We start from the raw sequence: 117829 nt of genomic DNA on the forward strand, positions 1-117829 counted from the left end.
CACATCCCTCAGACAGCCACCCAACTTCCCTCATAACCCAACTCCCCTGCTCAGCCTTGGAGCTGCTTGTGAAATAGCCCCCCTCCCCCACCTTATAGGTCCTGTTTTTAAGTTTTGCTTTGCCAGAGCACTGACCCTTGTTCTGTAATGAACACATTCTGCTTTCTTTATGCCACTATCGGCACCTTCTTTACTCTTTAACACTACCATTAACACTTGATTGATAGATGGTTTATTTTGAAATAATGTTGCATGCAACCATTGTGACACAAAAATGTATAAACCTAATGCTTTGAGCTGTAAACAGCAGAGTGTCTCTCCAAGTTTGACTTGGAAGGCCTCTCCCACATGCATGTGGTAAAAGCTTGAATAAATTTGCCTTGTTACACTTCAGTCAGGTTTGAAGGCTCAATCTTTATTAAATCCTCCAACAATAACTGATAGTCAATTGTGGAATCATGAAAATATTCAACCAAAACTTAAGCAATTGTTTGTTTTTCATAAAACAAGCACATTTCATATATGTCCCTTTCATTGTAGTTCCTGAACTGCAAGATCTCGCTATAAGTATCCAATCGAAATCCCTTTGTAATACATTAAGAGCAGTGCCTCTGAAGAACATTTTAATTGATTTTATCAGAACAGTTGAGATGGGGTATTGTCTGCAGATATATTACATCAACATGATAATAAGCTAGTCCAACTTTCTTTTCTTAAACTGAAATAAAATGGCAACCGCACAAGACTTGCATAATATTGAATTCCAAACATCGGAGTGCTATCACACAGGGGTTCCACTGTATATGGTGTTTTGCTTCTGTCGACTGTAGCTGCTTCTACCATCCGCTTTAAGAGTAGTGGTATCTGCTCCCAAAATACTTGTATGATTCTGGAAATCATTACGATGCTCCTAAATAGATAATAGCAACAAAGATAAGTCCTAAGTAAATGTTTCATTTTAAATTCAGTTTGCAGGCAAAACATTTCATTATGAATTATATGAGCTATTACACACTTTGTGACACACTCGCAGAAACTGACAACTGAAATTTAGAACTAATGTTGATACTATTGAAAGAACAGTCATTGGGAGTAATCTTCACCTCTGTTAGAGGGTGGGTAAAATGCGTGCTAGTGGATTGGCTGACCTATACATGCTCCATCGAATTGCCCTTTCTACTGAAGTTAATGGAAATAAAATTGGACAGAGCATTTTATGGACAGCCGATCTGCTTATCCCTATTTTTTGCCTGAGCTAAATCCAAATTTCCGCCTGTTGTGATAAATTTAGCTTTACAATAGTGTTGGATGGGGATTCTGGGTCAGTTAGTTGAGCCACTGGCAGAGTCTTAGGTTTAGTAATAGATGGGAAGGAAAGAATTAAAACACATTTACACCTAAACAGGTCATGATGGTAGCTTACTCATATGTGAATGCTTAACATTTTAAAAAGAATATGAAGGATGAGTTTAATATATTGATATAATTGTAATAATAATGAATGAATATGAAAGTTTAGAGTTTTACAGCCAATGTGAATATTGCTGAATCCAAGAAGTTCAAAAGTTCATAAGCAAAAAGATATTCAGTTAGTAGAAAATAAATAGGGAAATAACACTCAGTGCAGATATTGAAACAATTAATGAAATATTTAATTACAAATTGAAAGGTTTTATTGTCCATCAGTCACAGGGCTGATATGGCCAGTTGTCTTGGCAAAGTGCCAGTGGAAAAGATATTTGAACAGTAGTGTCCTTAGAGAGGCATAGCAACAAGAAAGTTAATCATGCCAGGGGGCAAATGTCCACTTTTTGGGTTAACAAATGAAAGATCATTAAGTCAAGCAATGACTTATAATTGGCTGAGGTGTTTGTCATGTATTGGGCTGACATATTAATGTGAAATGAGAACAAGTCTAAGCTAGTCAGAGAGAGTGACTTAAATATCAGAAAGATATAATTGTAATGAATTTTGACTCAGTGCCTCAGTTCTTCCGAGAGGTCTTCCAGCATCAGGAAGTGCTGTTTGACCCTTCGGCGGTTTCCGATGGCTGATGTTAATGTCTTGTTTATTCTGTGTGTCTTTCATGCTTACTCTAAAATAAATTCTGAATATGCTTTCTAAATCAAAATAATGCAATTGTGAAGTTAATTATAGCTGTTTTTAAGTTATTTTTAAGAGAATTTGATCACCATTAATTTCCTACTCCACATAGCCCACCCATTTCAACAATGAAAATGATAGAACTATTTTGAGGCATGGGCCCCAGATGAGCATCCTAATGCAGCTTGTGTCTAATTGAAGTGAGTTAAGGCAACACAATGTTCGGCAGTTCAGAGACTGACCAGCTGGCAACAAGGTCAACTCTGGTGGGGAGAAGGGATGTTGAGAAGGTTGTGATCAAGGGCAGCAACAGCACAACTTCTTTCCGTGGGGAATGAAAAAGCATTTTCCATGATTCACTAGGTCTAATAATAATAAACTTAACTTTGAGGGTTTCCTTGCTTTTCTCTAAAAACATTTGAAAGATACTAAAAATTAAAATCTCAAAGCATTCATTTGAGGAAAGCAATGAATTTGTATGAAAATTTTGCTTTCCTGTTATGAACTACCAACAGGAAAGCAAGACAGCACTTGGCAACCGTAAAAATCTGTAATCATATCAAAAGCAGCAGCAGAAAGAGAACCAGCTGTTAGTGTAACATCTTGGTTGCTGGTCAGAGAAGAAAATAGATACTTTACAGAAAATTGATTAAAAGTAATTTATTCTCAGAAACAGGCCATTCAGACTCACAGTCCCATGGCACTGTTTTTACTCCAAACAAACCTCCTTCCACACCTCTTTAGCCCCCATCAACATATTCTGATATTCCTTTCTCCCTCATGTGATTGAGTTTGCCATAAAATGTGTCTATGTTATTTGTCTCAACTACTTCCTGTGTTATTAAGCTCCAGATTCTAACCACTCTTTAAATAACAGCATTTTACTTGAATTTCCTCTTAAATTTATTAGGTTCCTTTGTATCTTTTATGAGCCCTAGTTCTGGTTTCATTTACAAATGGAAACATCTCTACATCCATCTGTAAAACTGATTAACCTTAATGAATTCCACCAGGTCACTACGTTTTTATACGAGCTTAGAATAGCATCTGTGCTTTTTAATTCTGTCCCTCTAGAAATGAAGCTGTTATGATCGCTATGGAGATTGACAATGTTGAAAAAGTGGTTTGAACTTTAAGTTACCAACTGAATGGATGAAGTACAAGATTTCATGTTTTAAAACTTTGACTGTAACTGATGAATGATATAATTGCTGACTGAACACTATTTTCTTTTTGCAGGAAATATTAAACTACAGAAAGGAATATTCCCCTTTTGTTCTTATCACACATCATACCATGGAATCACAACCTTTATAGCAAACAGTCCACAGTCACTCCCACCTTCCAATGAGTTCCTGTACCCCACTGAATGCACCTCTCACTGCTGGAAAACTGACCGCGGGGGTGCACTGTCAACAGGACCAGAAGATCCCACCAGCATGAAAGCCAGAAAATTCTAGCCTTTGTGTCACACCAACTAGAAATTATCAGTCTAGATCCCAATTAATAAAGAGTAGGAGCAAGTGGTTCACCAGCGACTTTGAAGTGAGTACCACAGGCAAAGCCTACCTGTCATGGTGCTGCACTGCTCCTGATGTGCTGTTCACCACTTTGAAAGGAGATCTGTTCCTGCCTCCATCTCAATGCCAAGCTGATCTTCATGGTCAGCATGGTGCTGCTGGACTCAGGAACCCTCCAGTGTCACCATCTCAGATCAGTGCTGTGCCTGGGGTTAGGGAATACCAGGGTCTCCTTTCTCTGCCTGGGATCTTCAAGTGGCCAGAAAGTATACAGGGATGGTTGCTGGGGGATAAACAGTGGCTGATGACACTGGTGTGTCTCTCTCAGACTCCAGTCGAGGAAAGATACAACAATGCTCATACCACCACACGCTCCCTCATAGAATAGACCATAGAACTGCTGAAGGGGTGATTCAGAAGCCTGGACCGCTCAGGTGGCTCTCTGCAATATGCACCAGAGGGATTGTTGCATCATTGCAGCTTGCTGTGCTCTTCACAATCTGTCTATACAGAGGGGGGACTGGAGGAGGAGGAGAGCTCTGCAGAAGATGAAGATGAGGAGGTGCAGGAAGCCCTAGGGATGCTGAGGGACAACATGTTGATGTTGTTGCCATAGAGGAGGGGAGGCTCGGGAGGCATTCCCTCTTCGCTGAATGGTTCCAGGAGGTATAAAATGTAAGGCTGATCATCAGAAGACATCTCCTCTCATTCTCCAAGACATTTCGTAACTGCTGCAGGAATAGCTGAACCACTGCTGAGAGAACAGTTCCTGCATTCACACTTGGGCTTTAAGAGCTCCTGACTCACTTATGTCAGATCTTAGCTCTCTGTCAACTTAAAGTCCAGCAAGGAAGAACAGTGATGTAAGTTGAAACTGAACATTTCCCATATCATATAAGGATGTAAATACTGCTGCAAAGGAATTGTGGACCAGCGTAAACTCTAATGCTAAAGTGCATGTCTTGGTTTGGGACACTATCAGTTTGGGAACACAGATAAGCAGAGAGTCACATTGCTGATGAGCCCTCCTCAGCCATTGCTATCTCTTAAGGATTAACTGTTTAGAACTCACCCATCACATACTGAATAAAGAATTGCACACATCTCCCTGACAACACACCAAGGTACAGTACCAAGTCACATCGAGGTTGACATCATGTGAGTGTTAATCTTAAAAGGGGACACTCAGGGTGAGCAATGCTGAACAACATCGGAATAACAGGATGGCAAAGTTTCAAACCAAAATGCTTTCTTCTAACCATTATTCACATACCCATGGAATGGTTTCCAAAAATTGAAATGTATTCACTACCTGTGACTCTGAGGCAAAATGACTGACTGAATGAAAGTAGCTGACTGCTACTTTCTGATGCCTGTGATGACTTCTGGATGTCCTCGAGAGGTGCCGGGCCCTAACATTCTCCGTCATGCTCAGGGTCAGAAGCTTCCTCGAGTGTGGGCACAAGCAGAGGGTCTCTGAACGGCTGCACACCCTTGGGGTGTGCTGATACTCATTGTTTCTGTGGATACCATAGTACTCTGACATGGCTACAGGGGGAAGGCACCTGGAGGGAGGTCAAGGTGCCTGGTCCTCATGTGCGCACCAAAGTGTGTAGCCATGGAGTGCATGACTGAGCGCAAAGCCCACAGGACCTGCTGCACCAAGCTCCCTGTGCTGGTTGCAAATCTTCCCATGGTGGCATTGAGGCATTCACATGCCAGAGCCATCAGACAGAACACAGACGCACTCCTCCATCATGCACTTTACTCCGATGAGTGACTGTTGAATTTTGCCCAATGTTCGTCTGCCTCCATTTGCATCTCCATCAGTGAGATGACATCTGCTTCCAGACGCTCATCATCCACCTGGAACTGAGTGGGTGGCTGGTCTCCAGCAGTCCTCCGAATGTCAGAGACCTGAGCTGTCTCCAACTCCTGCGGGGATGTCCCTGTGAGGTGTTCTCCAGAATGTGATTCCAAGTCTAACCTTGGTCTACACCTCATTGAGGTACCTCTGCACTTGTGGAGGATGTGGGTGAACGCTGTGATGATTCTGCCTGAGCTCCCTTATTCTCAGACTAATTACTGTACAATGGAGCATTTTGTAAGTTAATCATTTGCTGAAATAAAGCAACTATTGATTTGAATTGTACAAATTGACATACCTCACTATATTTTCTTCTGTACATAATCAGGTAGGCTGTTTTGGAGCTGTAAAATATTAAACAATCTACTTGAAAAAAGATAAAACAAAAATGGTGACAGTGGCATAATGGAAATGTACTGAATTAGTAATTGCAAGGTCCAGATGGATTCCCAAGGGTTAGGGTTCAATTCCCACAATGGTAGCAGGTAATTTAATGTCCATTATCTGGAGTTGAAAACTAGATCAAAGAACTGTCATTGATTGTTGTAGAAAATATCCTATAGGGAAGAAAACCTGCTCTATTTAACTGGTCTGTCCTCCACATGGCTCCAGGCCCAGAGCAATGTGGCTGTCTCTTAACTGCATCCTGAAATGGCCTAGCAAACCACTCAGTCCAAGAGCAATTAGAGTGGGCAACAAATGCTGGCAACATCCACTTCCCGTGAAAGAATAAAGGAAAATATGAAATGGTTTCATGGTTTACATTGTTCATATCAAATTCTAAAATTTTCAATTTTTTTGCCCTATTTCATTTTACAAAATTAATTCAAATATTTTAAAATTTCTTCTATGCTGAACACCTGTCCACATTAGGAGTAACGTAGGATATCCACTATGTAAGATTGTGACTGCAAAGTTTGGTGTTGTAGTGTCTGTACTAGAGGAGCCAGTTTAATAGAAAAATAGTGGGGGTGATTCTCCCATTGGGAAATTGCATATCAGCTGATTCGTGGGGTTTGCGCATGCATTCCCACTGCGCGCATAACTCCCAACGCTGGATATCTGGTGCCGTCTGATTGGCGCTGGAAATCGGTGGGAACACCAGGTAAGTTATTCTAGCCTAATTTTAAAGTAATTTAAATGTGATTAGCGAGCCCAGGACTGAATTATCTGGGCCATCTAGCATCTCCCACCCCACCAGGAGTATTTGACTCCAGTAGGGTTCAGACTAGCTCCTCACTTTGACGGCACTAACAAGACAGCCCTGCTAGAGTGGAAAGGGGCAATCGGGTCAGGTGGCGGAGGGTGGGCATGGGTACGCTGGCAGACACAGCCTATGCCCCCTGGAACTGCCGAGGAGGTAATGTGCCCATGCTCAGCAGGTACCTTGGCACTGCCCATCAGCCATGGGGAGTGCCAAGGGGGCAGGACCTATTAGTGTGGGGCGTGGGGGGGGCAGGGCCTTCTGAGGGTAGAGCTTAGGGGCAATTGGTGGAGGTGGGATGTCCTACTGCCACTCTGTCAGTGCAATCGATGGGGGCTGAAGGGAGGCCAGTGACCAGGATGGGCTGGAGGGGTGAGTTAGTGGTGAGCCGGGGAAGGTCTGCCGAGGGGGCACTTTGTCAGGGGGGTGGGGGATCGTCACTGCAGGGGCGGGATAGGCTGGAGGTTGGACGGTCCGGGACTCGAGGGGGATTCGGGGCTGGCTGGCGAATGGATGGGGGGCTGCGATCGGGTCATGGGGGAGCTGGGTGGGACAGCACTGCAGGGGTTGCAGGACTGGCCAGTGATTGAGCTGGCCAGCAAACTGCAGGCTGATCGTTTGGGGCACATGCACAGAGCTCCACTGATTTCAGCCTTTCCAACGTGAATAGGCCCGGCCTCCTGAAATTTAAGACCTCTGCATTGCACAGAGTGTGGGAGATTCTTGTCTGAAGTCACACTGAAAAAAAGTGTGATTTCTTCCAGTTTTCCCACAAATTCAACACTTAGAACTTATTTGGAAGAATCGCCCCCATCGTGATTGCGCTATTTTCATACACAATCTTGGTGAAAGTATTAGCAATAGATGTGACATGCATGGACTAGAATTGTATATTGGAGGTCAGTAGATTGTGAGTCAGTGGCTAATATTGATCTGACATTTGACCTGCCATTTTTGGCCAGTTGCTCTAATTAACATTGAGAGCTGAACTTCCAGTCGGCAGCAAGAGGGATTCCTACCAGTTCTATTTAAATGAATCACCAATAACTTCCAGATTAGTTGCTTACTTTTTACTGGTTCTTGCTGAGTTTATGGAAGCAGCTGGTATTTGGAGGAATTGAGAACAATTGGTAAAGTTTTTAGGATGTAGTGCTGCATGTGTGAGGTGAGTGTTAGCACTGTCGTGAATGAAGCAGTGTACGAGGATTGTGGTGCAGTAGGTCTGAGTTAACATGTAAGGATGCAATTCCTGCTCCTGTGAGATCATTAAATCCCTTTCAGCATAGCATCCAGAAAGATGAGGATGAGGATGATGAGGACGATGAAGATGAGGATGAGGATGAGAATGAGGAGGATGAGGATGTTGAGGATGAGGATGAGGAGGATGAGGAGGATGAGGATGTTGAGGATGAGGATGGTGAGGATGGTGAGGATGAGAATGAGGATGATGAGGGTGAGGATGATTGAGGAGGAGGATTGTAGGATGAGGATAATGAGGAGGATGAAGAGATGAGGAGGAAGAGAATGAGGATGATGAGGATGAGGAGGATAAGGATGAGGAGAATGAGGATGAGGAGGATAAGATGAGGATGAGGAGGATGATGATGAGGATGAGGACGATATGGATGAGGATAGGGATGATGCGGATGAGGATGGGGATGATATGGATGAGGATGATGAGGATGGTGAGGATGAAGATGAGGACAATGAGTATCAGGATGATGAGGATGAGGACGATGAAGATGAGGATGAGTAGGGTGAAGACGATGAGGATGAGGATAAGGAGGATGATGAGGATGATGAGGAGGAAGAAGAGGAGGGGGACGATGAGGATGAGGAGGAGGAGGAGGACAAGGACAAGGACATGGCTGGGAAGGAGCCTACTCAACTTGCCTTGCCATGAGTAGTATTTGAGTTCAAGCTGTGAGTCTTGTGTCTTGTTGTATCAATTAACCAGTATTTTAGCGAGTGTTGAGTAAAAAGGCGGTTCAAATATTCAGAGTTCTAAGGGTAATTGGCATTCCAAAAATTTAAGGAAAGAGTAGTTTGTGTGCATTGACATTCTTTAACCTTAATAAAGATTGATTTATACAAAATATTCTGTGCAAGTATGTCTTTGCCCACCATGATTTGGATAAGAATATAGGGGGCATGGTTAGTAAGTTTGCAGATGACATCAAGATTGGTGGCATGGTGGACAGTGAGGAAGGGTATCTCTTAATCAATTGGGCCAGTGGGCTGACAAATGGCAGATGGAGTTTAATTTAGACAAATGCAAGGTAATGCATTTTGGTAGACTGAACCAGGGCAGGATTTACTCAGTTAATGGTAGGGCGTTGGAGCGATTAATGAACGAAGAGATCTGGGGGACATGTTCATAGCTCCTTGTTAAGTGGATTTACATTTGGACAGAATGGTGAAGAAGGCATGCTTGGTTTCATCGGTCAGAACACTGAATACAGGAGTTGGGACGTCTTGTTGAAGTTATACAAGAGACTGGTAAGGCCACACTTGGAATACTGTGTGCAATTCTGGTCACCCTATTATAGAAAGGATATTATTAAACTAGAAAGAGTGCAGAAAAGATTTACTCAGATGTTAGCAGGACTTGATGGATTGAGTTATAAGAAGAGGCTGGAGAGATTGGGACTTTTTTCTCTGGAGCATAGGAGGCTGAGGGGTGACCTTATAGAGGTCTATAAAATAATGAGGGCCATAGATAAGGGAAAATATCTTTGGGAAAATATCTTTTCCCAAAGGTAGAGGAGCCTAAAACTAGAGGGCATAGGTTTAAAGTGAGAGGGGAGAGATACAAAAGTGTCTAGAGGGGCAATTTTTTCACACAGAGGGAGGTGTCTGGAATAAGCCGCCAGAGGTAGTAATAGAGTTGGGTACAATTTTGTCTTTAAAAAATATTTAGACAGTTACATGGGTACGATGGGTATAGCGGGATAGGGGCCAGGTGCGGGCAATTGGGATGAGCTTAGAGGTTTTAAAAGAAGGGCGGAATGGACAAGTTGGGCCAAAGGGCCTGTTTCCATGCTGTAAACCTCTTTGACTCTCCGACATTTGATCCCTATTCTGAGGGTCAATATTACTATGACTACCTCCTCTCACTGCCTTATCATTACACCTCTGGAGAACCTCCTTATCACCATCCACCCCATCCCACAGGAAGAGGACTTCTCTTCTCTTACCATAACCTGTCTTCCCTTCTCTGCTCCTCTTGTCTTGTACCAGGATCTCAACATTACAGCATCTGAGAATCTTGTGGAGCACTTTCTGGCCTGTTGCTCCATTCTGTACCTTTCATGATATTTCACTCTTCCTTAAAGTTTTGCCCCCTGCCGCAGCCAGAATGTACCTCCCCTTTTAGTGGTGCAGGCTGATTGTAAATTGTATAGGTTAGTTTTTCAGTGGTGCTAGCCTTGTGCAAAATTACACAACACCCCCCTCCCCCACCCTGCCCCACTACTGAGGCATGCAGCCATTCAACAGTGCAGTTAGCAATGGACAGCCTGTGACAACCACTAGAATTAACATTGCAGAGAGTAGTTAAGATTGCCGTGGATCTGAAAGTAGCAGTAGGCTAGACCAAGTAAGGAAGGCAGATTTCCTCCCCTAAAGGACATTAATGAACTAGACAAATTATTACAACAATTTAGTTGTCTTGTTCTTTATGTTCTAACTTTATATTTCCAGATTTATTAATTGACTTTAAATTCCACCAGCTGCTGTAATTTCAATCCATAACTGGGCCTCTGAATTACCAGTCCAGGTGCATCATCATGACACCACTGTAGCTATTGAAAGTCACTTTACTTTTATCAATTTAAACTTATGCTTGCAGTTTGAATTGCATAAGAAATGAATTTCATCTTTACCTCAAAGCATCTTGCTCCCTATGCATGGGGTCCAAAGGTGAGCCGCGCTGAGGGTGATAACAACAAGATTACGTTACAGGATTTCAGAACAAGATATGGCCACATAATTACTGCAGGACTTAATATTGAAAAATAATCAACAGTAGATTGAGGGGGGTTAGAGAATTACCACAAATAGGATAGATACTGAGCTCTCACCTCAGAGTTCAAATCCAGCCTATATTAATGAACAATCTCCAAACAGAGGAGATTGTTGGCTGATAAGTTTAGTAGTATTAACTCAATGTAGAGTGCAGGAGGGCATGCCAGAAACAGCACCAGGCATACCTAAAAATGAGGTGACAACCTGCTGAAGCTGCAGTACAAGATTATATGTATGCCAAATCGAGTAATCAGATCTGTCACATCAAACCATGGATGGTAGTGGACAATTAAGCAATGACTGGAAGGAGGAGGTTCCACAAATATCCTGTCCTCGAAAATTGGAGAGTCTAGTACAAGAGACAAAGCTGAAAAATTTGCAATGATCTTCAATTAAAAATGGACGATCCAGCTCAGCCTTTTCCTGAGGTCCCCAACAGCACAGATCCTCACATAATATCAAGAAATAACTGAAGGTGCTGGATACTGAAAAGTCTTTGGACCCTGATAATATTCCGAGAACGGTACTGAAGACTTCTGCTCCAGGACTTGTTTTGCCTTAGCCAGATTGTTCCAGTATAGCAACAGCACTAGCATCTACCCAACTATATGGAAAATTATCCATGTTTGTCTTGTCCTTAAGAAGTACAGCAAATTACTGTCCCATCAGTCTACTCTGATAGTAGAGTAGGGGGCAGGGTTGGGGGGAGTGGGGGGAATTGCTCTTTGGGAGCTGTGGCCTTTCCTGATCACGGGGCTGCCCCCCTTAGACTGAATCCTCTCCTTTCTTCCTACTTACTTCAAGTCTTCACTGCCACTTTCCATCACCTCCACTACCCTTCCTGGTCCAAGAACTTGGACTTAGCTGTTTTGGCGGTCCTAGGCCTTGGGCTCCACTCCTCACCTGCAGTCCCAGCAACAGCCACTAATGCCTTCCTGGCACTGCCAAGACTGATAGAGCTGCTACTCAATCAGGGGACTTGTTCCCCACCTCTCAGCCCTTATAAATGAGCCCTGCAGCTCTTTATTTGTGTGGGGTGGGGAGAGAGGTTGGCATGAAGCATGCTGGCTCCATACCAACATGGCTTTTGGAGGAGGAGGCATGCCATCCACCCCTCATAATATTCTGCCTATTCATTCCCTCTGCTCTGTGGGGTGGCACGGTGGTACAATGGCTACCACTGCTGCTTCACAGTGCCAGGGACCCAGGCTCAATTCTCAGCTTGGATGACTGTCTGTGTGAAGTTTGCACAGTCTCCCCATGTCTGCGTGGGTTTCCTCCCAAAGTCCAAAGGTGTGCGAATTAGGTTGATTTGTCATGCTGAATTGCCCCTTAGTGTCAGATTAGCAGGGTAAATATGTGGGGTTACAGGAATAGGGTCTGGGTGGGATTGTGGTTGGAGCAGACTTGATGGGCCGAATGGCCTCCTTCTGCACTGTAGGGATTCTATGATTTTGTCGCCATTGCAAAGTGGCAGCAGTGTGTAGTATATATAAGATGCACTGCATCACCTCGTCAAGACTTCTTCAATAGCACACTCCAAATCTACAGCCTAGACCACCAAGGAAAACTAAGCTGATAGATCCATAGGAACCCCCCTACTTGCAAGTTCTCTTCCAAGTCGCACACTATCCTGACTTGCAACCATATCACCAGTCCTTCACCATCTCTGGGTTTATGTCTTTAAATTCCATCCTGAACAGCATTGTGGATGCACCTACATAACAAAGCCTGCAGTAGTTCAAGGCGGTGATTCACCACAACCTTCACATTTACACAGAAATCCTTCAGGACCACTTTGGATTCTTAAGGATGTCATCCCCATTTCTAAATATCTGCTTTTCCCACTCTTGATAATGATTCCATTCCCACCTTGAAAGATGGTTCTAGTTTCAACCAAGAATTTCAACTCTCTTTAGCAGCAATAATTTTATCTCCCTCTGCCTAATGAAAACAGAGCAGAAACATCCCAAAAATGGTATCAGGTCACTTACCACTCTAGTCACACAGCCATGTTTAACTCCTCCATTGTGGGTAGGCTCCTAAAATGGATGCCAGGGTCCTTGCCTAGTTCTATATGGGAACCTACGTGTGGTATGAGGTACAATGAATGTACTAATGGATGGAGGGTGCATTACACACACACTCCTCATGCTTACACCTGAAAATGAGAGGCCAACAGTCCTTCAAAAGAACTGCTAGACATCAATCATGAAACAGCTTAGGAAAGTTGAAAAAAAAATTCTGATAGGATCAAAACTCCACGCTACTGCTTACCATCTGAGGGCAAGAGATTCCCTCCTCCCCTACAGACTTTGATTGTCGAATGGCTCGATGTAGCAGCTGGCCAATTTCTCAGCCTCCCAGAGCCTACTTGCTGCTGTAACATTGTAAGAGATCCAGAACTCAAAATGAATTGGGCCTCATACTAGCAGGCACAGGTCAATGATAATTAAAGTTCGCTTCACTAAAATTAACTACCCTATACTATTAGAATGTAACTGATGATGACATTGGATCTGTTATAGTGTGACCAATGATAACAAGCTGTAAGGGTCAGCTGACACAGTAAGCTACATAACCAATGACAAAATTATGTGATGATCAGCGGGCTTAGTATAAATAAGAACCTGTTGGGAATTGTAAAATTGCTTAGAATTGCCCAGGGTGAGGCCTCAAGTGTTGGAGTAATGAAGTTGCATATTAAACCTTTTTCTTTGAGTTATAATTTGGAGGAAGTTTTGTTATATTTTATTGCCTACATTTGAAGGGTTCCTTCTGGAGGATCAACATATACCACTGAACCATCTATATTTATTCAGCTAATACACCAATTTTAATACAGAGATTAATTTAATTTTAATCAATTCTCCCAGTAAATATACCACAATAGCATCAGATGATGTGCCATCTAATTCCCACAGTCCCTTGCTGGGATTGAAAAACTTCCTATCTAATGCAATGGTGATATTTTGGGGTGATTTTCTCAGGCTCTTTTAGGCAGTAAAGAGCATTGGGTTCAGCCCATGTTTGGACAAGATGCCGTCTTGATAAAGGAATTGAAGAGTGTGCTAGGGAATGTCCTCCGAAGGATTCTTGAGGAATTGATTGCCACTTAAACTGCCTGCTAGTGTACGACAGCTATTATTTGACCTAACACGTTCCCCCCAACAGAAGTGAACAAACTATTGAGGATTTCAAGGTAGACTCAGGTTTTACTGTCCATTTCGGGCAAGGAGATGCCCTTCCCCCTTGGGCTGGAACTTTACTGGATAGCCTGCCCTGGAATTGGAGCGGGCGAGGCTTGCAGAATGACATTCTCTGTTGGCTCTGGGTGGGATCTTACGAGCCTTGGGTGGGCGTGCTGGAAAAATTCCACCTTTGGTGTCAGTTAGTGTACTCCACATCTTTATGAAAATAGCTGTGTAGATCCCACATAAATTACTCCACAAAGAATGACCTCGAACCAGTGCTTGAGTGTTAAACCTGCAGGTGTCAATTTTAGCACCTCAGGCAGCTTTAAATGAAGGTAATCAACTATTGGGCCCAAATTCTTATGGTAAAACTTTCAAACAGGCTAGTCTTATCAGCACTGAGTCCATTAAGTACCTCTTTTCACACTTACACCAAAACAAACTTTTAATTTACTGATTGCAGTTACCTTCTGAACACAACTGTCGTTAAACTGATACCAATCATCACCAGATCTGATTTCAGCATAGTAGTGGCCACCGTCATGGTTTCCACTATGGTGCCATATTGCAAGTAGCTCATATTTCTCCTCCTAAAATTAAGAGAAAAATGAAGCAGCAAAATTATTTCTTTCCTCTTGTGGCACGATTGTTCTGAAATGCAAACTTAACTTTTCTTTGCACTGACTATTTGGATGCGATCTTACCGCCCATTCATGCCACACTCCTGCTGCAGCGAGGTTGGAGAATTCGGCAGACAGCCAATCTCCATTCACTACAGCGGGATATGAAAATCCCGCTGACATGAACAGTCGGAAGATTCCGGCCTTTGGGTTAGCTGCATTTAGACAAAACTGAGGTATGTTTAAGATGGCTGAGAGGACAGGACATTGGCAGCATATTCCAGCCATGCAAGTGGCACCATCCTCACAGCATTGGAGGAATGCCAACATTGTACATTATGCTGTACATAGTACGGTTTGTCCCAGAGCTGTGAAAGGTGGAATAGTCACTTTCAAAAGATACTCCAAAATTCTGATGAAAACCACAAAATCAAGACTTACTTTTCTTTAAAGCTGCTGACTCACCTGTTGTGTGTTTCCAGCATTTACTGCTTCAATTTCAGTATTCTGACTTTCTCTTTCAACATTTGCCTCAAGGCTATTTTTCCAAAATTAAACGAATAAACACTTTATAGTTTCACAATTAGTGACATTCCAAGGGCGTCCCAAGCAATTTTGAGGTGTAATCACTTATTTGGTTTGATGACAATCCTGTGAAGTGTCTTGAGGCATTTTATTCTGTTAGAGGCACTATAGAAATGCAAGATATTGTTGTATTGTTGTAGAAAATTGTGACAGCCGATTTGCACTCAGCAAGTGGAATAAGCAACTGGATCATCTGTTGTCAATGTTAGTTGAGGAATATGTGTTGGCCAAGAGACTGAAGGATCTCCTTTGTTCTTTTTTGAATAGTGCCTTGTATCAGGAAATTGAGACTTTGAAATAAGTTGTATTTGTGCGCATTAGGAATAAATTTTAGCTTTAAGTTTAATTTATATTCTTTATTTGTGGGTTTCAAAAGGTGAAAGGCCTTGTTTCATTTCACAGTGGAGACAGCAGGTCCAGAGCCATTTGTGTAGCTGCATTTATAATGAGGTTTTACGACTCTTGGGCCTGGAGTTTACCTCCTGGTGCACTCGAAGTCACCCGGCCAGAATTGGATTTTACATCAAATGTTGTATTACACCAGGTGGCCAGTGAAATGTAGCTGCCAATTGGTTTTCGGTGCATGAGGCAGTGGATGAAAGCGGGACACATCAGGTGTGTTGGGCCCAAAGGGGTCTCACCAGGGTGTTCAAAAACAGAAAGGCAACCAGGAATTATGGGGGAGGGTGAGAAGTTGGTTTGAGGCTAGCCAAAATTGTCCTCATGTGCAGTCATGGCCTCAGCAGCTGGTGGTCATGGAAGCCTGGAGGGCAAGTCAGGTGGGCATTCTGACCCCACTCTCCATTTCTCAGATGAATGTCTGGGACTGCTGGTCATGAGGTCAGTGCCAGGTGGCACATCTGTATGTCCAGTGATCAAAAAAGGCCACCCCATCTGAAAAAGGATGTATGGACAGAAGTCAAAACCCAGGTTAATGGGCATATCATGGTGCACTGCACATGGCTTCAGTGCCACAAAAGGTTCAACGATCTTCTGCTGTCAGCAAGTATAACTGCAGAGATAGCATGGACCTGTGCGTAGAACTTTAGTCAGGTGCCCATTTCTTGACACGCAGAAGTCTAATAGTATGTATGTCAATTGGCACTGAGGCATGTCTTGCCAAGCCTGCATTGCAGGGTGTGATGTTCCACAGTAACACAACCTGCTTCATGCCCAAGTGGGGTGGGTGGGGGAGGCAGGAAAGGACCTTCAGGGAGATGGAGCAATAACATGATTTTCTATTTATCCCAATACTTTTCACGATATACTAATACGTATGACAGTAATAAATCGAATCAAGCCCTTCTAGGACAGGGATGAAGAGGTTTTTGTTTCAGATGGTTGTACGGCTTTGAAAGCAGGGTCAGAAAGCAGGGTCATTGCATACTTTTAGGTCAGAAGTAGATAGATTCTTGTTGGGTAAAGGAATCAGAGGTTATAGAATGTGGAATTCTAAACACAAACAGATCAGCTGAAATTGTATTGAATGGCAGAGCAGGATGGAGGGACTGACCAGCCTACTTCTGCTCCATTTCATATATTCTTAACATGCTATTTTCATCAGAAGAAACAGCACATGAATGTTAAATGCTGGAAGTTAAAAACCAAGCCTGTCACATTCGTGCAGTCAAGGGGTGTTATCCCAAGTGTTACGTCCTGACTGCTACAGTTTGTGACAAGTATGGAGTTCTGCCCCCCTCATCACCTATATAAGTTCCCATCATAATAATTATGTGACTAGTATTAACAGAGAAAACAAATGTGTGCAAAAATAGATAGCAGACCATTTAGATTACTGTTTACTTTGGCAGGACCATAATGTCCAGCTGAGTGGGAGAGACTATAATATCCTGGCCAATTAAATATTTAGCACCAGACATTCCTCTGAAGCTCCATGGGGTCATTTCAACTTTTGGCGGTAGTCTAAAATGGGTGATATGGGATAGGATTAGTTGGATATTGTGCACCTTGCCTTATTTTCCCATGGATTTCTTCGCTTGGACCCTGTTGGTTTGAATTGCCATTCATTGTCGTTACTCTGTATAAAAAATTGCATTAAAAGCTATGAAATCAGCTATATGGCATTTTGAAATTAATTTTATGCAATTCAGAATTAGAAAGAAACATAGTGTTGCCAATTACAAAGAAGCTGTGAACAACAGAATTTATAAATTAGACTAAATACCTACATTAACTTTATAAATATGCTACCAAATGCTTTGAAACACACACTAATAGTTCAAGTAGTTGGTGTGACTTTTCAACATACTTACTACCAGCATCAACCTCATGAAAGAACAAAACAGACAGCAGGACACAGACAATGATTTCTTGAGGTATGTAGGCCATTGGTGACACAAGTATGCCCCTTATCTGATTTCACTCTATTCTGATATGTCGTATGATTTTGGGTAGTTGAAGATGGTACATATTGCAATACACAAAGCACCACATTGTATGGGACATACAGGGTGGATTAGTGGGTCTTTATATGTCTGTCATTGTTTTCTCTCTGACAACAGCCTGAAGCTAAAACAGACCGTTCACAACCTTGTTGTCATATTTGATCCTGAGATGAAGTCTTAACCAGACAGATATGCCTTCACCAAGACAATGAGGGAGATTTCCATCCCCACATCATTGCCCAACTTTGGCCAGCCTCAGTTTACCTGTCGTTATCCATGGATTCATTACTTATAGACTATTATAATGCACTTCTTGCCAACATCTCTCATTGCAAAATTGACACTACCAAAAACTCATGCCACTTTTTTATAATTCTTTCACTGGTTGTGGGTGTTACTGGCTAGACCAGCATTCATTGCCCATCCCTAACTGACCTTGAGAAGATGGTGGTGAGCTACCTTCTTGGTCTGCAGCAGTCTATGTGGAATAGTTACATCCACAGTGCTGTTAGGAAGGAAGTTCCATGTTCTTGATCTAGCGACAGTGAGTGAACAAGGTAAATCACTTGCTGCAGACATTCTAGCATCTGACCTATGGTAGCCAGAGTATTTATAAGGTTGGTCCATTTCAGTTTCTGGTGTATGGTAACACACAGAATGTTGACAGTGAGGGATTCAGTGATGGTAATGCCATTGAATGTCAAGGGGAGATGGTTGGCTTCCCTCTTGCTGGAAATGGTCACTTACTGGAATTTCTGTGGTGCGAATACTACTTGCCATTTAACAGCTCAAACCTGAATGCTGTCCAGAAGGTAGATTTCCCAATCCCATCCAACATGGGAAACACTGCAGATGGGATGGATATTTTATTGAACCATTGAAAGGTACATTGACCTAAGGTAGGAATTTCCAGTCCCAGAGCGGGAAGGAGCAGAAATTCCGACCCTAAGTCTTGCTGCACTTGGGCATTTGTATGTTTCAGTGAGATCACCCTATGTTATTCTAGACTCCAGAGAGCATAGGCCCAATTTACACAGCTTCTCATATAGGACCACCCCCTCACCGGAAATCAATCTAGTCAACCTTTGCTGTACCACAGAAATTCCAGTAAGTGACCACTTCCAGCAAGAGGGAACCCAACCATCTCCCCTTGACATTCAATGGCATTACCATCACTGAATCCCTCACTATCAATATTCTGTGTGTTACCATACACCAGAAACTGAACTGGACCAACCATATAAATATTGTGGCTACCATAGCAGGTCAGATGCTAGGTCGTCTGCAGCAAGACAAAAATATCCATCTTTAAATACAGAAACCAAAACTGTGTACAATACTCCAGGTATGATCTCACCAATGCCCTGAACAATTGTCCTTAGTCTTGGACTCCACTTCCCTTGTAAATGTCAATATGCCATTCACCTTTCTAACTGCTAGCTACACCTGCATGTCAACTTTTGTAGTTCTTCCTTGTACAAATATAAATCTTGCAAAAATTAACAAGACATGAGACTAAAATCTACTGCTGGCTAAAAACTAATTGTTTAATTCAATGGTTCCCAAACTGGGATCCATGGAACCTTAGGGTTCCTTGAGAGGCCTTCAGGGGTCAACTAAAGATTCAAAGATTCGAGGAAGAGCGAAGGTCACAAATCAAAAAACTAACAATCAAGTTGGCCATTCAGAGCCCATGCTCTCTGATGGACCAATTTGGCATTTCATGTGAGGGGGTCTTTGGGAGGGGATTCATGTGAGGGGATCGTTGGGAGGGATTCATGTGAGGGGGTCTTTGGGAGGGATTCATGTGAGGGGGTCTTTGGGAAGGGATTTATGGGAGGGGGTCTTTGGGAAGGGATTTATATGAGGGGTCTTTGGGAAGGGATTTATGTGAGGGGGTCTTTGCCAGGAGATTCATTTGATTTTTATTCATTTGTGGGGCATGGGCGTCGCTAGCTGGCCAGCATTTATTGCTCATCCCTAGTTGCCCTTCAGAAGGTGGTGGTGAGCTGCCTTCTTGAATCGCTGCAGTCCATGTTCCATGGGTTGACTCACAATGCCATTAGGGAGGGAATTCCAGGATTTTGACCCAGTGACTATGAAGGAACGGCAATATACTTCCAAGTCAGGATGGTGAGTGACTTGGAGGGTAACTTTCAGGTGGTGGTGTTCCCATTTATCGGCTGCCCTTATCCTTCTAGATGGAATTGGTCATCGGTTTGGAAGGTGCTGTCTAAGAATCTTTGGTGAATTGCTGCAGTGCATCTTGTAGATAGTACACACTGTTGCTACCGAGCATCAGTGGTAGAAGGATTGATAGCTTGTAGATGTGATGGCAATCAAGCAGGCTGCTTTGTCCTGGATGGTGTCAAGCTTTTTGAGTGTTGTTGGAGCTGCACCCATCCAGGCAAGTGGGGGGTATTCCATCACACTCCTGACTTGTAGATGGTGAATAGGCTTTGGGGCGTCAGGAAATAAGTTATTCACCGCAGTATTCCTAGCCTCTGACCTGCTCTTGTAGTCAATGTGTTTATGTGGCGAAGATAGTCATGATGTGGAGATGCCGGCGTTGGACTGGGGTAAAACAGAAAGAAATCCCACAACACCAGCTTAAAGTCCAACAAGTTTATTTGTAGCAAATGCCCCAAGCTTTCGGAACAGGCTGTCCCTTCATCAGGTGGCTGTGTTGTGGGATTTCTTTCTGTTTTATGTGGCGAATCCAGTTGAGTTTCTGGTCAATGATAACCCCAAGGATATTGACAGTGGGGGATTCAATGATGGTTATACCATTGAATGTCAAAGGGCAGTGGTTAAAGAGTCTCTTATTGATGATGGTCATTGCCTGGCATTTGTGTGGCGCGAATGATACTTGCCATTTGTCAGCCCAAGCCTGGATATTGTCCAGATTTTGTTGCATTTGAACATGGTCTGCTTCAGTATCTGAGTCTCCATGAATGGTGCTGAACATTGTGCAGTCATCAGGAACATCCTCACTTCTGACAGAGGGTAGGTCATTGATGAAGCAGTTGAAGATTATTGGGCCTAGGACACTACTCAAAGGGACTCTGGCAGAGATGTCCTGGAGCTGAGATGTCTGACCCTGCACAACCACAACCATCTTGCTATGTGCCAGGTATGACTTCAACCAGTGGAGAATTTGCCCCCTGATACACACTGATTCCAGTTTCGCTAGGACTCCTTGATGCCACACTTGGTCAAATGCAGCCTTGATGTCAAGGGCTGTCACTCTCGTCTCATCGTGACGGGTGCATTGGCAGGGGGTTCACGGGAGTAGCTGGGAGAGTGGTTTATATAGGGGATTTAGGTAGGTGATTCATTTGAGGGGGGCCATGGGGGGGTGTTTGGGAGGGGATTCATATGAGGGGGCCAAAATGTATCATTTACATAATGAGAATGATTGGGGCTTCCCGATACTCTTGGGGGGGTCATGAGGGGTTCAGCTGCTGGAAGGTTTGGGGAAATGAAGAGCTGTAGAAAAAGAAGAGCTTACATGAAGAGCTGTAGAAAAGTTAAATGGATGCACTGTAATGGAGACAAGCAAGCTGTTGATGACCATTCTTTAGAGTCATCACATGATAGTGCTTTCAAGCTTCTTCTGCTCCTGACTTAATCCCAGTATAATAAAAATACATAATGAAAACAATTTTTGGAATATATTGCAAAGTTATCTCCAGAAAAACATATACTCAGTACTATTCTCCATTAAAATATCATTAATAATATTGGCAAATATCTTACCTGGGATTTGTAAAATTCCAAAGTCAATGGAATAGAAATAGATTCATGAATCTTCTGGTAATGCAACCAACCATGGCTAACAATTTCAAATCGTTTTAGCTGGATTGTGAGAATTTGAGGCAACTTTTTAAAATAGTACCTCTGCAAAATATAAGGTGAGATTAAGTTAAGTGAGTGAAACAAATCTTAGATGGAGTCATGAAAGATACAGATGAATCCTATTTTTGTATTTCACTCATAAATAATTCGTAATTAAAGAAGTAATAAATATGGAACCATGGAATCCCTACAGAGCAGAAAGGGACTGTCTGACCCACTGAGTCTGCACCAATTCTCTGTAAGAGCACCCCACCCAGGCTTTCTGTTCTGCCCTATCTCTGTAACCTACACATTCATCATGGCTAATCCAACTATGCTGCATATCTTTGGACTATGGAGGAAACCCACAGACACGTGGAGAACGTGCAAACTTTACACAGTCACCAAGGCCAGAATTGAACCCGGGTCCTTGGCACAGTGAGGCAGCAATGCTAACTACTGTGCCACCAGCCACCTCTTAATATAATTTAAGGCATTGCAAATATATGCACTTCTATTATAAATTTCTGTGTTTACAGTTACACTGAGAATAGCCAATGTGAATTTTTCATACTGTAATTGCTGGTTTTGCTTGCAATCAGTATTATTAAAGGTCTCATGAAGGTGATTTCACATTGAAAACTGTTAACTCTATATCCATCCAGCTGCCAATGTTGTTTCTCCCCTTCCTGTAACAGCTGATGGCTTGTAAAATGATATAAATTGTCCCAACAAAACACTGGAAAACTTACTGTTTCTGTTTCAGTCTTTTTGTCACACTTGTCACAGTAACATGCATCGTCATCTTTTAGTGTAATTCTCTCCAAAAAGTTTTGGAGAGCTAATTCCTTCAGAAAGAAAATAACATGTTTACAATATATAACAAGGTTAAAATCAGAAAAGGTTCCACAAGACATCTAAAGCACTGCATTATAGGTTACTATTTACAATGGTTTTAATATACCTCAGAATTGTTAAAACACAGCAATGCAATGTCTTATACGATCCTGTGCAAGGTGTTCCATTGTCAATCTATTATGGCGTAAATCTTCATAAAGTTACATTGTGGAATTTGCAGAGTTCATTTTTAGGAATACCCAGTTCTATGTTGAAGGATACAGGTGCCTTTATGCTGCTGCCGACAGACACAGTGGCACATTGGTTAGCACTGCTGCCTCACAACTCCAGGGACCTGGGTTCTATCCCTGGCTTAAATCACTATCTGAGTGGAGTTTGCATGTTCTCCGCATGCAAACAGTTCAAAGATGCGTGAGTTTGGAGCATTAGCAATGCTAAATTGCCCCTTAGTGTCCCAGTATGCATGGGTTAGAGGGATTAGCGGGGTAAATATGTGGGGTTATGGGGATTGCAATCCCAGCAGTGGACGCTGCCAGTACTGGAGGGCTGTCTGCCTCTGATTGACCACACCATTAATGCCACTGGCTCACTAGCCAGTGGCCTGGCCTATCACTGCAACTCTTAAGTTCCACCCTCTGTTTAATTTTCACATTAAAGCCATCAAAGGCAGGATACAAAATATCAAAAGGTAAAAACAACAGTCTGATCAGACAGGAGCAGTAACTTTGTTCCACAGAGAGGAGCATGGGAGATACAAAATATAAAACAGAGGTCCACTTCACAAAAGTCATTGACTTCAACACCTGGGCAAAGGAGTGCAAGATGGCGTACTTGGCATCTCAGATGACATAAAACATCCCACAGTACTATTTTGTAGCAATGCAGGAGTATTCTCAAAGTTAAAGTTTATTTATTAGTGTTATAAGTAGGCTTACATTCGCAGTGCAATGAAGATACTGTGAAAATCCCCCAGTCACTATACTCCGGCGTCTGCTCGGGTACACTGAGTTACATGGCCAATGCACCTAACCAGTATGTCTTTTGGACTTAAGGTGTCTTAAGCTGATATATCACACCCAATTATCTGGTCATTGTAAGATTGCTATTTGTGGGATTCGGCTGTGAACAAAAATGACCTAGAGCTGAGAATGGAAGCAAAGTGAACATTGTTGACAGGGAATTGGTGCGTAAATGACTGACAGCCCTGTTGACAATACCTTCCTTCATGTTAAAGAGTTATAATGGACTGATAGGATAGCAATTGGTTGGATAGGATTTGCCTTGTTCTTTTGTGAACATGATAAATCTGGACAGTTTTCACCTTAGTTGGATGTGTAACGGTGTTACAACTGGATTAAAACAAGTTGCCTAGGGACATGGCTAGTTCTGGAGAACAGGGCTTCAGTACTACAGCCAGGATGTCATCGAGGCCCATAGTCTTCACTCTATCCAATGTGCTCAGTCTTTTCTGGATATTCTATGGAATGAATTGAATTAGTTGGAGACTGGCATTTGTGATGATGGGGATTTCAGAAGGTGGTCCATATTGAGGATCCATTCAGCACCTCTGGCTCAAGAGAAACTGCTTCAACCTCTTATGCAGCATGATGATCTCTGCCATCAATGAGAAAGGGATATTTATGAAGTCGTCTCCTCCCATTTAGCCATTTAATTTTCCACCACCATGTTGTTTGAGATCAGAGGAAATGAGGAATCCAAGAATATCAATCAATGAAGGATCGACGACATTCTATGTGGTTTAAATCCTTTACTCTGCAAGATGGAATTTAAGTGTGGATTACTTTGAATTAATATAGTGAAGCTATGGATAGCCAAAGTGTTAGTTATACTAAATTCAACAAATAGAATGAATGGAGAAAGTGGTGCGTATCATATTATAGTAAAATTGTTTTTATTTATCTGAACACAAAATATGACTTTAAATTAATTGTTTCGTGATTTTTTCTTAACTTACCAGGCTGTTATCCTTCAGTGAATGAATTGGTAATGGTAGATCCAGAAAGAAACAGTCAACCTCAACAAGTGTCGTGCACTTTGAACACTCCAGGGATTGAACCATTGTGATCTGATAAAGCTAGGAGACACAGGCCAATGAACACAGAGCCCATGATACATCATTCAGGATTTAATATGATATTGAAAGAAAAACTGATACTTTGAATCCCATCTCACAAAATTCAAATTCAATAGGATAGAGGTGGAGAGACTCTTCCCGCTCAAAAAAGACAGTAGGGCTAGGGGGCACAGCCTCAAGATAAAGGGGAGGCGGTTTAGAACGGAGTTGAGGAGGAACTTCTTCACTCAAAGGGTGGTGAATCTCTGGAATTCTCTGCCCGTTGAAGTGGTGGAGGCTGCCTCGCTAAATATTTTTAAGAAGCGGGTTGATGGGTTCTTGATAAGAGAGGGGATTAAGGGTTATGGGGAGAGGGCGGGAAAGTGGAACTGAGCCACGACAGATCAGCCATGATCTTATTGAATGGCGGGGCAGGCTCGAAGGGCTAGATGGCCTACTCCTGCTCCTATTTCTTATGTTCTTATGTTCTTAAATGCTTCCTTAATGCCATTGACAAATTTTTAAGTCTACTTTTAATTTTAAGGGGCTGGGGGCAATGGAAGAGGGCAAAATACCTGGGATACAAAACTCTTCATAACACTCCTCTCATAACCTAATGAGTCGTGTGGCAGAATGGTTCAAAATTCTCAACTGTTACAGGCACTTTCTGCACCTCCTATAAGGATGGAACATATGCTCTTCCCTTAAAATGGCAAAAACAAGGAGGATCAGCTTCACAGAGACAATTCCTTACATCAAAGAGTCTGGGTATCAGCTCCACAAATGATCAGTAGATCTTTGGAGACCGTAATGTCCAGTGAGGTGTGGCATTGCAGTCTCTTGCCTGATGGACATGTGGTCTACTTAGATTTTGAGCCTTATATCATAACCTAGAGTCATGAAGTTGTTAAAAAAAATTTATGAGAGGAGTTTGATACTGGAATAAAGAAGGTTGATGGAATAAATGGGGGTTTCCTTTGGAAGTGGGGGGAATCAACTCACTCCCAACCCACCTGAGAACTGGTGCTCAGACATAGGACTTTCCAGCCTATGGGGCAAAGAGATAACCAAGATGTGCCGCTGGTGGCAATGGACACTAGTAATGGTCTATCAAAGGAGGAGTCCACCCACTGAACCATATGATCTGTCAGAGTTAAGCCTGGAGTTCATGAACACACATTAGCTGAATTGCTGAGATTATGCCCTGTCATGTCTCAGAGCACTGGAACTGAAAAGCATTTCTTTTAGATTGACAAATAGGGCCATTCACAGAGCATGACATAGCTTCCTGCTTGTAAATGTCATACCTATTAGCTGATAGAAAATATTTAGGAGTACTGTAGGTAGCATGTGGAGTATGAGAATAGCTAAATATTTTTGTAAAATGGCTATAAAGTATTTATAGAGAAGCAAAAACAAAGGATCACCTAGGGTGATATTGATGGGAAAATGAATGACACATTATAAAAGGGTTTGTGAACATCAATTCTTTTGACAGATCTCAGTTAATACATTATTTACTGTGACTTTAGTGTTTTAAATTATTGTGCAACAGGAAAGCTGTTTCCAGCACAGAGTTGAAAATATAAAAATGATCAAAGGGGGCACTTTTGCTGTAGTGAGCTTGTCAGCATTCCTGCCTTTTTCCTGTTTGCATTCATCAGTGCAAACCGCATGATAGTAGCAGAACACACAGTGGTGTATGGGTGGAATATGCATCTGAGAAAGATGGGTGACCTTCAACTGTGTCATGACCACAACTCTGAAAACTGAGTTGAGTAAAGGAGAGGAGCATAGAAGGTCAGGCCATTGTATGAACTGTGACACTATTTGGCAAGTAAAACATCAGTCAATTATCACACAATTACAGCAAAATAACATACTGCAAATATAGCTATTCAAAGTAAATTGTGCTAACTACATACAGCTTTTTCATCAATCGGACTACCCTCCCCCTGCTCTCCTGCGACCCCTTCCTTCCTTCTCAATTTCTCTTGCTCACTCCCAATCTTGAGTTTCTTTCATTTATATATATTACAACATGTCCTGGATGGTTTTATCAACCCTGGCTGTTTACCCACTTTCATTCCAACGCACTTTGGCCCCAGGCTTTAATTTAGGAAAAAGATAATCAATAAAGCAGTCACGCTGACATTGTTCATGGGTAAAATACTATAGAAATAGCAAACATTTGAAAGAGCATAAAAATGAGGAAGATAAGGAAAAACGGAGGGAAAAGGTTGAGATACACATAAATCAGCATGGGAAAAACAGAACTAGAAAAATTGAGAAGGTGACACAGTTTCAAAAAGAAGCATGTAAGCACTACCAAAGATGAACTTTACCTCGAGAATGTCATGTCCTTGATCCACTTCATCAGTCAGTTTGTTAATCAGAAAGCGAAAATATTCTTCTATATCACGCTGCTCAAAAACTTAAAAGGAAGAATAGTTAGAAATTATGTTTAAGTGAACAGTGTTTAAAAGAAACAAAAATAAAGGATCACCTAGGGTGATATTGATGGGAAAATAGGAAAAAACACATTAAAAAGGGTTTGTAAACATTGATTCTTTTGACAGATCTCGGTTAGTACACTATTTACTGTGACTTTAGTGTTTGACTTTTAGTGTTTTAAATTACTGTGCAAGAGGAAAGGTGTTTCCAAGACTGAGTTGAAAATATAAAAATGATCAAAGGAGCACTTTTGCTGTAGTGAACTTGTCAGCATTTCCTGTTTTTTTCCTGTTTGCATTCCCCAACATAAGCTGCATTAAAGTAGCAGAACACACAGTGGTGTGTGGGTAGAATATTCTCTGAGAAAGATGGCTGACCTTCAATCATCTATGCAATCTTGGCATGACCACAACTCTGAAAACTGAGTTGAGTAAAGGATAGGAGATCTTGATTTGGAATTTCTAATATGTGTTGGCCTCAGTGGAAAGTTGTAGAAATTAACTTCTGCCAATACTTATGGATTTATCTTATTTAACCAAGAATTTGGATTCAGAGGTGACAATGTTACCATTAAGCTAGCTAAATGCTTATTCATTTATGAGACTTCTGTCATAGTCCGTAATAAGGGTGGCACTGTGGCACAGTAGTTAGCACTGCTGCCTCGCTGTGCCAGGGACCCGGATTCGATTTCCGGCTTGGGTCACTGTCTGAGCAGAGTCTGTATGTTTTCCCCATGTCTGCATGGGTTTCCTCCAGGTGCTCTGGTTTCCTCCCACAGTCCAAAAGATGTACTGGTTAGGTGCACTGGCCATGCTAAATTCTCTACCCTTCGGCTGGCAGAATATCTACAAGCGAGATCACCAACACAGCATGGTGGCAGTGCTGGTAAGCACACTTCCTTGTGCAAGAGGGTGGGCTTCCAGTATAGGAAGAAAATGAATGACCTCCTTTGTGCGACCTGGGTAAGTCACTTTTCTCATTTATTAACACTGACCCATTCGCACACCGTTCATGAAAGTCAGGTGAGGAACATTTCAACCCGATTTCTGAGGTCAGTAAAGTGATTTTTACCTTTCAGGCTGCCAGGATTCCACTGGCACCATAAAATTCAGTTCAAAGTCTTATCTTATCACTTTATCTTTACTGGCATACAACATTGATACCCAGCTTAGCCTTTGTATTTATTTTGTACAATGAGAAATATCAACTAAGTGTTGGCTTTGTCTACTCAACATTGACTTCATTTAAAGGGGGCAACTCAATTCTTGAAAAGTGACAAGAGGACCAGGAGCAGAATACTGAGAACTGAAGAAACAATTTCTCTGATGGAGAGTGGATAAGTAGATATACAGATACTTATAAGATAAATGGATTGATTGCCCATTGCTTACCATTCAGTTTCAAGCTTGTAGTCAATTCATTTGTCCTCAAAGACATTTGATTTCTGCTTTTTAATTTTTCAAAGAGGCTTTTTAATTCAGATATGAACTCTGTGTCTTTATTGCAGCTGAAAAAATATGGGAGCGTTTACATTTTAGAAAAACCAAACCCATTTCAGTTAAGAAACAGAATAATCTTGGATTTCCCAAAGGATAAATTGTTAAACTTTCTAATTTCTAAATGGTTAACAATCATCTTTTAAATAAAAGTAAGTACTTGACACATAAAGAATGGTGGCAAAATTTCTCTAATGATGATTTTAGTGGAGAAATCATGCAAATAAAATATAGGGAATCCATTTTAGTATTTAAACACATTTGAAGCATATTTATTCCAAAAAGCACACAAACACTATATTTATTAGATACTCCAGTTAATATAGTAAGCTTCAATCCTTGTTAACTTTTGAGTTAACTTACATGCTACGATATAGACAGAAACTTCACACTTTTAGAAGAAACAAAACACTGATTAATGCTTTGTCTACTACTCAGTTTTAAATAGTGGATTAATCTTTGCATTTTATGGATATTTCTTTCTCTTTTATGACAATTGAAAACATCATTCTATGTGGCAACTCTAATATGATAAATAATTTGCTTTTACATTATTTGCGCTATTGAAAATGAACAATGTAAGTGCTGCACAAACAATGTTCAACATTTAATAACAGGAGGTAGTCATCGTGGGAAAACAGAGCATAATTAGATGCACAATGTCACTTCTCTACTGAATCCAAGAACTTTTTTTTACATCCTCAAAAACTGTACACTCATCAAACATTATTATTTTTCTATGTTATACAGGTCATTCTGAACTTGATTAGTATTCAGTACTAAATGCAAGACTTGTTGTCATCCTATTTCTCCTCTGCCATTGTTTACCACCTCCACCACCCCCTCCCCCTGACTCCCCACCCCACCCACTTCTCCCCAACACCCACGCCTGCTCCACTGCCTGGGTACTGATAGGTGCATTGTAACCAAAATGCACTGGAATGCTCCAAATTCTAATACTCACAGATCCCCTCAAGTATTGATTCTACTCTCCTGTGATCTGATGGCAAAATACAATTATTTCTAAATTTCCAAATAGGAGTTGACAAAACTTTCCAGTTTGAGATTTTTCTACAGAATGAACACTATGAACAGGATGAAGGAAACCTAATACCTACCTGACAATGATGCTGTTAACTTCTGGGGTCATGTACCATGTCTGAAGCAACGTGTTCAGATAACAAGTGGCTCCCTGATTAGACAGGCCCACAAAACCTGCACAGAAAAGGAAAGGCTAGTTAGAACTGTAGACATTCTGCTTGGTTTTTCTTTATAACGAGCATTTGATGGTGTTCGTCATATGTAAGAAGACATATCAAAGTACTTTACAATAAGAGAAAGAATACAGGCAAAAAGTATTGTTAGAAACTAGAAATTGTTAGAAATTAGCAACAGCATTTAAAACACATCTAGAAATATTAGCCAGGGTTCTCCCAAAAAAAACGAAGTGCCAAATTTGCATAAAAACCTGAATACATTCTGCTTTTTTTTAAAGCAGGATTTTCAAAATGAATCTGCCACATTCTGTGCATCACAGAGTACCTCAGTGCGAATCACAATAAAAATCAGTGGATGGGGCCTATTCCCGCTGGACAGGTCAGCAGCATAGCGCTGAGTGAGCCACTGTGCATGCACCGACCTGTCAGCGCTGAGAGCAGCGCATACGCAGTAGCTCTACACTGTAGACTGGGAACAGCTACTAATGGGGAAATCTGTAGAGAGCAGTGGGGCGCGTTCAAAAGGGAACTCGAGAGGGTACAAGCCCAGCATGATCCCTCTAGGGTGATAGGAAAGAGTAACAAACCAAGAGAACCACGGATGACCAGAGATACTCAGGATACTATGAGAAGGAAAAGAAAGACTTTTCTTTCCACGCTGGAAGTTTCCCATCCAGCAGTAATATCAACTGGGATCGCAACACCGAAAGCCAAAGGATCAACCCTAGTTCAATGACAAGTGTAAGAGGGCAGCACAAGACATACCTAAAGCGAGATGCCTAATTGTGGAAGCTGCTACACAGGACTGCTTGCATGCCAAACAGCATAAGCAACAAGTGATAAACAAAGCTAAGCAATCCCACAACTAAAGACCAGATCCAAGCTCTGCAATCCTGCCATATCCAGTCATGAATGGTAGTAGACAATTAAACAACTCACTGGAGAGAAAGCTCAGCAATTTTCTCTGTCCTCAATGATGGGGGAGCCCAGCACATCAGTGCAAAAGGACAGGCTGAAGAAATTGCCTTCTCTGAAGGTTCCCGGTATCACAGATTAACTCCACATTATATCAAGAAATATTTGAGGACATTGAATACTGCAAAAGCACTGGGCCCTGACAATATTCCAGCAATAAGACTGAAGCCTATTCTGCTGTAGAACTTGCTTCACCTCTAGCCAAACTGTTCCAGTACAGCTACAAAATTGGCACCTATCCAGCAATGCAAAAAATTGCCCAGGTATATCCTCTGCACAAACAGGAGGACAAATCCAATCCAACCAATTACCAGCCCACCAGACAACACTTAATCATCAGTAATGAAATGGAAGGGGTCATCAGCAGTGATATCAAGCAGCACTTGCTTTGCAATAACCTGCTCACTGGCACTCTCATTGGTTCTGCCAAGGTTACTCAACTTGCTATCGCATTACAAACATGGTACAAACATGGACAAAAGAGCTGAACTCCAGAGGTGAGGTGACAGTGACTGCTCTTGACATCAAGGCAACATTTGACTGAGTGGGGCAACAGGGAATCCTGGTAAAAGTGGAGTCAATGGGAACCAAGGGGAAAACTCCCCACTAGAGAGTAGACAATTATGGAATGCAGTAAAAGGCTCATAGAACACAGAGAAGGATGCTCCTTGGAGGGGATGACACAGCTGACTACAGACGCAGGTTATATTGTGGCTGGCCGGAAAGACTTGGATTTATTCCTCAGATTTTGTTCCTGTAAGAATGATGTAAATGGAGGCTGCAAAATTCTGCCCCATAGTGTCTGATTTTTGGAGTTACAAGTACTTTTTGTCATCCAAAATTATGTCTGCGATGTCAATGCACATACTCGCCATTACAATGATCAACATATAATACTGAGTTGAAATCAGTACTGTCATTTTGGAATTAGTTGGTAGGCTAATGCCCTCCCTTAAACATATGCAACTGAACACTCACCCAATAGCAGGAAGAAGCATCTACCAACATGCTTAAAAGGATCATCAGCTACTTTCAGGTGAATTGCTGAGAAATTTTTACTGGCTCTTCACAGAATCCCTACAGTGCATAAGAAGGGCATTCGGCCTGTGAAGTTGTATGAATGAATTAACGGCATGATAGGAAAATCGGTCAACTATTTGGTACAAAATAAGAGCTGACCCTGCATAGTCTAGGGCTGTATGAGTAAGACAAGATAAGGTCAGGGATGAAGGAATCACCAACCTTCTTCTGTTCTATCAAAGGGCAAGATAAAGGTATGAACAATGAGACAGAGTTCTAGGAGGTCAGCAGGCTGTACCATGATTTATGACATTGCTTATGACGCTACTACTGATCGAATTCCTGAATAAGCTCTGGTAACGCAAACTGATAATGATTATGTATAAATACTGAACTGATTCTTTATGTAAACACGGACTTGAGAAGGAATTAGCAAGTCATAACGATTGCTCTCCAAACTCAAGTTACTGCCAATGCTGCATGCAGTCTTTCGTAAATAAAGACTAGTTATTTTGTCGGAATTACTTTTGTTGAGTCTTACTATCACAGTCAAGAAGCAGGAAAATTTCCACTTCAACAATTGGTGCTGTGAAGCAGAAACCAATACCCTGGGTGAATTCCATGGGGGACTGAAGAAATGATTGAGCCACGACCTGAAGGGAAGAGATGGACACCGGCACAAGGTAAGATTCACCTTGGTCTCTCTCTTTCTCTCAGATTGGTGCTCCGACCCCTCATCCCTGATGGAGGATGCTAACAGGTGACAGTATTTGAATCTAAATTGGACTGTGAGTAGAGTGTTTAGGGTCAGGGACCCAATTGTGGCTAGCCTAAGGTCAGGGACTCCTTGATCTCGTTTTAGATACAGATCAGGGTTACACAGGCTTAGTTTGGGTCAGGAACCCTGTGATTTGATTTTGGTATTAGTTTGGGTCAGGGACCCTGTGATTTGATTTTGGTATTAGTTTGGGTCAGGGGCCCTGTGATTTGATTTTGGTATTAGTTTGGGTCAGGGGCCCTGTGATTTGATTTTGGTATTAGTTTGGGTCAGGAACCCTGTGATTTGATTTTGGTATTAGTTTGGGTCAGGGGCCCTGTGATTTGATTTTGGTATTAGTTTGGGTCAGGGGCCCTGTGATTTGATTTTGGTATTAGTTTGGGTCAGGGGCCCTGTGATTTGATTTTGGTATTAGTTTGGGTCAGGGGCCCTGTGATTTGATTTTGGCATTAGTTTGGGTCAGGGACCCTGTGATTTGATTTTGGTACCAGGAATTCTTTTTATTAATGTTCTTGCCAGGGGCACAGCATACTGACTTTATGGGACAGATTTTAGGCAAAACAGGGGGCAATTCTCCTTTGCTTTTGATGTGTTTTGAGTATCCTGATCAGGAACGTAATTTATGTCGATTATCTGCTGCACTAAATAGTAAACTGGGTAAAGATATTTGGCCAATCGGTGGCATGTGGAACTTGGAAGATTGAACTGCAGCAGAAAAAACTATTTGGATGAAAAATGCAAATTCCAAGTGGAAAACTTTAATTTCAAAATGAAAAAAAGGGTTGACTAGGTGCCGCAAACAATCGCTATTAATGAGTTGAAGGGATAACGCACATAAAAGAGGGGTTGATGAATGTGTGGATGGGAAATCAAAGGATTGGGAAATTTTAAAATTGGAATGTGAACTTTGGGGTTGGAAGCATCATGAGATGAAACAACGGGGTAAGGGTAAGAACACATTGGGTGATAAGCAGTTTGGGCTAGCCCATCAGATTAAACAACAGGAGGATCCTCCCAGTTGCCCTGGCATGCCGCTGTTTCCCTGTTCAGGCGATACCGAGGAAGAGGAAGAGTTGACCCCTAGACCCTCCCTTTCTTTGGGTTAAAAATCTCCTCAATGCTGATCAGCTTCCTCGTCAATTGGCTGTTACTAAATGTACTGCATATACGAAGGGGGGCACTTCTCTGCAATTAGAGAATGCCCATGCTGATTCAGCTGCAAAGACGGCAGCTGTATTGGCCTCTGTGATTGTTTCCACTGGGGGTAATCAGGCTCTAAATCAGGTACCTGCATTAGGGACAAAGGGCATGCCAGAGATAACTGAGGTTCAATGTTTACAGAGGGACGCCTCTGATTCTGAGCACACACAATGGAAGTCAATGGGGTATTCGTACTCCTTGGCAAGGGACCTCTGGCTTGGTCCAGTTGGTCAAGTTTGTATTCCAGATTCTTTATTGTCGGTACTTATTGACTATTTGCATTCTTGTACCCATCTTGGCAAGGAGGGAATGGTACAGCTCCTTCTAAAGGCTTGATGACACCCAGATTTGAATACAGCAGTGCAAATGCAGCTGGATCGATGCCTCATTTGCATGAGAAATAATAAGCGTAAAGGCATTAAATGCCCTCCCGGAACTCTCTTGCCTGTATACAGCTTCATTTTAGTAAATTACCAAAATTAAATTGCTCTAAATATTGTTTAGTAAGCGAGTCTGCACAAACTCTCCAACAGAGCATCCTACACAGGCCCTATCGTCATATGTCCCCAAGTATTCCACTAATCCCCCTAACACACATATCCTGGGACACTAACATGGCCAATCAACCTGCCCTGCACAGCGTTGGGCTGTGGGAGCAAATCCATGAGACATGGGGAGAACATACAAACACTACACAGACAGTCATCCAAGGCTGAATTGAACCTGGGTCCCTGGTGCTGTGAGGCAGCAGTGTTCTGACTACTGTGCCACTCCCTGCTGTGATTGTGGAAGTTTTCAGTGAGTTCCAGACTTGTTTAAAGTTATTGAAGTCGACATGGAGTGGTGTAGCACATGCTGAAGAATGTCATGCAGATTTAAAGGATTCTGCACAAGCCACTTGCTCGTAGACCTGGGTGCAGTGATTTGCATCCCCATTGGACTACAGCATAAGGAAAATGAGCTAAGATGATGTGACACAGACCTGGATGTGCAGCTCAAAGTGGGTGGAGGAAGGGGAGATGGACTCAGAATAGGAGATGTTTACAGCTGAGGGTGTTCAGGAAGCAAATTCCTTACCTTAACCTCAGAAAAGAAAAGGGGGCCACAAATCTCCTATTCATTAAGGTGTTGTTTACGGAAATCTGGGCAGGATTTTCTGGCTGCACTCACCCCAAAAGTGGAAAATCCTGCCTGAGGTCAATGGACCTTCGCATGGTCCACCTCCAACAACTATGGTTCCTGTGGTGGGTGGGGTGGGAAAATTTCCCCTGCCCCTTGCATCTGCTGCAGCCTCAGACAAGGCCAAAGATTGCACTGCCACTGGTTGTGAAGTTGATTGTCCCATGATCTTCTACATGTCAGGATCTTTCCAGCCTGGAGCAGGCAATATGTGCAATATTTCTCAGTTTACCATTCACTATTGCATCAGAAAGGACACAGAACCTATGTTTTCCAAAAGGGACAATTTAATTTAATTTTTCTTCTGTGAGGTGGTTGCTGGTGGAATGAGCTTCAGGGAATTGCAACGGCATGGTGCAGAATGCCATTGGTGGAATTTTACTGAAACCTATAAAATTCTTAAGGGGCTTGATAAGACAGATGCTGAGAAGATTTTTCTTCTGTTAGCTGGGGAACCTAAAACATGGGGGCCACAGTAGGATAATGGGACAATCATTTAGGACTGAGCCAAGTAGAAATTACTTCACTCAAAGGGTTGCAAATCTTTGGAATTGTCTACCCCAGAAGATTGTGGATGCTCCAATATTGACTATATTTAAGGATAGGATAAACAGAATTAAGGGATATGGTGAACAGGAAGAAAGATGGAAAAGGGTGGAACTTTCCCATCCTGCATGCCATAGCAGGTGGGGGTTGGACCATGCAAAGGTCCGTGGGAAAGTGGAACTGATACACTTCAGATCAGCCAAGATCTTATTGAATGGTGGGGCAGGCTCAAAGGGCTAGATGGCCTACTCCTGCTCCTATTTCTTATGTTCTTATGTTCATTGACATTGGGCAGGATTTTCCAGCCTTGGGATGGAGTGAGGCTAGAAAATCCCACCCATTGTCTAAGATGGACCATGATGGTACTGAATGATGTAACGGTTTCCACAGGCCACGTGTTCCTGTTTCTCTTTCTTGTTTAACAGATAACTTTTCCATTCTCTCCAAATATGCTACTTTTGAGGATTATTTCCAGCTTTATTTTTGTATTTCACTTTATTGTTTATGATAGCCTTACCCGGTCCTTTTGAACTTTGTTCATTGTCCATAGTTCCCACGGCAGCTACAAACAAGTAGAGAAAGAATCGTAACATCCTTACATACATTGGAACACCAGGGGGCGAATCTCCTCCTGGACTGTTTACAAAGTGACATGCAATCGCTGAAATAATTCATTTGATTGGCGTCTCGTCATTAAAAGATTATCTTAATAACTAAATTCCACTTTACCAGTACTTTTGCTGGACCACATTTTCCAAAATAGAGACACGAACCAGGTCCGCGAAGGCAACCAGTGAAAAATGACCCCGGACAGTAATATGACTGCTTGTATAATTCGAACAATCAAATTCATCATCAAACACTTCACCCCTAAAACTTGCGGAACATTCGCTGCCTTGGATCACAGCAAATAACTAGTCTTTATTATTTGAAATGTCCGTGGTATCTCGGTTGCAACAGAGCACCACCCTTTACTTTCATTTTCGGTTCCGACGAGATTAGTTTTGCAGCACTGCCCTGTTTCAAGTTTTAAGTTACTATTAACTCATGATCCGGTGCCAAGTAACGGGATTGCGCGAAAACCCCTTGGCTTTACGGGAAATCATAATACTATTTTTGGGCGGGTCTCAATTGTTTTGTTTTTATTTCACAAGTTATTTTAGTGCGCATTCCAGGAGTTGGAAAGCAGTTGTTAATGTTTAAATCTCGTGATAGACTTGGGCAACTCAATTCTAGGGAGAGACTATTTTAACCCGACATTAAATTGTCAATCAAAATACCCAATCGCTCTCCACCTGCATTCCTCACCAAGAGGGCTCTTCCCTTCTTCCTCAAACAGAAACGTGAATAATCCCCATCCCCCACCACTCTCTGTCTGACTGAACTGGTTCTCTCACTCAACACTTTCTCCTTTAATCTCACTCAACAATTTCTTCCTTAACTCCTCTGTCTTCCACCAAATAAAAAGTGTGGCTAGTTTGGGTCCTAGTCATACCTGTCTTTTTGTGGGGTACGTGAAACTTTCCCTGTTTGCTCCACTACCCCACTCAGGTCAACTACCACATTCCTACCCTCTGCAACTTTGTTTTGTCATTTACACATTCTGTCAATGGGCTATCAGCGTAATTCCTAGCTTTTATCCTCACTGTTTACATTCCCTCTGTCTTTTTGCCTATGCCACCCCTATCAATTATAACTGCCCCCCCCCCCCCCCCGGCCATCCTCCACCTCACCCTACTGTATAAATCATGTCCTATTTTCCTTATCTTTAGCTCTGATGAAGATCACCCTGACTTGCAACGTTGGCTCAATTCTCTCTCCACAGATGCTGTCAGACCTGCTGAAATTTTCCATCATTTTCTATTTTTATTTCAGAGTCCAGCATCCACAGTATGTTCCTCTTGAACTGTGAATGCAGTCACTGTCATAAGTTATTTTAATTCCTTGGCCCTGTTTAACTGCTACCAGCCTTGCCTCACGCTCCTGACAATCAGCCTAACTAGTCCCTGCGTCTGAATAGCTGAACCCACAGGTTTAACAAAGTGAACAGACAGGAGCTAATCTGGACAAGGAGCCCTGTCACTCAAGGCTCTGAAAGCCACAGAATGAGATGTTCAGTATTCCCATGTGGATCATCCACAGCAGCTTGACTATCACTCACTTTCGGGGGGTAATGAGCCTGTAAAATGCCCAGAGATAGTTCATCAAGAGTTGGACACATCGAGTTCTGAAACTTATGCCGGATCCCCAACAGCGGGGACGCGGGACCCTACAATCAAATAGTCTTCCTCACAGAGATGAATTTCAAATCCTCCCCAAGTCACTTAACCTTCCATATCCCAGGACCAGACATTGCCCTTGCTGATGCACTGTCCTGTGTTTAAACCTCAATAAAGGGAAATGCAGCAGGGAACTGCCACTATCGCTGCTAGCTATGTTTCTTCTCCCAGTATGAATGAGATAATGTATGTATACTTCTTCACTTTCTATTCTTCTTAAGACCTCATTAAAATAAAATAGATTGTTCATTCTTTCCCCAAAGTGATGATGGATGTCCCAGAGCTAAGACCTCACTCTATGGGCAGAATTTACCTGTAGAGGTGGCCCACCATTGGTCGGCAGATAGATCATTTGGTCCCGCTGTTATTAATGAGGTTTCTCATTGAATGCACCCCTCACCAACAGGAAACCCATGTTGGGGGTGTGCCATCAGTGAGGCCTGAATATATAACTGGACAAAGGGTTTAAAATGGCTGTGATGTGGAGATGCCAGTGATGGACTAGAATGTGAAGAATGTAGAGACTAGCATTCCAACCATTCTTCACATTCCAATCCGTAATTATCTTGCAATTGTGTCTTAGTTTATGTATGCTGTGTTTATGCAACTACCTTTCCACTCACCTGATGAAAGAGCAACTCTCCAAAAGCTTGTAATTCCAAATAAACCTGTTGGACTTTAACCTGATGTTGTGAGACTTCTTAAAATGACTGAACGTATGACTGACAATGGCTCAAACAAAAGGGGTTTCCTGACATTCAGAACTGCTGCCACCTCATTATTTCTAAAGGACCACTAATTCGCCCTGTGACTGCAGACATTAAATCCCAAGGAATTATACAAAGGTTATTTATATTCCCAATGCCAGGTCCTGGACAATGGAGATGATCAGTCTATGAGGACAAAAGAGCCTGAAAGCACTGTTGAACGTATTAATGTTTGAAGCCATAATCATCACAATAATCCAGTCAAAATAATGTATATTCTGAGTCCAAATCAAGGTTGATGTCACATGACACTCTCAACTCCCACCCCAAATACCCCAAGCTTCTAGAACCTGAAATATTGCTTGTAGCTGCAATTAGTTGTGAAGATCCAACTGTCACCTTCCATCAACCAAGCAGCTGCAGAACCAAAGCTCTGTCCAGGTTTAAATTGCATGCCCTCATCTATACTGTTTCTACTGTAACCTCTGAACACCTGTACTAGTGCCTACAAAACTAACTCCCATCCCATCATGAAAGTTACCTCCATTGGAAAAGAAAATTCTCCAGCATCAGTCTTCAACCTGTTGACTCTGTGAAATGATACACCACTGGAATTTGATTCTGGACTCTGGACGCCAGAGAAACTATAATTGTTATTTTGTCTGTGGCCTTTGCCCTGAATCTCTTTCTTTTCTTTATCCCTCTTTTCCTGCATCAGTTGTGAATCCTGTTCTCATATTTTGAGTGTGTGTAAAATCAACTAACTCTTTGATTTTACACTATCTTATATTGGCGTGGAGTTGTTTGTAGAAATTGAATCACATCAAAACTGAAGGATTGGTGAAATATGCCATTGTTACAAAGGGGAAAATCAAAATCAAAAACACCTTTCTATTTGCAAATACGTGGTGAGAGGAGAAATGGGGTCTGTTCACTATGGAGAAGATATTGAATAAACTACTGGGATTAAAGGCAAATGGATCTCCAGCACCTGATGGCCTGATGGCTCTGGCATATTAAGGTAGGTGGCAGCAGAAATAGTGGATGCATTGGTTATGATAGTTCAAATTTCTTTGGATTCTGGTAAGGTCCCAATGGTTTGGAAGCATGTTAATGTGCTGCCCCTAATCAAAAAGGGAGGGAGGCAGAAAGTAGGAAACAATAAGACAGTTAGCTTGATCTTTGTAGTGGGGAAGTTGCTGGAATCAGTCACTAAGGAGGAGATGACTGAACATTGGGAAAGACAAAGCTCAATTCCCTATTGTCAGCGATGTCAGCATTGGCAAACTTGCTTGAGTTCTTTGAGGACAAAACCATCAATGTGGACAATGGGGAACCTGTGGATGTAGTACATCTAGGCTTCCAGAAGGCATTTAACAAGGAGCTGCAAAAAAAAGTGATCCAGAAGGTGAGATCGCAGGGGATTAAGGGTAGTGTACTAGATTGGATTGAGGATTGGCTGACTGACATAAGCAGAGTGTGAGATAGATGGATCCTTCTCTAGCTGGCGAGATGTAATGAGCAGTTACTAGCAATAACTTGTAGGGGTCAGTCCTCAAACTTCAACTGTTTACAATCTATATAAATAATCTGCAAGCAGGGACAGAGTGTAACATAGCAAAATTTGCAGATGATACTAATATTGGTGGGAAAGCAGGCAGTGAAGTGAAGAGAGCGGGTAACGATTTTACAGATGCATATAGATTGACTAGGAGAAATTTGGCAGATGGATTTGATGTGGATAAGTGTGAGGTTATCCATATTTTGGCTGAAAAAATAGAAAATCAAATTATTATCTAAATGGAAAGCAAATTCAAAATGTGTCCAAGCAGAGGGATCTGGGTGTCTTTGTTCATGAATCGCAGAAAGTTAATATGCGGGTACAGCACGTAATGAAAAAATAGGGATGTTGGCATTTATTGAAAAAGGACTGGAGTATAAGAGTAAAGGAGTATTCTTGCAATTATATTGAGTGTTGGTAAGACCACGTCTAACTATTGTGTCCAGTTTTGGTCTCTTTATTTGAGGAAGATGTGGTGGCATTGGAAGCAGTTCAGAGGAGGTTCAACAGATTGATTCTGCAGATGAAAAGATTTGTATAAGGAGAGCTTAAACAATTTGGGCTTATACTCACTGGAGTTTAGAAGGATGAGAGGGGAAATACTAAAAGGGATTGATGCAGTAAACGTAGACCAAATGTTTCCCCTTGTGGGGCAATCTCAAACAAGAGATCTCAGGTTTTGGTTGAGAGGCAGTAGATTTAAAACTGAGATGAGGTGGAACTACTTCTCACTGAATTTGTGAAACTTGCTGCCACACAATCTGGTGGAGTGTGGATCATTAAATGGTTTCAAGGAAATAGATACATTTCTGATAAAAATTGGGTTAAAGGGATATGGGAAACAGGTGGAGAGATGGATTTGAGACTAGGGAAAGAACTGCCATGATCTGATTGAATGACAGAGCAGGCTCAAGGGGCTGAATTGCCCATTTCTGCTCTTAATTCATTTGTCTCTATGTATGTTCCTATGTTTAAATTAACCCTCCCCCCGCTAATACTATCATGTATGTGACACATTTTAAACTGCCACTTGAAAGTTTTAGTTTCAGATCATTTTTCACTTTCAAAATAATCACCTTTGTTGACTGTTCATTATTATAATTTAGTTGAAACTCATTGTAAAGGTTTTTTTTATACTGGTTGCACATGCTTAAAAAGTTTATTATTTAATTACATTGTGATAATTATGAAAGATGTATGCCCACTTTTTGCTGACATTGGCGCAAATGGCTAAATATTCTCTTCTGGGTTATATCATACCATAATATAAATAACATTTTCATTACTTACACAAATGTTTAATAATATTTTTAAATTAATTTTGCAGCAAGGGAATGAAATCATATTTTTAATTGAAAATGTTAATATTTTGAAAATGATAGCTGCCTAATTTTATTTTAGAACATCGAGCCCTACAGTGCAGAAAGAGGCCCTTCGGCCCATCAAGTCTGCACTGAACACAATCCCACCCAGGCCCTACCCCCATATCCCTACATACTATACCACTAATCCCTCTAACCTACGCATTGCTGCACACTAAGGGGCAATTTCTCAGCATGGCCAATCAACCTAACCCACACATCTCTGGACTGTGGGAGGAAACCGGAATACCTGGACGAAACCCACACAGACATGAGGAGAATGTGCAAACTCCACACAGACAGTGACCTGAGCCAGGAATTGAACCTAGGACCCCGGAGCTGTGAAGCAGAAGTAATAACTGCTGTGCTGCCATGCCGCCCAATTGGTAAGCAAATTATGTAAAAGAAATGTTTAAATGATTTCAGGTAATGCATAAATCTGTACATTTGAATAAATGAGTAATCTAAAAATGAATAATCTAACTGTCCAAGCATACGATGATTTCAGTAATTATTGTTTTAATTATACTAATTCAAAATAGAAGTATCCAGACAAGGCTTATACAGGGAGATGTAACCATTTTGTTACCTGAATAATTAATGAAACGGGCATTTTAGTTACTTGAACAACTAGTGAAACGGGCTTCTCTTCATTCTCGGTGAAGTTGTAGAGGCAAAGAAAGGATTTTCTGTGCGAGGCCTTGGGGGATTTTCTCACAGGACGAGACTGAGGAGCGTGCGACCAAGTGCAAGGTGACCATCCAGGTAGCTGAGTTTTGGATAATCTCCAATTCACGGAGAGTGGACGGTGGGAGGCCCGCCTAGGGGTGTGAGAGGAGGAAGATGCAATTTTTGAAATCATGGGCTGACTGGCCGAGGGCAGGAAAATGGGGAAGGCAGGTGCTTAACCACCAGTATGAGATCAGTTGTTTGCGGTCAAAGTAACAGTCAGGGGTTGGGTTACAAAAGAAACGATTATCACTGACCGTATAAGAAAAAACTGGTGCCCGAGATAGGGTAGGGGGAAGGGAGTGTAGATAAGGGCAGAACTAGCTAAATAAGTTTAAGATAAGAGGGCAGAACTAGCTAAATAAGTTTAAGAGAAGGAAAGGCGGGACGTATGATGAACTCGCGAATGCATATAAGGTATGATCATGTATTGTAAGGGTGTGTGTACCTACGGGACCACACCCGTTCTTGCAAGATCGAATAAAACTGACTTAGGAGAAAACTCATCCGTGTCTTTGATTTCGAACGGGGTTAAGGGGATCTGAAGTGGAATCGTGTCTCCAGAGGTGTCTCCTTAAAGGGGGGGTTGCCGCCGGTGGAAACCTAACGGTGATAACTAAGCCGGTCGAGCGTCCACCCCTCCAGGACTGGGTCAGTTGCTCGGGTGTAATCCATACAAACTGACCGGCCTCAGACTGGGAGCCGTTCTTACTTCCTACAGGGGCACTCTCGAAAACTTGAACCTGGATGTAACAAAAGTTTTGGCAAGGTCATAGCGGCAGGTAAAAAGAGTGGAGACAAGCACAGTTTACAGGAAGGTAGAAGGTAGTGGTCTGTGAAACAGGATGTGGCATCAGAAGAGTGGATAGAGAGATAAACCCAACAAGAATATTTAAAGTGGCTCAACATAGCAGCGTGCTGCATTCCAAATATTCACACTTCAAATCATTGCTCTTATTACAAAAATGCACCAACCTGCAAAAATCAATGAATGGCCATAAAATCTTTTACGCAAATTATCATTGGGAGGAAACTGAAACTAAGCACAGATTGTTCCCAAACTCGACCAGCCTTTTTTTCCCCATGTAATTCGCCGTCAATTCGACCTTTTGACTTTGGCGTGCTATGTGTATATATCTCAGTTCCTGTTGGAGTGCCTTTCTTACTAAACGCTGGATGAGTGTGTTGGCACAGTAAAAAGTTTGACAACACCAGGTTTTAGTCCAACCGATTTATTTGATAGTAAACGCACAAGCTTTCGGAACTAACCCGAAAGCTTGTGCGTTTACTATCAAATAAATCGGTTGGACTAAAACCTGGTGTTGTCAGACTTTTTACTGTGTTTACCCCAGTCCAACGCCGGCACATCCACATCATAAGTGTGTTGGTGCAGTACGTCTGGTTCTGAGGAGGGCGGCAGTCACTTTGATCCCAGAGACAGTGCTTTAATATTTGTTAATAGAAAGGATGAGATTACAGATAAGAGAACCTGTCTGGGTGGGAAGGGGGAAGGGACAAGTCATTCAGGAGTTAGCATTTTAACCAGAATGTGGTTCGAAGACGAGTACAAAAGATGTTGGAGAGAGGTGATGTAGTTTGAGAGATCGAACCAGAAATTGAGGTAATATTTAGGAAGTAAAGGAGTGGAAATAAACGATGCGAGAGAAAAAGTACTCACCTGATGAAAGGGCAACACTCCAAAGACTCGTGATTCCAAATAAACCTGTTGGACTTTAACCTGGTGTTGTGAGACTTCTTACTGAGAGAAAAAGTGTGTGGCGAGAACTATCCCAAGAACTATTCAGTGGCTGGCATGATTTACTGGGCTTGTATTAATACTGGTGCTGTGGTCGAATTCTATATTACTTTCTATTTCATGATATAAAAATTGGCACAGTGGTTAGCACTTCTGCCTCACAGCGCCAGGGACCTGGGTTCAATTTCAGCCTTGGATGACTGTGTGGAGTTTGCATATTCTCCCTGTGTCAGCATGTGTTTTTGCTCCAGGTTTCCTCCCACACTCCAATATGTGTGGATTAGGTTGATTGTAAGAAGCCTCACAACACGATGTTAAAATCCAAAAAGTTTATTTGGTAGCAAACCCCACTAGCTTTCGGGGCTCTGCCTTGTGGTGTTTGCTACCAAATAAACCTGTTGGACTTTAACCTGGTGTTGTGAGACTTCTTGCTGTGTTTACCCCAGTCCAATGCTGGCATCTCCACATCTAGGTTGATTGGCCATGAGAAATTGACCCTAGTGTTGGGGGATTAGCAGGATAAATGTATGGGGTTACAGGAATAGGGTCTGTGGTTAGCACAAACTTGATGGACCAAACATCCATCTGTACTGTAGAGATTCTATTCTAATATCCCCTTTAGTCCTCAGAATGATTTATTGTCCCTCCAGTTTTAGTATTGTCCGCAAGTTTGGGCACCACTCTTCCTAACCCAATATATAAATCGTTGATGCATAAATCTTATTGGAAGGGGTTTTGGTTTTCACCATAAGTCCTGCTTTAAGAGTTAACAACCCTGGCTGAATGTATTCCTGATTTTCACCACATGATCCGCTGTCTTTGATAATACTTTAGTAACTAACAACCAAAACAAATTCAAGAACATGTTTTGAAGAAGTGACCATGCCCTCACTCCTACGATGATTAATCACTTGGCTTACTCAAAGTGTTTTTGGAAAAATGTAAACTTCTAGAGACTCCAGTTCAATCCTGGAGGCTTGGTGACTTCATATAGCATCATACAATCCCTACTTACAGAAGGAGGCCATCCAGTCCATCAAGCCTGTACCAACAATAATCCCACCCGGTCCCTAGCCCCTTAACCCCATATATTTACCCTGCCAATCTTCCTGACAAGTTAGTATGGCCAATCAGCCTAACCCGCACATCTTTGGACTAAGGGAGGAAGCTGAAGCACCTGGAGGAAACCCTCACACGCAAGGGGAGAATGTGCAAACTCCACACAGACAATCACCTGAGGCCGGATTGAACCCGAATCCCCAGCACGGTGAGATAGCAGTGCTAACCGCTCTGCCATTGTGCCACCATTTTATCATTGCTTTTGGTAAGTGTGAAGAAGTTATTTCAGCCTCATAAGGTTACGTGGAGAATACATTGTATTTGCATTTCCAGTGTTAGGATCAATATTTGGATCATTGAACATACTATATGGGCCTGATTTTATCATTTTCATTCCAACTGCTGAATCTGGGCGCAATTCAGATCCGACTTGGAAATCTGCTTTCAGGCACCCCAATACGCACTTAGCCTGGAAAAAAATTGTGGGTTTGAATTGCGCTGTGGGCGGGGCTTATCACGCCTGAAATGACCAGAGCTCTAAACTGTGCGTGCACAGTGAGGAAAAAAATATTGAAAGTTGCGTCCCTGTCACATCGCTCCCAGGCCACAAAAAGCATATAAAGCGGCCCGGGAGTAAAAAGTGGGAGTGATGGCTCCCACAGACATCACCCCACCCCCCACAACATAACTGTCCGCCTTATCCACCTCCCCCCACTACCCCTAGACACCAAAACCTGGCTTTTTTCTATTTTTTTCATTTCTGTATGGCTATGTGTGAAATTTTATTCTGTTATTTTACACCAGTTCAAATGCAAGTGAGGCATATTTTTCAACTATGGTGTTGTTCTCATATGAATGTTTAATAGAGTTGTCCAAAATTCCTCTTAATATTAAACCATTTAAAATAAAGGTCTAATTTGAAAAATCTTAAGGCACATATTAAAATGAAGGGGCATGACTACAAATATTCATAAAAATGTCAGTGCACTGTCTTATAAAAGAGGTGTTGAGAATATGTATCAGCATCTACCTGTGTTAAGAAGTGTGCAGATTGTGTTTTTCAAAGAAGTTCATGCTTTAGAACACAGAACATAGAACGTAGAACATTACAGCGCAGTACAGACCCTTCGGCCCTTGATGTTGTGCCGACCTGTGAAACCAATTTAAAGCCCATCTAACCTACACTATTCCAATATCATCCATATGTTTATCCAGTGACTATTTAAACGTCCTTAATGTTGGCAAATCCACTACTGTCTACGTGGAAGAGCATTCCACGCTCTTACTACTCTCTGAGTAAAGAATCTACCTCTGACGTCTGTCCCATATCTATCACCCTCAATTTAAAGCTATGTTCCCTTGTACTAGCCATAGAGTAGCATGAGGGGACTTATTCAGTCTATTAATGTGTTTTGTCAGTTTATTGTTTCAATTTGAATTCTATTTCATGGTAATATTCATTTCTTGAAATAAAGGCTGCAAAAATCTGGTAACCACTGTAAACGAACATGAAAATTGTGATGCATCATTTATCCACACCCTTTATTTCCGGTGCAGTCATTATGCAAACTTTGTTGCTGCCAGTTCATTTAAACATCCATGTCATGCAGCCAGGGTTAAGCATGTTCTTGAGAAGCTGTAGGCCTCAGCAGGAGATACAGGCTTCATCAGGAAATGCTAAATTGTGAAAGGCTAGCATAAGGCCAGCCTTAAAGTGAGCCTGTAGCTTCTTAACCTCTGAAATGTTTTGGGTATTTTACTCAAAAAGATGCTGGAAGTCATTGTAAATGAGATTGACTTTAGCAAGACACATGGATGGTGCAACATGACAAATGCTGGAGAACTGAAGATCCTTATAGTATTTGTTGATTGGCAGATTGCAGGCTGAGCAGTTTAAGGAAACAAGTGAGTCTGCAGAAAAAGCTGAATGGCTTTTTACCTGGAGAGATTGGGTCATCTCAAGGTAAAGCTTGAGAGTGGCTGTGACTTTCAAAGCCACAGGCAATGGATATCCTTTAAGTCTATGCAATGGCAACTCCTGGAGAAGGTGACCCATTGGTTCTCATTCATCTCAAGGAAGGACAGATGCCATCTATACACACTGAGCTGTAAAAGTGCCTCTGGACCGTCACTCTCTGGGGCCACTCTAGTAGCAGCAGAGTAGGCTTTGCCACCCCTTCCTCCTCAGGTTTCCGCTCTTGTCTTTGGACAGTTGAATGCCTCCTTGATGTTTTCTCTCCTTTTGATGTACTAGAAGAATGATAGTTTTACGAGCTCTATTTCTGTCTTGCACTACTTACTGCAAGTGGGGAAACAGCAGGAATGAGCATTGAGAAGTTGCGTCCATTGGTCGACCCTACATCCCTGGGAGCAGTGTCTCTATGGTCACTGATTACTGTGCTAGCCATCACATTGAGAAGCTTTCCCTTAGTCTCCCAGAATGGACACGACCCGACACTGTGCTTTCCCCACTCAGCCTGACCAAATTGCCAAGATGCATAAAAGGTGTATGTAGTCATCTTGACAATCACTAACAATATTATCCTCAGCTTGCTCTGAGGCTGCAGTTTAGCTGCAATTTGTCCCGGAGATTTGTGTACAAATCTTCTTTGTGAAGTGAAGGTTCCTAACACATTGGGTGGAATTTTCCCATCGCACCCACCATATGAATCATCGCTGGGGCAGACCATGCGATGGTCTATTGACCTCGGGCAGGAATTTCCGACCTTGGGGCGAGTGCGACTGGAAAATCCCTTCCATTGTTTCTCATTGAGATTTAGGTAGGAGAATTTCTCACAAAGCACCTGGGTAAATATAGCCTCGTGCTGTGAGCCCTTCTCAATCTCCCCTTTCTCCTCCTCCCTCTTCCAGCAGCTTGCCTTGTTTTGTGTTACATCTGGCCATTCTTCCTGTCATGTTGCAGCCCAAGGGAGATGTAATCTACCACTCCCATGTTTAACAGTAAGTGGTTTGTGCAGAATCGTTGAAGTATGGACAAAGTCTGAAAGCATGTGTCATGTCACTGTTTCTAGACTTCAATAACTTTAAACAATTCTCAAAAGCACCAAACACTCGTACAAACTCAGACAAAGGCAGCCAAAGAAAATTAGTAACTAATCAGAAAGTAGTTGATGCTCCTTTAAGTAGGGCTGGTGCAGATCATTCTGGGAGAGAGCATTAGGTGACTTATTAACTGGAGTATTGAGCTGCAGTATTGATTTTTTTTATTTGTTTGTGGAATGTGAGCATTACTGGTTGGGTCAATATTTGTTGCCCATTCCCAAGGGCATTTCAGAATCGACCACATTGCTGTAGGTCTGGAGTCACATTTTGAACTTTGCAAAATGTTGCAAATTTGCTATTGAGAAGTTAACAAGAAAATCGAGAGATGTTTTAGATTTCACAGAAATGTTGGGGTGCCTGAGAAGTGTGTGTGCAGAAAAACATCTGTGACTGTTTTTAGTGAAAACAATGCAATAAATCTTCCAGATGTAGAAATCCAAAGGATTTAAGGAGAATGCAGATTTGAAGGAAATTAGCATAAGAAGAAAGGTTGTATTGGAGAGCTTAATAGAATGGAGAGTTGATAAGACCTCAGGACCTGATATTATGCATCCCAGAATGTTGAAATAAGTTGCTACAGAGATAGTGGATGCATTGGTGACCGTTTTCCAAAATTCTATTGATTCTGGAACGGTTCCTGAACATACCGGAGTTGAGGGGGTTGAGCTATGAGGAGAGGCTGAATAAACTAGGCTTGTACTCGTTAGAGTTTAGAAGAATGAGGGGAGATCTCATTGAGACGTATAAGATGATGAATGGGATGGATAGGATAGAGGTGGAAAGACTCTTCCCGCTCAAAAAAGACAGTAGGACTAGGGGGCACAGCCTCAAGATAAAGGGGGGGCGGTTCAGAACGGAGTTGAGGAGGAACTTCTTCACTCAAAGGGTGGTGAATCTCTGGAATTCTCTGCCCGTTGAAGTGGTGGAGGCTGCCTCGCTAAATATTTTTAAGAAGCGGGTTGATGGGTTTTTGATAAGAGAGGGGATTAAGGGTTATGGGGAGAGGGCGGGAAAGTGGAACTGAGCCACGACAGATCAGCCATGATCTTATTGAATGGCGGGGCAGGCTCGAAGGGCCAGATGGCCTACTCCTGCTCCTATTTCTTATGTTCTTATGTTCTTATAAAGAACATAAGAACATAAGAAATAGGAGCAGGAGTAGGCCAACTAGCCCTTCGAGCCTGCCCCGCCATTCAATAAGATCATGGCTGATCTGTCGTGGCTCAGTTCCACATTCCCGCCCTCTCCCCATAACCCTTAATCCCCTCTCTTATCAAAAACCCATCAACCCGCGTCTTAAAAATATTTAGCGAGGTAGCCTCTACTACTTCAACGTGCAGAGAATTCCAGAGATTCACCACCCTTTGAGTGAAGAAGTTCCTCCTCAACTCCGTTCTAAACCACCCCCCCTTTATCTTGAGGCTGTGCCCCCTCGTCCTACTATCCTTTCTGAGCGGGAAGAGTCTCTCCACCTCTATCCTATCCATCCCATTCATCATCTTATACGTCTCAATGAGATCTCCCCTCATTCTTCTAAACTCTAATGAGTACAAGCCTAATTTATTCAGCCTCTCCTCATAGCTCAACCCCCTCAACTCTGGCATCAGCCTAGTAAACCTCCTCTGCACTCCCTCCAAGGTCAAAATATCCTTGCGTAAGTACAGCGCCCAAAACTGCACACAGTACTCCAGCTGCGGCCTCACCAATGCCCTATACAGCCGCAGCAAGACCTCCCTACTTTTATATTCAATCCTCCTCGCGATGAAGGCCAGCATCCCATTCGCCTTCCTGACCACCTGCTGCACCTGCAAGCTGGGTTTTTGCGACTCATGCACAAGGACCCCGAGGTCCCTCTGTACCGTCGCCTGCTGCAGTTTTTCTCCACGTAAGTAATAATCCTTCCTACCATTATTCCTACCAAAGTGGACCACCTCGCACTTGCCAACATTAAATTCCATTTGCCATTTCCTGGCCCATTCACCCAGCCTATCTAGATCCTTCTATAGACTCTCCCCACCCTCCGCACAATTTGCCTTTCCACCAATGAAGATTAGAAGATAGTAAATGTCACCCCACCATTTAAGAACAGAGGGAGAGAGAAAACAGGGAACTATAGTCCTGTTAGCCTTACATCAGTGGTAGAGAAAACATTGGAATTTAGTTTAAAGGTTGTGATAAATAAACACTTAGACAATCATTTTTCTGATTGAGCATAGACTCACCCTCTCCACCAGACTACCACATTCCCCCCTCCACGGACGTCACTGACCACTCACCACCCACCCTCCCCCCACCCCACCGCCCCCTCTCCCCCTCCCGGGGATCACTGGCAACTCTAACAACTCTATCCCTCCTCCTCCCTGGACATCACCTAGATCTCAGTCCCCTTCAGACATTGCTGAGCTCCTGGGCTCCACCTCACCCCAGATATTGCTGGCCTCTCAACCCTTCCCCCAGACATGCCAGGCCCCTCAATTCCTCCAGGCACCCCCATGTCCCTATGTGTCTGAATCCTAGCAACCCAACACCATCCCCAGTGCCATGCATCACTTTGATTGTCACCTCAGCGGCACAAGCACTGCGTCATGATCACTAATGATGTCCCGCATGGCTGCATCATCCCTTCACATAATTGGTGCACGATGCCTTCTGTACCCCCAGTTGTGTGGCGCTGGTGTGTGGCACAGAGCTTCTCCTCCCACCCCAGATGGCCACTCCCCCCAAATATCCTGATGCCACAGGCCAAACTAATGCTCATAAAAGTGGCCATGGGAAGACCCTGAACCTTTGTGCACCTACCTGGATGTTTGACTCAAAGTCCAAAGATGTGTGGATTAGGTTGATTGGCCATGCTAAATTGCCCCTCAAGGTCAGAGGGATTAGCAGGGTAAATACAAAGGGTTATGAGGATAGGGCCTGGGTCGGATTGTTATCATTGCAGACTCGATGGGCCAAATTGCCTCCTTCTGCACTGTAGGGATTCTATTATTCAATGATTCCATGTGGCTTCCAGGTCAAACAGAAGTAGGGAGGCACCCTCCTGACTTCGATGCAATGACTGCCCGTTATAGGGAGAACTGCAGAGTTCACAGCTGGATTTTTAAAAAATCATTCGCTTTTGACCATGCACCAACTGTAACAAAATACGAGCATCATGGTCAGAACAGACCATCACTTCCTTTCCTTTCTGTAGGCAGGCACTTGTGCATTTCTGAGAAATCTAGTGGTTTCATTTTCCATCAGAGTTGATATTTGCATCATTTTTATAAGAGGTTGGCTCCCTATGTTTAATTTACTCCTGACCCAGTCATAACGCAATGGAACATTGATAACTCCATTATTCACAATTCCATCATTTGGAGTAGCACTCTGGAAGCAGAGCAGCTTCTCCATTGCTTTCTGTAAAATCCTTGTAGTTTAAAGCATCTTAACAAAGTCATGTAATTAACTCTTATTTCCTCATTCTTCAATCTGATTTTATTGTCAAGAAGTATGTGCAGTGGAAGTTACAAAGATGTGCAAATAATGAACTGATCAACTCATAAAGAGCAGCAAAGCTGTGATTACAGGCTTTACAACAAGTGGTACAGATCATATAGTTTCAACAGCAAATCACAGATAGACATGAGGCAGTGATGGCTATTCATGACTTTAAGACCTAGGTTTTAAATAACAACTGAAGAGTTAGTCTCTTGCCTTCCCATGCCCTTTGAATTTAGAAGTATGAAGCGAAAGCAAAGTTTATTTATGGCAAGTAGGCTTTCATTAACATCGCAATAAAGTTACTTGGAAAATCCCCTAGTTACTACACTCCAACAGCACTTGCTCAGGTACACTGAGGGAGAATTCAGCATGGCCAATGCACCTAACAAGCATATCTTTCAGATTGTGGGAGGAAACCAGAGCACCTAGAGAAAACCCACACAGACACAGGGAGAACATGCAAACTCCATACAGATAGTGACCCAAACCAAGAACTGAACCCAGGTCTCTGGAGCTGTGAGGCTGTAGTGTTAATCATTGTGCCACCATTGCCACACTCGCTCAAGAGACTATTATAATTTAAATAATCAGGCAACCAAAGTCAAACATTTCTCCACACAAGCACAGAATATTACATCAGCATTACTCAAAAATAACTGTGAAATTAATTTAATTATGAAATTAACATCTTTATCTTTAAAATCTTTACTTTGATGTCTGGAAACATTATAGGATTATGAAAAAGCTATTAAATGAAGCTCAAAGATCCAAGTGTGATCTGATGGCTGGGACAAGGGCAAAAAACTTCTCAATGTACCACACCACTGGGTTGAAATCAGTTGAGTTAATGGGGATTTGGTCACAGGCTGGAGAATCAGAGTCATGCATCATAACTTTAAGGGAGGGCCTGCCAAAAGCTCTTTTAAATAGCAATGGCAGCAGGGGAATGGTGGCAGTTGCCAATACAACACTGTCCCTAGGCCTAGGATCATCAGTGGATCATAGGCCACAGGTGAGTGATGCTGAGAGGTGGGGTGACAGGATGTCAGTAGAGGGGCAGGTGCAAGGTGGGTAGGCGGGGGGTCAGCAACAAGGGCAGGGTAGTGCATCTCAGAAGGTGCCCCCTCTTTCCTGTGCTAGGTCCCTCGATTAGGCACCAAGTGATTTTGGTGTATTTGAACAAAAGATTCCCATCTCCCAGGAGCCTTGCAGCAACACACATGAGTTTGCTTGTCCTTGCTTGGTGCATTGGTTAATAGCAGCAGTGATGGGATGAACCCCTGAAGTGAGCAGGGCAAAAAGGCCAACCATGGACCTCCCCATCATGAGTTTAATCAGGATTGAGGCAGAAAGGCAATGGGACCTCCACCGATAGCCACCCTGCTTGATTAAGTGCTACCCACCACCAAACTCACCACAGGAAAAGGTATTCAATTCAATCCACAAACTTTCGATTAACTTTATTGTGAGCATTGTATGTAATATATTTAAGGAAAATTATTTCGATTCCAGTTTGGGATTGAGGTTTGCCTTGGTGCAATCTCTTTAGCACAATGACCATACCATGACTGTGGTCTAGTAGCCTCGCATATTGCCGTCAGCTCAAGACAGGCAAAGCAAAATTCAACATGGCACCTAGAACACCTAATATTTTTACATCCTGTCTGGTTGTGCTCAAGGAGCCTGCCGCAAGTAGGGCATGCACGAATAGAAGGGCAGTTTTGCACTACAGTGTCTGGCAGGCTAATTAATGGGCAGCTGAGTAATGTATCCAATTCTATGTTGGTGCATCCCTCATTGTCACATCGGTCAGAACGTGGCACGGGTCCCTTCCATGGTTTCAGGCATTGCCAACAGAACTCGAAAACTTTCCCTGTCTCAGCAGTGCAGATGGTGCAGTGGACACTCAGGTTAGTCAAGTCTGTGCGTTCAACAAATGTTTCACATCCTGGACACTATTAGTAAGAAATAAAGTTAAACATTTAGTGAGCTTTAGCAACTACATATCAATAACCCAGGTTACAACAGTGAAATTCTGGCAAGCTAACTTTGTTGCACCAGTCTATCAAAATTGTTTAGTTCTGAAGTAGATTGACACTTCCTTCCATTTTTAATTATTGGTTGGTATATTAACATTAGTCTAAGATATAAACCCTCTCCCAATGCAACCAACTCAGCGTGGCAAATAGGTGAGTTCAAAGGTTAAAAGAGTATAAATCCTCTTAATGTACTGAACTAATTTGGACTAGCCTTCATTTTGCACTGTCATACAGCATTATTATAAGTTCTAACTGTATTTTTATACTGATTGAGTGCTGGTGTATTAACATTTTGCAAATTTCAGACATGGCTGGATTTGTGTCATTTGTTTTGAAAAATCTTCAAGCTCAGATTTTGCTGACAACAGAAAAGTAAAAGAGACTTTAAACAAAGTCAGACCCAAAGATCTAGCCATCTTTAATGTGTGTTGGAGGAAAATATAAGCCAGACCACGTAAGAATTTCAATCTCTAAAGGACATTAATGAACCAGATGGGTTTTTACAACAATTGATTGATGGTTATCATTAGACTTTTAATTCCATATTTTTTAATGAATTCAAATTTGACCATTAGCCATTTGAACCTGGGTCCCCAGAGCATAATGTTGAGTCAATGCCATTGCACTTTAACCTGGTATTGTGAGACTTCTTACTGTGCCACTAGTTCCCCACAGTTGTTACTCTTGATGATGATCAAAAAGTAATTTTCAACCCTTACTTATGGCTCATATTTAATGTGACACGATTATCCAGCATTGTTATTTCTATTGTGAGACCTACCGATTTGTATTCACAGTATTCAGCTGCAGCCAGCACAGCGACAGTTTCTTCAAAATATTGTTGCTCCTCAGAAGTCAGTGCTGCTAGTTTGCGAACTTCATCGTAGGGCCATTCCTTCCCACATTTCATTGTAGTTCCCTCCTTCAGCGCTGGGCAAAAGAACCTATACTGACCCTGTAGTGTCAAAGTTAAATTAAAATTAAGTCCTAAAACATCAACTGAGTGACCGTAATGTGAATGGCAGTAAGGGCTTTATCACTCCATTACAACTCCATCTACTAGGTTCTCTACTCACTCACTCAGTGTCCAATTCTTTCATTCAACAGCCAACTCATTCACTCAGTGACCATTTCCCTCACTTCATAATTGAACATTCAAATAAAAGCAAAATACTGTAGATGCTAGATATCTGAAATCAAAACAGAAAATGCAGAATAAACTCAGCAGATCTGACAGCTGCCAGATAGAGTTTATCCAGGATTTTCTGATTTTATTCCATAGCTGAACTCACTGTTCAACTCTGTAAATCAGTCCCAAAGTTAAAACATTTGGGATTGTGGGTAGTGTTTTGAGATGTATAGAAAGTTGATTAGCAGATAGGAAGCAAAGAGATGGAATAAGTGGTTCTTTTCCTGTGTACCCTAGTTCTAGATTCTCCAACCAGGGACCTCCCTGCATTGAGTCTGTCCAGGCTTTTATATGTTTCAGTCAGACCTCTCTCATCCTTCTAAAGTCTAGTTAAAATAGCCCAGTCAAACCAATCTCTCCTCATAGGACAATCTTGCTAGTCCTGGTATCAGCTTAGTATCCGCTGCACCCTGTCTGTGGCAAGTATATCATTTCTTTGGTAGGGAGACCAAAACTGCAAGCTGCTCTCCAGATATGTGTGAGGTGGTCCACTTTGGTAGGAAGAATGGTAGGAAGGACTATTACTTACGGGGCGAAAAACTGCAGCAGGCGACGGTGCAGAGGGACCTCGGGGTCCTTGTGCATGAGTCGCAAAAACCCAGCTTGCAGGTGCAGCAGGTGGTCAGGAAGGCGAATGGGATGCTGGCCTTCATAGCGAAGGGGATTGAATATAAAAGTAGGGAGGTCTTGCTGCAGCTGTATAGGGCATTGGTGAGGCCGCAACTGGAGTACTGTGTGCATTTTTGGGCGCCGCACCTGCGCAAAGATATTTTGGCCTTGGAGGGAGTGCAGAGGAGGTTTACTAGGCTGATACCGGAGTTGAGGGGGTTGAGCTATGAGGAGAGGCTGAATAAACTGGGCTTGTACTCGTTAGAGTTTAGAAGAATGAGAGGAGATCTCATTGAGACGTATAAGATGATGAATGGGATGGATAGGATAGAGGTGGAAAGACTCTTCCCGCTCAAAAAAGACAATAGGACTAGGGGGCACAGCCTCAAGATAAAAGGGGGTCGGTTTAGAACGGAGTTGAGGAGGAACTTCTTCACTCAAAGGGTGGTGAATCTCTGGAATTCTCTGCCCGTTTAAGTGGTGGAGGCTGCCTCGCTAAATATTTTTAAGACGCGGGTTGATGGGTTTTTGATAGGAGAGGGGATTAAGGGTTATGGGGAGAGGGCGGGAAAGTGGAACTGAGCAGCGACAGATCAGCCATGATCTTATTGAATGGCGGGGCAGGCTCGAAGGGCTGGATGGCCTACTCCTGCTCCTATTTCTTATGTTCTTATGTTCTTATATGGTTTCACCAAAGCCCTGTACAACTGCAGAAAGACATCCCTATTTCTGAACTCAAATATTCTTGCATTGAAGGCTAACATACTTCCTTCTCCTACATCATCTTATTTACTTTCTATTCCTATGCCCTCTTATTTTCAATATTCAATTAAAAAAAACAGACATTTCACTTTGCCTTAAGATCTCCATTGCATTCTTGGGATTAAATAGATTTACTTTTTCAACCAGAAGCAGGCTGGAAGTTGTGGTGAAGACCAAAATCAGTTGAGTGAAGAGCCTGTTATCTTTTCAACTCCTGCCAATTAAGTCAAGGGCAGGGAAATTTGATGTTGACCTTCCTGCTTAGAAGTCAACTGACTCCCTGAGGGAGCCTGTTGATGGCTACTCAAGGTCTCATTCTACCTCGATTTGCATTCTACCATGGTAAGGATGAGGGGCCCATTCCACTTTGGTTGTTGCCGTGTTTATTCTGGTAGCCTCCCAGCAGGTTGGGGGATTCCCCTGCAAATCAAGCATCCTTTGCCTCATGGAAGAGCATCCTGTGGGGCAAGGGCTGTTTCTGCTGAAAGGTATCACCTGCCCTCTACAACAGCCGCCTCCACAATACTTATACAGGGGTTGCCTAACTAGCCCAGTGAGTCCCCTTCTAGTCCCTTTCTGGGACCTCCAACAGTGATGCTGCTCCAGGCTGGGTGCAGTCCCAGAAATGGCCACCGGACCCAGTGGAACTGATAGAAGTGAGGAACTGCCAGCAATTAGCTAGCAGATCAAGGGATGATCTCTTCACCTTGGTGGGCAGAAGAACCTTACAGCAGACTGTTAACAACCTCACTTACATTCAATTCCAAGAGCTACAGAAGGACTGCCAAATGGGAACACTATCATGGCCATTAAATTCAGCCCTTACTTTAATCCTTGTTGCATTTAATATTTTGTCAATAAAAATTGATCTTCCAGTATAAGAACAAATTTCTTCGCTAGAAAAATGCAGAATTTTAAATCTAATTAATATTCCTTTTCATTTGAGTTCCGCCCTACATCCGTTGGCTATTCTTCAGGCAGAGTTGTCCTGATAGAAGTCTACAAGATTATGGGGGGCTTGGACAGAGTGGATAGTCAAAAGCTTTTTCCCAGAGTGGAAGTCAATTACTAGAGGGCATAGGTTTAAGGTGTGAGGGGCAAGGTTTAAAGGAGATGTAGGAGGCAAGTTTTTACACAGAGGGTGATGGGTGCCTGGAACTTGCTGCTGGGGGAGGTAGTGGAAGCAGATACGATAGTAGTTTTAAGGGGCATATGGACTAGTACGTGAGAATGGGAGTAGAGGGCAAGGGGTTTTAGTTCAGTTGAACAGCCTGGTTGGTGCAGCTTGGAGGCTGTTAGGGCCTGTTCCTGTGCTGTAATTTTCTTTTTTCTTTGTTCTTTATTACTCTGGCACTGAGCATTTTCTCAGTAAGGTTGAGGTTGATATAGTTTACTAAAAAATCATAAAGATATGAAAGTTTTTTAAATAACATTGCACTTGAGTTCTGTCATAATTAAGAGCAATGATTCAGATTATTCTTCAATGGTAGAACATAAGGTAACATTGGGACCAAAATAGACCGTCTATCTGGGAAAGTGGAAAAGATCCACATAAATATGTAAACAATAGGAAAGGAAAAGCACGCATATCCTGAAATAACCAACAATGAATGCAGGTTCTACTGCAGAGTTTTCATGAGGTGGATTCAATATGGTAAATATCCATAAAAATCTGCAGATTTTCATTTGAAATTACCAATGGTAGAAATAGATACTGTAGCACTAAAAAGTATCAAATTTGAAATAAATATTTATTTTAATAAGAAGCATAGAACCATAGAAAATAGGTGCAAGAGTTGGCCATTTGGCCCTGTGAGCCTGTTTGACCATTCACCATGATCATGGCTGATCCTCTATCTCAACACTATACACCCCCACACATTCCCCACATCACCTTTGAGTTTAAAAATCTATTTGTTTCCTTGATAAACATATTCAGTGATTCAGCCTCCACAACCATCCATGGTAGAGAATTCCACAGGTTCACCATCCTGTGAGTGATAAAGTTTCTCCTCACCTCAAACCTTAAATGGCCTACCCATTTAAGGGTGGCAGGGTGCACAGTGGTTGGAACTGCTGCCTCAGAGCGCCAGGGACCCAAGTTTGATTCTGGCCTCGGGCGACTATGTGGAGTTTGCACCCTGTGTCTGTGTGGATTTCTTCTCTAATTTCCTCTCACAGTCCAAAGATGTGTGGGTTAGGTTGATTGGCTGTGCTAAGTTGCCCCTTAGTGTCGGGGGATTAATTAACAGGATACATATGGGGATAGGGCCTGGGTTGGATTGTTTTTGGTGCAGGATCAAATGGCCTCCTACTGCACTGTGGGGATTCTATGATTCTATCCTGGGACTGTAGCCACTTGTTCTAGACCTCCAGCCAGAGAAAATAATATCCCTGTACTCAATCTGTCCAGCCCTGTCAGATTTTGATACATTTCAATTAGATCGCTTATCATTCTTCCAAGTTTGAGTGGATACAGGCCCAGTTGATCCAACCTCTTCTCATAGGGCAATCCTATCATCCCAGGAATCAGTCTGGTTAACTTTTGCTGCACTCCCTCTCTATGGCAAATATATCCTTTCTTAGATAAGGAGGCCAAAACTACACGTAATAATCCAGGTGTGATCACACCAAGGCCCTGTACAGCTGCAATGAGAAGCACAATGGCAGTAGGCTTGACATGGTCCAGTTAGTGATGAACAGCAAGTGGTCTGATACACCATTGCTATGGTCATTATAACATATCACATTTCACTCCGCCTGACAAAATCTTAATTTTAGAAAAACATACAAAGCAGTATTTCAAGAGGAATAAAGCTATGTCTTTACACATTTATTCCTATAAGTCCACCAAAACCCAATTTAAAAACCAGAATGATTTACCTGATCTAGAAGGCTTCGACACCAACCAGTCAGTGAGTTTGGGTCAACTGCATGCTTGCAGGACATTTCTGCTCGCAAAATATTAGGATCGTCATCTCCTGAAATAGCAAAAACACTGTCACTTTGAGAGTATAGGGAATTCCAATTGTCAGAAGGCAAAGGTCAGAAAACATAAGACTTCTAGACCTAAGGACACATTCGATGAATATCTTAACTTGAGATTGTGCATGGTAATTATCTACAAATTTCATTTCCGCTATTGCTCCAACCTAATAAAATGGCTCCCAATCTTTTAAAATGGCTGCCAATATTCTCAAAGAAAATACACAATTGAATTTTTGCAGTACTTTTGATCAGTATTTCTGTGACATACAAGCTACCTGGCTGGCAGTCCTTCATTTAGTTGTTGGAGGATGGGGGTCGGGTGGTGAGGGGGTGGGGGCGAGAGAGGGAGTTGTCAACCCTGAAGGATTGTCCTGGAGTCTCTAGGAATTAAAGAATCTAATGGACATTGCTGCATCAGAAACCCAGGAAGAAAATCAATGGGGACTGAAAAAAAAATGTTTTCTTCCGACTTCTTTTGTGATCAAACATCTAGATTTATACTAAATTTTAGAAAGCAGTATTTCAAGAGGAATAAAGCCATGTCTTTATACATTTATTCCTTTAAATCCACCAAAGTTTACAATTCTAGCCTGAAATTGAGGATAGATGTGTAAAACAGAATAAACTAGATCTTTCAAAGTCAGTACTATGTTGACTTTTATTTGCTGTGGTGTAAAACTTAATATGCAGTTTGTCCAATGTTTAATATATGGTGTATTATTTTCAATCTATTAACTTGTACCTTACTTGTATTCATGGGGCATGGGCATTGCTTGCTGGCCAGCACATATTGCCCATCCCTAGTTGCCCAAGGGCAGTTGAAAGTCAACCACATTGCTGTGGTTCTGGAGTCACATGTAGGCCAGACTAGTTAAGAAGGGCAAATCTGGGAAACTAAAGCAAGAATGGACAATTGCCATTGCTATTATTCATAGTACTTATATTTGTGCCTTTATTTTCCAGGTACAAGGGATCATTGTTTCCTGCAGTCGAAATTCTTACAGAATCAATTGTGGCTTCCAGAATTCAGAACCTTAATTGGAATTTTATTAGTATTATTTGAATTTCTAAGTATTGATTGATTTGTAGCTAAATCATTTCGAATCTCGAATTTCCTCCAACCGAGATGAGAAAGGAAAAAAGAAAGATAATAATTTGTTTCAGTGTTTAGTTTGTGATTTTGATTTAGTATTTTTATTAATCCCACCCACTAAAAAGCAACAATAGCAAAGTCTCTACAAAGTTTGATCCAACCCTGGACAGCTGCTTCATGCTATCCAATAGATATCTGGGATTGCAAACTTGAATGTACCATGGTTCTACTCACAGTGAAACTTGTGAATGAAGTAAAAAATGTTTAAATCTTGAGTGTATAAGTCAAAGCACTGAGATGGTTCATTGGTTAATTAATCTATCTGCGTCTTTCGGTAAAATAATTTCGTTTGCCCTAAAGGAAATCAGCTCAGATAAGGTTAGGTCATATTTAGAAAGTACAATGTATTCCCAAAGGAAAATCTTCGAAAAAAAAAGTACCGTGCTAATCCATGGCTAGTATTTCTGCAGGCGAAGACAGTAATTTCTGCTATTCCTTTAAAACATAACAGGCAGAACATATATATTTATTTACCTGTAATTTCATCCTTCCTATTTACAAACTTCAGGGTGCGATCGCCTGGATCATAACGTTTTTCTGTCTGCTGCTGTTGTTGTGACATTTTACAGACTACGCAAACTGTAAATGATCTTTGTGCTAAAACGCTGAATATAAATTTAACTGGAAACTCCCATCAACAACACATTTCCGGAAACAGTCTTGCACAGTGGAGCCGCAGACGTATTTAGCCGATGATAAATCAATCTCGAATTTCCTCCATATAGGTCACACCTTTTCATATATACCATTATTCCTTGTGTTAAACAGCTGTGCACTAGAAATAAGAAACTATTTCAGCATGATGGCTGTTGTGGCCCATGCTGAACACAAGCTCAGCGAGAACTTTTGATGTTTTAAAAATAACAGCGGTTTTCATGCAATACCAAGTAACAGCTGCAATCTTTCGTTTCGGTTTCATTTCTCGGTACGAGCTGGGGATTTAAAGGAATTGGAGTTTGTTTATGAAAACATTGCCCTTATTTCACAATTCCATCTTTCTGTTTCTGATTACCACCCCAACGTTGTTCAAAAGGGATAAGTTAAGTTACAGTGACATATATTTTCTCCTCATTTCTACCTTACACTCTCCTATTTTAAAAGCAGTGACCTAGATATTCAGGAGCAACACTTCTGGGATCATAGTGGGGTATGGCATGGCCCATATTATTGGGCCTTTTCCAGCATTGTCATGTGCCTCTGTTGTGCCAAAGTGTACTAAAGACTGGAGAGAATAGCGAAGAAACCAGGCAGTAGCTAGCCTGACAATTGTTATTGAGTAGGTGGGTCTGAATGGGGATGCTGGGATTAGGAGAGTGCAAGGGTGGAGTGAGTGCATTGTTTCCTGCAACTTTCATCTGAAAATATAAACAAAAAAGAGTACAACATATTCTGGATGTGCATAGGAATAATCACTAACTAAATTCCCCTCTAGGTCACACACCATCCCGATTTGGGCATATATCTCTGTTTCTTTGTCATTGCTGGGTTGAAATCCTGGAATACCCCACCTAGCAACCTTCCAGAAGTATTTAAACAGCATAGACAATTCAAGAAGAAAATTCACCATTGTCTTCTAAATTAGCGATTGGCGATAAATATTTGCCTTGCCAATGACATTCATATCCTGGAAGTGAACAAACAAAGACACTGGACCATGATCCAAGCTGCACAATGGAAGATGGTTGTGGTGTTTGGAGATCAATCATCTCAGATCCAGGGCATCACTGCAGGAGATTTTCAGGGTAGCATCCTAGGCTACCCGGAAGAACTCCCTATCAGAAGTGAGGATGTTCGCTGATGATTGCAAAATTATCAGCACATTTTGTGACTCCTCAGATACTGAAGCAGTCCATATCCAAATACAGCAAGACCTGGACAATATCCAGGCTTGGGGCTGACAAGCAGAAGTAACATTCACACCACACAAGTGGCAGCTAATAACCGTCTTCAACAAGATAATCTAACCATCACCCCCTGACATAGAATGGCATTCTTATAGCTAACTCCCCCACTATCAACATCCTGGAAGTTGCTATTTACCAGAAACTGAACTGGACTCTTTTTTCATTCATTGATGGGACATAGGCATCACTGCTGGCCAGCATTAATTACTCATCACTTGTTTCCCTTGGAGGGCAGTTGAGAGTCAAGCACATTGCTGTGACTCTGGGATCACATGTGGACCAGACCTTGTAAGCTCAGCAGATTTCTTTCCCTAAAAGCCATTAGTGAACCAGATGGGTTTTTCTGACAATTGACAATGATTTCATCATCATCAGTAGATCCTTAATTCCAGATATTTTTCATTTTTTATTCCATTATTTGCCTGGTGGGATTCAAACCCAGGTCCCCAGAACATTAGCCAAATCAATACTGTGGCTACAAGAGCAGGTCAAAGGCTAGGAATCTTGCAGTAAGTAACTCACTTCCTGATTCTCTAAAGCTTTCTACCATCTAGAAGGCACATTTTAGGAGTGTAATGGAATACTCTCCACTTTCTTGGATGAGTGTAGTTCTAACAATACTCAAGAAACTTAAAACCATCCTGGACAAAGCAAACCGCTTGATTGCTACCCCTTCCACAAACATTTATTCTTATCAGCACCAACGAACAGTAGCAGAACTGCATACCATCTACAAGATGCATTTCAGGAGCTCACCAAGGTTCCTTAGGCAGAACATTCCAAACCCAAGACTACTACCATCTAAAAGGATAGGACCAGCAGATACCTGGGAAACACAGCAGCTGGAAGTTCTGCTCCAAGTCACTCAGTTTGAAGTTTTCAAGGTTTGTTTATTAGTGTCACAAGTAGGCAATGAAGTTACTGTGATAATCCCCTAGTCGCCACACTTGGTGCCTGTTCAGGTATACTGAGGGAGAATTTAACATGGTCAATGTACCAAACCAAGACATTTTTCAGACTGTGGGAGGAAGCTGGAGCACCCAGAGGAAACTCATGCAGACGTAGAGAGAGTGTGCAGACTCTGAACAGTGACCCAAACTAGGAATCAAATCCAGGTCCCTGGCGCTGTGATGCAGCAGTGCTAACCACTGTGGCACCGTGCCGCCCCTATCCTGACTTGGAAATATATCAATGTTCTTTCACTATCACTGGGTCATAATTCTGACACTTCCTCAGGAGCTTTGGTGAGTTCCTGCAGCGTGCCATGTAAATGGTACACAAGGTTGTTCGTCAGTGGTGGAGGAGTTGAATGTTTGTGGAAAAGGTAGCCATAAAGTGAGCTGCTTTGTCCTGGATAGTGTTGAACTACTTGATTGTTGTTGTAGCTGCATTCACCCAAACAAGTGGAGATCATTCTATTAAATTCCTGACTTGTGTCTTATAAATGGTGGACAGGCTTTGTGGAGTCAGGAGATGAGTTGCTCGCTGCAAGATTCCTAGCCTTTGACATACTCTGGTAGTCACAGTATTTATATGGCTGCTCCAGTTCAGTTTCTGGTCAGTGGTAACCAACCAAGATGTTGATAGGGGAGAATTCGGTGAAGGTAATATCATTGAATGCCAAGAGACAATAGTTAAACCCTCTTTTGTTGGAGATGGTCATTGCCTGGCACTTGTGTGGCACAAATGTGACTTGCCACTTGTCATCCCAAAACTAGATATTGTCCAGAGATTGCTACATTTGGACACGGACTTCTTCAGCATCTGAGGCTTCGCAAATGTTACTGAACATTATTCAATCATCTGCAAACATCCCACTTCTGACATTTATTTTGGAAGGAAGGTCACTGATGAAGCAGCTGAATGTTTGAGCCTTGGGCACCACAGTGAGGAACTCCTGCAGTGGAAGTCCTGGAGTTGAGATAATTGAACTCCAACCACCACAACAATCTTCCCTTATGCCAGGTGTGACTCCAATCAGTGGTTTCCGACTGGTACCCATTGACAGTTTTGCTTGGGCTCCTTAATGCCACACTGAGTCAAATGCCGCCTTGATGTCATGGGCAGTCGCTGTCATCTCATCACTGGCATTGTGCTCTTCTGTCCATGTTTAAACCTAGGCTGCAATGAGGTTAGGAGCTGAATGACCCTGCTGGAACCCAAACTGAATGTCCGTGAGCAGATTATTCCTGAGTAGGTGCCCTTTGATAGCACTGTTGACCCATTCCATTACTTTACTGATGACTGAAAATAGACTGATGGGGCAGTATTTGGCTGAGTAATTGGCTGGGTTGGACTTGTCCTGTTTCTTGAGTACAAGTCACACCTGGGTAATTTTCCACATTGCCAGGAAGATGCCACTTATTATCAAGAGTATTATTGTGTGGCAATAATGGGCCGAGTTGGATTTGTCCTTTTTTTTGTGCACAGGATATACCTGGGCAATTTTCCACATTGTTGGGTAGATGTCAGTGTTGTATCTGTATTGGAATAGCTTGACTAGAGACAAAGCAAGTTCTGGAGCACAAGTCTTCAGTACTATTGCCAGAATACTGTCACGCCCATAGCCTTTGCAGTATCCAGTTCTTTCAACGATTTCTTGATATCATGTGGAGTAAATCAAATTGGCTGAAGATTGATATCTGTGATGCTGGAGACCTCCAGAGGAGGCCAAGGTGGATCATCTACTCGGTACTTCTGGCTGAAGCTTGCTGCGAATGCTCCAGCCTTGTCTTTTGCACTGATGTGTTGGGCTCCTCCATCATTGGGGATGGGGATATTTGTGGAGCCTCCTTTTCAGCGAGTTGTTTAGTTGTCCACCACTACTCATGGCTGGATATGGCAGGACTGCAGAGCTTAGATCTCTACTGTCGGTTGTTGAATCGCTTAGCTCTGTCATTTGCTGCTTGTGCTGTTTGTCATGCAAGTAGTCTTGTGTTATAGCTTCAGTAGGTTGACACCTCATTTTTAGGTATGCCTGATGTTGTTCCTGGCATGCCTTCCTGCACTCTTTATTGAACCAGGTTCCTGGCGAATCATATAACTAGGACTGTAGATAGGGCTTTAAACTAATTGGGGGGGGCGGGGGGGGCGGGGGAGGCGGGAGGGTGCAGGGGTAGGAGAAATTACAATGTCTAAAGTAAAAGAGAGGGTACGGGCGTGGGAAAATGATAAGGATATCCCAATAATAAAGGGAGTAGGGGGCATGAGAAAGGTTGGTAGCGTTTCTTCAAATAGGGTCCAGATAAACGCTGGGATAAAGACACTTTATCTGAATGCATGAAGCATTTGGAACAAAGTGAATGAGCTGGTGGCGCAGAGCAGCAAAATGGATATGATCTGGTGGCCATTACGGAAACGTGGTTGCAGGGTGATAAGGGCTAGGAGCTGAATGTCCAGGGTATCAAGTGTTTAGGAAGGATAGACGGGAGGAAAAAGGGGGTGGGGTAGCTCTGCTGATTAAGGATAATATCAGGGCGGTAGTAAGGGAAGATATAGGCTCCAAACAGCAGAACGTGGAATCATTGTGGGTGGAGATAAGGAACAGTAAGGGGAGGAAGACACTGGTGGGTGTGGTCTATAGGCCTCCAAATAATAACTTGGAGGTGGGGCGGGCTTTAAACAATCAAATAAATGATGCGTGCAGAAATGGAACAGCGATAATTATGGAAGATTTCAATCTACATATTGATTGGTTGACCCATGTCGGACGCGGTGGGCTTGAGGAAGAGTTCTTGGAATGCTGCCGGAATAGTTTCCTTGAACAGTGTGTGATGGAACCGACGAGGGAGCGAGCTATCTTAGATCTGGTGTTATGTAATGAGGCAGGTAGAATTAGGGATCTTGTTGTGAGGGATCCTCTTGGGACGAGCGATCATTGTATGGTTGAGTTTTTGATGCAGATGGAGGATGAGAAAGTAGGGTCCCGGACCTGTGTCCTCTGTTTGAACAGAGGGGAGTACGATAGGATGAGAGAAGAATTGGCAAATGTAGATTGGGGGCGCAGATTGGGTAGTAGGACTGCTGAGGAACAGTGGAGGATCTTTAAGGAGATCTTTTTCGGTGCTCAGCAGAAATTTATTCCGATGGTAAAGAAGGAACGTAGGAGAAGGGATAATCAGCCGTGGTTATCAAAGGAAATAGAGTATTAAATTAGAAGCTGATGCGTTTAGAGTGGCTAAAAGTAGTGGGCGAGTAGAAGATTGGGAGAGGTTTAAAAATCAACAAAGATTGACTAAGAAGTTGATAAAGAAAGGAAGGATGGACAATGAAGCTAAACTAGCACTAAATATAAAAAAGGACAGTAAGAGTTTTTATAAATATATAAAGAGGAGGAGGCTGGCTAGAGTGAACGTTGGACCCTTAGAGGATGAGGGGGGGATTTAGTGGTGGAGGATGAGGAAATGGCTGAGGCCTTAAGTAAGTTTTTTGCCTCGGTCTTCACGGAGGAGGACGTGAATAGTTTGCCGGATATTAAAGATAGAAGGGTGGTAGGAGTTGAGAGCCTGAATGTGATTACTGTCACTAGAGAGGTAGTACTTGATAGACTAGCGGGACTGATGGTGGACAAGTCCCCAGGACCGGATGGAATGCATCCCAGGGTTCTGAAGGAAATGGCAGAGGTGATAGTAGATGCCTTAGTGATTATTTACCAAACTTCGCTGGATTCCGGGGAAGTGCCGGAAGATTGGAAAACAGCTAATGTTACGCCGCTGTTTAAAAAAGGTAGCAGGCAAAAGGCAGGGAATTATAGGCCGGTTAGTTTAACATCTGTTGTTGGAAAAATGCTTGAATCCATCATCAAAGAAGAAATAGCGAGGCATCTTGAGAAGAATTGTTTGATAGAGCAGACGCAGCACAGATTCGTTAAGGGGAAGTCGTGTCTGACAAATTTATTGGAATTCAATGAGGATGTGACTAGTGCGGTAGACAGAGGGGAACCAGTGGATGTGGTGTTTCTCGATTTTCAAAAGGCGTTTGATAAGGTGCCACACAAAAGGTTGCTTCAGAAGGTGTGGGGGCATGGAGTTGGGGGTAAGGTGTTAGCGTGGATAGAGGATTGGCTGTCTAATAGGAGGCAGAGAGTTGGTATCAATGGGTGCTATTCTGATTGGCGGTTGGTGACTAGTGGAGTGCCACAGGGATCGGTGCTGGGGCTTCAACTACTTACCATTTATATAGATGATCTGGAGGAGGGGGCTGAGTGTAGGGTGTCAAAATTTGCTGATGACACGAAGATAAGTGGAAAAGCAAATTGTGCGGAGGGTGTGGAAAGTCTGCAGAGGGATCTAGATAGGCTGAGCGAGTGAGCGAGGACCTGGCAGATGGAGTATAATGTTAGCAAGTGTGAGGTTATCCACTTTGGCAGGAATAATAGTAGGAGGGATTACTATTTAAAGGGCGAAAAGCTGCAGCATGCTACGGTGCAGAGGGACCTGGGGGTCCTTGTGCATGAGTCACAAAAACCCAGTCTACAGGTGCAGCAGGTGATCAAGAAGGCGAATGGGATGCTGGCCTTTATAGCGAGGGGGATAGAATATAAAAGTAGGGAGGTCTTGCTGCAACTGTACAAGGCACTGGTGAGGCTGCAGCTGGAGTACTGTGTGCAGTTTTGGTCGCCGCACTTGCGCAAGGATATTTTGGCCTTGGAGGGAGTGCAGAGGAGGTTCACTCGGCTGATACCGGAGATGAGGGGGTTGAACTATGAAGAGAGGCTGAATAGACTGGGTCTGTACTTGTTGGAGTTTAGAAGGATGACGGGGGGATCTTATAGAGACGTATAAGATAATGAAGGGGATGGATAGGGTAGAGGTAGAGAGATTCTTCCCGCTCAGAAAGGACAGCAGAACTAGAGGGCACAGCCTCAAGATAAGAGGGGAGCAGTTTAGAACGGAGTTGAGGAGGAACTTCTTCACTCAAAGGGTGGTGAATCTTTGGAATTCTCTGCCCGTTGAAGTGGTGGAGGCTACCTCGCTAAATATATTTAAGACACGGGTAGATAGGTTTTCGGTAGGCAGGGGAATTGAGGGTTATGGGGAGAAAGTGGGAAAGTGGAACAGAGCCACTTCAGATCAGCCGTGATCTTACTGAATGGTGGGGCACGCTCGAAGGGCTAAATGGCCTACTCCTGCTCCTATTTCTTATGTTCTTATATTCTTATGACAGCTTGATATTATGATAATGGTGGAGTGGGAGGTACGCTAGGTTATAAGGATACAGAATGTAGTTGAGTACAATTCTGCTGATGTTGATGGCCCACAGCACCTCATGGATGGCCAGTCTTGATTTGTTAGAGCTGTTTGATGTCCATCCCATTTAGCACAGTGGTAGAGTCACATTATGTGATAGAGGGCATTCTCAGTCTAAAGGTGGGACTTTCTCTCCACAAAACAGTGCAATGATCACTCTTATTGCCATTGCTATGCTCAGATAGATACATCTACATTGGTGAGGATGAGGTCAAGTATGTTTCTTCCCTCTTGTTGGTTCCTCAGCTCCTACCACAGTCCTGGTGTATCAGCTATGTCTTTTAGGACCCAGCCAACTCAGTCTGCGTTACTACTGAGCCACTCTTGTTCATGGACACTGAAGTCCCCCGCCCAGGTTATATTTTGTGCCCTTGTCACCCTCAATACTTTCTCCAAGTAATGTTCAACATGGAGGAGTACTCATTTATCATTTGGGTGGGGGGTGGCGAGGGGAGGGTAAGTAGTAATCAACAGGAGGTTTCTTTGCCCATTTTTGACCTGGTACCATGTGACTTCATGAGGGCAAACCCCTGCCAGTGTATATCATTGCGACAACACCTCTGCTGCGCCTGTACTGCCAGTGGGACAGGAAAGATCCAGGAATGGTGATAGTAGTGCCTGGGACATTATTTCTAAGGTATGATTCTGTGTGTATGACTGTGTCAGGCTGTTGCTTGACTGGTCTGTGAGACAGCTCCCCCAAATTTGGCACAAGTCCCCAGATGGTAGCAAGGAGGACTTTGCAGGATCAACAAGGATGGGTTTCGCATTGTCATTTCTGACAATGGTTTCATGATCATCAGCCGGATGTTTTATTGAGTTTAAATTCCACAATCACTCATGAGTCTCCAGAGCATTAGCCTGGGCCTGGGTTACTAGTCCAGCAACAATACCGCTATGCTACCATCTCATATGCCAGAGGCCCAGACTAATGATTTGGGGGCACAGGTTCAGATGAAAATTAATTTAATTGATAAATGTAATTCATAAATAACCTGGAATTGAAATCTAGGGGGCAATGCAACCATTGTGCCCCCAGCCGATGGGTGGGGTGAGTCGGTAAGACTGTGAGAAAACTGAGAAATCAGGTTCACGTCTCATTTTTCACCTTTCATGACTTTACTGGCACCGGATATTTGGCGGGGTCAGCCCATTTCTGGCGCAAGGCTGAATAATTTATGTAAATTTCATTTAAATATGTTTAGCATTGATTTAATGAGCCTGGGATGGAATCGTCAAGGCTCATTTGCCTCTGTAGTCTTGTCAGGCGAGGTTTTCTCTGGCAAGGATTGTGAATGGTCCCTAGTAACATGGGAGCAGTTGTGATAGCATCACCAGTAGAACTGGAGACCATTGAGGCCCTCCGGGGAGGTTGGGGGAAGGGGGTGCCCCTTGGGCAGTGCCAGCCTGGCACCCTAGCAATGCCACTGGGCACCCTGGCACCACTTACTGTGTATCACATTGTGCTGTGGGGGGTGAGGCCAGAAGGGGGATGGCCAGTCAAACCCATCAGTGCTGGGGTGGCAGGAACCCACTGTTAATCTGCACTCGGGATTGCTGGGGGAAGGGGCCATTGCCACCCTGCACTAGGGATCAGTGGGAGGAGGGAGGGGGATGATCAGGCTGGCCATGTGGATTGGTGGGGGGGAGTTGGGCCAGCAATAAGGGTGTTGAGCCACTGATCGAGGGAGGGGATTGGTTCCAGTGGGGTAGGGCACTGTTGATAGATCACTCTGGATGGGTGGGGGGGGGTGCGGGATTGAAATAGGCTGCGGGTCCCCACGGTAGCTGAGGACGTTGCTGTTTGTGACACTGGCTGAAAACAACAGAAGCTGAGTGACAGACCTTTGCTGTGCGTGCACAATTGCACCCGCTGCTGCTCTTAGCCAACATTCAGGTGATTTTAGCCCCATGCCTTCCCCCTACAATTTTTGAGGGTTTTTTTGTTTAAGTGGATAAGATAGTAGATTTGAACTCACCCAAAGAACTGATCAGAAACTCTCCCATTTTCATGTTCGTCCTGGACTTAGAATTTTTTCCATAAGATCGTTCCCCTTTTCTCAGTAACGGTGACCATGAAATTTTCATTAATTGTTGTAAAAACCCATTTGATTCACTAATGTCCTTTAGGGAAGGAAACCTGCCATCTTTACCTTGTCTTGTTTGTGTGTGGCTCCAGATCCATAGTCATGTGGTTGACTCTTAACTGCCTTCCCAAACAGCCTGACAAGCCATTCACTTGTACCAAAACTGCTGGACTACAGCAGTACGAGAACGTGGCAAACTGTGCCTTCTCAAAGGCAATTAAGGGTGGGCAATAATTGCTGGCATCGCCAATGTCACCCACATTCCGAATGCTATTATTCCAGATCTGATATGATTCTTTTTTAAAGCAACTCTATAAATTTCCCAAAGACACAGTATGAAGTCTTAAATGTAAAATTTATTGTTGATGATAAAGTAAAATAATTGTCAAAGAGCATATCAAGTAAAATGTATCATTTGCTTTAATTAGCATGTTAGGAATATATGTATCCGATTCATCCACTGTAAACTCACAAAGAATTTTACTGTAATATCAATGGACATTTGTTCACTTACTAAAAAGTCATTGTAAATGGACATTTCGAAATAATTTGGTAAGGATGTAACAAAGACATCATTAAAAGTAACAGGCCAAAGAAAAGGTTCCTCTGCTTAGTAAGTAGTCATCAAAATATGAGCAATTATTTTTCACAAGCACTTGGACAACATTGATAGATTCTGTCAAATATATTTAAAATGTTAAGACCCTGGTCGTGTATTCATTCTTCTGTATTAATACAGCGATATAATGATGATTATCAGATTTCTATGAGGCGGAACTTTAAGGTCTTAGGCATGTTTGCAGAGGGGAAATTAGGGTTTTAAGTTCATCCTCACTGTTCCGTTCCTCCTGGCAGGCGCACCACCAGCAGAATAGTTGATTTATCCTTGATCTGGTAATCAGAGAATGTCTTTCCGTCTTCCAGCTCCACACTAGCGAAAAGAAGGCGCAGATCTGTGACTACTCCGTCAAAAAAGAAAAACATAGGGAAAAAAATGAAACATAAACAAAATTACAAATACGCCCTGAATACCATTAATTATCAGTTTCACGTGAAGGTAAACTAGATTTAAATCCAGCATCACCTCCAAAGAACTAAATTCCCAAATTGGGGTTAAATCCTATAAAACCAAAGATTATAAAACGGTGTCAGCATCATGCAGTTCTGTTCTTATGCACACACTCACTTTCCCGTTCGCTGTTTACAGCGCGGGGGAGGCAATTCTTAACTTCCATCGCCTGGTGAAATGATGCCCCATCCAACTTTTATCCCATTAAAAAGCCACTCGTTGCTCTCACGGCTCACATACCTGCTTGGCTTGGCAGTTTCTCCAGCAGTTTTTTCTTGAAGTTAGGGATTGTCATCGCGCTAAACTCTGCCTCGGAATGGGAAATATCAATAGTGGTCTTCTTCCCCTTCAGCCCCACAACAAACACTTGATATATTTTCCCCATTATACCGTCTTGGAAAAATTGAAAGCTGCCGTGTCTCCTCCGTGCTTCCCGACGTTAAGTATAAACACTCAGTTTCGTTTTTAGTTTCAGGCAGCATGATTAAACGAAAGCACTGAGCAATCTCATTGGTACGTGGTTGTAAATAACATCCTGAAAATGCTTCTCGCCAAATCGTGATATCAAATTATGAAATCCTTTAGCAGCTGAGGACAAGTCCACAATGCAACAAAGTAAAGTTAAAGCTGGTTTATTTAAGAGTCACAAGTAAGGCTTACATTAACATTGCAATGAGGTTACTGTGAAATTCCCCTAGCCACCACCCTCTGGTGTTGTTGGTGTCAATGCAGCTAACCAACACATCTTTCAGAATATGGGAGGAAACCAGTGCACCCAGAAGAAACTCACAATCCCACAATAAGTAACAATCCTTTGTAAATGCTCACCCCAGCTTTCAGGCGGAATTTCCTATTTTACTGCTGTTTGTTTTTAACTGTTTCAGAGTTGCTGAAATTGAAAAATGCAGCGATTGCATCTGGTGATGGAGCTGCAGCCAATCGATCATTTGACACATGCACAAATAACATCAATACTTACCTGGCAGGAGTGGAACCAGGGTCAAGCAGGTAGTGCCTTTGCTAAGATGAAGCATTAGACCAAGCCCGGGAGGGGGCTGCAATGCCTCGCCCTGTCAGCTTGGATCTTAGAAATAAGAAATAAGAAATAAGAAATAGGAGCAGGAGTAGGCCATCTAGCCCTTCGAGCCTGCCCCGCCATTCAATAAGATCATGGCTGATCTGAAGTGGCTCAGTTCCACATTCCCGCTCTCTCCCCATAACCCTTAGTCCCCTTGCCTACCAAAAACCTATCTACCCGCGTCTTAAATATATTTAGCGAGGCAGCCTCCACCACTTCAATGGGCAGAGAATTCCACAGATTCACCACCCTTTGAGTGAAGAAGTTCCTCCTCAACTCATTTCTAAACTGTCCCCCCCTTATCTTGAGGCTGTGCCCCCGAGTCCTGCTGTCCTTTCTGAGTGGGAAGAACCTCTCCACCTCACGATCTTGTTTGATCAAGCCCAAGATGGGATGCAATGTCTTGTCAGATTGGATCAGGTTTGTCCCTCATGTGGGGACCATGATTGGACTTAATTTGAATTGGCTTTTTTGATTAGAGATAAAGTACTGAAAGGTAAAAATATAAAATATTTTATTGGGAATGATTTATGTAGTGCCTTACTCTGTTTTCCCCCTTGTCGCCCAGAATAATGCAATCAGTCCATAATTATAATTCTTTGTTGTCAAGAGGTGAACAAATTGGTTGGTTGGTGCTTTCCTTGTGCAGTTTTTAGAAACAATACTGAGGTGTCTCTTTTTAAGGAAGTGGATGTTCCAATTGAGCTTACAACAGATAAAAGCAAATTACTGGGGATGCTGGAATCTGAAACCAAAAGAGAAAATGTTGGAAAATCTCAGTAGGTTTGGCAGCATCTCTAAGGAGAGAATGCCTAACAGATGCTACCAGACCTGCTGAGATTTTCCAGCATTTTCAGTTTCAGAGCTTACACAGGCTGTTTTACCTGGTACATTAGCAATATACATCTTATTCATTTGCGTTACCCGTGCAGCACCTGAAGGGACTCTTGAAATCTTAGTGCCCAAAGTTTAATCATAGAATCATTGAATTGCTACTGTGCTGATGGAGGCCATCTGGCCCATTGAGCCTGCACTAACAACAATCCCACCCAAGCCTTATCCCCATATTCTAATCCTGCTAACCCCTAATACTAAAGGGGAATTTAGCTTGGCCAATCAACCCGACCACATATCTTTGGAGTGTGGGAGGAAACCGGAGTACCTGAAGGAAACCCATGCAGATAAGAGAGAATGTACAAACTCCACACAGACAGTCACCCAGGACTGGAATCGAATCTAGGTCCCTGACACTATGAGGCAGCTGTGCTAACCAATGTGTCACCCCTAACCAATGATGCATTTTGATTCACTGGTCAACAGTAAGTTAAGTGCCTTATCGTCCACCACAAACTTCCTGTCCTCGTGCAGTGCTAAGCTCCTTCGCTGTATCCCACCAGCCCCCACAATTTTTATCACACACCAGCAGCCCTGACGAAGGGTTAGCCAGACTTGAAATATTGGTCCTGTTCTCTCTCTACAGATGCTCCATCATTTGTTGTTTTTGTTTCAGATTCCAGCATCGGTAACATTTTGCCTTTACCACAATTTTTATCCATGGATTTTCACTTGTGAGGGAGATAGTAGATGTGCGAGGAGGAGGCAGGAATTCTCTTGCTGCACTCCCTTTATTGAGGCACATCTAGAGGTTTGCACTAAAAAAAATTTGATTTCTCCAATAGCTAACTGTTCATGGTAAGAAGTCTCACAACACCAGGTTGAAGTCCAACAGGCTTACTTGGTATCGTGAGCTCTTGGAGCGCTGCTCCATCATCAGGTGAGCGGAGAGTTGGGTTCACAAATAGGACATATATAGACATAAACACAATTGCAAGATATTAGTTGGAATGTGAATCTTTACAGGTAATCAAGTTTTTACAGTTGCAGGCAATGCGAGTGGAGAGAGGGGTAAGCACAGGTTAAAGAGGTGTGAATTGTCTCAAGCCAGGAGAGTTAGTAGGATTTTGCAAGCCCAGGCCAAATGGTTGGGGTTACATGTAGTGTGACATGAACCCAAGATTCCGGTTGAGATCGTCTTTATGTGTACAGAACTTGGCTATCAGTTTCTGCTTGGCAATTCTGCGTTGCCGTGTCTCGAAGCAGCCATGGAGAATGCTTACCCGAAGATCGGAGGCTGAATGCCCTTGACTGTTGAAGTGTTCCCCGACAGGAAGGGAACACTGCTGCCTGGTGATTATTGAGTAGTGGTGTAGTGGTATTGTCACTGAACTCGTAATCCATATACTCAGGGTAATGCTCCAGGAACCCAGGTTCAAATCCCACCATGGCAGATGGTGGAATTTGAAGTCAATAAAGAAAATTTGGAATTAAGAATCTACTGATGACCATGAAAACATTATTGATTGTTGTAAAAACATGTCTGGTTCACTAATGTCCTTTAGGGAAGGAAACCTGTCACTCTTAACTGGTCTGGACTACATGCGACTGTAGAGCCACAGCAATGTAGTTGAGGTTTAAGTGCCCCCAGGTATAGACAATAAATGCTGGCCCAGCCAGCAATGTCCATATCCCATAAACAAATGAAAAAACGAATGCGTGAGTTTAGAAAATTCCCAAGAGGCACAAGAGATGACCCGGTTTCAGATATTCACCCACCAGGTTGTAGAATCATAGAATACCTACAGGGCAGAAGGACGCTATTCGGCTTATCGAGCCTGTGCTGACAACCGTTAAACTCGTGTATTTACCCTATTAATCCCCCTAACATTAAAGGGCAATTTAGCATTGCCAATCAACCTAACCTGCACATCTTTGGACTGTAGGAGGAAACTCATACAGATATAGGGAGAATGTACAAACTCCACACAGTGACATGGATTCCCTCATCCTGATCCTCACTGCACTCTGTATTCTGATGGAGAGTGTAAGAGGTCTAATGGGCCTTACGTAAACCTATTTAGATGTCATCGAAATGTTCCATTAGTAGGGATATGGAATAGGTGAACTTGTTTATTCACTGGTCATCCTGTCCTCACCAGGATCTTGAGTTCATGTCACACTATCTGTAACCCCCATGACTTGTCTGGGTTTGAAAAATCCCACTAACTGTTAGGTCTCGAGACAATTTACACCTCTTTAACCTGTACTTAATCCTTTCTCCACTCGCACTGTCTGCACCTGTAAAGACTTGATTACCCGTAAAGACTCGAATTCCAACCATTATCTTGTAAATTGAGTCTGTGTCTATGTATGTGAACCCAACTCTTCACTCACGTGATGAAGGAGCAGTACTCCGAAAGCTCATGCTACCAAATAAACCTGTTGGACTTTAACCTGGTGTTGTGAGACTTCTCCTTGTTAAGTATGTTTAATGTTTTGTCAAGCCATTTATAATTTTATATGTTTCAATCAAATCACCTCCTATTCCTCTAGACCCCAGGACGTTTAGATTCATTCAACTCAATCTCTCCTCATGGGACAGGCCTCTCATCGAAGGAATCAATCTTACAATCCTTTGTTGCATACCTAAGGCAAGTGTATCTTTCAGAAGAAAAATACTTGCAGTCATACAGCATTTTTCTTGACCATTGGACTTCTCAATGTGCTTCAAAGTTTGTGTATCCTTGACAAACTGAATCAAACAGCAATGTGATAATGACCTGGTTATCTGTTTTTTTATGAAGTCAGTTGAGGAACAGATGTTGACCATAACTTCCCTGCTCTTCTTCAAGATATTACCATGGGCTCTTTTACTTTTACCAAAGCAGACAGGTTGGAGCTCCATTTATTATCGCATCTGAAACATAACACCTACAACGCTGCAGTTCTCCTTTGGTGCTGCATTGGAGTATCAGCCTTTTCTTTGTCTTCCAGCTTTGGAATGAGATTTAAACCCTTATTTGTGTTTGAGAAGAAAATATGTTGCAAACAGAGCCACAACTACCATACAAACTTAAGTTAAGAAGACCAAAAGTATACAAAGTACTCTTGACTGTGGCCTTGAATGTTTCCAAATTTAACATTCATTCAGTGATAAAGCCTTAACATTTCCTCAACTGACCATTGCATTCTTGTCGAGTGTGTTTTGATCCATTGTCTAAAATTCAGGCAGGTGTGTGTCAAGGAACACATGTCATTGTTAACCCAGGATATCTCAAAGCAGATGACCATTTTCCAATCCAGCCAACTGGATTTTAAGGTGACATTTGGTCAACCATCATCAAATACTTGCCTTAAGCTTCCGAGGAGACGTAAACAACTTTGATTTCTCATACTCGCTAATGTATAATCATCAGTGGCCTCCTTCAGTGCTATTGGACAGGATTTTACAGCCTTGCTCGTTCCAAAACCACAAAATCCCGCCTGAGATCAATGGACCTTTCCGTGCTCTGTTCCTCACCCAGAATGATTCCCGTGGCGATCGGGGCGGTAAAATTCCAGCCATTAGGATGATCCTATCTTATTCGATGAAGCATTAGAATTCCTTCTGCAATTTTTAATTCTGAATATATCCCTTGGAATGTCACTTGTCCCAGCATTTTGTTAGTGTTAAATTATGGCAATTGAATAGTGGTAAATATTGGAACATGGGAAAACAGAAATGAGGAGAGGACATTTCACAGAATCACAGAATTGTGCAGAAGGAGGTCATTTGGCCCATTGTGTCTGCATTGACTCTCCAATGAGTATCATGGCTTTCCCTGTACCCCTACACACTGTTTCTATTCAAATCATCACCTAATGCCCTCTTGAATGCCTCAGTTGAGCTGCCTCCACTGTACTTTCAGGCAGTGCATTCCAGACCCAAAACATTCCTTATGTGAAAAAGTTTTCTCTCATATCACATTTGCTTAAATTACTTTAAATCGGTGTCCTCAATTCTTGATCCTTTTACGAGTGTGAACAGTTTCTCCGTATCTACCCTGTCCAGCCCCCTCATGATATTGCATATCTCTATCAAATCTCCTCTCAGCCTTCTTCACTCCAAGGAGAACAGTCCGAATCCCTCCACTCTATCCTCATAACTGAAGTTTCTCATCCCTAGGACCATTCTTGTAAACTGCACTCTCCCCATTGTGTTCAAATCCTTCCTATAGTATGGCACCCAGAACTGTACACAATACTCCAGTTGAGGTCTAACTAGTGTCTTGTATATATTTAGCTTTTCAATCTTGCTCTGACATTCAGGAAGATCATGGCTAATCTGAGACATAATTCCACAGACTAGGCATTGCTCCATATCCTGCAATAACTTTAACAATCTCAGATTTAAAATGAAGTGGGCTGAAGTAGAGTGATCAATCTATTTCCCCTTTTCTCTCCTTTCCTTTTCTGAAGACAGAGGTTCTTGCTGGGAGACAGCTCCATGTGCCAGCTGTTCTCCTCTTTTGCGCAGATGGCCATTCCTTAGCCAAGCCTGATTCTGTTCTTGCCTAGCATCCATCCAAATTTTGCAGCATGCCTTACAGGATGAAAATTAAAAGTTTACAATCCTGCTTTTCTTTCCCTGCCTACCCTGTAAGCTGCATGTATGGCCCTTCCCTTTGGTACACTATAAAGCATGTTTAGAGACAGGAAAATGGCATTATGTTTAATTACTACATGAGGCTGTCCTCATGTGTGCAGAACTTGGTTATCAGTTTCTGCTTAGCGACTCTGCATGGTCATGGTCGTTCATCCATTGTTGTAGCACAACCTCAAACAGACCATTGTCTGCAGCAAACTACCCAACCTTCAGGAGAACAGTGAACACGACACCACACAACCCTGCCACAGCAATCTCAGCAAGATGTGCCGGATCAACGACACAGATGCCACCATCTTACGTGAGAACACCATCCACCAGGCACACAGTCCGTACTCTTGCAACTCAGCCAACGTTGTCTACCTGATACGCTGCAGGAAAGGATGTCCCGAGGCATGGTACCTTGGGGAAACCATGCAGATGCTACAACAATGGATGAATGAACACCGCTCATCAATCACCAGGCAGGAGTATTCTCTTTCTGTTGGGGAACATTTCAGAAATGTAACTAGTTTAAATAAAGTATATTGGGACACTTCAGCATCCCTTAATGTTCATTATTGGTGAGCTATGAACATTCAGCAAGACTGAGTTGGAATGAAACATTGTGTGATGATCCTTAATCATTTCAACCATTAGCTGTAAGGTAGAGCTTGAGATTGACTCTTGCTTAGTATTGTTACACATTATGTGCAGGACTAGTGACATGGTGTGAATGAAATAAAAAGAAACACTTATGGTATTTCAGCAGCTATTGTATATGAAAAATTGTTACATAACCTAACTTTAGTAGGTTTCCAGCGGTTTAGGTTTTCTTTCTGGTTTTAAATTCAGGCCTTCCAAATGTTGCTGCTTGATGTTCCCTCTAATTTATTTTTGCTGTGTATGGCCTGCTTGCACTGTGTGATTCCTTTAAGATGGCTGCATGGCCACACAAAGAGCCTCCTCTTAAAAGAAATGCTGGTTGTTGGAGACCTGTATATTGTTTGCAGGAGCCATTCTGGATTGCTGTGTAGCTGTAGAGCTCAGAGGAAATATTATTGCTGATTTCATTCAACCTCGCAGTTTTCATCTGCAGAACATTCTCGGTCACCGTTTTAGTGGGCAATTGCATTTCATAGAGGGAAACAGTGTATTCATCCTGCATGGATTCAAAACATCATTTGTGTATCTGCACAAGTGCAAGCTGGAACCTTTCCTTTATTGAATATTGTAACTTTACCCCTTGGCTTATAGTGATCATGCAACTTTTAAATGGTAGCTACTATTCTTTAAGTAATTGTTAGCTGTGTGGCATTTCTCAGGCAGTTTGCAGTGCTAATATTATGCATATGAGAAAGAAGTGGGAACTCTGTACTCCATCACTAGGGTGGTACCGTGACACAGTGGTTAGCTTTGCTGCCTCAGAGCGCCAGGGACATGGGTTCAATTCCTGGTTTGGGTCACTGTCTGTGCACTCTCTTCCTGTGACTGCATATTTTTCCTTCGGGTGCTCTGGTTTCCTCCCACAGTCCGAAGACATGCTGATTAGGTGCATTGGCCGTGTTAAAATTTCTCTCAGTGTATGTGAACAGGAGCCAGAGTATGGTGATACGGGGATTTTTACAGTAACTTCATTGCAGTGTAATGTAGCCTACTTGTGACACAAATAAATAAACTTTAAAACTTATCTGTGCCTCAATAGAACTATCAAAATTTGAAGGAGCATTGCAAGAGATCATTCAGGGTATGAGAAGTTATGCACATTGGAGACTTTACTCAGTCCTAGAGTTAGAACATACTGACCTCTTGTGAAACTGATGCAAGTAAGTGTGAACACATCAGGAAATCCACCCTGCTTAAAATCTTCAATTTTAGGACTTGACCTTATCAGAAGCACAAAGTAAAAAGGAACTATAATCAAACTATAATCAAGCTCCAATGGCTCACTGAAGAAGATTTGAATATGCTGTAAACTCCTTGCAAAGACAGATGAGTGGACAATTTTTCACAACCTCTACCAGATAGGAACTGAATAGCAAATTTAAAATTAAATGGAAAATTAATGCAAACAGATAACCTCTTCATCTCCACTCCTGATCTGTCAGGCATCATCCTGAAAGGAACTAAATGCTGAGTAGATGGAACAGATGACATAACGTAGCACTCTGTGTACCAATTTGGGGAAACAACTAGTCATTGCACACTGTCCCATGTTACCTGATGATGCAATCAAAGAGGATTAAAATGGTTAGAAATGATTTCAGTGGGTCTAGGAGATACAGACAGGAACACTCCTCTTGTCTTCAAAATGTGACATGGATTTAGATTCCTCTCCCCCTAGGACCTACCCTTCTAACAACTAATGGGTAAAATCCTAATGAATCCTAATTCTCAAAATTGACTTTAAAACTTTATTTTTACAGAATGTGGGTGTCACTGGTATTTATTGCCCATCCTATTGCCCTTTCACTGGTGCCATTGGGCGGCTGGTCTGCACACTCTCCCAGATGGCTCCTGAATCTATTCCACCGTATCCCAGTAGCAGAGTGAGCACTTCAATTTTACATCTATAATGTCTCATAGGGCAAGATTCTAATTTTGATTCAGCCAGCTGGGAACTGAATTCTAAAGTCTTCAAAGTTCAGTTTTGGTCTAGGTCACATTGACAGTTGCAGATTGCAAAGCATTGACAGAAGCTGTCTAGCTGCCTTCACCCTCTCTGATAATGAATGGCAAGTAGCAGGATGCACATCAACCTCGCAATTTATTACAGAAGATAACAAAACTGAACGAACATGCATCCATAGCAAAGCTTTAGATGAGTAAGTAAACTGATGTTTAGTCATCCTACAAACCAAAGAGATAACAGGAAATGGATCTTTTGTCTTCTGTGACTTATCATTGAAGCCAGAGAAATAATAAAGATAGCTTTTGGAAAAAGAATGAAGAACTTGAGGAATAAGGAATTGCTCAGTATTTTCAGAGTTGCTGGAACCACAAATGATTAAAAGGATCTGATTTAAGCATTCACTCATGTCCTTGCTCAGGCCATTGCACTCATTTTTGAGAATGTGGTCAGTGAGTTTATGATCATTGCTAATTTTTGTCCATGGAATGCTGTCAGTGGCGGAGCCATTTTTCATGTAGTCAATAAGATGCAATTCTTTATGTCAGCTAGTATCGGGATCATGAGGGAAATTTGGGTAGTCATGGACGAATTAAAAATGCATAGTCACTTCCCCTCTAGCCAGGCTTGTGGCTAGAGGGGAAGTGATATGGTGATGTTTTCGTTAGGGTCAAGAGGAAAGAATGAAGTTGTGAATGCTTTCAACCTTAGTGACAGATAATGGTGCCTAAAAGACCATCATCATTTTGGAAAACATAATTTCATCTGATGAGCAAAGCCCAATTTATTAGTCTTGCTATTTCTTGCCCAAATTTAGAAATCGATCTTTCACTGCTGGACAATTGGATACTGCGTTCTTGGTGAATAAATTCTGAATTAACTATTTTATAATATGCATCAATTAATGCATACTTAAGCAATCTCTGTCCTCCAGGGCCACATAAGTGCAGTTATGTGGCATCTGTATCAGTAGGAATTCAGCTAGCCTATAAAAGTCAATTGCTTGATCTCTTTGATTAGCAGGTCTTTTGAAACATTGATAAATTGTGATATTTGCTCAAAGGGCGTACTGGGTATCTACATCATGCCTAACTGATGTAGCAGAGGGAACTAAGGTGCAAAACTTCTTCAGAGCTTTGAAGCAGAGTCATACAGACTCAAAATATTAACTCTGTTTGTTTCTGTCTCCACAGATGCTGCCAGAGCTGCTGAGTTTTTCCAACATTCCCTGCTTTTATTTCAGGGGAACAATTTTCCAACCTCAGATCAGTGGAGGTTATGACCGAGGGTGGAAGGCGGGGGGGTTCTGACTGGAACCCACTTGTCTTCACTTGTTAAGATATTGCCTTCTAAGGTATGTGGAAAGAATTAATTTAATTATGTATTGCTTTTGAAGTGAAATGAAGGGATTCTATTTGTTGGATGAAGACACATTAATTTATTGAAACCAATCAGGTCTAATCTGCTATAGGCAGATAGTCATGAAAATGCATTAACAGCAAACATATGTTCATAAAATTCATTTTCTGTACATGTATTCAAACACAAAATGAATGTACATTTTATACAAGTACAGTAGACAAATACACAAACATTTCTTAAATGCTTTTCAAATTACATTAGGAGACCAAGATGAAATTCAGTCAAAATAATATGCATTCCTTTCAATTATGTACAAATGTGTAGATAGTTTATATACAAGGTTTAATCTCACGGACATTATCCAAATCCATGCCCCTTTATATCAAAGGGCCATCATGTAATCAGCAGTACCAGACATAAAATATTTCCAGGCGTAAAACTGACCACCGAATCTATTAAGAATTAATTCATGGATGAAGGCAAGGCTCAGAACAAGAGATTTTTCATTCCCTGATTAAGACACCTGCAATACAATCAACAGGAAAAAAATATTCTAAAATCAACACTTTTGTAGCTTGAAAAGCCAGTGAAGTTGCTTCAGGATGTGATTTTGTTATTGCAATGCCATAGAAATTAAAGTATGACTGAAAAATAACCAAATTTGTAAGTTCTAGATATTATTTGAACTTAAATTTTAATTGTGTTTACTTGAGACTTTTAAATATTTATGTAACAGTTTGGTAAATTACCTCAGGAAATCTTTAGTAAATTGGAGATATCAGAAACAGGTCAGGACTTGACTAGCATACTCTTGCTTTCTGGTTCTGCCTTGGGCTAAATTTATATCTCTCCCCATAACCTCTGCTTCCTTCTGGGCAGCAAGCACTACAAACAAACTTCAGTTCCAAACATGTGAAATTTGCTCAGTCAAAGCTTCTGTTTTATCATTTCAACCGACAAACCACAGTGTGACCAATGATGTTATTGAATTCTAATTAGCCTAAATGAGGTGAAGTTAATTCTTAATTGGCTTAAAGAGTGTATGATCAATGTGTGATTGGTCTAGGTAAGCATGATTGGTATCTCGAGGAAAATGGTCATCTATTGATATCATTCCCATAGTCCCCTGACTGGCCCTCTGAGGTGTGAATTACTTGTGGGACCATCGCTTTCATTAATGTTTGTTTCTGTTGCTTCTTGTTAAGATGAAGGAATGTTTTGATATTTTCCTCACCCATTTATCCAGGATGAGGGAAATATGCAGTCACGCCTCGATAATTGATATCTTGAGCTCATTGTCTCAAGACGTCATTTAATTGGTATTAAATCAGATTCCTATCAGTGACTCAATGTTTTGGACAGGTTTCTTGAAAGTTGTTGTTACTTCACTCTACTTACTCGGAATGAGTTACTTTACTTTAAAGATATAGGTAGATAAAATTGTATATAATCTTAAAACTTATAGATAAATACATTTACACTATACTAATATGAAAGGGAGAATAGTTTTCATGTTTTTACATGAAATAAGGCAACATGTGACGTCTGGAAACATTGGATTTCTAATTGATCTGTAAGACTTCATTAAAACAGGAGCTTATCAATGTATTCTTGCTAAGCCAACTGTTTTGTAATAGTGGCCAGAATTTTACTGCCCGGCCGCCACAGGAATTGTAGCAGGCAAGGGGTGGACCACGAGAAGGTTCATTGACTTCGGACAGGATTTTACGGTTTTGGGATCAGCGAGGCCGCAAACTCCCACCCAGTATGTTTTTGTTGGCTATACACAATACAAAGTCTGACAACACCAGGTTTAAGTCCAACAGGTTTATTTGATGGTAAACTCACAAGCTTTCGAGGTTAAGCTCTTCGTCAGGTGAATGGAGACTTCTATCCTCAGGCAGAGCATATAAAGCACAGACAGTTTACAGATTACTGATTAGAATGCGAATCTTTACACCTAACCTGCTGTTCAAGTCTTAAAGTGGCCAACAATGTGAGTGGAAGGAGCACTGATCACATGTTAAAGAGATGTGTATTGTCTCCAGACAGTACAGTAAGTGAGGTTTTGCAAACCCAGGCAAGTCACGGGGGTTACAGATAGTGTGACATGAACCCAAGATCCCTGTTGAGACCGTTCTCATGTGTGCGGAATTTAGCTATCAGTCTCTGTTCAGCGACTCTGCGCTGTCGTGTGTCGTGAAGGCCGCCTTGGAGAATGCTTACCCAAAGGCCAGAGGCTGAATGCCCGTGACCACTGAAGTGTTTGCCAACAGGAAGGGAACAGTCTTACAAAGAGCAAAAAAAAACAGCCCGGGAAACGGGCCCTTCGGCCCAACGAGCCTGCGCCGCCTTTTTAACATTACGAGTTCCCCCTCCACCCATGACCCTTATGGCAATCCACATCGAGGGAAAACTAATTTAGGGACAATTTATTACCACCAATCAGCCTAATAACACATCTTTGGGGTGTGGGAGGAAACCAGAGCACCCGGAGAAAACCCATGCAAGCACGGGGAGAATGCGCAAACTCCCACAGACACTGGCCCAAATCCATGTGTCTGCACAGCAAACAGTGATAGTCACTGAGCTGTCGTGTTGCCCAGCATCTGGTCCAGTTTAAGCGTACACTAACGACATGAAGCACTAGGCTATTCTCAAACATCCAAGAGCAGCCCTAGTACGACCCATCGCGTGTATGCCCCTCATTGGACAACAAGGCGGACCAACTTAAAAACCTGTGAAAAATTCACAGTCTTGCCTGGTGATTGTCGAGCGATGTTCATTCATCCGTTGTCGTGGCGTCTGCATGGTCTCCCCAATGTACCATGCTTCGGGACATCCTTTCTTTGCAGCGTTGGATATGTCAGTGCCTGGAGATATCAGAAACAGGTCAGGACTTAGACTTTCCAGGTCAATGAAACTTAGCATAGTTTTGTAAAAGGTAAAAGTTACATCAAAAACACAAAGTCTAGACAAAATACATAGGAATGTTTGAAAGTAATTGGTACGCTAAATATGACATACATTTTAATATGTTAGTTGAATGTGTTAAAATTACCATAGAGTTACAAAAGCTAATTACAGAACATAATTGTAAACATACAAAATCAAAAATGGTTACATAAAGTGTGACATGCAGTGACTTCCCCTTAAACATCGCAAGTTAAACTGCACTAATTTAATGCCCAAGGCTGTATGTTTTAATACTTTTCTTTCCACAGTAGGGCTTTGAATTTAGAGAATGGAGTTGATAATTTCAATTGTGAATGAGGTGGATAGTTCCACACCAGTAATTGTTCAACCTTGAGATCTTGCATCTGCAGCACCAAGGGCCGTAAACTTTTTCTCCCTTGTCAATTTTGAGTGTGATGCTATGATGAGCTTGTGTCTCAGAATTCAGCATAAAACCCTATTGGGCTGACATACTTCTATTATGTGCAAACTAAACTAAAACTAATCATTAGACATCAATTTCCCTACATTACCCTAATATTAATTGGGAAATAATCAGTATAAAAGATATGGAGGGCACAAATTCTGATTTTTATTAAAGCTTTTTTTGATAATTGTTTAAAATACACATGGCTTGGAAATATTTCAATCTAATTCATAATGTCCCTTTTCTAATTTCAGGTTTTGAATTTTAAGTTCTGGATCTTGCAAAATTTTGTACATGCAAAATTCACCAAAAACAATAATACTTCCTTCATTCCCTACCTTAGAAAGGCCAGCTACAATATTTGAGAGGAAGCTTTGCAAGGCTACGTGATCTTCCCAGTAATTCTTTCAGAAATGACTCCTGTTCCCATGTTAGCTCCCTTTTATCTAAAATCTCCAAGATTAGTATCAATTTTCCTCTAAAATGATTTAGCTCTATGTCTGCTTACTTCCTATAGTCAGGTAGGGAATAATGCTGCATCATTTTTAACACTTATAGCAGTGATCTTTGAAATGAGTATGCAACAAGGCCAACACTAAAAGGGTGGCAATCGCAGTGGAGACCTTGTTGCAGATGTGCACTACATGACAGGAGATACCTGCATCATGGCTCAGTGTAGAAATCCATGCGTCAGTGTCAGAGAATGGAGGGGCTTTTTGATCTCACTCCAGCTGCCCCTGCATCCCATGGAGGAGCACAGGGGCACTGGGAACCTGAAGGGAAGAGGATTGGCAGGAGTACAGCCCAGGGACCTTTAGCCAGGGGACCCTGGGCATCTCCAGTCAATCTGACACCCCTCTCCCTGTGAGTGACACACCTACAGCTGCTGACACTGAGGAGGGCAGCAGTCAAACACCTGAGCTGCCTGAAAGCAGGTCGGGACCCTCAAGGTCCTGGCTTCCCAGGGAATGCTCTCCAAGGTCATCTTACATAAAAGGGCATGTAAGTCAACAGGCTGCCTTAACCTGAGCTACAGATCCTGGGGATATGCCTAGACATAGTGGGAGGGTCAGGAAGATTAAGAAACCATAGGTACTTAATGGCCATGAGTCAATATAGGCACTAGTGCAGATAGGTCATAATTTTATTTTGAATGTTTGGCAATAAAGGTCATCTTGTTAACCCACAGAACCTCCATCCTGTCTGTTGATGCCACCAAGCTTGGGGGAACCACTGTGGTCATTCAACGCCTCATCCCTGTGGAGTGTGAGAATGCAGTGCTATGCCCCTCCCACCCTCTTACGAGCCCTCAATGTGGAAGGGCATACCCTCATCTATGATATGGAAAGAAACCCAGGAAGGAGGATATGAAAAGCATTGCCTGCACACCAGCCTTCACAACCCCTTTAAAGCAAATGAGTGCATGAAATGAATGGAAGGTAAGGACTGCAATTGACCCTCCCGACCCCTGTCCCCAAAATAGCGATTCTGGAACCCCACACCTGGCCCTGAAATGAATTTATCTGTGTGCCCCTGAATCTTCTCCAGTGCCCCCTGAGCAGTACATGTCGAGGGTACTGCCTAAGCACTCACCTCCAAAATCCCCCTCCGAGGTGAAGGTCGACAAAGAGTTGTGAATGTAGCCCAATTCATCACACAAACCAGCCTCCCATCCATTGACTCTGTCTACACTTCAGTAAAGCAGCTGCCCCTGTAAAGCAGTCTGCATAATTAAGGACCCCAAATACCTCAACGTTCTTTCTTCCACTTTCTTCTGTTGGGAAAAAGATAGAAAAGCCTGAGGACACATACCACCCGACTCAAGAACAGCTTCTTCCCCGCTGCCATCAGACTTAATGGACTTACCTCGCACAAGTTGAACTTTCTCTAGACCCTAGCTATGACTGTAACACTACATTTTGCATGCTCTCGTTCCCTTCTCTATGAATGGTATGCTTTGTCTGTACAACATACAAGAAACAATACTTTTCATTTATATTAATACATGTGACAATAACAAATCAAATCAAAGGTGCCAGGTTCACACATATGTAGACCAATTGTAAATGGTGCCACCACTGACTATCCGGTGAGTGGGGAGGTGCCGGTGAGAGTGCTTGCTAATGAAGTGCCAATGTACTCAAATGAGCTTTCAGTGGTCCCATGTTTCATGCCACTCCACCGGCAAGGGTTTGGTAACATTGGAATTCAGAAACTCGCTAGTGCGAATCAAGTTTTCCGGATCTTGAGCCGGTCCAATATTCCCACAGATGGAGAGTGAGGGCTCAAAATTGCCCCCAATAATTTTAAAATTCACATCCTTGTTTTCAAATCCCTATATGTCCTCTCCCTCCCATTCATTGTGATCTCTTCCAGCAGATGTTGAAAATGAGTTGTTTTTAAGAAGCGTTGTAAAGGGGGAAAGAGAACTGGAGAGGTTCTTAGGGTGGACATTTCAGAGCTGAGGTCCTCCCAGCACTAGCACCAATGGTGAAGCAACAAGATTTGACCGTGTGCAAAAGAAAAGCAGAGTTGGAGGAACTCAAATAATTTGGACAGTTGTTAGGCTGGAGAAGATCACAATGAGAGGGAAGATGAGAACATAGAGGGATTTGGAAACAAGACTGTGAATGTAAAATCAAGGTGTTGTTTGATCATGCAAGTATATCAGTGAGAATAGTGGGTTATGGGTGAATGGAGCTTGGTGTCAGTTAGGATTTGGGTACAGTTATCTGTGTATGCTAGTAGCCACTCAGTGAGTCAGACCAAAGACCATCTTTAACTATGTTAATGGCCCTCCAGCAGCAGCTGATGTTGATCTCAGTGTACAACCCTGGGAACAGCTCAAAGAGCATAGAGTCATTTATTGTGGGGCTGTTCGGGTGAACACCATCAAAAACCATCTAATTTCCCTCGAGAAAGACTTTGCAAAGGCGCATTCCACAAGGAGGTGAACAACAGGCGCTTTCTCACAATAGTCACCTTAACGGCAATGTGCAGACAACGTGAGACTCCAGGCGTGTAAGAAGGATCAGACAAGGAGGGCCTTTCTCAATACCAGCCAAGCTATATCATCGTACTTTTTTAGAAGTACTGGTGGTGAGACATTCTGCCAAATAACTTTGACAGTCTTCTCAAGGAACCATCCGACAGGATTCAACATCTCCTTTTCCCAAGGGTCCACCAAGACGTTACACTGCAGACCGCATTCTGATGGATGTGGTCAAAGATGTTTCTCTGCATACATTTTTCCATGAGAGACAGGCGGTATGGCACAGTCCAACTACTTGGAATGTTTCACAACAGCATGGCCAGACCCATCCTTCATAACACCGGGGACAGATAAAAGCTCTTGGGGCGGGATTTTCTGGCTGCGTTTGCCCCAAGAATGGAAAATCCTGCCCAAGGTCAACAGGCCTGTGTCCCACCTGTTACGATTCCTGTGGTGGGCGGGATGGGAAAATTTGGCTCCTGGTGTTTGTGTGCTGAAGGTCTATGCATAACATGATGCAGCCACACAATGGTGGCCATCAGGATTAGGACAATCTTGAGGATGTTCTTTCCCCTTTTATCTCATAGTTTGTACATTGCATCCCTGCAAATGCAGTCTGTTTCCGACCGAGTGTTGCAGACAAGCAGGCCCATTCTAAACTCCTAGACTATGTGCTGAGTGATGCACTGAAGCTTGGGGCAGCTGCTGCAGAGGCACAGTGGGGAAAGGTCACTGTCTAAGACCTTATTCTTTAGAGGGGCTGGAAATTGTATAGAACCACCTTGAGCTGCGTGATTCATATTGAATGCATACGTTGAATATTTTATATATCATATCAATTGTATTCAAGCATTCAGAGTGCAACGTAATCAAAGTAGACAACTTAAGTAGTATTGTATCATTTGTAATGACAAGTTTGAAATGTCTGTATTGTTCTTTTGACAGTTTGAAGCAGTTGAGTGCAACATGATCTATGTAGAACATGAATATTATCGCACTTTCCATCATGGTCATTTTCAAATGTTTGCAATGTTCTTTCAGATATTTTGTGCATAAAGTATATATTTGCAAAGAAAAATGATTTTATAGTCAACAAGTACCTCTAAACCACATCGTTAGCGATTGATACGCACTGGTACTTGTAATATTTTAATAGCTTTTTCCATTCCATTCTGCCCACATTGAAGTATTTTATCATATAATGCTACAGTGCAGAAAGAGACCCTTTGGCTCATCGAGTCTGCACTGACCACAATCCTATCCAGGCCCTATCCCCATATTCCTCCATATTTTACCCACTAATCCCTCTAACCTAAGCATCTCAGGACACTAAGGGGCAATTTTAGCATGGCCGATCAACCTAACTCACACATCTTTAGACTGTGGGAGGAAACCAGAGCACCCGGAGAAAACCCGTGCAGACACGAGGAGAATGTGCAAACTTCACACAGACAGGGGAATTGAACCCAGATCTCTAGAGCTGTGAAGTAACAGTGCTAACCACTGTGCTACCGTGCCGCCCCTAATCATCATTGCACACAAAGGGTGGTGATCTTATCAAAAAAATTCTAAGTCCAGGGTGGGTGGGAAAATGGGAGAGTTTCTCACCTGTTTTTCAGTTGAGTCCAAATCCAGAATTTTATACACTTAGTGCATGAAAAAATAAGCTAAATCTTTCCTCACCTGTAGGGGAAGAGGGTGGGGCTTCAATTGCCAACAAGCCTGCTGTAGCAGCAGAGGGCACTATTATGCAAATACAAATGTCTGTGGCTGCACATGCACAATGGCAACAGCAGAGGCCTGACAGGACTGAGAAAGAGATCTGTCAAGTCTCTGCTGCTGCAGCCGGCCTCAACAAATGCCCCATCCTAGCTACCACAGGGGCCCATGGTTGATCACGAGCCCCATACCACCTAGACATATCGCCCCACCTTGTCCCATCACCCAGACCAATTGCCCATGCATGCCACCTCACTGATCGCAATGCAGAGTGGTAGCAGGGCCCCACTCCCTCCCCTATGGATAACAATGCAGAGTGGCAGTGGGGCCCCCCTCTACCCCCTCATTGATCGTGATGAAGAATAATAGCGGCCCCCCCACCCCTCCCCCCCCCCACCGATTGCAATGCAGAGTTGCAGCGCTCCCCTTTCCCTACCCAATCGACCCAACCCAAATTGGTCCTGCCCCTCAGTAGACCCCGCACCCTCAGACCCCACCCTGGCAATGCCCACCAGGCTATGCCAAGGCGTTCGGTGGGCAATGTCAGGTGCCAGGCTGGCACTGCCCAAAAGACATCCCCAGTCTTTCCCTCAGCCTTCTGGGGAGCTTTGATGGCCTCCAGTTCTACCAGTGAGGCCATGACTTATGCCCGTTGTAGGGACCATACAAGATCCTTGCTGGAAAGAACCTCTCCTGAAGAGGCCACAAAGGCAAGTGAGCCCAGACCATAGCATACTGGGCTCCTTAATTATATTTACATTAATATTATAATAAATTTAAATAATATTTTCAGCCTCTCGCTGGAAATGGGCTGGAGGCTGAATGCATCGGATATCCAGTGTTGGTGAGATCGCGAGAGGTGAGAAATCGGGTGCTAACTTGATATCTCGGCTCTCACACAATTTTACCGGCTCACTCTGCCCACCAATGGGTGGATCAAAGTGGTAAAATAGCCCTCAAAATCTTTGAATACATTTGCCACCTGCTGGCCATTCTGCCTCTGTGTAAATGAAGCACATCTTGTCATTCCTTTTGGCTACGCTTGCACTTGGTGTATCAATGCATCTGGCTTTTCTGGTTCCTCAGGTTTTAAATTTCTTTGGTCCTGTGTATGATTGATAACCCCAACAGGATGACTGTATAATCTTCAGCATATTGCTCTGGTGTGGCCCAGTTTATTATCATCAAAACATCTAACTGTTTTCATATCTCTCACCTCTCCAGCAGACTTGAGTTTATTTTGAGGGGAAACCTCCTCAGAACTTCCTGCCTCTCCCTCTCTAGCTAACTTGTTCTCTCTTGCACATTCCCAGTTTCTAGCTTTCTCTGATAGAAAGGTGGGTTTGAAGAAAAGCTTTGGTCTATGAATCAACTTGCAATCGTCCGACCTATAACTCCAGTCTGTGCCAGCAGAGTCCAAATGTCTTGTGGTCATCTCATCTGTCGAGTTTTTTTATCAAAAGCATAAAAGAAAGTCTCAGGATGGAATTTTACGGCCTCACTTATCCCAAAACCGTAAAATCCCACCTGAAGTCAACGGACCTTCCCGTTGTCTGCCCCTCGCTCACCCCAATTCTCATGGCAGGTGGGGTGATAACATTTTGATGTCAGCTTCCTATTCATTGAATTTTTGGAGAGCTTGTACATATCTGAACATTACCCCATGGGTTTTCTGTGTAGAATTATTTTCTTCTTAATTTAGCTCTGTGTCTGCTGCTATTTGTCGCACTTTAATTTGATTCTTTTTTTCTCTCTCCGTTTCTTCCATTGCTCATTTCTGCATTTCCAATCCCCCTCGGAACTTTCTCTTTCGGCTCATTCTTCTCTTTCTCTCTCTTCTCTTTCCCTCTCTCTTTTCTGTAATTTTCTCTCTCTTTCCTGCATCTATAACTTCTTAATTGCTATATCTCTTTCTACTTGAAGCTTAACTAACTCAATTTCTTCCCTTCTTGAAATATTGGATGTGGCTAACTCCTCTTGAAGGTTGAAATGTGTTGCTAGACTTTCAATTATTTCATCCTTCTTAGCCCCTGTAGATAAAGCTATGTTCAATTTATTTGTCATATCTATAAATTTAGTTTTTCTCACACATTTTAAACTTGCTATGGTCACATTGTCTACTTCCAGGTAAGATCAAATTACCTCCAGAGCCTTTGTGCAGCCTTCCTATTTTAAATCATATGCTTTCACATGATTGCAAACAGTACTTACTCTTATTAGGTTCAAAGTCAAAAATCCTCTACACCAAAGAAATTTAAGCTTCTTCTAAAATCCGAACTTAGGGACCCAATTTTCTGTCACAAATTTGGCTGATGTTAACTGTGGGGAAATCCCAATTTAGAAACATTGATTCGTGATGGTGTATAGTTTGTCTACAGGAAGATTTAAGGAGCCACGTGTGACACTCAGTGAGAACAGTAACCAGTGCAGTTGTAGTACAACACTTAATAAAAGCTATTTGTTACACTAAAGACAAGTATGCACAAATAGGACTATAATGATCTAAGGTCATTATATACAAGACTACGAAACACACCCACACAGTTTAAGTAGGAATTACACTTTTGATCCAAAGTGCATTTACAAGATCTGAACTCTTTCAGGACTTCCCTCTTTCCAAACAATATCCAATCCAATAGACCTATAAGTAAGGGCCAGCTTATAGTTACAATACTTCATATGATTGAATAGTTATTCTGGGGAATGTATCCTCTTGGTTCAGTGGTGGGTTGAAGTGATGGGTTTTAAGTGCCTCCATGAAGGTTTTCTGCATTTTTGCTTCTGGTCTGCCAGCTAGAACCAGCTTGCAGGCTGCTAGATAGAAATTAGCCCCTGCTTCCATGAAAAGAGTGCCAATTATATGATTGTTTTCCTTTGAAGAATCTCTCTGCGTATTTAGCTCTCTGTCCCCTCAGCTTCTGTTTGTACTAATATTAATGTCTTTCTTGGATGGTGCAATCGTCTATCCCAAAGCATTTCATAAGAACATAAGAACATAAGAAATAGGAGCAGGAGTAGGCCATCTAGCCCCTCGAGCCTGCCCCGCCATTCAATAAGATCATGGCTGATCTGTCGTGGCTCAGCTCCACTTTCCCGCCCTCTCCCCATAACCCTTAATCCCCTCTCTTATCAAAAACCCATCAACCCGCGTCTTAAAAATATTTAGCGAGGCAGCCTCCACCACTTCAACGGGCAGAGAATTCCAGAGATTCACCACCCTTTGAGTGAAGAAGTTCCTCCTCAACTCCGTTCTAAACCACCCCCCTTTTATCTTGAGGCTGTGCCCCCTAGTCCTACTAACCTTTCTGAGCGGGAAGAGTCTGTCCACCTCTATCCTATCCATCCCATTCATCACAGGATGAAGTTTTTTTGATCTGTTTACAACTGTCAATCCTGTTATTGTGATTCACATCTCGTGAAAATACCTTTTGAAATGCTGGTGGTTCTGTACCTGCTGGCACATTCATGTTAGCAACAACAGAAACCTGCCCTAAACATTGCTTTGCAATCCGAAACCCGTACTCTTCATAGAATTATAGAATCATGGATTCCCAAAAGTACAGAAGGAAGCCAATCGGGCCGTTGAGCCTGCACCGTCAACAATCTCATCCAGGCCTTATCCCCATAATCTCACATATTTAACCTTACCATAGCCAATCAATCTAGTCTGCACACCTTTGGAGTGTGGGAGGAAACTGGAACACCCGGAGGAAATGCATGCAGACACTAGAAAAGCGTGCAAATGCCACACAAACAGTAACCCAAGGCCAGAATTGAACCTGGGTTCCTGGCGCTGTGAGGCAGCAGTGCTAACCAGTGTCACCGTGCCGTCCTAAATTCATTAGAAATATCAAACACTTGAGTTTCTACTTCTTTCAAGGCAAACAATATGCATTGAGTCAGCTACCCCTCTTTGAAAACGTGTCTTGTATAGGAAGATATGGATTCAGTTGACATTTGGAAGCAGTTACGTTTAACAAGACAGCATATCCTTCAGTCCTTCAGTAGTGTTTTGAATTGTTAGCCTAGATTACCGTGCAGCACACCTAGATTATGTGACGGCATGGTGGCACCGTGGTTAGCACTGCTGCCTCACAGCGCCAGGGACGGGACCCGGGTTCAATCCTGGCCTTGGGTGACTGTTTGTAAGGAGTTTGCATGTTCTCTTCATGCCTATGTGGGTTTCCTCTGGGTGTTCCAGTTTTCACCCACAGTCCAAAGGTTGGGTGAATTGGCCATCTTAAATGGCCCCTTGGAGTCCAAAGATGTGTAGGTTAGACGGATTAGCTATGGTAAATGAGTGGGGATATGGGGAAGGGTGGGTCTAGTTCTTTTGGTGAGTCAGTGCTGACTCAGTGGACCAAATAGCCTGCTTCTGTACTGTAGGGATTCTATGGATTCTATGTACTGTGTTCTGGAGCTGGACTGTACTGAATGAATTAGGTACCTGTTTAATTAGCACCTGAAAAGCACATAGCACTAGGTTTTCCACCAGAGTTGAGCCTGTACAGCGTCTGTTATGTCCAGGAGAAATATATATTAGGTCAAATTCTTCATGGTTTGCATGTGAAGGAATATATTGCAGGATATTATAGCCCTTCATTCTGCATAATTGCCCACTGAAATCTCTAGGATTGGACCATTATCATTCGAAATGACCTCCCAGATAGGATCCAACTTCCATTAGAAACTTACTTTGGAGGGATAAAGATAAATTGCCACATTCCCAGATGACCATAGGCTACTCTCCCCTTTGAGTGGGAGAGCTGACAAGTGGTGATGTAACCTGAGGATCTTCACACCTCAGGTGAGGGTCAAGGTTGAGAAGGTAGGCCTTCATGAATAACCTCAGCTGGTACAGGAATTGGGCCCACACTGTTGGCATCGCTCTGCATCTCTAACCAGCCATCCAGTCAACTGAGCTAAACTGACCCCAGACTGGCCTTGGGTGATTGGAGTGTGGAGTTTGCATGTTCTCCCCATGTCAGCATGGATTTCTTCCAGATGCTGTGGTTTCCTCCCACAGTCCAAAGATATGCAGGTCAGGTAGATTGGCCATGCTAAATTAGTGTCCTAAGAAATGCTGGTTAAGTGGATAAGCCATGGTAAATGTGTGGGGTTATGGGGATAGGGCAGGGGAAAGGGCCTATGTAAGATGCTCTTTCGGAGAGTTGGTGCACACTCGATAGGCCAAGTTGCCTTTTCTGTACTGTCGGAATTCTATGATTTTGTGATTCTATGATTATATGGAGAAGGGAGATTTACCAATGCAGGTGCAAGAATGTAATAGCTACATTGAGGCAAGAATACATTCAAAGTCTGAGTGGAGTTTTCATGTCCTCCCCATGTCTGCGTGGGCTTCCTTTGGGTGCTCTGGTTTCCTCCCACATTCTAAAAGATGTGCTGGTGCATTGACCTGAACAGGCACCGGACTGTGGCGACAGAGAGTGAAAAAAACTGGATGGCTAAGAGCCCAAAGGTCAATACGATTCAGTGTCCTTCATCCATGTAAGGTGATAGTCATGTAGCAAATGAGGTAGCTTCATATGAAATATTTCAACTGAGAACTGAAAAGACCACTCAGTGAAAGGCAAATTCTGCTACGTGTCGGATATGGAGTGGTGATCAGTTAATATTTTTGGCATTGGTACCCATTGCCAAGCCACTGATCATCAGAGTGGTGTTCACAGGTGATGGTGGCATTTCCCTTTGTCGCCAGCTAGCATATCGCATGTCACACTTGCAAACAATTTTTAAACAGTTTTGGGTGCCTTAGTGGTTTTGTGGTTCTGGCTGCCTCGACATACGGAAACCTTTGGGCTACGCTTCTATCTTCTACAGCCTACGAATGTGTCTGATCCAACAATCACCTCTGCTTATTGAATTCCAAATACATGAGATATTTACCTTTGAGAGGACTGCCACAGTTGTGATTTTTGTCCCTCCAGAAGATGCCTGGAATGTGTCTGTAACCAGTGAAGATAAAAATTGTTGAGCTTCCTTTCTTGATAGTGGTAAAAAAGTTAAAGTTTATTTATTAATCACAAGTAAGGCTTACATTAAGTTACTGTGAAATTCTCCTAGTTGCCACAGGCCGGTGCCTGTTCAGATCAATGTACCTAACCAGCACATCTTTCAGAATATGGGAGGAAACCGGAGCACCTGAAGGAAGCCCACGCAGTCGCGGGGAGCACGTGTAAACTCCACTCAGACAGTGACCCAAGCCGGGAGTCAAACCCAGGTCCCTGGCACTATGAAGCAGCAGTGCTAACTACCGTGCCGCCCCAACTTGTCTATGTTTCAAAGCTGTACAATAAAGATGGTGAACACAGATCTCAAAAACAAGCATCTTAGTCCTAAGAGTCAGTTGGATATTATTCCATACATGTTTTGTAACCCAGCCAAAGGTGATAACCACTTTTCCTGTGCGTATGTCAAGTTCTGTGCCAGTTTTCTGTCACCATGGACACAGGGTATTTGCTAACTACTTCCATTAGGGTGTTATTCAGAGTGAGCAAGGGCAGAAATGTGGACCCTGTCTTATAACCATAGTTGACTTGACATTTATAATGAGAGAGAATGATCGTTGTCAGCAGCAATAGTTACTGTCAGACAGGCTACTGCCTGATTGTTACTTACTGGGCTAAGTCATTATTTCCATTCAGGATGCACATTGTTACAAGCAGTCTCGGGTGAGGTCCTCCTCAAGTTGTTGATCCAGGCAAGACTTTGTGATTTGTTACTGTTCAGCTGAGATTCTTCCCCCCTCCCCAAATTGTACAAACCCGGGTGAGGAGAGGTGACTGGCACCATGGGTGGGATTCTTCAGTTACACCAAATTTGCGTAAAAACTGTAGTAAATCCTGCTGGTTTCTTTTAGTGGGATTTTCAAAATGATTCTCCCACACTCTGCATCACAAGATCCCTAGCGTGAATCACGCTAAAAATTAGGGAGTGGGGCCTGTTGCTGCTGGAGAGGCTGGCAGCATAGTACTGAACGGCCCATTGTGCATGCGTCGATGTGTCAACACGGAGATCTGCTCATGTCCAGGGACCCTGCACTGCTGGCATCCCGATGGCTGGCCAACATTGCAACCCCCATCTCCCTGACCACCCCCGCAGTCTTGACCCCCCCCCCCAACCCCCGCAGTCCCCTGACCACCCCTGCAGCCCCAAACCCCCAGGGGGCAACCCCCAAACCTCCATGTACCCCCCCGCCTCACTCCAGTGGGGTCAGGCCACCAGCTCTCCATCATTAGGGTTTGTATCCAGTTTAAAATGTAAAATTCAGGTCTTTTCAAAGTTGAATACTTCTCTGTCTAAGTCCATGGTTTTTGATCTATCATCATGCCACTTCTCTTCCTCATGGTGAAGCAGGGAAAGGGTGAATGCATTTTGTACCCAAAGAAGGGAAAGGGTTAATAGATCTTGTACCTAGAATATGTCATAAATATAACCCTTCATCAGGACTGATCTTCTCAAGCTTATACTGCTCCTGCCAGTAATATAAGTTATTTGTTCATGTCTTACATGCTTTAACCCTCATTTTTATAGAGAGATAGTTTAGTGTGGCTGTTATTTTGTAGACCTTACAAATCTTATCTATTTGTATTAGTTGGACATCGTTACACAGATGGTAGTTTATGATACCGGCTTTTGACAACTGCTGATGGCAGATCATGATAACAGCTTTTAACAGGAAGAATCCTGCTGGGGCAGCCACAATCACACAAGTAACTTCAAAGAAAGGGATGTTGGTACTGCTGCAAGAAGGGTTTGAATTGTGACCAGATTAAGCTTGTGCTTTAACTGCAGTTGCCAGCTGGACGGTAATATCTGATCAACTCTGAAGTTAATCATGAGCAGGGAAGGAAGACCAGGAGGCCTGGCTGGAATTGGAACTTTGAATCGTGATTACTGCTGGAGCTCATAATGTATAAGTCCCCACTTGTGTTTGTGTTCTATGAGAAGTCTGGTAGTCCCTGTTGGAACTGGTTGTCCCAAAGCTCTGGAATAAACACCAGAGCTTTGAAATAAAAAAGCACTGTATTTTGCCCCACCAACAGTCTCAGAGGTATTACTTTACCTACAAAAATGGAATGAAATGTGATTCATTCTCATTCTCTTAGTAATGGTTAATTTTATCCCTCCTCAGTTTGAACTGAGTTTCTTCAAATTCTGGACAGGGTGTCCGTAATTACATTTGATTTCCCAGGAATGTGGGTGATTTTTAAATGATACAGTTGGAGGAACAAACTCCAGTGAAGTAGAGTCATAGAGTTATAAGAGGTCATAGAGGTTTACAGCATGGAAATAGCTCCCTCTGCCCGACTTGTCCATGCCGCCCCATTTTTTAACCCCTAAGCTAGTCCCAATTGCCCACGTTTGGCCCATGTCTCTCTATATCCATCTTATCCATGCAAATGTCTAAATGCTTTTCAAAAGTCAAAATTGTACCCACCTCTACTACTTTCTTTGGCAGCTCTGTGTGAAAAAAATTATCCCTCTGGATCCTTTTGTATCTCTCCCCTCTCACCTTAAACCTATGCCCCCTAATTTTAGAACCCCCTATCTCTGGGAAAAGATATTGACTATCTAGCTGATCTATGCCCCTCATTATTCTATAAGGTCATCCTGAAGTCTATTATGCTCCAGAGAAAAAAGTCCCACTCTATCCAGCCTCTTCTCATATCTCAAATCATCAAGTATCTGTAGCATCCTAGTAAATCTTTTTTGCACTCTTTCTATTTTAAAAATATCCTTTCTATAATAAGGTGACCAGAACTGTACACAACATTCCAACTATAGCCTTACCAATGTCTTGTACAACAACAAGACCTCCCAACTCCTGTATTCAATGTCCTGACCAATGAAACCAAGCATGTCTAATGCCTTCTTCACCACTCTGTCCACCTGTGACTCCACTTTCGAGGAGTTATACCCCTTGATCTCTTTGCTCTATAACTCTCCCCAACGCCCGACCATTAACTAAATAAATCCTGCCCTGGTTCGATCGACCAAAATACATCACTTCACATTTATCTAAATTAAATTCCATTTGCCATTCGTCAGCCCACTGGCTCAATTGATCAAGATCCCATCACAATCCTAGATAACCTTCTTCATTGTCCACTATGCCACCAACTTGGTATCATCTGCAAACTTACTAACTATGCCTACTAAATTTTCATCTAAATCATTAATATAAATGACAAATGAGAGTGGACCCAGCAATGATTCTTGATTACACCACTGGTTACAGGTGTCCAGTTTGAAAAACAACTCTCTACAGCCACCCTCTGTCTTCTGTCATCAAGCCAATTTTGTATCCGTTTAAATACCTCACCCTGGATCCTGTGAGATTTAATCTTATGCAACAACCTACCATGTGGTACCTTGTCAAAGACTTTGCTAAAGTCCATGTAGGCAATATCAACTGCATTGCCCTTATCTACCTTCTTGGTTACCCTTCAAAAAACTCAATCAAATTCGTGGGACATGATTTTCCACTCACAAAGCCATGCTGACTGTCCCTAATCAGTCCTTGTGTTTCTGAATGCCTGTACATTCTGTCTCTCAAAATACCTTCTCACAGCTTACCATGAGTCTCACTGGTCTGTAGTTCCCAAGCTTGTCCCTGAAGCCCTTCTTAAACAAAGGCACAACATTTGCTGCTCTCCAACCTTCAGGCATCTCACCTGTGACTATTGATAATTCAAATATCTCTGCTAGGGGACCTGCAATTCCATAGTGTCCTAACATTCTGAGGTCTAAGCATTTTCACAAAAGTTAAAGGACTGTGGTTGATAGAAGGATCTAGATAGGCTGGGCGAATGGGCCAGGAACTGGCAAATGGAATTTAATGTTGGCAAGTGTGAGGTGGTCCACTTTGGTAGGAAGAATGGTAGGAAGGACTATTACTTACGTGGCGAAAAACTGCAGCAGGCGACGGTGCAGAGGGACCTCGGGGTCCTTGTGCATGAGTCGCAAAAACCCAGCCTGCAGGTGCAGCAGGTGGTCAGGAAGGCGAATGGGATGCTGGCCTTCATAGCGAGGGGGATTGAATATAAAAGTAGGGAGGTCTTGCTGCAGCTGTATAGGGCATTGGTGAGGCCGCAGCTGGAGTACTGTGTGCAGTTTTGGTCGCCGCACTTACGCAAGGATATTTTGGCCTTGGAGGGAGTGCAGAGGAGGTTTACTAGGCTGATACCGGAGTTGAGGGGGTTGAGCTATGAGGAGAGGCTGAATAAACTAGGCTTGTACTCGTTAGAGTTTAGAAGAATGAGGGGAGAGCTCATTGAGACATATAAGATGATGAATGGGATGGATAGGATAGAGGTGGAGAGACTCTTCCCGCTCAGAAAGGACAGTAGGACTAGGGGGCACAGCCTCAAGATAAAGGGGAGACAGTTTAGAACGGAGTTGAGGAGGAACTTCTTCACTCAAAGGATGGTGAATCTCTGGAATTCTCTGCCCGTTGAAGTGGTGGAGGCTGCCTCGCTAAATATTTTTAAGACGCGGGTTGATGGGTTTTTGATAAGCGAGGGGATTAAGGGTTATGGGGAGAGGGCGGGAATGTGGAACTGAGCCACGACAGATCAGCCATGATCTTATTGAATGGCGGGGCGTGATATAAGTAGCTTTACCTGCCCTATCTATGCTGTCTTCCATTTGTGGTATTGGTTTGAGTCCCTGGCACTGTGAAGCAGTAGTGCTAACCACTCAGCCATCGTGCCACCCTTGAGCAAAGAACAAAGAACAAAGAACAACCCAGCACGGGAAACAGGCCCTTCGGCCCAACGAGCCCACGCCGCCGCATCACCCTACACCTATTCTACCCTGCATGTCTACGAATGGAACCCGTAACTTAGCCAGATTCAGGGGAGAATCGTGTCAATTTGGTAAACCAATCAGCCTAAGAGCACATCTTTGGGGTGTGGGAGGAAACCGGAGCGCCCGGAGGAAACCCACGCAACCACAGGGAGAATGCACAAACTCCCACAGACACAGGCCCAAATCCATGTATCTGCACAGCTAGCAGTGCTAGTCACCAAGCTGTTGCGGCGCCGTCTACCGGTCCAGGATCAAGCACACACACCGACACGAAGTACTAGGCCACTCCCGGAACCTCCAAGAGCAGCCCACGCACAACCCGCCGTGTGCATGCCCCTCGTTTGACAACGAGGTGGACCTCCACCTGCGGAGTGAAAAGACAAAAACGTTAACTTACAAGTCTGCATTTCCGGTGCCTCCCGAGGTTCTGACCTTATTTAATAGCCCCTACTATAACCCTCCATCCTCGTTTCACTCATGTGAGTGTCTAACTGAACCTTAAACGAGTCCAACGTTCCTGCCTCCACCACCCTCCTCGGTAGCTCGTTCCATACCCCCACAACTCTCTGCGTAAAGAACCTTCCTCTCACATCCAAATTATACCTCTCCCCCCTCACCCTTAAATCATGACCTCTTGTATTTGTACCCAGTCTAGGGAGCAGTCTCTCACTATTGACTCTATCTATTCCCTTCAGTATCTTATATACCTCTATCATGTCCCCCCTCAACCTCCGTCTTTCCAAGGAGAAAAGTCCCAGTTTCTCCAACCTTTCCTCGTACCCCAGCTCCTCCATGCCAGGCAACATCCTGGTAAACCTCCTCTGAACCCTCTCCAGAGCCTCCGTGTCCTTCCGGTAGTAAGGCGACCAGAACTGGACGCAGTACTCCAAATGCGGTCTAACCAACGTTCTATACAACTGAAGCATTAGATGGCAGCTTTTATACTCTAATCAACCTTGGGACAGACCGTTACTTGCTTGCCCCCTTCTCAGTGATGATATTGCTTTATCATATTGATGTGACACAGTCTTTGTTTTTTCCCTTGATCTGGGTCTTGAATGGATATTCACTTCCTCAGGTTTCTTTGCTACTCTGTGTGAGCTCTTGAACCAGGCTTGTAACGTTTCATCTGATATTGTTAGAAGCATCAACTCAGAGTCTCCTGGCTAATGGTTCGGGCCTTGGTATGCTTATTTGTCTGTTCTTTCAAAGCTGTCTGGGAGATCTTTGGCTATCTCACAGACTCTCATGAGCTGATCCTGGAACACAGTTATGTAGTCTAACATGGAGAGTTCCTCCTTTTGCTCTAGAAAATAGCATCAGATGCCCTTGCACTTGGTGTCTGTAAACTAATTCATACAAAGCAAAACCGGTGGACTCATTGGGAGAGTCCTTGAGTGCAAACAGAAGGAAACCTGATCCTTTACCCCAGTCATGCCCTGATCATGGTTTTTAGGGTTGGTGGTATCAATCTAGCACCCCTGTGACTGAGCTGGCAATTTCAGCCGGGCCACATACAGGTTTACCCATGACCTCTTGGAATACCTTGGAAATGCAATTTGAGCTTGATTTGACTGGATCTTCGTGGACAGGTCACACCTGGTAAAGAATTGGTTCAGCTCCCTTGCCTCCACTTTGGCAGATATGGTTCTCAGGGAACAGCTTCTGGGAATCAGGTAGCCATAGTCATAATGCTTAGGATATACCTATAGCCCTTTTTTTGTTTTGGGCAAGAGCCCCATGCAGTCTGCTGAATTGCCAAATGGTTCTCCAAGGGTTGACAGGGGAACCATAGGTGCAGCCTGGAGGTTTCCCATTTGTGTGGCAGGTTCTACAAAACCTTACTACATTCCTGAGAAGGTTTGGCCTTAGTGTCCTGGGATGTGTAGGTTAGATGGATTAGTGGGTAAATGTGTAGGGATATGGGGATAGGGCCTGGGTGGGATTGTGGTCGGTGCAGACTCGATGGGCCGAAGGGCCTGTTTTTGCGCTGTAGGGTTCTATGATTTTATGATTTTTTTCAAAGTAAGGTGGAATGTTAGGTTGACTGGAGATGACGACCTCATAAGAGGTTCCAAGGAGAGGGATCCAATTACTGTTGTTTTGTAGAATAATCTGACAATTTGTGAACAGCAAGACCTCAGAATGTAAGTTTTCACTAAGGGAGGAATACTCCAAAATAATCTGAATTATTCTCTAAGTGAGGAGAATGTTTGCATTCACTATTGATATTATTGATGAAATCTGTGGGGGACATGTAGGTAAGGGTGGGGGGAGGGGATGTGTTTCTCCTGAAAAATTCTAAGTGTTGAATTCACATGAAAACTGAAGTAAATCATGCTGGTTTTTTTTCCATGGGAGTTTAGAGAAGAAACTCCCACATTCTGCGCACTGCTGAGTGCACCAGTGTGAATTGTGCTCAAAGTCAGGGGGCAGGGTCTATCTCCGCTGGAGAGGCTGGCAACATAGTGCTGAGCGGGCCACTGTGCATCTGCTGATCTATCAATGCTGTGATCAGCGCACGTGCAGTGGCTCCTGTCTGCTGGTCTCCTGATTGCTGGGCAGCTCAATCATTGGCCAGCTCCACGATCACTGCAACGCAGGCCCTCTGCCACTCCTCTAGTCCAATTGTTGGACCCCTTCCAAACATATCCAGAGCTACTCCGACCACCCCCCACCCCAACAGACCCAATCTTCAGCCACCCCACCCTCCCAAATTCTCGTCTCCTCACCAATAGTCCTGACCATCATCTCACCCCGCCCTGCATTGTTGCCTACCCCCCCCCACCCACAGCCCCGACCCCGCAATAGGCCACCCCCCCCCCCCCCCCCCCCCCCCCACCATTTCACACTGATGGCCAGCCCTGATCACTGGCTTCCCGTCTTCCCCCACCAATCCTGACTACAGAGTGGCAGCAGGACACCGCTCCCCCACTGCCCAACCCTCTGGAAGACTTCAGTTCCAGGCCCACTAATTATGTTTAATTTACACTTAAATCGGCAGCTTCATATATAATGCAGCTCCGTGCTGATTTCTGGCACGGAACTGAGTCACCGGAAATCCGGTGTTGGGAGACACGCTCAGGCCCAAATACCCAGTGTGAATTGTGCCAATCCACTGTCGGTTAAACCTCCTAGTCTGCTGCGCTAAAAACTCAGTGCCATGGGTTGGAAGAATCGCCCCCAGGATCTTGCAATACTGTCCATGGATGTCTCTTCTGAATCCTCTGCAAAAATCCCAAGATTACTTCACAATCTTCACCATTCTATCCCTCTGCTATGTACTATCATAGTGTTCTTTTAGCCAATAAAAGGCACCAAAAACCACCATTTAAGACTATGTAAAGATGTTGAAACGGATCACTCGGCCCATCAGACCTGCTCCACCATTCAATGAGGTCATGACTGATCTGGTCTATTCCTCAACTTCACTTTCCCATTTTATCTCCATAACCCTTGATTCGCTTATTGATTAAAAATCTCTGCAACTTAGCATGAACATATTTAATGACCCAACCTCGACAGCCCTCTGCAGTAATCCACAGATGCACGATCCTTTGAGAAAATAAATTCCTCCTCATCTCTGTCTTAAATGGGTGATCCATTACCGTGAGATTATGTCCTCTGATTCCAGACTCTCCCGCAATGGAAAACAAATTCTCAGCATCTACTCTGTCAAATCTCCTGAGGACCCATTGAGCGGGATCTTATGGCCTCACTCATCCCAAAACAGTAAAATCCCGCCCAAGGTCAACAGATTTTCCCACCCTCCGCCCCTCACCTGCTCTGATTCCCATGGCAGGTGAAGTGATAAAATTCCGGCCCATTTGTCTCACTAAGGTCACTTCTCATTCTTCCAAACTCCAATGAGTGTAGGCCCAACCTACTCAACCTCTCCTCATTAGAAGATCGCTCAGGATCAACCAAGTGAACCTTTTCTGGACTGCCTCCAATGGCAGGATATATTTTCTATGACAAGGGGACCAAAACTGTTCACAATATTTCATACCAACTTTATCCAATAACACTTCTATTAATACAAGCAATGTTCAACTATTCACCTTTCTGCTTTTTTTTAGTGCAGGCCTTTGCCTGGCCTGGTCCTGATGCACAGAGCTATCCCAAGGGCTGTAGCATAGCTGGTGTAAGGCTGCTGGCTTTCAGTGGAGGAGTTTGTAGATGCAATAGTAGCACAGAGCCCAGAGAGTACTGCTTTTACAGAGTACTGAACTCAGGGAATTTGGTGAGCAAGGGAATTTTAAATGCCTTAACACTGACCTATTTTTAAAGTTTAATTAAGTTTTGCATTTAGCATTTAACTCATCTTTAGCCTTAACTTATCATTTCTTTCGCAGTGTTATTTAATGGTAAAGAAGTTGCCTGCTGATGGCAGTCGCACAGCTAATTAATTAAATGATTAAATTAGAACTGGTAATTATTTTCGGCAGGGAGCTGACTCACCGCTTCAGAATTTCTGCTGGCATAAATGCAGGAGACTTTTGCTAATACACAGAATAAGTAGCATGGAACCCATTTCTACGGAGTACTTGCACAGACTACTAAACTCAGGGGATTCGCTGAGGGAAGGAAAGGGTGCTGTTCTGGTATTTTACAAAGATAAGTGGTGCAAGAGAAGATGGAAGGAGCCAGCAAGATCTGAGAGCTGAGATCCAGAGGCATTTGTTAAAGGTCATTATGGAGGGGAGGAGAAGGGAGTGGCCCAGAAGTTGTGGGCAATGTTGGCATCAATGCCATCGAGTGGGCAGGTATTGAGATTCAGTGGTCAGACTTCAAAGAACTGGCAAGGAAATTGGAGGTAGACATTTCTGGATTACTCCCTGTGTCCCCCTGCCATGAGAGTAGAATTAGGAAGATAGGAAGGATCAATGTAAGGCTTGAGGCATGGTACAGGAGGGATATTTTAAGACGCGGGTTGATGGGTTTTCGATAAGAGAGGGGATTAAGGGTTATGGGGAGAGGGCGGGAATGTGGAACTGAGACACGACAGATCAGCCATGATCTTATTGAGTGGCGGGGCAGGCTCGAAGGGCTAGTTGGCCTACTCCTGCTCCTATTTCTTATGTTCTTATGTTCTTATGTTTGAGCCATTTTTGGGGCAGAATGCACCTATTCAAAAGGGACAATTGCATCTCAACATGACTGGAACCATTGTCCTTGCTGGATAATTCACTGCTTTTGTCCGAGAATTTTTAAACTAAATTGGAAGGCAGTGCTTATCAACATAAACAAGTTAGAAGAAAGAGGACTAAGGTGCATGAAGGGTTGAGAATGTTGGATCGTACTCGATAAATTAAGCCCAACTTAGAATAGAAAGACAGAATTAGAATACATGTATGTAAATACGCAAGATGTGATGAGTAAGGTTTGTGAGCTACAAGCACAAGTAGACATGTAATAATAATGTAATGGAAATGTGACTTTAAAGTGGTGAGCATTTAATATTCACATATACAAAGTGTTCAGAAAACATAGGGAAGATCAAAGGAGGTAGAGTGGCAGTGATAATTAGTGAAGATATTCTGTTATAAAGAGAAGATATCCATTTGGAGCAAAAACCGAAGCCACTTGATTAGACTTGAAAAGCAAAAGTCAATATGTTTCCAAATAGGAAGAGAGAAATAGAGGGCCAAATCTGTAGGGAAATTACAGAAACTGCAAGAATTATAAAGTAATGAAATTGGAAGATTTTAATTTCCCAATCAATTTGGGTAATGTTAGAGTAAAGAATAAGGAGGGGAAGGAGTTTCTGAAATGTGTTCATGAGAACTTCCTTGACCAGTATGTTCTCAGTTCAACTAGGGGGGAAGCAATACTGGATCTGATGCAGGAGGTGTGCTGGGCTGATGGCCTAGGTGTTGGTGGGGAGCAGATAGGGGAGAGTGACTATTGTATCATTAGGTTCAGATTAGTAATGAAGGGAAAATGTAAAGTAGAATTTCTAAAATTGAAGAGACTACTTTCAATCAGATGAGAGCAAATTTAACCAAGGTAAAATTCAAACAAAGTTTAAGCAGAATAATTATAATTCTACAATGGGGTGATCTATATGATGATCTATGTGAACCCCACATCCTGCCCTCTTGTTGAAAAGAACAATGCCAATGTATTGCCATTGGCCTCTGAGCCAGGTGCCTCGGAAGGTAGTGAGGGTGCAGCTCATGAGGCAGAACACTACCCAAACCTATCTTACAACCCCAAGAGGTCTTTTGACCCACCAGGGGACGGCGGTGGCATCTCAAACACTGGCTCATAGGGTGGTGATTATGATGAAGGTCTCCCCTCTCTGTCCCAGATTTGATAGCAGGTGCTTTGGTATTGAGTAAAGAAGGTTTTCTGAATTTAATGGGTGACCTGGTACCAGGGGTGGAGAGGGAGTCCAAGCTGTTGGCAGCTGATCCAGGGCTCTAGGAGGAGCCCAAAGTGACCTCTCTGTAGGATTGAGGGAGAAGGGGGGATGACTGGTCGGTCAGTGCGATCTGCCACACTCAGTGTGATGAATTACTTGGACTTGGATAGCAATTGTCTGGAGGGGGATGGTGGATAGATGGGTGGCATTGGGGTTGAGCTAGAATCCATCTGCAGTGAGGCAGTGGATGCCCTTGTGCCTCTCATTGGTTGACTCCTCACCCCCACAGAGGAACACTGGGATTTTCTTATTGCCAACCTTGGTCACTACGAGAGAGTCCAGTTGACCATCGACCATTGGTCAAACTTTTGGTGTTGTCCACCCAAGCAGCTGAAAAGGGTTGGGATCTGACCCCAACAGGGGACACCAGATGGATGGTTTTGTTGGTCTCCAGAGGAGGCAGAGGATCACACGTGCTTCCCCATCTCTGATGCTGGGTGCACTGTGATATTGTCACATGAAGCAAAGGCAGCCTCTTAGGGTCTCTTGCAGTCCCTTGGGGTCAGAGGCCAAGTGGTGCCCCATGCCATTTAGCATCAATGGGGAAGTTGAAGGACCTTCGACTTGGTGAACATCTAGTGAGGTCTCCATCCTGATGCCAGAGATTTCACTTGTATGTTGCCTGGAGTCAGAGCGTTCACATTGGACTGCCTTTATATTTTTATTGTGTTCATGTCCTGAGAATTCCAGTGGCTTCTGTGGAACGGGTGCCATGCTTGCATCACTGCTTGATGTGGGCTGAACTTATTTTGTCTTGTGCTCGGGTGGGGCCCATGTACTGACACTTTAACAACTGCTGCTGGAGATTGAGTGTTTTCTGGACTTGTTCTATTGCTTCTAGCTGGATGGAGAAGGAAGCGGGGAGACTTCCCCCTTCTTGAGGTTGTGATGGGACATGGGCAAACGAATGGGCCAGGAAATGGCAAATGGAATTTAATGTTGGCAAGTGTGAGGTGGTCCACTTTGGTAGGAAGAATGGTAGGAAGGACTATTACTTACGGGGCGAAAAACTGCAGCAGGCGACGGTGCAGAGGGACCTCGGGGTCCTTGTGCATGAGTCGCAAAAACCCAGCCTGCAGGTGCAGCAGGTGGTCAGGAAGGCAAATGGGATGCTGGCCTTCATAGCGAGGGGGATTGAATATAAAAGTAGGGAGGTCTTGCTGCAGCTGTATAGGGCATTGGTGAGGCCGCAACTGGAGTACTGTGTGCATTTTTGGGCGCCGCACCTGCGCAAAGATATTTTGGCCTTGGAGGGAGTGCAGAGGAGGTTTACTAGGCTGATACCGGAGTTGAGGGGGTTGAGCTATGAGGAGAGGCTGAATAAACTGGGCTTGTACTCGTTAGAGTTTAGAAGAATGAGAGGAGATCTCATTGAGACGTATAAGATGATGAATGGGATGGATAGGATAGAGGTGGAAAGACTCTTCCCGCTCAAGAAAGACAATAGGACTAGGGGGCACAGCCTCAAGATAAAAGGGGGGCGGTTTAGAACGGAGTTGAGGAGGAACTTCTTCACTCAAAGGGTGGTGAATCTCTGGAATTCTCTGCCCGTTGAAGTGGTGGAGGCTGCCTCGCTAAATATTTTTAAGACGCGGGTTGATGGGTTTTTGATAGGAGAGGGGATTAAGGGTTATGGGGAGAGGGTGGGAAAGTGGAACTGAGCAGCGACAGATCAGCCATGATCTTATTGAATGGCGGGGCAGGCTCGAAGGGCTGGATGGCCTACTCCTGCTCCTATTTCTTATGTTCTTATGTTCTTATGTTCATGTCCGAGTCTTCTGCTATAGGTAGACAAGGTTAATAAATCTAGGTGGCAATCAGGATTGAGGAGTTGGAGAAGGAGGTGCTTGACCTGGAATTCCATCTCGGTCAGTCCGATGAGAGTCCTGCCCTTGCAGATAGCGTACAAGGAGAAGGGTGCGCTGAGGGACCTGAAACTCATTGGGTCGCATATGTGAGGTCTTGGATTAGGTTCCTCAACTGGATATCAGGGTGGTCCTTTCAGCTTACACTGAAGATGCACTCCTCATATTCACCGACCCTGCTGACTTGTGGAGGATGGACAGGTGCCCAGCTGTGTTCTCAGGATCAACTGGGTTCCAAACTGTCAACCTTCAGACTAGAGTATCAACCAATGTGGTGGACAAAAAAACAATTACACAGATAGTTTGTACAAGTCACTCTTTATTAGGGTTTAAACACTTGATTAACACTGAACTGTTCTTTATTTCACATAAATGACTTGCTAAAACACTGACTACTTGTTACAATAAACCATAAGATTCACTGTTTGGATTTAATACTATCCGTTGCAATGTGAGTTGATCAGCCTCCCTTCAATGTGTCATCTTCTTCACTGAGTCCTGGACTCAGTGGGGTCATGGATGTGTTTCTGAATGCAAACTTGCAAAAGCACACTTCTGATGGCCTTGCCCTCTTTACCTGTCTTAGCAACCACAATGATTTCATGTTGAGTATGTTTTATCACACTTGCTCGCAAAGCAAGCTGTTTCACTGACCTTATGTTCTGAAAGGTGGTTACTTTTCCCATCATGCTTTGTAGAAGTTTAGCTATTAGTCATCTGGCTACAAAAAGCTTTGGATCCAGCTACAGAACTCCTGTTTGGTCCATGGCAGCTGGACTCCCTACCAGAGGATCCCAGGCCCTTTCACCTGCAGCAGAACTGGCCTCCTCTACTTGGGAGTCCTTCTTTGCCCAGGGAAAGAATCCTGGCTGGTGAGCTGGCAGGAGCTGGAGCCAAGGTCACCTCTCACCTGAGAAAATAGGCAGGACTGCAAGTTCTTGTCATAAACCAAGTGACTGTCTTCATGTTTGATGACTTTGACCCCTCCCCCTGATTTTGTTACAAACATCCAGAGAACGTTCGTGAAGTTCTTCTGGGACAAAAGGCTACACTGGGTTGCTGCTGAGATTCTGAGTCTCCTGAAAGTATGACGACAGCTCCTGTTTCTAAATTTGAGGGTTCTCTGTAACTCCTTTCAGGTGTTGCCCATCTTTTACCAGGATCTGATCAGTATCTGGAGCACAGTTACCTTGTGTCACACTCTCCCCCTGTCTGGAGTAGTGGCTGTCTTCAGGGAGCTACTGCTAAGAAATCCACTCCTGCACCAATACCAATTCAGGTGGCTGGCAGAGGAATGGGCTGTGGCTGCCAGGATGAACAGGATCGGGGATGTGCAGGGTAGTGGAGCAGTGGGCTGGATGGCTCCCCAGAAGTTGGCACATTGCATGGCAGTGGATGCTTAGCTCATGGCCGATACCAACTTTCAGAACAGTTGGGATTGGCCCTTATGGCACTCATAGTCTCGAGCATGCCCAGAAATGCAGGGAACTCCTGATCCTGAGAACCAAAACCAGCATTTCCTCAGCAATAACCTGCTCACTGGCGCTCAATCTGGGTTCAACCAGGGTCACTCAGCTCCTGACCTTATTATAGCCTTGGTTCAAACATAAAAGATAGGAGCAGGATGAGGCCATTCAACCCTTCAAGCCTGCTCCACCATTCATCACGATATTGAGCTGATTGTCCAACTCAATAGCCTAATCCTGCCTTTTCTCCATAATCTTTGATCCCAATCACTCCAATATCTAGCTACCTCTTGAATACATTCAATGTTTTGGCATTAACTACTTCCTGTGGTGATGAATTCCATAGGCTCACCACTCTTTGGGTGAATAAATGTTTCCTCATCTCTGTCCTAAATAGTCTACCCTGTAACCAATGATTCTGGACACCTCCACCATTGGGAACATCCTTCCTGCATCTACCCTGTCATGGACATATGAGCTGAACTCCAGAGGTGAAGTGAGAGCGACTGCCCTTGATATTAAGGCAGCACTTGACTGAGTGTGGCAGCAAGGAGCCCTAGCAAAACTGGAGTCATCTAGCATAAGATGTAATCCATTCTGCCCAGAGGGCTGGTTTGTCTTCACCAGGAGAAGGCATTTGACAGGGTGGATGATGAATATTTATGCAGAACTCTGCAGGCATTCAGGTTCTTAATGCATTTTGTCACTTTGAGAGAGGAGTGCATATACAAACTTTCTCAGATCACAAGGGAATACATTGTGATACTGTTACATCTTAAGCAGAATGCACCACTCTAAATGTAAAGTTATTCAAATATGTGGCTAGTTCCCACTGAAAGAACATGTAAAGCAGAAACATAACCCTGTAACAGCCTCTTTTCATTTTATTTCAAAATCTGCACAGAAGCTGCTGATGCTCCTGAAGAGACTGAATCACTACAAAAGTGATTGCAGCATCTTCATCAGAACATATTTCATCCACAGTTAAATGGTCTTCAAGGTGTTTTAAAAAAATAGTATTTCACAAGCTAGCCAGTGTTTTTTTTTAACTCTTTCACAGGATGTGAGTGTCACTGGATAGGCCAATATTTATTAACGTGTGATGTTGCAAGACAACTTTGCAGGCAGAGGGAGTCCAGCTGTCAAACCAGGCGATACTGAAAGTGGGCAAAGGAGTTAACACCTTGCAGCAGTCTGCACCAGACAAAGTCTCTTTGAACAAACATTAACTCCGAGGTCGGAATTTTACTGTCCTGCCCGCCACAGGCTCTAAGTGGGCAAGGGACGGATATTAGAAATATCTGTTGACCAGGGATGGGATTTTACGTTTTCGGGACAAGTGAGGCTGTAAAATCCTTTCCCTAAATTCAAAGTGCACCCTTTGCATCTAATGATTTTTATGAGACACCCTTCACAACTAGGTAGAGTGCTCTTTCAAAGGGTTGGTGCAGACTCAATGGGCTGAATGGCCTCCTTCTGCTCTGTAGGGATTCCATGGATTCTATGGTCTCACTGCCAAATGTTGTCCCATTGTTTAAGAAAGGGAGAAGAGACGTCCCTGGGAATTATAGACCGGTGAGTCTTACTTCTGTGGTGGGTAAGGTTTTGGAAAGGATTATTAGAGACAGGATTTATAGTTATTTGGAGAGTAATGAATTAATTAGAGACAGTCAGCATGGTTTTGTAGCGGGTAGGTCGTGCCTTACTAACCTTATCGAGTTCTTTGAGAAAGTGACCAAAGAGGTGGATAGGGGTAAGGCAGTTGACGTGGTGTATATGGATTTTAGTAAGGCGTTTGATAAGGTTCACCATGGTAGGCTTCTGCAGAAGATGCAGATGTATGGGATTGGGGGTGATCTAGGTAATTGGATCAGGAATTGGCTAGCAGATAGGAGACAGAGGGTGGTGGTTGATGGTAAATATTCGTCATGGAGTTCGGTTACGAGTGGTGTGCCTCAGGGATCTGTTTTGGGGCCACTGCTGTTTGTAATTTTTATTAATGATCTGGATGAGGGTATAGTTGGGTGGATTAGTAAGTTTGCTGATGACACCAAAGTTGGAGGTGTGGTAGATTGTGAGGAAGGGTGTCATAGTTTGCAGGGTGACTTAGAAAGGTTGCAGAGCTGGGCCACGAGGTGGCGGATGGAGTTTAATGTGGAGAAGTGTGAGGTAATTCATTTTGGTAGGAATAACAGATGTGTTGAGTATAGGGCTAACGGGAGGACTTTGAATAGTGTGGACGAGCAGAGGGATCTAGGTGTATGTGTACATAGATCCCTGAAAGTTGGGAATCAAGTAGATAAGGTTGTTAAGAAGGCATACGGTGTCTTGGCGTTTATTGGTAGGGGGATTGAATTTAGGAGTCGCAGTGTCATGATGCAACTGTACACAACTCTGGTGCGGCCGCACTTGGAGTATTGTGTGCAGTTCTGGTCCCCACATTACAGGAAGGATATAGAGGCTTTGGAGAGGGTGCAGAGGAGGTTTACCAGGATGTTGCCTGGTATGGTGGGGAGATCCTATGAGGAGAGACTGAGAGATTTGGGGTTGTTTTCGCTGGAAAGAAGGCGGCTAAGAGGGGACCTTACTGAAACATATAAGATGATTAGAGGTTTAGATAGGGTGGATAGTGATAGCCTTTTTCCTAGGATGGAGAAAGCTAGCACGAGGGGGCACGACTTTAAATTAAGGGGGGGTAGTTATAGGACTGATGTCAGGGGTAGGTTCTTTACCCAGAGGGTGGTGAGGGACTGGAATGCCCTGCCAGCTGCAGCTGTAAATGCGCCTAGTTTGGGGGCGTTTAAGAGATCTGTGGATAGGTTTATGGATGAAATGGGATTGGTTTAGATTGTGGGTTAGTGTTTTTTTTTAAAAAGCTGGTCGGCGCAACATCGTGGGCCGAAGGGCCTGTTCTGCGCTGTAATGTTCTATGTTCTATGTCCTCAATTCACTACCATCTGTTTTATCGTTGAACATCCCACACACTTTCCATTCTTTCCCTGCTCCAGTTTCACTGGCCCTGTTCTTAAAAGCTGTTTATCTGGAAACACTTTCTGACACTGATGAGCTGCCCTGGACCTGAAGTTCCCTCCACACAGATGATGCCAGCCTTGCTGAGTGTTTCTACCACATTCAGATGTCACTTCAGATTTACAGCCCCCACAGTATTTTGCCCTGTTAACTTTTTATTTGAAGACAGTGCAAAGATTCCCCAACCACAAGAAATAAACTTTTTACCATGAAATCTTCCCACATTTCAGAGAGAATAAATTGCAGTTTAATTTAATTGCTTTAATTTAATTTAACAATTCAACTGGTTGTTCTCAGACTGTATCTACTTGATTTCCAGAACTCCTTAATGACAATGTAGTAATACAGGGCATCCAGGACACAGTTTACATTTGCTAAGCACAGGCATATTTGCAGAAAGTTGCGCAGAGGCGCGGTATATCTGCCCGGTACCCAGCAATTCCGGGCTGCAAAGTATAGGAGGATCCCCAGGTGATACGGGGTGAAGCAAACAAGAAAGGTTAACAGGTTGGAAAGGACGATTTTGACGGATTTGCTGTTGTCTTTTTTTTCAGTGTCCAGGGTGCCATTTCTCTGCAGGGTCTGGATGATACGGGCAGAGCAGAAAATCATGATGAGAGCGGTGATAAGAAATACGCTTTGGACGGCTGCCACGGTTGTCAGTTTCCAAACAGAAGAAGAGTGATTGTAGAAACAGTTCTGCAAGGATTCCTTCGAATAAATGTAGATGCAGCAAGACCAGATAATGATCCAAACCATGACACAGATGATTACTGTTTTCTTCGGGGACCTGATGGTTCCGGCCAGGAAGGGATGTTTTATGGCAATGTAACGATCCACACTGATCAAAGTTATGATCAGGATGCTTGTATACATGTTCACATAGTACAGAGCTTCCAAAAACTTACAGAATCCCAGCCCCAAAGACCACTCTTCAGTCTGGTAGGCATAGGTTTTGAATGGCAGGGAGAAAAGCAGCAAGATGTCTGAAATGATCAGGTTAATCATATAGATGATAGAAACTGTCCACTTCTTAAATTTTAAGCACAGGCTCCACAATGCAGCCATGTTGAGGACCAATCCTAAAGCAAGCGTGATAAGGCTAACTATTACCTGAAATTGCTGCACAGAGTCATTCAATTCATCTGGGCTGCTTCCTGTACAATTCGTTGCTGAAACAAACAGAATGTGAGTTGTTATCAACTAAAGAACTTTCTAATTTTACTAAGGAAAGTTTATTTATTAGTCACAAGTAGGCTTACATTAACACTGCAATGAAGTCACTGTGAAGATCCCCTAGTCACCATACTCTGGCACCTGCCTATGCACACCGAGGGAGAATTTGGCATAGCCAATTCACCTATCCTGCACATATTTCGGACTGCGGGAGGAAACCGGAGCACCTGAAGGAATTTCATGCAGACATGGGGAGAATGTGCAAACTCCACATAGACAGTGACCCAAGCCAGGAATCAAACCCAGGTCCCTGGTGTGTGAGACAGCAGTGCTAACCACTGTGCCACCCTAATCAGAAATCATTATTTCTTATGTTTTACTGAGGATGATTCAATATAAGCCAGCTCATTTGATTTGTTTGAATGTATCTAACATGTTATTATAAATTATTAGTAAGTTTCCTGTAAGTTGACGCAATGATACACAGTCATGTTAATAATATCTTGTTGAAAAGACTTACCTCCCTCCAGTGTCTGATTCATTTCTGCTCTCTGTTTCAGAGCTGACAGGCAATCTGCATATTTCAGCAGTGTCTGCCTGTGAAATACAATCTAAGATCTGGCAATAAGATTCCCCTTTCAACTTCCTGACATCATAACTGGATCAGAGCAGTTTTCATTGGTTTACATTTACACAAAACTGCTAATCATTCAGCAGAATGTTTGATCTGCTGTTGTGCAAACTGTCAACGGCCCCAATTAGTTTTGTCTAAGTTAACATTCAGTAAGGCCCTGTTTGAAGTTGCTACATCCAAGTGTTGTTCCAGTTTAGCATCATAGATTTAGTTGGACCCATACAGATATTTAGGGCACGATTTTACTACCAGGTGAAGAGTCAGGAAACTAGCGTGCAAAGCTGAAAATCCAATTTGTGCCCGGTGCCAAATGGTTTGCACTTTCCTTGCCGCTTTCATGAACAAAGCTCAGTCCATCACACAAACCAGCCCCCCATCCAGTGACACCATCCACACTCCTCGCTGCCTCGAATAAGCAGCCAGCATAATTAAGGACTCCATGCACCCCAGACATACACTCTTCAAACTTACTCATATTCTCTTCCACATTTTTCCATCGGGAAAAAGATACGGAAGTCTGAGGTCACGTACTAACTGACTGAAGAACAGTTTCTTCCCTGCTGCCATCAGACTTTTGAATGGACCTGCCTCACACTAAGTTGATTTTTCTCTACACCCTAGCTATGACTACCTGCTGCACTATTTCCTTTACTTTTCTATGAACGTATTATTCAGTAAAGCGTGCAAAAACAATACTTTTCACTGTATATTAATACATGTGACAATAATAAATCAAATCAAATCAACTGTATCACACCCAGAAAGGGGGCGAAGCTTATCAACATGAGAATGACTGAATTTCAATATCAATAGGGAATGCAGCACGCATACTTTCCACCTCTCCAGTGTGACATCACGCCAGTGCCAACTCATACTGCTGTGTGGCTCAGGTGCAACAGTGGTGAAGGAGAGCGAGAAGGTGACTACTAGAACATAGAACAGTACAGCACAGTACAGGCCCTTCAGCCTTCGATGTTGAGCCGAGCTATGTCCGAACCCAAGATCAAGCTATCCCACTCCCTATCATTCTGGTTTGCTCCATATGCCTATCCAATAACTGCTTGAAAGTTCCTAAAGTGTCCGACTCCGCTATCACAGCAGTCAGCACATTCCACACCCCAACTACTCTCTCAGTAAAGAACCTATCTCAGACATCCCTCCTATATCTCCCACTATGAACCTTATAGTTATGCCCCCTAATAACAGCAATATCCACCTGAGGAAATAGTCTCTGCACATCCACTCTATCTATCCCCCTCACCATCTTATAAACCTCTATTAAGTCACCTCTCATCCTCCTCTGCTCTAAAGAGAAAAGCCCCAGCTCCCTCAACCTTTTCTCATAAGACCTATCCTCCAAACCAGGCAACATCCTGATAAATCTCCTCTGCACTCTCTCCAATGTTTCCACATCCTTCTTATAGTGACGTGACAAGAACTGCACACAATATTCCAAATGTGGTCTCATCAAGGTCCTGTCATTAGGGTCATTCCTATTTCCTTTCTTGAAAAGAGGAACAACATTCGCCACTCTCCATTCCTCTGGCACAATCCCCATGGACAGTGAGGACCAAAAGATCAAAGCTAAAGGCTCCACAATCTCATCCCTTGCCTCTGAAAGTATCCTGGGATGTATCCCATCTGGCCCAGAGGACTTAGTGGCCCTCAGGTTTTTCAAAACTGCTAATACATCCTCCCTCAGAACATCGACCTCCTCCATCCTATCAGCCTGTGTCATACTCTCGTCCTCAAAAACATGGCCCCTCTCCTTAGAGAACGCTGAAGAGAAGTAGTCAATGCCTCTCTTATCTCTTCTGACTCCATGCACCAGCTCCCACTACTATCCTTGACTGGCCCGAACCTCCCCCTCGTCATTCTTTTATTTCTCACTTAAGAGTAAAAAGCCTACTGCTGAACTCTAACCTCTGGAGTGCAGAGGAGGTGTCAGCCGCTGCCGTGGTCAGGGTGGGGGCCTGCACAGGTGCAGAGGTTCGGAGGGCTCATGCCAGACTAGGGTCCACAGGTTGGGGGTCTCTGTTGCCTTGGGGCTCATGTTGCCTGTATTTCCCCTGGCCATGGAACAATCCCTGAGGGGTTTCATATAAGATCTAGTCCCAACCTCATGAATGTCGCTATGGTTACTGCCAGCTGTTTGCTGGAGAGGCTCTGTGCTTTATTACTGACATTCTGTCCCAGGGCACACTAACAGTAACAGGCAGCAGGCCTGGCAGCTGCTGCTCCAGTCAAGGGTGCTCAGCAGGCTCTTACATGGCTCCTCACACTGCATGGACTCTGCAATGCTCCCATCTGTCAAATCATTCATTTGATGCTATTTTGGATTCTCCAGCTCCTGTCACTCCATCCCTCCCTCAAACTCTTCACCCTCCAGAGACATTCTCCCCCTGCTCTACTCCTGCCCGGACTATTTCCCGCTCCCCAGATTAAACTTGATGTTCATTGGTTCTCCATGATGAATGTAACATGCTACTGGGTAATTGAATGAGAATTTAAGCAGAAAGACAGCTGGTGGGATTCTCTGCTCTCATCCGTGGCAGGACCCATTGTGAGCAA

General features: G+C 43.1%; 4 protein-coding genes and 2 long non-coding RNA genes across 7 annotated transcripts; all 6 read right to left on the reverse strand.

The window, feature by feature from the left end:
• Positions 1-412: 412 nt before the first annotated feature.
• On the reverse strand, positions 413-14500 carry LOC145340897 (uncharacterized). Its single transcript, XR_013886319.1, has 4 exons — positions 14382-14500; positions 10579-10625; positions 5789-5834; positions 413-910 (listed from the first exon to the last, which is right to left on the reverse strand). It is a non-coding gene; the product is annotated as an uncharacterized LOC145340897 (long non-coding RNA).
• A 2591-nt stretch (positions 14501-17091) lies between these two features.
• On the reverse strand, positions 17092-22210 carry LOC145341422 (uncharacterized). The gene is made up of 3 exons (XR_013886369.1): positions 22114-22210; positions 21284-21424; positions 17092-17157 (listed from the first exon to the last, which is right to left on the reverse strand). It is a non-coding gene; the product is annotated as an uncharacterized LOC145341422 (long non-coding RNA).
• A 1363-nt stretch (positions 22211-23573) lies between these two features.
• Positions 23574-36165, reverse strand: LOC145341218 (uncharacterized). The gene is made up of 6 exons (XM_080186138.1): positions 35888-36165; positions 29362-29458; positions 28139-28254; positions 26639-26727; positions 24195-24314; positions 23574-23696 (listed from the first exon to the last, which is right to left on the reverse strand). The coding sequence occupies exons 1-6, from the start codon at positions 36012-36014 to the stop codon at positions 23574-23576; spliced, it is 672 nt and encodes a 223-aa protein (XP_080042264.1). The 5' UTR covers positions 36015-36165.
• A 14971-nt stretch (positions 36166-51136) lies between these two features.
• On the reverse strand, positions 51137-60722 carry LOC145341423 (uncharacterized). 2 transcript variants are annotated; one of them, XM_080186364.1, is made up of 4 exons: positions 60371-60722; positions 58639-58736; positions 53977-54150; positions 51137-53111 (listed from the first exon to the last, which is right to left on the reverse strand). In XM_080186364.1, exons 1-4 carry the CDS (start codon positions 60456-60458, stop codon positions 52644-52646), a joined length of 828 nt encoding a protein of 275 aa, XP_080042490.1. In that variant the 5' UTR covers positions 60459-60722; the 3' UTR covers positions 51137-52643. The 2 variants fall into 2 exon arrangements, with proteins under 2 accessions (XP_080042490.1, XP_080042491.1); XM_080186365.1 differs by lacking the exon at positions 60371-60722 and adding an exon at positions 60277-60308.
• A 9749-nt stretch (positions 60723-70471) lies between these two features.
• LOC145340895 (uncharacterized) lies at positions 70472-71677 on the reverse strand. Its single transcript, XM_080185442.1, has 2 exons — positions 71445-71677; positions 70472-71094 (listed from the first exon to the last, which is right to left on the reverse strand). Exons 1-2 carry the CDS (start codon positions 71587-71589, stop codon positions 70967-70969), a joined length of 273 nt encoding a protein of 90 aa, XP_080041568.1. The 5' UTR covers positions 71590-71677; the 3' UTR covers positions 70472-70966.
• Positions 71678-113727: 42050 nt separating this feature from the next.
• LOC145341219 (G-protein coupled receptor 55-like) lies at positions 113728-115166 on the reverse strand. Its single transcript, XM_080186139.1, has 2 exons — positions 115145-115166; positions 113728-114620 (listed from the first exon to the last, which is right to left on the reverse strand). Exons 1-2 carry the CDS (start codon positions 115164-115166, stop codon positions 113728-113730), a joined length of 915 nt encoding a protein of 304 aa, XP_080042265.1.
• Positions 115167-117829: the final 2663 nt, after the last annotated feature.

Source organism: Carcharhinus amblyrhynchos, chromosome 3 (genome assembly GCF_965287045.1).
Source record: "Carcharhinus amblyrhynchos chromosome 3, sCarAmb.v2.hapA, whole genome shotgun sequence".
Lineage (NCBI taxonomy): Eukaryota > Metazoa > Chordata > Chondrichthyes > Carcharhiniformes > Carcharhinidae > Carcharhinus > Carcharhinus amblyrhynchos.

Coding starts and splice junctions, on each gene's coding strand:
- LOC145340895 (XM_080185442.1), bottom strand. CDS start 71,589: ATGGGGAAAATATATCAAGTGTTTGTTGTGGGGCTGAAGGGGAAGAAG. Junction 71,095..71,444: donor GAAACTGCCAAGCCAAGCAG/GTATGTGAGCCG, acceptor TTGACGGAGTAG/TCACAGATCTGCGCCTTCTT.
- LOC145341423 (XM_080186364.1), bottom strand. CDS start 60,458: ATGTCACAACAACAGCAGCAGACAGAAAAACGTTATGATCCAGGCGAT. Junction 54,151..58,638: donor GTCGAAGCCTTCTAGATCAG/GTAAATCATTCT, acceptor TTGACACTACAG/GGTCAGTATAGGTTCTTTTG. Junction 53,112..53,976: donor AATACTGTGAATACAAATCG/GTAGGTCTCACA, acceptor TCTTACTAATAG/TGTCCAGGATGTGAAACATT.
- LOC145341218 (XM_080186138.1), bottom strand. CDS start 36,014: ATGATGAATTTGATTGTTCGAATTATACAAGCAGTCATATTACTGTCC. Junction 28,255..29,361: donor GTTAACAGCATCATTGTCAG/GTAGGTATTAGG, acceptor ATATTTTTTCAG/CTGCAATAAAGACACAGAGT. Junction 24,315..26,638: donor AAGGACATGACATTCTCGAG/GTAAAGTTCATC, acceptor TGTGTCTCCTAG/CTTTATCAGATCACAATGGT.
- LOC145341219 (XM_080186139.1), bottom strand. CDS start 115,166: ATGAATCAGACACTGGAGGGAG. Junction 114,621..115,144: donor GAATCAGACACTGGAGGGAG/GTAAGTCTTTTC, acceptor TGTTTGTTTCAG/CAACGAATTGTACAGGAAGC.